This window comes from Spermophilus citellus (genome assembly GCF_964194105.1).
Source record: "Spermophilus citellus genome assembly, chromosome: 4".
NCBI classification, from domain to species: Eukaryota; Metazoa; Chordata; class Mammalia; order Rodentia; family Sciuridae; genus Spermophilus; species Spermophilus citellus.
Genome location: NC_138185.1, coordinates 107,606,415 through 107,746,251, shown reverse-complemented (window position 1 = coordinate 107,746,251; position 139,837 = coordinate 107,606,415). Strand labels below are relative to the sequence as shown.

Sequence of the window (139,837 nt, the reverse complement as noted above, 5' to 3'; positions counted from 1 at the left end):
CACCCATGGAGAAAACCTGAGGAGTTTCAGTTTCTCTCAAGTCATGATCTCATTTTCCTCACTGCTCCCCCTGGTCCCTGCCAAGAGAGAGTGCCAGTTTCCATGGTGAAGATGCCTGGTACTCCCAGGGCACTTGCCATTACATGTGTAGCAGCCATGGAGACATCTGTGGGTGAATTGTGCTTAGTTGGAGTTCACGTCCCAGCAGAAAGGTACAGCAGCACAGACAGTGGGGAATAGGCAGTAACAGTTGAAAGAGGGGAGACAGGCAGAGGCAGAGGAGCAGCCCTACTGGGCTTCAGGGGCAGCAGTGTGGCCAGTGGGGACTTTGGAACCGAGTCCTAGAAGGAGAGCCTTGAACAGGCCCATGAGAGGCCTCTAGGTGAGCAGAGAGGGGCAGCCAGGAGCGGCAGGCTGGGGCTGAGGAGGGCCCCGCAGCTAAGACCCAAGTTCCATGATTGCAGCTGTAAGGGACATGCTGGACTTGAAGAAGGCACCCCAGGCCAGGCAGAAGGCCCGCCAAGGAAGTGTCTGGCACCAGCAGGGAGAGGGGCAAACTGGATGGGCCCTGGTGCCAAAGAAAAGGGCCCAAAGGAAAGGCCTGGTGCCAGAGGACAAGCTGAAGGCTGTTCCTCAAGGAGGTAGCTCTGGTTTTTGCAGTTTGGTTTTGGTTTTCCCCCCTACAAGTCTGTCCAGGAAGTGAGATTCATTTCTTAGCACTGGAGCAGAAAGCTGGCTGGGCCAGGGCCAGGACTGGTTGCCTGTTTCCTTCTCTTCAGCAGAGAAGTTGGGCAGCAGTTGGCAGTGCCCCAACTCCCCTCTTGAATGTGATGAGCCTCTCACCTTGTCCTGTATCAAGTTAATGTTTGTAGAACCACGTCCCTCTTTCCTGATCAACCTGTATCCCCAAATATAAAGAACAGAAAGAAGCCCTGGGCCCCGCATATTGGGGCTTTGAGACTCCGGAGGAAGAACTACAGGTATATCCAGACGCTCTAGGTCAGCCTCCAGGGCTTAGGTCCTTCCTGGGCTGGTAGCAGAGGGGCATCACCTTGCAGCCCTCCTAGCCCACCCTATACCCCCATAGCCGCACTTCACTTCTTCTCTGCTCCACATTGGAAACACCACATTTATTTGTCAGAGTCTTTTAAACCTCTAGTAAGACATACAGGAACAGCAGGGCTCTCCTGCATGCTGCCCTGGCCCAGCTCATCAGGCATGCAGGATGGAGCTGGCAGATGAATCAAGGTGTCTTCAGGAGTGAGGCCATAGAAGCTGCAGGCCCTGCAGTCCCATGCCCTCCGCCACCAGCTTGGCCTAGACTGCAATCAGGAAGGTGGGCCCAGCCCAGTCCTGTTGCAGGGGCCTCTTACAGGGAGTTGCCTTCCCTCCCCCTCCCCCACCCTCTTAGATCCCCTCAGCTTGTAGCCTGAGCCATGCACTTTGATCCTTCACACAGGTACCACACCAGCTGCCATCAGGCTGGTTCTGTGTGTCCTGCCTCTCCTGTCAGGTAGTCGGCTGGACAGGGCAGTCCCGGCTCTCCTGTTCTTACTCTGTGTAGCCAGCTCAGGGCTGGGCACTTGGTGGGGGCAAAGGCCTGTCAGATAACCACTGCAGGCAGGAACTCCCAGCTGCTGCTGGCCCCCAGCCTCCATCCATGGGCTCCTGGTTGGCCCTGAAACTCTTCAGGGCCTCAACTTTCTACAGTGCAGATCAACACCTCCTCCTTCAAGAAGCCCCCTAGCTTAGTGCCAGACTTGAGGCTGGGCAATGGATGGTCAGCCAGGACTGCTACTTCAGGGCCCTTAGGACTGCCTCCAGCTTCATGGCCACTGCCAGGTCGCCCTTCACCTTCAGTCGCCCACTCATGTAGGCCCCCAGGGGCCGCAGCTCCCTGCACAACAGAGCTCGCAGGTCTGCCTCAGCCATCTCCACCACCACGTCGGGGACACCTTCAGGAACCCCATGTCCCACCCTGCCTCGCCCTGTAGGTGGAAAGAAAACTGAGCATTAGTAGGGATGTGGGAAGACAGCTATGGAGGGAAGAAGAAGTTAGCATGTCCCATTGGAAGGAGCAAAGAATACTGGTTAGGAGTTTAGGTTCTAGGGCTGGATCATAGTTCAGTGGTAAGAGCACCTGGTTAGCATGCACAAGGCCCTGGGCTCCATCCCCAGCACATGTGCACACAAACAGTTTGGGTTCTAATACCCTGGATTCTAATCCTATAGGCCACTTGGTGCCTCAGTGTGCAAATCTGTGAAGGGGACGATGAGCCCTAAATCAAAGCTGATGGTGAGAAGTAGGTGACATAATGCACAAAAGTGCTCAGCACAGAGCCTGGCATGTGGCAGCTTCCTGCCACGTGAGGAGTTCACTCAGGGAGGTGACAGAACAGACTTACTTGGTATCAGCAGCCTGGCTATCTCAATTGTCCTCCCACAGCAGAGAGAGCAAGGCCCAGAAAATTATTGTCTAGAAATGGTGTCAGAGCCCCTGACTGCCATAGGTTCACCCTAAACTGGTGGCAGGAGTAGGAAGCCTTGCTCCTACAGGGTGTGTGGGAGCGGCCTAAAAAACAGCCATGGGATCAGGTGTATAAGCAACTGGGTATGAGGGGGATTTGGGGAGGGCAGCTGCACCTGTGGTGAGATCCAGGAAGTAGATGCTCTGGGTGCCACTGGGAAGGATGACATTGAACTGGTAGCAGGCCCCAACCTGGCTGACCAGCACTTCAGACAGGAAAGGCTCCAGAGCAGTCAGCAGCCCCTCGGCCACAGGCTGCTTCAGGCCCTGAGATGCAGGTGGCTCCACTTCGCTCACCATCTCCAGGGTATCTGCTGGGGTGGCCAAAAGTGCTGGGGAGGGAGGCAGAGAGGCAGATCAGTGTGTTCCCAGGGACAGGTGGCCTCTGCCTCTTTTGGCTTCTGATCAACTTGCTTCCCTGCCAGGAGGTTGCCCCCAGGTTTCTACCCTAAACACCCAAATCCTGTTTCTTAGCTGTTCCAGCTGAGATCAGATGTGAAGCCCTCTTTCCAGCTACTGCTATCTCCTCTCACGGTGGCTGCCACAGGCCTCTCCACACTCACACAACCTGGACTCTTCTCACTGCCCTAGCTTGGGTTGACCCTAGAATCAGCATGGGTCAAAAGACAGGCAGAGCGTGCACTGTGCTTGGAGCAAGTAGCGAAGTCAGCTCCATGCCAAACTGAACAGCACCTCCCTCCTGCTCCCCAGGTTCCTCACCTGGCCCAGCAGATGGAGTACCTCCTGCCACTGAGTTCATGCCCCCTCCCAGCAAGTGGAGGGCCAGCTGTTGGAGGGTGCTGTCCAGGCTGGACCCGGCTGGGCTGTCCTGGGGCTGCTGTAGCACGGCCTCCACTGCCAACTCCACGCGGTCCACCTCTAGCCCCCAGGCCCTGGTCACATTGTTGATCTCCAGCTGAAGGACAGTAGGGAAGACATGGAATTCATGCAATAAACCTTTCCAGAGCACCTTCTTTGGGTGGGCCACTATGGCCACATGTGGACCTGGAGGTCCCACACCTGTCCTTAGGGAGCACAGGCAGGGGATGCTGACAGTCCAGCTGTGCAAGTGCTCAAACAAGGAGGAGGGAGGGCTGGCAGCAGGGAGAGTGACACTGGCAGTGGGGGACTCTCCAGGTGGAGGACCTTCCAGGCAACAGGAACAGCATGTGCAAAGCCCAGAGAGGAGAACCTGGAAGTCTGGGCACTTCAAGCAGCCAGAGTTCCAATTAGTCAGAACCTAAAGTGTGGGCTGGGAAACCAGAGACAGCTGAAGTCTCAGAGGCAGCCTCCTCCTACTCACTTGGATTTCTTCTGAGGCAACAAGGACATCAGAGAGGAGTTCACTCAGGGAGGTGACAGAACAGACTTACTTTTTGGAAACACCCTCCTGGCTGCTGTGTGGACACTGAATTAGATGGGCTGATGATGGAGGCTTGGGGACCAAACGGCACTGTTTCAAATTGCAGGAAGAAAGCAGACAGGTTTGGTGGAGGGAAGGAGGGTGAAGTGAAGCAGAGACTCACTGAGGGAGCACAACTCTGCCAACTGCCAAGCTGCAGCAGGCACAGGGCCATTTGGCTTATGGCTGCCTGGATGTGCCATGGCATAGAGGGCAGGGGAGGGGGAAACAGGCTTCTGGTGTGGTTTTCCTGGGCTCATGAATATGGCATTCACTTAGAGACTCACACAAACAGGATGTGGAGAGGTGTGTGTGATAAGTGCTCTTTTGTTTGTTTTTTAATTCTGAAAGTTTTGGGTGTCTGTGGGAGAGCAAGGGTCCCAGAGGAAGCTGGATAAATGGGAGCAAGGTGCAGGAGAGTCAAACTGGACTGTGTGCCGTGAACAATAAGTGCCCAGAGGAAACAAGTCCTGGGTGGCTGAGCTCTCCCAGAGAGGTGACAGATGAGAAGGGGACAGTGCAGGAACCTGGACAATGAAAGTCAGGAGAACTAGCAAGGTCAAGGGGAGCAGAAGAGAAGGAGTCACACACACAAACACTGCCATCAGGTGAAGGAAGGGAAGGCTGAGAAGTGTCTGCTGGGCTGGGAAAAGGGAGGTCACCATGTCACCACAGCTATCTTAGGAGCTTGGGGGAAGCTTGACTAAGGATGGGATAAGAGAAATGGGAGTCTTCCAGAAAGGAAGGGGAGAGAGGTAAGAGCTAGAGGTGAAGCAGGCAAAAGGAGAATGTTTCTGTGCATTAAAGAGGGAAGAAAGAATAAAGAGACAGTGAACCTGAGTGGAGGGAGAGAGGGAAGGAGAGAGAGGGGTAGTCCTGGAGAAGGTAGGGCCCAGAGCACTGTCCTATGAAGAGATGAGCCTCAAGAAGGGCATGCAGGCAGGAAATGAGTAAGGAAAAGCATGCAGAAGGGTGTGGAGGTTGAAGCTGGAGGCCAAAAGATTCCTGTCTGAGAGTCTGTTTTTCTTTTTTTCTTGCATGTAGAGGCAGGATCTGCTGCAGAGTGATGGGGTGGCCAGGCTGCAGGAGGGCAGCAGAGAGGTGGAGCCACCTGAGAACACTAGTGGGTGAGCCACTGAGGAGGAGCCAGCAAGTGAGGGGCAGTCTGCAATCCCTTCAGAGGAAAAGTGGGCAAAAAAGAAATGAGATTGAAAATCCCTGCCTGAACCAGGGCTGGGGAGACTCTGCTTCAACCTCAGGTGCTGCCCTTGCTTTGCCAGGTGCCCACTGAGTATGGGCAATGGCCCTGAGTAACTCTCACATCACAGGATGGACTGCCCCTTTCACATCAGGGCAATTTTTAACAGGGCGGAGATCCACTTTTCTTTTCCTAAAGATAAATATAATGGAATATGGGTTTGATTTTTTTTGCTACTGGAAATTGAACTCAGGGGCACTCGATCACCAAGCCATAACCCCAGCCCTATTTTGTATTTTATTTAGAGACAGGGTCTTAGCGCCTTGCTTTTGCTGAGGCTGGCTTTGAACTCACAATCCTTCTGCCTCAGCCTCCTGAGGGTGTGAGGTTTTATGAATAAAAATGTTATCAACTTACTGTCTGAATTGTATTAGATCAAACACTCTATTGAGGGTGGGGGATCAAGGGCTCTGGCTCTGGTCCAGCTCTTTGCGTGTAGGCAAGTGGGGAAGTATTGGGAATTGACCTCAGGGGTGCTCTCCTACTGAGCTACATCCCAGTCCTTTTTATTTTTTGAGACAGAGTCTTACTTAGTTGCCCAGGCTGGCCTCAAACTTGCCATTCTCCTTCCTCAGCCTCCTTGGCTGCTGGGATTACAGGTGTGCGCCATCATGCCCAGCCAGTTGTGGCTCTTAAAGGCAAGTTGAATCATTTCTGAGTCTGGGTTTCCACCCTCCAGTAATACTGGCCCTCTTGCTGCAAAAATGTGAAGATGAGATACTCTGGGGCAAGCCCTGGGCTCTGTGAACCACGACAGACAGAGTATGTGAGGGCTATTGTTACGATCAGGAGTAACCTTCTGAGGAACTTCACCTAGCTGGCTGCTTGCCGACCTCCTTGATGGAATGAGCTGGGGATCTCCAGAACTGGCATTCATCCCACTCCCTCTCTGTCCTCTAATCCCATACCCCTGGGTTTAGATCAGAGTGGAGGGGAAAGAGGGAAAAGTTCTCTCATCTTCCTCCATGAGGACAAGCAAAAGGGAGGAAGCACAAGTCGAATGTGGCTGTGAGGGACACGCCACTGCTCCTACACTTATGTTTATCCTATCTTTTAGAACAAAGAATTTAAGGTGAATTCCATGTAGATCATTTTCATATACATGGAGAAAATCCAAGAAAAAGATCAAATGTCTCCATGTTTCTTTGTTCTGTTCCAATTGAGAAAAATCAGCCCACAAAAATGCATATGCTCCCTTATGAGCACAGAACTCTCATTAGTGGGTTGGGCTGGAAGGGTCCCCCTCCTATCACCCACCACCCACCCTGAGAGTTGGGCCCTGACTCCAAAAGGAACTGAAGAGAGCCCTGAGGCCTCATGTTGATGTCAGAGCAATGAAAGACAGAACCTCAGCAGTCAGAGGCAGGGCCCTAGGAGTTCCTGCAGGGGTGCTTTCCTTTATTAGGACCATGTGTGCCCAGGATTACTATGACTAGGCTACCTTCTATTCCTCAACTCAGATCACTGGATCAGCAGAGGTGATTACACTCTTGGCACAAAATGTAAACTAAAGTTAGAACAAACTGGTGTTTGCTCAAAGTGACCAGGTGCCAGCTCTGAGCTCTACCTTGTGAGGAGCCGCCTACCAGGAGCTGGTCGCTGATCTTGAGCTTCTCCATCTGGATCTCCCGCAGCGGCCTTCTGAGCAGGGCCTTGGTCATGGCATTCTGGGCTGTCATGCGCGTGGCTGTATTTAGGTCCTTTACAGTCATCACCGACAGCACTGGGTCCCAGATACGGAACTGGACATCAGCCCCCACAGACAGCACAGCCCCATCCTTAGAGGCCAACTGTTGGGAGTGGCCATGAGAGAGAAAGGACACTTAGGAGGCTGGGGCTACAAGGAGGTCATGCCCACTGGGACCACCCAATTTGACCCACCCACCTGGCAGATAACTCCTTAAAGGCAAAATGGTGTCCCCAAGTACATGGGATCAGGTGTAAAGAGTGAGGATGCCCTCCTAGCTTTTACTTTGACTTTCTGTTCTCTTCTCCCACTCTCCCAGAAGGCTACTTTCAGGCCAATGCCCTAGCACCCATAGAATACTCTCCACAAGGCCCTACTCTGTCTGTCCAGAGTAGCTGGGAAGTCTCTTACCTTGCAAGGAGGCACACTGAAGGCTCGTGTCCTCAGATCCACTCTCTGAAAGGAGTCAATGAAGGGCAGGAGCAGAACCATGCCAGGTCCCTGGGGGGTGCGGATCCGGCCCAGTCGAAACACAATCATCCGCTCATAGGTGGGCACGATCTGTCCACAATGGCAAGGAAAAGAGTTGGAAGTGGGGACTGACATTGTCGCTCAGTGGTAGAGTGCTTGCCTAGCATGCATGAGGCACTGGGTTCGATCCTCAGCACCACATAAAAATAAAATAAAGGTACTGTGTTCACCTACAACTAAAAAATATATTTAAAAAAAGAAAAAAGAGTTGGAAGTGGTCTGCCTAAGCTGGCCAGTGACATTTTCCCAGATCCCTCCTTCTCTCCTCTCCCCTTTGCTCGGTCATAATCAAGTATCCTTAACTGTTTTTAGATAAGAAAACCAAGGCTCAGAGAGGTCAGGCTCAGAGAGGTACTCAAAAATCACATAGCACCTGAGTGAAATAGGCACTATTTGAATGCAGTTCTTAATGACTCCAAAGGTCATATGTCTTAATCACCACACTGTACTAAGTTGATTTTTTTTAAAGTAGGTTTTTAGTTGTATATAGACACAATATCTTTATTTATTTTTATGTGGTGCTGAGGATTGAACTTAGTGCCTCCCGCATGCCAGGCAAACACGCTACCAGCCCCTAACTTTTTAGGGAAACTTCACCTTTGTTGTCTAAAGCTAGACATGACTCAACATCAGGAAACTGTCTGCCCTTGGATTAGCTGGGGGAAAGGCTGAGCTGTTGTAACAGCAAACAAAAGGCTTTGCCAACTTCAGGCCCCTGGAATCCTAAAGATGTTGAAGAAATTGAGAATTGAAGACCCAGAAATACACAGTAATTTGTCCAAGGCCACACAGTATTTATTTCAGTGGCATTTCAGAACTAGGATCTAGGATCATCAAAGAACTCCCTTTCAGATCACACAAACCTAGAGTCTTTCTAGAAAAGGTGACTATTGTCTTGGGCCACACAAAGAGGAGGGCCTGACAGGGCTTCCACCTTCACCACAGCTTGCAGGTATAGATCTATTACTTATCCTTTTTCCATCTATACCACCACTTGTTGAAAATGAGGCCTGGCTTCCTACTGCAAATTGCCTGCTGGGCCAGGTTGGGTGTTTTATTTCTAATTTGACCTAGCCCAAAGGAAGGATGATCTGCCCAAGATATCTGTCCAGATCCCAGGACTCAGAAATTTGGGAAGACTTCCTAATGGTTCTACTCCTTACTGATTCCCATGATGCCAAGTCTGGGCCTCAGTTTTCTCATATTAAAGATGGAAAGAAAATTCTTGCCTTTCCCCTTTCATAGAGTTGTGATAACAGAATATGGAGAATTCATTCATCAATGCCAAAAACTTCAATATGACCCAACCACTCTAGGACTGACCCAGCCAGTCTTACCTTCAGGGCAAACCAGCCAGAAATGGGGAAGGTGATCATCAGCAGCAAGAACCCCAAGAAACTGATGAGGCCATGGCAGAGGCAGGAGGGCCAGCTTTGGGGTATATCTGGGGGCAAGAGAGAACAGGCAGTCAAGGAACACCAGATGGCCTGGTAGGACAGCTGTGTACAAGGAGTTTGGTCAGGTGTACCCTTTGCCCACTTTACCTTTCTCACAGTTCTCAATCATATCTTTGGACACATGCTCATTCCCTCCTCCCATACATCAAAACTAATCTATCCCAAGTACAACCCTCACAAGGCCTTATTCTTTGCTAGGCAAGTCTCTGAACCTGAGAATCCAATGCTGTCCTTACTGTACTGAGCAGGAATCAATCCCTTGTCTAATTTATACTGCCTACTCATGCCTGTCATGGAGCCAGGAGTACCTGGGCATCTTTAAATGTGTGCTGGCTTGAGCTGAATGCTGTTGGCATAACACATTCCTCCTCTACCAAATGCCCCAGAAGACCGCTTTCAAAGGATTCTTATGGAAACAATGCCTTAGCCTATAGGGATAGGGATACAGCATTAATTTCTCATTAATAGGAGCCTGAGATGGGGATAAAATTTTCTTTTCTACTCTTCACTCCATTTTAATGCCCTAAGAACCATCAAAAATGCATATTTCAATTCAAGCAGTTTGATGGTGGTGGTGGTTGGGGTGTGGAGGGGGCAGGTAGGAAGATAAGGCACATCCAAACTAAAGAGAGAACCAGGTGTCCAGGATGACAGAGAAAGCCCTAGTATCTGGGATGAGCTTATTCTCTGCTCCTCTTCTTCCAATCCTGGACAGGAAGCAGAAAGAAACCTAGGTTCCATCTTTCATGAAGCTCATGTCTGCTGGGTTTCCCAAGCCCCAGGACACCAAGGTTCCACTTCCTGCCTGACCCACTCTGACCTCTGCAGGAAAGAAATCCTTGGACAGGAGCAGCTGTCAGTACAGAAGGGTCAGGGAGGCACCAAACCTCCAAGGTCAGGCTGAGAAGTATGGGATCTGGCCTGTGGCCAAAGGAACCACAGAGAGCTTTGGAGCAAGACAGGGCGAGGACAGACAATGGATTGCTGAAGGCCTGCCTTTTTGTTCTGTGTATCTTCTCCAGCTACAAAGGAGATGGCAGGTTCCTGGGTTTCTACCCTGGGGTGAATATTCTTCCATTTCTCCACAGGCGCCTGTAGGGTGCTGATGACCTATGCATAATCGGAACTTGAAACCTATGTCCTGATAAAAGCCGAGGAGAAATGTGATGCGGTTAATTTCGGGAAGATGGAAGCTATGCTGGCTCTGAGGCTGCAGTGCCAGGCCCCTAGGGAGAGCAGATCAGCAGAAACACCCCAGCGCCGGGCCCAGCCCCCTCTCCACTTTGCAAGTCGTTCCCCTTCTCTGTCCCTCCTCTGAGGGTGCGAGGCCGGCCGACTCCTTAGGGGCAGAGGGTTCCGGCCTGTGGGTACTGGCCAGTCTTCCCCTCTCCCGGGTTCGCCGTGCTGGGCGACCACTCACCGGACCCCGGCCCCACGCCGCCCGGCTCTGGGGACAAGCAGCCCTTCTGCGAGCCCAGAAAGCCGAAGCTCGACTGCTGGAAGCGGTCAAAATCCCCCAAGGGCAGCGCCCGGTACCCGGACCTGCCGAGCATGATTCCTGACGGGGACACACCCCCGCGCCTCTGCGCGGCCACAACCTCTGCCGGCCACCGCTTCCGGCTTCCCCGGCGTCGCCACGGACGGCGGCTGGGCACAGGAGCAGGAGGCCGACCCGGATCCGCGCCCGCTGTAGCATGGCGACCCCTGCGCTGGGAGGATCGAACTGCGGCCGCAGGCGTCGGGGCGTGGCCTGATTTCTTGGCAGCCCGCGGGGTCATTGCCACCTCCTCCCAGATCTTACCTGAACTTAGATTTGGAGGAGGGAAGTTGGGCTTCATAAGAGGCCATTCAGGAGCCAAATCTCCAGAACAAAGGAAATGCTGTTTTCAGCCTTCTCAACACTCTCTGTCCAAACTCACGCAGGGAGCGAGGTCTAATAGACTTAGGGTTTCTCTAGAACATACATCACAAAATAATTGCTCTCTGTCCCCACAGCTCAGCAAGCAGGGCCTGTCCCAGAACAGATCTCAGTACATATTGTTGAATGATGGTGTAGCCAGGTCACTATGGACAGAGTGGAGCGGGAAGGGCTGAACTTTGGCACCAAAAGAACAATTTCATGTGCAGACACATGGTGCAGAGTAGAAGGAAAGGATGGACTAAAGCTAACCAAACAGAGTCACCAGAGCATCACAGCACAGCCCTTGATCCAGTCACCAAAGGAACTTGCCTCTCTAATTTACATTAACCCAAATGTAAATAGCAAATTTATTCTGAAAAGTGTTAACTTCCAACAGGATGTTGGGGCAGGCTGGTAGCAGGTTACCTTCCAAAACTAGCAATGAAACTAATAAAGTTTTCCCAGTTCTGTCTCCTTGGGCTTCTCATCACTCTCCACAGCTCACTACCAAATCCCTTCTGCATATAGCTACCCACGATATTTGGCTTTTCCTAGTTTGGTGGCCTGATTCTAAAGGCCTAGGGGGCACTGACCAGGTGTGGAGGATATGGCACTCTCCTGAAGGCTCTCCCGGTTCCTGGATGTTGGATCTCCCTCCAGCTCTGGACACTACACATACACTTCAGATTCTACTATTTACAAGAGCAATGCCTCGACACAATCTCTTCTAGTCTATTCCATGTTGGAACTGAGCACAGGATGTGCATGCAGGGACCAGTGCAGTGGTTCGGATGGTTTGAAGTTTGAAGCCAGAGACATTGGCTCAGTGAAGCTGCCTGGAGTTGCACCCTTCTACCCTTACTGGCTAGGATCTGGCCTGCTTTTCATCAGCCAAGAGTTAACCTACTGTCTCCTTAACCTCTTCATACCTGCTCCATACACACTTCCTTCCTTTCTCCCACCATCTCAGATGCATAAGCCTCCCCAACTGCGAAACAAGACATCATCCTGATCCCCTCATCTCCAGTCAGTGTCCTCCCAGTCTCTGACTCAGGTCCCTCCTCTGCATCCCATAGCCCCTGAAAAACCAGCCTCTACCTCAGAGCAAAGCCTGTCCAAGGAAGGGACATGACCTTTGTCCTTGGAAAGACCCACAGAGCACTCCTAGGCACTTTCCCACCCTGCTAAGTTGTGGGGAGCCATTCTGACACGTGATTGGGTGTCTCCCGTTAAGGGCCTGAGGCACTCTGGCTGTGTCGGAGTTATCCCGACCCTTTCCTGATGAGAGAGCCCATCCGTGTGGGGGTGTGCGTAACCACTGACCCTGGAGACCCAATCACTGACCCTGACCTTGGAGTGCAGCCCCCCCTCAACCTTCATTGGATGGAATTCTCCCCTGAATCTCTTGTTCCCCAAATAAAAGGCTACTCCCAGGCGTGTTCGCTCTCTCTCTCTCCTGCTAGCCCAGAGTAATCCTCGCTGCCCTGCTGGGTGGCTGGAGGCAGGGAAACAGGGAGGCGAGCCGTCTCAGACCTAGCAATGTAAAATAAGGTACTGTCTGTGTGTTTTATTTTGATCTCTTCTAACTAACTTAATGCCAGAACCTCATTAATGAAACCACTGCGCAGGCCGCGTGGTAGACTAAGTTGTTTATCTACAAATGAGATCTGCTGTGCCAGGTGTCCCTGACTCAGTCAGGCTAGGTGGGGACCCATAGCAACCCCCTAGTGAAGCCAGATTTAAAGTTAGGTAGTCAGTGTAGCTAGGTAAATCGGGTCTAATATCGAGTAAGATCTAAAATGGAGGCCATGCTGACAATGATTCCAGAAAATGCAGGACAACTCATGGAATGTTAATGAAGTCCTGGAAAGGCCCTAGGCCAAAGTCCACCCCAAAGAAATATTAATGGAGTCCAGGAAACAGCCCCAACAGATTTGGAGATAGCCCATCCCAGAGAAGTGATAAGCCCATCCCAAAAAGTGATAATTAAGTCCTTCCGGCCCAGATTACTTGTTTGGCCCACCTGTGTCCCACCCCTCGGGCCTTCCAACCTACATTCCATCACCAAAACTATAAAAGGGGAGACAACCGCACTTCCACGGATTCCACCTCTTGGGTCCCCTTCTTCCTCTGGGAGAAGTCTTTTCTGCTGTCCTTTAATAAACTTCTAATTTCTACTCTGACCTTGCCTCGGCGTGCTTCTTTGGTGTTATTCTTCAACATTGGGGAGGCGTGCTTCTTTGGTGTTATTCTTCAACATTGGGGAAGCAAGGACTCGTCACCGGTTAACAGCGGCAACACTAGCAGCCACCAATCAGCATGAGACAGGGAAATACCTGGGATGCCAGATGACCCTCCCAGTAGTTTATTGTGTTGGGAAACCATGTAGTTCAGCATGAACACCCCTCTTGGCTTAAACCAATCAGTTCAAATGAATCCCCCTCTTGTACTAACCAATCACCCCTACCCAACTTGTTCCTGCCAGTGAATGTGCTAATCATGTTTTAGAGTTGTTGTTTGATTTTCCCGGGTGTGTGATGATTTGCTAAGAGATGTTATGATGTATGTGGGGGTCCCTGCCTTCTCCAAAGAATGTATAAAACTGCTGCAAACCCTGGGCATGGGGGCCTCTCAGCGTCACCAGTTGCTGTGTGTGTGCGCGTGGAGGACCGAGCTAGCTCGCAATAAACACCTCTTTGCTGCTTACATCGATCTTGGGTTTCTGGTGGTCTTTTGGGGGTCTCGAATTCGAGCATAACACCCCTCTCCTAGGATGGTCCAACTATGTTGTCAGAGAGACTGTCCTAACACACACTGCTGATGGTGAGATTCCTGGGTTCCAAACCCTTCACAAACTTCCTTCACTTACAAAACTGGTCCAGTCTCCTTAGTACACTCCTCATGAGTTCCCTCTTAAATCTGAAAGTGGCCCAAACTACCTCGCCAACAGGCTCTCCTGTTTCAAACCTCCATACCTTTTGCCCAGCTGTTGTTTAGTGTTCCCCACCCCTCTCCAGCCCCGCCCGCCCCGCCCAGTCCCTTCAACCTGGTTGAATTCCCGCTGCTTGCTCAAATCCCAAATGAGTAATCTCCTTTCCAGCCAGTCCCCATACTACGCGACAGTCTCCTTTTGGGGGCTGGTTCTTCTACTAGATCTGGGGTTCTTTGAAGCAAGGGCCGTGTGTGGTCCATCTCCGGATCCCAGGGCTCGAGGTACCAGCTAGGGTGGGCACAAAGCTAGGTCCAAGGTGAGATGTATGAATGACTCAAAGCCTCTCTGGCGGAATGCTCAGCCTCGCTTTCTCTATCGGAGCTCAGCCACGCCTCCCCTGCTCTCCTCCCAGCTCCGCTCCAGTCTTCAAAACTCACAGCCCGCTCTCGGCGCCTAGGCCCGCCCCAGCCCTGTCTCACTTCCTCTCCGGAGGCGGGCCCTCCGCCGGTACCTCCCTTTTGGAGACCGTTCGGGAGACCGCCTTCTGACTGACGCCACGAGTTGGGTTTCTTCTCCCGCCCTCCAAGATCCAAACGGAGGATCCAAACGGAGAATCGAAACTGCGCTGGGCTGTATGCAGCAGGAACCTGCAGCCGCCGGATCTCCTGGCCTCCAGCAGGACCCTGTCCTGCCTCATACGCCCACCATGCCTCCCCCGGAGTCCCCCTCCGAAGGCCACCAGCCCAGCCACAGCCCAGCAGAGGTATTAATGGGTTTGGGGATGAAGGGGTTTAGGCTTTGTTGGTTTGCTGTGGTGGGAGAGTTGCGAAGAGTAATGAAGATCGAGGCCAGGTATCTTAAAGAGTGACACTAAGAGCGAAGGCCAGACATCAGGGTCCTGACCCTCTTGGCTGGGGTAGCCAAAGGGCCTGATAGAGTAGGAAGGGGAACCAAGATGAGCTGGGGGGACCGCTTTGGACTGTGGTTCTCCACTGAACAGTTTGGGAAATGGGAAGGGTCAGTAGCAGCTGACTGGCCTTTCCACTTACCCTGGAGCCTTGCCTTTTCCCAGATGATGGACCTCAGGTTAGGGAGAATACAGGTAGTAGCCCTACTGCACTGACCTGGAGCTAGAGGCATGCCCCAGGCACGGCTAAACCACAACACCCAAGTTTCCAGATCAGAAGAAGAACTGTAACCCAGAAGGGAGAGGTTTCCGTGGCCAAGGCCTAGCTCCAGCTCATGTGGTTTCTTCTTAAGGAAGTCTCCCAGTCCTTCTCTCGGAACACCCTTCCTGATCACCTCTGACCCACAAGCGGGTTTGTTAAGTCCTTCTCCTGCAAGTTTTGCCTTAGCCTTCTCCTGGAGACCCTCACCTTCACCCCCAAAGGAACTACTTGGCACCTTGTTTTATGTTTTTCCGGGCCCTTTTGCTCCCCTTCATGAGAGCACAAATAACATCATATTGCTGTAACTTTTATTATTAACATTTTAAAACTAAGAATAACATTACTTAACAATACTGGTTAAAATTTATGTGCCAAGTACTGTATTGAGAGCACTTTTGTGGGACTTTTTGTGTGTGTGTGTGTGTGTGTGTGTGTGGTGAACTACACATACCATAAAAGTTACCATATTAACCATTTCTAACTGTATAATTCTGTGACATTAAGTTCATTAATAATGTTGTGTAACCATCACTACCATCTATTTCCAGAACTTTTTCATCACCCCATAAACCTGTACCATTTAAGCAATAGCTCCTTTGTTCGCTGATAACTTCTAATTTACTTTTTGGCTCTATGAACTCGACTATTCTGGATATTTTATGTAGGTGGAATCTCTCAGTATTTCTCCTTTTGTGTCTGGCTTATTTCACTTAGCATAATGCCTTCAGGGTTCAGGTATCAGAATTTCATTCCTTTTTAAGGCTGACTAATATTCCATTATTGTGTGTGTAGACCACATTTAGTTTATTCATTCATCTATTGATGAACACTTGGGTTGTTTCCTCTTGGATATTGTGACTAATGCTGCTATGTACATTAGTGTACAAATATCTGTTTGAATCTTTGTTTTTAGGTCTTTTTCAAGTATATATCTAGGAGTGGAATTGCTGGGTCATATGATAGTTCTAAGATTAACTTTTTGAGCCTCCTTACAAACTGTGTTAATGAGATTGGTGTTTAGTATATTCACCGTCTCAGCTGAGTTCATTGAAGGCAAGGATGTATCCTATGCATTTTTATATCCCTGGGCCTAATACTCTGTCTGATGGGAAAGTAGATTGTATGGTGAGATTAAGAAGGCATGAGTAAATGGGGGAATTGGGGGCCTGATAGGCCAGGATTTTGCATCATTAAATGACTGCCTGGAATGGAATGTGAGCTCTCACTCTTGACTTCCAATTGAATGGGCTGGTGGCCAATGGGTGGGGACTCCTGGGACTTCTAGCCTCACCTGCCTTTCTTTGGTTCTCCAGCAATCCATGGAAGAGGAGTTCCAGTTCCTGCACTGCCAGGGATGCCAGGCACCAGCCAAGTGCCCCAAGCTGCTGCCTTGCCTGCATACGTTGTGCTCAGGATGCCTGGAGGCTCCGGGCCTGCAGTGCCCCATCTGCCAGGCGCCCCGACCCCAGGTCGAAGATGACTCCCCGCCTTTGGATAACGTATTCTTCGAGAGTTTACAGCGGCGCCTGTCCGTGTACCGGCAGATCCTGGATGCGCAGGCGGCTTGCACCCGCTGCAGAGAACCGGCTGACTTCTGGTGCTTCGAGTGTGAGCAGCTCCTCTGCTCCAAATGCTTTGAGGCGCACCAGTGGTTCCTCAAGCATGAGGCGCGTCCTCTGGCCGAGCTCCGCAGCCAGTCAGCTCGTGAGTTCCTGGATGGCACCCGCAAGTCCAACAACATCTTCTGCTCCAACCCTAACCACCGCATCCCTGCGCTGACTAGGTGAGTGTACAGCCCTGGGTGGCTGGCCCCACGGGTAGGGGCTGGGGAGAACAAAGAAGAAAAAAGTCACACAGGCAGACAAGGAGCTTTTAGGGCTTCACAGCTTAAAATGTGGTCCGAGGACCCGCAGCCTCTGTGGCAATGACCTCAGTTTGTGCTATAAGTCCCCACGTGGATGAAAAGTGTAATTTCTAGAAGTGCCATTGCTGGGCGAAGAAGCGTGAACATTTTACGTTTTGATATATATTACCAAACTGCCCTTTAGAAAATCTTATAGTTGTCTTTTTCCTAAGTGCCAACAGGGAATCTCAGTAAGGCGGATTTCTAGGATCAGACACAGGTATTTGTTTCTATCTGAAAAGTCCAAATCCTAAGGCTAGGCGGTGGTCTCTAGGAAAGTATATATGAAAAGAAAACCAAACAAAATTCCCCAAATCCGCTTATAATTATTGTCATTAAACAGCAGATGTTCATTTCATTTTTAAATAGGTAATACATTTATATGGTTCACAAATAATTTACACAGTCTCCATTCTATTCCTATCTGCCTAATTTCCACCTCTTCTCCCTCCCTCTGGTTGTGAGTAGTCCTTGTTACTAGTTTTGAATGTTTCTTTTCAGTTTCTTTGTTTTGGTTTTTTTTTTTTTTTTTTTTTTTTTAAGAGAGAGAGAGAGAGAGAGAGAGAGAATTTCAATATTTATTTTTTAGTTTTTGGCAGACACAACATCTTTGTTTGTATGTGGTGCTGAGAATCGAACCCAGGCAACACGCATGCCAGGCGAGCGGGCTACCACTTGAGCCACATCCCCAGCCCCTCTTTTCAGTTTCTTTGTGAACATATGTATAGATAGGATAGTCTTATAAGGTCTTGTTTCCCTCTCTTTTAGCCAATAAGGTAGCATACAAAACTGAACTTTTGACCATTCAAATAGATTGATATATAAGGCTCTTCCCTAATACATACTGTATAGTTCTTGGAGATCCATGTGCAAAGGGAAGTTATTCCTTGTTCATTCTGACATATTGAAAACGACTGTACTTTCCTGATAAACTGCCTTACAAGCTGAATTTATGGCAGAGCCCTCCCTGTTCCTCTTTCCTCAACAGCTTATAGTATTAATTTGCATTTCTTTTGCTGATTGTTAAGGTCCAATGGCTGTTTTAGCTACTGGGTTTCTCTGTGGGTTTCCTCAGGTACCTCCCTTTAGTTCTTAAATAAGCAACATTGTGAGTTGTTTATTTAGATCCTTTGCCTGTCCCCCACCTTGGAGGAATTATTCCCTTTATTTGTGTAAGAAGTTATTATAATGCAAATATGTTTTCTCAGCATTGACCTTTGTCATTTCACTTAGCACGCGGCATAGTGTTTCACATAGGTCTTTAGTATTATGTAGTCAAATCTGTCCATTTCTTTCTTTATGATATAGTGGCTTTTATGCATCCCAGGAAAGAGCTGTCCCCCTCCCATGCCAATGTTAAAAATGTTCTCCTATATTCTATTTCAATAATTTCATATTTTAGGTGCTGGGGGGTGTACCTCAGTGCCCCAGCACCACACACACACACACACACACACACACACACACACACACAAATAAATAAATAATAATTTCATGGCTTTGTTTTTATAATTCAATCTTTAATTTATATGGAATTTGTTTCTGTGCATGGTATAAGAATTATTGCTTTGTTTTTCTCTCCAAATGGATTTTTTTTTTTTAATCAGGGATTGAACCCAGGCATGCCTAACCCCAACCCTTTTTATATTTTATTTTGAGACAGGGTCTTGCTAAGTTGCTTAGGGTCTGGCTGAGTTGCTGAGACCAGCTGAACTTGAGATCCTCCTGCCTCAGTCTCCTGAGCCACTGGGATTACAGGCCTGTAGTAGCCTAGCTCCAAATGGAAAAACAGTTCTCTCCACTGCATTTATCAGATACTCACTGTGCCCTGATCTGAAATGCCCTTTATTTTATTTTATTTTATTTTATTTTTATGTGGTGCTGGGGATCGAACCCAGTGCCTCACGCATGCTAGGTAAGCACTCTACCACTGAGCCACAACCCCATCCCCTAAAATGCCCTTTTAAATCTTTTTTTTTTTTTTTTTTTTTTTTTTAGTTGTAGTTGGACACAATGCCTTTGTTTTATTTATTCATTTTTATGTGGTGCTGAGGATTGAACCCAGGGCCTTGTAACAACACCTAGTCTCTACTGCTGAGCCACAACCCCAGCCCCCTTTTAAATCTTATACTAAATGCTTATGTAGTCATGAGTGTGTTTGTAAATCTCTGTCCTATGCCAATGATCTGACTGACTCTGTTCTTTTTTTTTTTTTTGCTTTTTCCTATTCTTCAAAACTTATTTTCCTTTTACAGTTTATACAGTTTCAAAACTTACATGTTCATTGGGATTTCGATTGAAATTGCATTAAATCTGGGGATAGTTGGCCTTATCCCTGATTATTTCTTTTGGATTTTATAGTTTTATTAGCATAGGTCTTGAATTTATAATTTGTAATACTCAATAATGAGATCTTTTTACATTACAATTTATAACTAATTATGATTAGTCCTCACTAATCTTAATTTATGTAAATTAATATCATATTAAGCCATCTATCAAGTTCTCTTATTATCTCTGTTAAGTTTTTCAGTTGATTTGTTTGGATTTTCTAGGTTAACAGATCTGAAAATGGTAGGGCTTTTCATTTTCTGGATACTTGTACATGTTGCCACTTTTTATAGCTTTGTTTCATTGTCCAGAACCACCAGAACAATATTGCATAATAGTGATTAGAAAAGGCAACTTGATCTTGTTCCTATCTTTAAAGAGAAAGTTTCTAATATTTTCTTGTTAAGTATGATGTTTATTGTTGACTTCCTTAGGTAATTTCTTAAAATCACATTAAGAAATTTATTTTTTGTACTTGGTTTACCAAGAATTTTGTTGTTATTATTCTTTTGTTTTTGTTACTGTTGTTTTGCAGGCTGGGGATCAAACCCAGGGCCTGACACTCCCTAGGCAAATGTTCTGTCACTGAGACAGGTTCTAAGCCCCAATATTGTTTCATTTTTACCACGGGAAGAGATGTCCTTTAGGACTCTGTAAGGGTATCCTTTCACTTTTTACTATGAAAATTAATTTAATATGTGTTTCTTTATGTTGCCCATTGTTTAATTACCAGAAGGAAAAACCCTACTTGGTCATGATGTTCTATTATTTTAATTCACAGCTAGTTTTCATTTAATAATATTTGTTTAGGCTATTTTCTATATCCATAAATATAATACATTTTTTGTGTGTGTGTGGTACTGGGAATGGAACCTAAGACCTTGCATTTGTTAGGCAAGTACTCTACCAAAGAACCACATCCCCAGATCTTCTTAAATTTTTATCTTGAGAGAGGGTCTTTTTTAGTTGCCAAGGCTGGCCTACTAACAATCCTCCTGCCTCAGCCCACCATGTAGCTGGAATTACAAGCATGCACCACTGTGCCCAGCTATAAAGTTAATCATTTTTGTATAAAATATGTGTGATTTGTCAGGTTTTCTTATACATTTTATACTAATTTTTTATTGAATTTGTAAGCTTTCATTTTTTTGAATATGATAATATGTTCTCGGTAGTTCAAGGGATATTGGTCACAGGACCGCTCCCCACTTCAAACACACTTCCTGCATGTACTCTAAATCACCTCTAGGTCACTTATAATACCTAGTACAGTGTGAGTGCTATTTAAATAGTTGTTATGCTGTATTATTTAGGGAATAATAAGAAAAAGAAGTCTGTATATGTTCAGTACAGATGCAATTTTTAAGAATACTTTTGATCTGTGGTTGGTTGAATCCACAGATGTAAAACCTGTGGACACAGAGGGCTGACTGAATGTGTGTACAAAAGTTTTTTTGTGTATGTGGTACTGGGATTGAATCCAGGAGTGCTTTACTACTGAGCTACATCCCCATCCCTATTTATTTATTTTAATTTTAAGACAGGGTCTAGCTAAACTGCTGAGCTTGAACTTGCCATCTTCCTGCCTCAGCCTCCCAAGTTGCTGGGATTGCAGGCATGTGCCACTACACTTGGCTTACAAGTAGTTTCTATATATACACCCGCATATATTTGTACATATACATGTATAGGTACACACATTAGAACCTATTTTGTCCATCACTATGAAGAATAAAATATGATTTTTGTTCCAGCCAAAATAAAACCTTTTGCATACTTTTCTTTTTCCATCTTTCCCTTCCCACTTTCATACTTGGTTGAAAAAATGTGAACTTGTAGTTCCAGATTATTGCCTTTTCTATTCTAAACATCCATTTTAACAATTACTAAGCTTCATAATCACATTACAATTGTTCATAACCTTAGACATTAATTGGTTTCATTGCTCACAAAATTTTTTTTTCTATAGGTTATCTTTCCTTCTTTCTTTTTTTGTCTTTCCCTTTCTTGAAATATTTAATGTGATTGAATTTCCTTTTGGCTGGAATACCTCAACAACAAGTAATTTAGTTATTTTATTTTTATTTTTGAGATCTTCAGTGTCTTAATTTGCATGTCCTTATTTTGCTGTCACACATAAAGGAACTTTTAGCTTGCTGTCAAATTCTGAGGCTGCAATCACAATTTTTCATAAATTTCCAGCCTCTAGTGTTTCAGATGAGTAATTCTAATTATTTTTCCTCTGTGAGTAATCTGTTTTTCATTTACTAAGGATCCTTATATAATTTTTTTCTCTTGGAAATCATTGATAAGTTGTATTGAGTATAGATCTTTCTCTTTTTCTAGGAATCCTCCATAACCATTGTTGATCTGAACACTCAAGTCTTCAGCTCAGTAAATTTGTCTTCTACTGTTTTATATATTGATTCCCTACTTGTTTTTATTTTTACTACTATTGCTATATGGATGTTGGAACGCCAAATACATCCTGTATATTATCTTCCTCTTTTTTTTCTTTTTTTCCTATAAATTCTGTCACTTTGCCTTTTTCCTCACAGATTCTTAGAGGGCTCCTTGAACTGATTTTCTAATCCATCAACTCCTATACACTTCTTTCAATGTTTTATTACCTGGATTGAGTTGTTTTGATTCCCCAGTACTCATGCTTTTTTTTTTTTTTAATTGCCAGAAGAGCTTAATGTTCTCAGTATGCTTTTCCCTAACAGCCTTTTCTTATTGTCTCAATGTAATATGTTCTTACATCTCTCTGAAAAAAAAAAAAAAAAAGTTGGCATGTTTGGAAGTTTTGTTTCCTGTCTCCTCCATTTCTCATTGTGGGTGGAGAGACTTGCTCAATCAGGTCTTCCATTTTGACTGCTGGTTTCCACATAGGTCCTGTGGTTCTGGGTCATGACCCTGTACTAAAGATTGACATCCAGATTGTTCAGTATTGGCAGCTGATGTGAGCTGGCAGCAGTTGCGTAAGGCACAGTTTACTGTCCCTGCCCCTGCAGTGAGGACAGGTCTGCCCCCAGAGCCCCAGATGGACTCAGTTTGTAAGTAATCTACCTTCACTAGCGGAGTAGGAGGTGTATTTGTCCCCAGTTTAAGGGAGGAAAAGTCTTTCCTCTACCCATTTTATGTTCTCCTGCTGGGGCCCTCTAAATTGGATCACCAAAAGACAGATAATCAAGAAAAAGCCAAGTTTATTAGCTTGTACATTGTTCTTATACATGGGAGTCTCCAGGATTAAGAGTTGGTTACAATTTCGGCTTATATAGCATCTTAACAAATGAAAAACGAAGTTGTAAAGAAGTGATAAGATGAAAGAAAAGGGCCAGGCTCGGTGGTACATGCCTCTAATTGTGGCAGCTTCAGAGGTTGAGGCAGGAGGATCACAGATTCAAAGCCAGCCTTAGCAATTTAGCAAGGTCCGAAAGCAACTCAGCAAGATCCTGTCTCTAAATAAAATGTAAAAAAGGGCTGGGGATGTGGTTCAGTGGTTAAGCACCCCTGGGTTCAATTCCTGGTACCAACAAAAAGAAACAAAAGAAAAGGTTTCCAAGGTAGCCGACTTCAGGAAGGTAAATATATGGGGAAACTAAAGGAGTGTGGGCTGTGTGTGTGGCCCGTCTTGATGCCAACTTTCTGTCTTCTTCATGACCATAAACCTTCCGTAAGAGGAGATTTACAGCAGTCCTCATGTCTCAGAAGTTTCTGCTTTGTTCAGAAAGGAAGCTCTGAGAAGGCTGCTTTCTCTGTCTGTTGATTCTCATTTGCCTGCAGTTCAAAATCATCCTGTGCTAAAGTGGTATGTTTTGACTCGCTACACCAGACAAGGCTGGTCCAGCCAGCAAGAGGGCAGGATTCTTGTCCCTTGAGCATGGAGGATGGTTATAAAAAAAACCTGACCATGTTGTTTACACTCACAGCTCACTGTTTACTATTTACCAGTAGTTATAGGGAAAACTCATGATTTCTTTGCAAATTCTCAGTTCCATGAATAACCCCAATGACCTTCTGATCTTAAGTCAGTAATAAACCATCCCATCATTTGCTACTGAGCTGACTTGGAGCTCATATTGGGGAGCAGCCCAAGAGGTGGCTTTAAACCCAGGACTGGTGGCAGGTATATGGACACCATCTGGCTACTGGCATTGATCAACATGCTTGTGGAGTCTATTCTCTTAGCACATGTTCGCGTCACACCTATCTTGTAGCATGTTCTCTGCTACGTGCTGGGATATAAATCTGAATAGCTAGAGTGGACCCCAGCCCTCTGTGAGGTTACCGTGTGGTAGAAGAACCAAATCATCAATGAATAATCAAGACCACAGAGTGGTAAGAGGAAGCCTGTGTCACTTGCTCTCTGTTGTGCCTGTGTTTTCATAGAAGGGTTATGTGGCAGTAACCCCTGTTCAGCACACACTGACATCCAGTGTGTGCTCAGGTGACTGTTAGAACATAGAGGAAAAAGGCAAGTGGGCACAATAGCCAGTGATCGCAGAAAGACACTTGCCCAGCCTGGATTGGCAGGGGTAGGCTGCTTCCAGGATGGTATCACACTAAGCAGGCTGTGTAAGGAAAGATAGGCCACAGAGAGGAGGGGCTATGTGCGCAAGGCAGAGGCACTGGTCAGAATGCATCTGAAACTGTGATAATGGGGTTTACGTGAGGATAGGGACAGAAAGGGTGAGCTGGGATCGGACGGGGCTTGGAAGGAGTTAGGACTCTAACCTGCAATTTCCAGAACATTGGATGTGCTCAGCTTACCCCTTTCTCATGCACATGTTCTTGTCTTACCAGTGGGTATCTGGTAGATTACTGCATGCTCCCACTGAGGGACTTGAGGAGGAAGTGCAAGGTTAGATCCTCTCCCTGCACTCAGCTACTTTGACTCAAGGGGGCAACTTTAGGAGCAGAGAGACCAGTATTTATTTATTTGATTGCATACATATTTCACCCCATTCCACGAAGACTTTGATGAGATTTATTACCATATGTTATGTTGAATATATTCAGAAACTGAAGCTGAAGAATCTGGACAGGAAAAAAGGAGCCTCATTAGGAGGCTGAGGCCATGCTTAAGGTAGGGGTGAGGCCTGTAATATGGCAGAGATGGAAGGGTGGAGGGAAGGTCAGGGTCTCACATTGCCAGGGCCTGCAGGACCCTGAAGAGCCCTGGGAAGCACTGGCTTGGAGTGAGGGGGCTTTCACCCAACAGTGGTCTGTGCCTAGGACTGCAGGTAGGGCTGATGTCCCTCTATGTCTGATTGTCAGATCCTAAGACTTGGTCAGTTTGGGGGTGGGGGAATTAATCCAGGGGCATCCAAGCCAAGGGCTTGAATTGTATTTCAGTAGAGAAAACAAAAGATCTATTAATTGAGTTTAAAAACTGTACCAGATCATAAGAAGGAGAAAGTTCCCAAGACCAGGATTTATGGTGATTGGCAAGAGGTGACTAAGATAGCCCCAGGGAGGGTTCAGGGCAGAGGTTAATGATGTGCAGTGGCAAAATTGGTGACAAGGCAGGAAAAGCCTCGGCTGCTGGCTGAAGAGGAGTTGGAAGAGACATATGCTGGCAGCTAGGCCTGTTGATGTGTGCCTGTAATTCCAGTGTCTTAGGAGACTGACGCAGGAGGATTTCAAGTTCAAGTTGAACTGTCCCAAAATGAAAAGGGCAAATGCGAGGGGAAAAAAAAAGAGAGAGAGACAGAGAAAGATGAAAAGGGCTGGAGATGTAGCTTAGTAGCCCCCGAGTTCAATCCCCAGGATGTCAGAGAAAAAAAGAAAAGAGAAATGTAATGGGGTAAGACTGATGGAGGCCAGCCCACTATTGAAGGTGCAGGCTTTAAGGAGGCCCTCGCCTGCCTTGCCCTCATGAACCTAAATGAGCATCGCCAAAGTTTGCACCCTGGGCATCTTGCCATCCGTCATTTCTCAGTCCCAGCCCTGCCTGATGCCCCACTTGCAATTCTCAGTAAATTTCATCTTATTGGGGATGGTGATATTAGGATTGCTTCTTGGCCTATGAGAAGTACCACATGGAAGAAGAAGGGCTTCTGGCAGAAGTTGGGCAACAAGACAGAAGAACAATAAATGACTCTTTTCCAAGGTTTTCTGTGAAATTACTTGGGGGATTTGGTTTCAGAGCCAGAGCAACTGTTTTCCTTTTCCTGGAGGAACCAAAAGTTCCATTTGGTAGAATAATATGTGGATAAAAGGGACTCTCCACCACCACCACCAATCCCTTTGGATATTTTGGAGAAAGAAAGCAATGAATTAAACACAAGCCAAGGTCAGGGTTAGGACTAGTGTACCTGTCTCACTTCTCATGGAGGCTGATCTCTCCTTTTCCAAGAGTGTTGAACACAAGATTGAAATTAGCAGTTGAGGGCTGGGGTTGTAACTCAGTGGCAGAGGGCTTGTCTAGCATGCGTGAGGCACTGGGTTCAATCCTCAGCACCACATAAAAATAAATAAAGATATTTTTTTAAAAAGAAAAGAAATTAGCAGTTGATTTTTTTTTTTTTTTTCGGGGAGTGGGGGTAGGTACCAAGCATTGAACTCAGGGGCACTCAACCACTGAGCCACATCCCTAGCCCTATTTTGTATTTTATTTAGAGACAGGGTCTCACTGAGTTGCTTAGTACCTCGCTGTGTTGCTGAGGCTGGCTTTGAATTTGTGATCCCCATGCCTCAGCCTCCCGAGCCACTGGGATTACAGGCATGTGCCACAGTGCCTGGCTACCAGTTGATTCTTAACTGATAAAATTAGGCTAACTGGAATCACATGCATCCATCTGCCTAGCCAGCCATTAAGCATTTATGAGGCATCTATCCATGCCTGGCATTGGGATGCTGTTGCCGGGCATGTGAGAATTGTCTTTGGAGTCTGAGTCTACAGAGAGCTTCATGTGGTACATGCACAGTGCTGTGCTCCATGGCAAGGACCCACTAGTCCAGATAAGGCTGTGGCAATTTTAAGAAGGAAGAATTTGCATTTAATTAGGTGGAGGATTAAGGAAGCCTTGGTAAAAGAGTCAGCATTGAGCTATACCTTGAAGAGGTTTGTAGGTTCTGTGAGCTTTGATGATAATAACTGGTATAAATTAGTGAGAAATGTTTAAGTTAGTGGCTTAAGCAAAAACATGAATAGGTGGATGACATGCAAGTGAATAAGGATGAGCTGGTCTCTGACCTGACCCAGTTGGATATTCTGATCATGTCTCAGGATGGATTTCTCTGAATTTCTTATGACTTGCCTTTCTGTTATACACCCTCAATCTCAAAATCCAGGGGAAGACAGTGAGAATCTCTCCCTGAATTCCAAGTTTCAGCGTCTCTGTGATTGGGTCAGGTTCTCTCCTTAAAAGAGTGCTCAGGCTGCTGGGGGACACTCAGGTTGGCTTATGCCCAAGTTGTATGCTCCCCCAAAGTTCTTGGACCAAGAATAAGGAGTGTGTAGCTCTCTGAAGGGAAGTCCAGTTCCATAATGATGCTAGAATATAGAATGTGCCTTTAATATGTCTTAGAAAAATGTCTACTGCAAAGGAAAGCCAAGAAGAAAAAGTACTCTAGGTATGTAGATTACAATGGAACTACATACAAGGGACAGATTTGAAGCCAGCTTTAAGTTGAGCTCCTTGACTCCTGGGGCCTGGGCAGCCCCTTTCCAATGAAGCCAGGGAATAGGCTGTGCTGGTTGGATTCCACCTTCCTTATTCAATCAATAGAGCAAGATCCTGCACTTTGAGATGTTTGCCATGTGCTGTCTTAATTCCAGCACCCTCCTATAAGATTGTAGAGAAAGAGAATTATTTCCATTGTCCAAAGGAGCTACCCAACAGGAGAGCTTGCTGAGAACAGGCTGAAGGATCCTGACTGCAGACTGTTTTGCTCAAGCTGGCCTCTGCTCTCAGGCTCCAGCAACAAGCAATAAGGACTGAATTGCAGAAAGAGTTTTGCTCCTCTGCTGAGAGCCATAGCCAAGTAGGAATGACACATGGCAACTTCCTTGTCAGCCTACCCAATGTTGCTTAGAAGGAGGACTCTCCATTGTGGAAATGGGCTTGCCTTGGACCCAGGTCATTTGCAGTGACATTACATGAATGTTTGAGAGTTTTGATTTGAAAGGTGACCTTGCTCAGGGATTAGGGCGGATCCGGGTTTAGGGCGGTTCCAGGTTTAGGGTGGATCCTGCTGGGAATAGGGTATATCCTGCTGCCTCAGGTGCCCACTCCTTGAGTTCCCGTTGAGTTCTCCTGGGATTCAGAGGGGGATTTTTCCCAGAACGTGCGTGTTCAGTGCCAGTGTATTTTCCCCAGAATGTGCATGTAGAGTGCCGGTGAGAGTTTGGGAATAAAGAGTTGCTGTTGGAATCTACAAGTTTTTGTGGTGGCTCGGTTATTTTGTGCCCAGCCAGACTGCGGCACTCCTCATTCATTTAGAGCTCAAGACTGCATTTTCCCGTAGGCTTATATTATTAAGAGCGAGGTTGCTACTTAAGCAATGTGAAACTTAATTTTTTTTAAATTTAACAGAAGAAAAAAAACTAATGTAAAATTAGATTTACTCCTGTAATCCTAGTGTCTCTGGAGGCTGAGGCAGGAAGATCACAAGTTCAAAGACAGCCTCAGCAACTTAGTGAGGTCCTAGGTAACTTAGTGAAACCCTATCTCAAAATAAAAATAAAAAGGGTTGGAGATGTTGTTCAATGGTTATGTGCCCCTGGGTTCAATCCCCAGTAACCCCCCCCCCAAAAAAAATAGACTTACCAAGCTTCAAAGATATATTTTCTTAAATATCTTTCTAGGGGTGGGGGGTGTAGCCCCTTGGTAGAGTGCCTAGCATGTATGAGTCCCTGGGCTTCAATCCCTAGCACCTCAAAACAAATCTTCCTAAAAGATCCCTCTAAGATTTTAAAAAAATACTAAGACATTAAGTAGTTGGAGCCTTCATAGTTCATTTTTAATGAAAAGCTTCCATATTAGACGACAGTAGTAGTAGACATTTGGCACTGGTTCTTTCACCTTAACCTTGTTTTTCCCAAATTGTGTGTGTGTGTGTGTGTGTGTGTGTGTGTTTTTTGGTTTTTTTTTTTTTTTTTGGTATTGGAAATCAAATCCAGGGCCTCACTCATTCTAGGCAGGTACTCAATAAATGGGCTACATCCCTAGCCCCTGAATTCTGTATTCCAGTTCTTCTTTGGATGAATGCTGTCAACTAGAAGCAATTTTCTTCAGGAAGGTCTTCTGTGTTCTGAGTTCCTTGAGTCTCTTGGTGTTGAGAATGTCTCTGTGCACTCTATGCTTGAATGGCATCTTGTCTGGGTATGATAGTCCTGGGTCACAATCTTTTCTTCAGAACTTTGTTGACACTGCTGTCTGCCATCTAATGTTCATGAACTGAGGGTTGAGGCCAAACTGATTTGCTTTTTCTGTATTGATGCCTAAAGATATTTTTCGTTCTTGAAACTTATTAATTAACCAAGTTGTCTTGGTATTGAGCATTTTATATTAAATTATTCAGGAACGCCATGCTCCTTCAGTTTAAAAATTCTGGTTCCTTTTCTTTCTTCTCATTGCTTTCTTTTTTTTGGATTATTTCCTCTAGACTTACAGTTGATTTTGTTTATTAATTTTAAGTATTTTCAGATTAGTAATCTAAAAATATTACTACAATTTCAGGGAACTTCTTTAATTTATGACTATTGAATGAGTAATCAATATCAGAACCACCAAATATGTTCAAAGCTATATAAAAATAATTTTCACAGGCTGGGGATGTGGCTCAGGGGTAAAGCAGTTGCCTGGCATGTGTGAGGCTCTGGGTTCGATTCTCAGCACTGCATATAAATAAACAAATAATTAAATAAAGGTCCATCAACAACTAAAAAAATATTTTAAAAAATAAAAATAATTTTCTACACATTATTCTAAAAATACTTGAGAATATCAGAATTATTTATGTCACATACAGAGTTACTGCCTATTTTCTACATCATTGGATTCAATTAACATTTAATGATTAACTTAGCCATTGAATTTTGTAACAGATTCCTGCTGTGGCAGATTTTACAGTAGGTTCAATCCCCTGTATCAAAAAAAAAAAAAAAAAAAAAAGTAGACTTACCAAGCTCAAAGATATGTTTCTTTCAAAGCTTTTAGGGTTAGTGAGGTACACTAACCAGATGGAACTTTTTGTTTTAACCATATGTTACTTGTCTAATATGATGTTGTGTTATTGTTACCTTAAATATCAAACATCTTTTTTCTTATGCTTACTTTTAATTGACTGATTATTTTAGCTATTCCCATCTCTTTTGACATTTCACTTACTGAAAGCAAATCAGATTTAAGTAAAAACATCTCAGTAATCACTGTATTTTCTAGGTGATAAACCTTAGTGAGAAATGTCTTATTTCTGGTAACATTTACTGGCAGATAAATCCATGTTATGTTAATGTGCACCAGCATTCAAAACTATATAATTGTAGTATACTGTCATGTATACTACAAAAAGTAGTGACCTGACTTTCTCCCAAAATTTGGATCAGATATGACACTATTTTGATTGTACTTATAAAGGTTACCATTGTTATCACCTCTGCTTCTGATGCTAATAATCATGCTTTAAAAATTCCATGTTGAAAACACTAAGAAAAGTTGATTGGGGTTGGAGAGACCAAGGTGGGAAGGCCAAGTACAAGGTGGTGCCCTGGGAGATGAACAATAATCAAAGCAAGAACAAAGACAGCAACAGTGGGAGCTGATGTGACAGGCTGAGGGGCCAGAATTCTGCCTTTATCATTTTTGCACCCCAAGCTCATGCCTTCACAAAGTTGATACTCATCATTAAAAAAAAAAAAAAAAATTTGCTGGGCTGGGGGATTGAACCCAGGGCCTTATGCATGCAAGACATGTGCTCTATAACTGCTATATTCCCAGTCCCATATTTTTAAAAAAGTTTTCTCTCAGGAAAACTTAATGATGAATTATTGTTGAAGTGATGCAGCATCCAATGGGATGACCCCATGGTCCCTGGCTTGAGTGGTTGCCAAATGGTAGTGCCATTCACTGGCCTAATAATGCTAAGGGGAGCAGGAATGCACACAGCAACATACCTGCTACTTACTGAATAAGTGATATGGTCCAACAGATACTGTCTTCCACTGTCTGCCTGCCATATGTCTTGGGAGGAGGCACCTGTGTGGAGAAGAGTAGGGAAGGAAAACATAAACTTTCTCTTCCTCATTCTTGTGTGCAGGGCCAGCATAAGATGTAATATGAGATAGAAAGTGCTTCCCTCTCTCACTTATTTCCTTGTTGCTTCTCTAACTTCTGGTGTTTTCTTCTTTGAGTTCTCAGGCTCACTACTCTAACTTCTCAAAACCAATGAGTAGCCAACTGGGTGCATACCTGTTAATCCTGGTGCATACCTGTTAATCCCAATGACTCTGGAGGCTGACACAGGAGGATTTCAAGTTCAAGGTCAGCCTTGGCAATTTAGCAAGGCCCTAGGTAATTTAGCAAATAAAAAGGGCTAGGGATGTGACTCAGTGGTTAAGAGACCCTGGGTTCAATTCCCAGTACCAAAAAATAAATAAATTTAAAAAATAAACACCATGGGAAGTTATAATCCATGTACGTGTAACATGTCAAAATACATTCTACTGTCATGTATAACAAAAAAGAACAAATTAAAAAATTAAAAAAAAAATAAACACCAATGAGTAGTTGGAGGGAAGGTCAATAGGAACGATGTGTTCACTCTTCTAAAATAATCCAGGTTTTAGAATTACTCTTTTCCTCCTGGCTTTAGAAATCTTGTTTCCTCAATCTTGTCACCAGAGAGAGAGCATGAAACCATTCTGGTTAAACACATTCACACTACTGAGCAGAGGACTGATGGGTCCCTTTATGCCCTATAGCTGTTTGAGTTTCCCAAAGAGCTGCTCCTTTGCTACTTCACCAGAGTGAAAGCTCCAAGTTGCCATGTGGAGGTGGAGGCTTGGGTGGGTGGGGGCTGCTTTCTAGTTGCCATTCAGGCAAACCAGGCCCTGCCCTAGTGTCCTGCTCTGGTGCCAGCTCCACCAGTTCTATTTTCATAGCACATCTTCTTCCTGTATTCAAGTTACCTGTTTCCCAAAACAGCAGAGATGACCTGTTCCTCTGTCTTCTTCAGGAGATGTGACTGGACTGGAATGACATGTGCATGCTGGAAAGGGGACAGCCCAGGGAACACCCTCAGTGGTGATGTCTCCTTACTATCTGAATTTGAGAGGTTCTGCCTCCAGCAGAAGGCTACCTCTGCCATGTTCATGTGTGGCTACTGCCCCCTCTTCCTTGATGGCTCCAGAATGTCCAGTGTGTACTGGCATTGGGCTGGGCACATTATGTCTACCAACCTGTCTTGTCCTCATGATAGTCTATGAGGGAACCATTATGATTCCTGTTTTACAGGTGGAGAAATTAAGATTTGGAGAGAATTTGCTCAAGGGGGTCAGCCATGAACTAGGAAAGCTCAGATTCAGTCCCAGCTGTCTCCTCCATTCTGCTATTCTGTGGCCCTAGTGTGATATGGAAACGTTATGATGGGGAAGTGAGAACCCAGGAAACATGCTGAAGCTACTATTAAAATATTAACAATGTAGGAAATTCACTGAATGGGCATAAGAGATAAGCAAAACAATATATTCCAGGGAAGGAGAGAAAGCTTTGTTGTAATGTCTAAATAAACTTGGCCTTCCTACCTGAGAATTTATACTAGTTTCCCATGGCTGCTATAACAAAATCATTTTACCACAAATTTAGGGACTTAAAAAATACAGATGTATTATCTTGTCCATCTGGAGATCAGAAGTCTCAAATGGGTCTGAGATTAAAGTGCCAGGAGGGCCTTGTTCCTTTTAGGTGGCTCTTGGTGGGAATTTTTTCCTTGCCTTTCCCAGATTCCAAAGGCTGCTTTCATTCCTTGGTACATTGCCCCGTCCATTCTCAAAGCCAGCAGCACAGCATCCCTCCAGCCTCGGCTCTCTTCACATCTCCTGTCATTCTTCTGCCTCCTCCCTCTTTCCTTTATAACAACTACTGGGATTACATTAGATCCACCCAGATAATCCAGGATAATCTCTTTATCTCAAGATTCTTAATTCAGTCATACCTTCAAAGTCCCTTCTGCATGTAAAGTAACATTCACAGGTTTGATAGGGAGATTAATGTGGTAAAAATCTATCAAAATGTCTGCTAGCTAAAAAAAAAAAAGAAAAATACATATTAAATGGATAAAAATTACATATATTTACAGTACACACCATGATGTTTTAAAATATGTATATATCGTGGAATGGCTCAATCCACCTAATTAACATAGCCATTATCTCACAAACTAATTATTAATTAAATATATCAAGTACATAAGTTATTACGAATATACACTCTTTGATGTAGCAATCCTCTTATCTGTACTTTATTTCATAGGAAAAAAGTACTTAAAACATTTAATAACATAGATGGTATTACATAATTGTTCATAATGGAAAAAAATAAAAAGTAAGAAAGGAAGGAAGGAAGGAAGAAGATGTGCCAACAGGAAATCACAGAAATGCTTGTCAAAGAGAGAATGACTGAACCCATTGTCTATTTAGAAAATGATGGATCTATTAAAGAAAATACAAGCTGCTGTGGCAGCACATACCTTTTAATCTCAGAGACTTGGGAGACTGAGGTAGGAGGATTGCAAGTTCAGAGGCCACCTTTGCAATTTAGTGACACCTTGTTTCCAAATAAAAAATAAAAAGGACTGGGAATATAGCTCAGTGGTCAAACACCCCTGGCTTCAATTCCCAATATCAAAAGAGGGAGGGAAGGAGGGGAGAGAGAGAGAATGAGAATATGAATGTGAGAATATTAGATCTACTCCTATAGAATTAGAGAAATGCCCTAAATGGAAGTAAGGCTAGAGGAAGAAGTTACAAAGTGATGATGTAGCATAATCTTGTTTTTGTTTTGAGTCAGGGTCTTGCTATGTTGCCAGGCCTGGCCTCCAACTCCTAGGCCTAAGTAATCCATCCATCTGCCTCAGCCTCTCCAGTGGCTGGGATTATAGGTGTGTGGGGGGAGGTGGACTAGCACGTGACTGTGTCTGTCTTCCCTTCTAATTGGGGCGGCATCCTGGGTCAACCCAGACGATAGCCCCAATCTTTAGGGTGCAAGCTACTGTGTCTTCGCGCATGGGCATGCCTTCCTACATCCCCATGGGTGGAGCTATGCTCACCTGTTCCTTTGTAATATTACCCCTTGCCCTGTTTGGGATAGAATGTTCCATGGAAACACCCTTTGTGTGTCCCCTTCTCTTACTGTGCCCTTGGGTGTGGCCTTCCTAGATGTCAACCTGCTGACAGCAGACATCATGAGTCTAGACTCAGCCCTCTGAAACCTGACCCCTTGCCTCATTTGAATAGCTTCCCCTCAATAAAAGGGGTCAACTAGCGATGCTCGCTCCCTTCTCTCTCTCTCTCTCTCTCTCTCTCTCTCTCTCTCTCTCTGTCTCTCTCTCTCTCTCTCTCTCTCTCCCCTAAAGGGTCAGAGGAGCCGGCACAGCATCCCCAAAGAAAAAGGTATTTCTGTCTCGTGGTTATTTCGTGTAGCCCAGTTAGCCCAGTTCCCCTGGAGTGACCCCTGAGTGTTTTAGTCCTATGCACCCCAGCATGTGTGTACCAGTGCACTCCACCTGGCTTCATTCTTTTAAAGAACAAACATCAACTCTCCAAATTGTTTAGATATCTAGGTCAATTATTTAATGTCAGTGTGTCTTGGTTATTTCATCTGTAATCAGGATAATGATAATTCTCACCTAATGGGCTCTTGCAAAGGTTAAGTGGGATGATTTATGTCCAGTCCTTAGAATTCTACAAGCAGCAGCAGCCAGGGCATCTGTGTAAGGTGATTTGAGTGGAGAAAAGTGGGAAGGATGCATCCTACATGCTCACCTGGTGCCTCAGAGGTGGTGAAAGGGAGAGTATTACTTTCTTTTTGTATAATTTTGCATCTCTGCATGGATGGAGAAATTGTTATTGTAGAACTTTTTTTTTTTTTTTTTTTTTTTTTTTGGTACCAAGAATTAAACTCTGGGGTACTTCACCACTGAGCCACATCCCAGCCCTATTTTGTATTTTATTTGGAGACTCACTGAATTTCTTAGTACCTCACTTTTGCTGAGGCTGGCTTTGAACTCAAGATCCTTCTGTCTCAGCCTCCCAAACTGCTAGGATTATAGGCATGCGCCACAGCGTACAGCTGTAGTAACTTTTTAAACACTGTTGTTTTATTGGTAGCTGTTCTACCAACATAACCATTAACACTGAATTGGGAACAACACGAACCTAAAAACATGTCATAATTCAAAGTTTGGTAATTTTGGAATAGGAATTTATTTATTTATTTATTTATTTATTTTTAAAGAGAGAGTGAGAGAGGAGAGAGAGAGAGAGAGAGAGAGAGAGAGAGAGAGAGAGAGAGAGAATTTTTAATATTTATTTTTTAGTTCTCGGCGGACACAACATCTTTGTTGGTATGTGGTGCTGAGGATCGAACCCGGGCCACACGCATGCCAGACGAGCGAGCTACCGCCTGAGCCACATTCCCAGCCCCTGGAATAGGAATTTAATAATGAAAATTTAAAGGGAAAAAATGTAGGAGAGCCTTAACTCAGGGATGGTCTTGTGTGTCCGCAGTATTTACTGCCGAGGATGTTCCAAGCCGCTGTGCTGTTCCTGTGCGCTCCTGGACAGGGACCACAGCGACCTCAAGTGCGACATCAGCGCAGAGATCCAGCAGCGGCAAGAGGAGTTGGACACTATGGCACACGCACTGCAAGAGCAGGATAGTACCTTCAGCACTGCGCATGCAGAGATGCGCTCAGCCATTGGCCAGCTGGGCCGTGCGCGCGCGGACACAGAGGAGCTGATTAGCACACATGTACGCCAGGTGGTAGCACATGTGCTGGCACGGGAGCGCGAGCTGCTGGATGCAGTGAATGAGCAGTACCAGCGAGATTACCAAGAGATGGCCAGCCAGCTTCGTCGCCTAGATGCTGTGCTGCAGCGCATCCGCACTGGCGGTGCGCTGGTGCAGAGGATGAAGCGCTATGCCTCCGACCAGGAGGTTCTGGATATGCATGACTTCGTGCACAAAGCGCTCAACCGCCTACGCCAGGAGGAACCCCAGAGCCTGCAAGCTGCCCTGCACACAGATGGCTTCGAGGAGTTCAAGGTCCGCCTGCAGGACTTCATCTCTTGCATCACCCAGGGAACAGGTAAGCTGTGGTCATTTGAGGGTTTTTATAGGACCCTGTGGAATAGCTGTGACCCCTGAGGAACATGTGGAAGTTGACACACTGCAGACCTGAGAACCCAACCTGGCATATCATTTTAGCTCACTCTAGGAGGCTCTTAAGCCCCCTGTTCTCAGGAATAGAGAAGTTAGCTGGAAGGTGGGGCCTAACAAAACCTCTGGGGAGTGATTGTGTGCTTGCTCAAAACCTTACCCCTGGCAGCTGCCAACCTTTCTGGACTCTGCCTAGTACTGGACACTTGGGAACTGGAGAATGACGCAGTGCTTGGCTCTGCATCAAACTCCAGGAATTGAAGCAGCTCTGTGTGGGGCTTTCAAAATGATTGGGAGAGGGGAACAGGGCACATGGGGGATGTCAGGGCTTTTTGACTAAATCTCTAAGCTGGAATCTGAGCTCTGAGCAGCTGGTAGAGGGACAATCCAAAGTTACCTGAGCAGGTGTCAGTGGTGGAGAACTTCCTTACTTCGCCTGGAGCTGATGAACTTGGGCTCATAAAGGCATGCTCCTAGAGTGAGCGTGACTTGTGCCTTCTCCACCTAAGCAGTGAGTATTTCTCCATATCTGGGAAATGACCCCAGAGTTTAAAACAGTGCTTTGGATATTGTAACTGGTCAGCGGCAGAGAGAGAATTATTTTAATCTGAAGCATGAGAATTTTATATTAGATTTAATATAAGCCAGGCAATGGATCAGGAAGAGCTCTCACCCCATAGGAGTCAGTGAGCAGAAATGGTCATCTACTTTTTGCCTTGCTGTTGGCTTGGAGATGGAGAAAAGTATACTTGGGGTTTGGAGTCAAACACAGTTGCTCTTTAATGCTGCCCCTTTCTCCCTTCTGGCTGAGTTCAGGCCTACTGCAGACAAGGGAGCTTTTCTTCCAACTGCATATGCATCTCTCCATAGAGATGTCCTGGAGAATGGGTGTCCAGAGAAAGCAACAGAATTCCTCTCTGTCACTGTCCCAGGCCAGGATGCCCCTCACTGGGATGTCTCTGATCTGCCATCCCTTCTCTGTGTTCTCCAGATGCAGCTGTATGCAGGAGAGCCAGCCCAGAGACTGCCGGAACTCCCAGGGAGCCTTTTGATGTTGACTTGGTGAGAGGGGTTTGAGGTGTGAAGGGGAGGTGGTGTCCCTGTGTCTGAGAAGTACAGCAAGTGGCTAGACTGGAGCATTTATTGGGAGGGAGTTGAAGAAGGCATTAAGGAGGGTTTGGCTAGATGGCTCTGAGCTCCTACATGCCAAAGTAGCTGTTGATGGACATGCATGACTTCGTGCACAAAGCGCTCAACCACCTGTGCCAGGAGGAGCCCCAGAGCCACATTCAGAGGGGCTAGATCCTGAGGTGGAGAAGGCAGTGGTTACTGACAGCAACCCTGTTGAATGTGGCAGATGACCTCCCTGTTCCCTTTACTCTACTCCAAACATGTGAGTCATTTCCTGGGGTCAACTTAGGTGGACCTTACCCTCATCCTTCCCCCACACATGGTTCTTGGTTGAGAGAATGGGGCCAGGAGTCAGATCTCCTTCCTAGTAGTCTGGGTTCCACAGTATGATTCCAAGGCCATCATACCTAAGAGCGACAGCTTCTCAGAGATGGAAGATACCCATATGCCATCTCATGTTGGCTTTACCTCTGCAGAACCCCTGTCCAGCTTTCATGAGCACCCCTCCAGAGACAGGAAGGTCGTTCATTCTGGAGGCAGCCACTCCCATCTCTGGACGGCTCTGACTTAGAAAGTTCTTCCTGGGTGGTGGCATCCCTTCAGCTTGCCCCCTTCAGTGCTCACAGGCATGGCTCCCCTCCAGCAGGATAAGCCTTCTCAGTTCCTTCCTGAACCTGCCAGGTGGTCTCTTCCCCAGACTAGTCACTCCAGCTCATATGAGCCTGTCAAGGGTCTGGGCTCAGCAATGAGCAGTTTTCCATGGAAAGCAAATCTTCTGGTGAGGCAGAGGTACAGCAAGCTTTACCAGGGTGTGATCCGTAGGACAGAGAGATTGCTGTGGGCTGAGGCAATCAGGAGAGGCTTCCTGGGGGAGGTAGGACTTAAGAGTCTGAAAGTTTTAGAACTAGAAGAGAGTATGAAGTCTAAGCCCCTCTTTTCAGAGGATGAAGCCAAAGAGGCCTTCCTCAAGGCCACACACAGCAAACTAGAGGCAGGATTAAAAGCCAACTCTTAACTACCTTGGGTACTGCATCCCCGTATACATACTTTCAAAAAAAGAAGGCAATTTAATTTATTTTCTAATAGGTCATATAGTCACACAGTCAGAAATTAAAATATAGAAAGTAACAAATAGCATGTCTCCCTCCTCCCTCATCTGCCAATTTTTATGCCCAGATACTTATCTTTTTTCATTTCTTATAAATCTTTCAGAATTTTTTCATGTAATTATAAGAAAATATGATTGTAGATGCTTGCCTTTTCTACTTCATTATTATGCAAAGATAGCATAACACAATGTATACATGGTATTATACTCTGGGTTTTTGTGCTCAATGATGTATTTCAAAAGTCTTTCCCTGTCAGTAGTAGAAAGCTTCCTAATACTTTGTTGGCACTTTTTTTTTTTTTTTTTTTTTTTGGTACCAAGAAGTAAACCCAAGGGCACTTAACCACTAAGCCATATCTCTAGCCCTTTTTAATATTTTATTTAGACACAGGGTCTCATTAAGTTTTTTAGGCCCTTGCTAAGTTGCTGGGGCTGGCTTTGAACTTGCAATCCTCTTGCCTTAGACTTCAGAGCTACTGGGATTACAGGTGTACACCACTGTGCCTGTCTCCTGGCACCTTTTTGCAGGGAAGTCAATAGTAGAAAGCTTCCTGCCACCTTTTTGTAGTCTTTTAAATGAATGGAGTGCCTTGTTTAGCCAGTTCCCTATTGTCAGTAGTTTTATTATCACAAACAGTGCTAAAGTGGATGTCTGCAAAGAAATAATATGAAATAAAAGTATCTATTTTTTTTCTTTCTTTATTTACTTTATTATTTTGTAGTTGTAGATGGACACAGTGTCTTTATTTATTTATTTTTATGTGGTGCTGAGATTCGAACCCAGTGCCTCACACATGCAAGGCAAGTGTTCTACCATTGAGCTACAACCCCAGTCCTATTTATTTATTTTTTTATGTGGTGCTGAGGATCAAACCTAGCTTCACACATGCTAGGCAAGTGTTCTACCACTGAGCTATAATCCCAGCCCCTAAAAATCTATTTTTATCTTTTTCTTTGCTTAGCTTCTTCAAAAGGCATTAAAATTATGTAATGATTATAACAATTATTATTGAAGTGGTAATGCTTACAGATATAGTCTGTATAAGAATACTACCCAGAAATGGAGTATCATAAAATATTTAGAGATATATGGTTTGAGCAATGACTGCTACATCGTTTTGATATAGGTACATGAAGCACTTGGCCCTGAGCCTAGCATTGGTAGTAATAAAAACAGTATTTATCATCATCGTTATCATCATCATCACCATTAATAGCACTTTTTAAGTGCCAGGTGCTCTCTTAAACATTTTGCTTGAATTTAATACATTTCTTCCATACTGCCATTTGAGGTAAGTGTTGTTATTCCCATTTTACAGAAGGGACTGAGGCTCAGTGAGTTTTAAGTAATTGGTCCTACTTGTATAGTAGCTGTCCAGTAGAGGTAAGGCCCAGGGGGCAGACTCAAGTTCACGGGAGGCCAGGTTCTGCCCTGTGGGAGGATTTCTCACTGCTGGAAATGTGTAGTCTTGGCAGCAAGCACCTTGTGCCTGGATACGTGCAAGCCGGGCTGGCTCATGGCCATGTCTTGAGGAGGAGTGGTCCCTGAGGTATCTTCCAGCCTTGTTAAGATACCCAGGAACTTAATTGGTGCCTGGACACCAAGGTCGGGAGCAGGTGAAGTCATGGAGAGGGAAGACTCCTTGTCCCCAGTGAGCTCCAAGCTTGGGACCAGGGAGTCTATCTGAGGCCTCCTGCAGGCCTGGGGTCATAGGCCCAAGACCTGCTGCCTGATCATTTCTGATTCTCTTGTTTCCTGACTTCACAGCCGGACGAGACACAGAGAGTTCAGGCCCAGGCCCTGGGGCTGGCTGAGGCCCAACCTGTGGCTGTGGTACAGTCGGTGCCCGGAGCACACCCTGTGCCACTGTATGCCTTCTCCATCAAAGGCTCCTCTTACAGTGAGGTAAGCCTCTCCCAGCCCCTGCCTCTTTCAGAAGGCCCCCACATTCTCCCAGGACAGTCAGCTGAAGCTAGGGTGAAAATCCCAGCCTTCAGAAGCTCTTCAGGAGGAAGTATTTGCTTGACATCTACTCTGTGCCCTCCCTTGCTCTTGGCTGCACCATCAGGAAGTTCTCCTCTAAGCATGAGCCACTCCAGCCCAGCTGGGGTGCTGGGACACCCAGTACTGTCAAAGAGCAGCAGAGGTTGGTGGTCAGCAGCTAGGAGCAGTGCGCATGGCGGTGTGGGAGGTTTCCTGTCTGAAGAGGGGCATTCTGTATGGCAGAGGGAATAGCAGGAGCAAAAACATGGCCCTAGGACTCCAGCAACCAGACAGGATCTCTGCTTCCAACCCTGGAGCCCCTGACCTAGCCTTGTGACTCCCCACTGCACAGGAGGTCTCCAACACAACCACCCCCCAGAAGAGGAAGTCCTGCCATACCCAGTGTTCCAGGAAGGTCATCAAGCTGGAGTCTGAGGAAGACAAGGAGGCAAGATTGGCTTCAAGTTCCCCGGAGCAGCCCAGGCCCAGTACCTCCAAGGCTGTCTCACCTCCCCATTTGGATGGGCCCCCCAGCCCTGAGAGCCCCATCATAGGAAAAGAGGTCCTCCTGCCCAACAACAACCACGTGCTTGGCGACACTGGGGAGGCAGGTAGGGAGGTGGTTAGGGCCGCAAATACTGCCCTCCAGGGTCTGGGTGGGACCCTTCTGCATTCTGACCCTACCCTGGAATGCAAAGCCAACAGGATTCCCTTGTGTGTCTTTCTCTGAGCTGCCAGTTTATTGTGTGCTTTGCTTTGATGCCTGTTCAGGGAACCGAGGGGCTAGCATGCACAGTGCTATGAATCCTTTCCCCAGAACATTCTTCCAGTGCCTAGCATCATGCCTGTGCATAGGGTGGGTGTCCCCAGGAAATGTTTGGTGAATGACTAGCATAGTCCCAAAGAGGACTTGGGTAAAGTTCATGTCCATCATTTCCCCCAATTTTTCTACCTAAGTATCTCCTTTGTCCTCATGAGATTTTTTTTTTTTTTTTTTTTAGAGACAGGGTCTCACTGAGTTGTTTAGTCATGAGATCTTAGTCTGAGTCCTTGAGCAGGAATTGAGGTCAATACCAAGGATGCTGGAATAACAGGGTTTTTTGTTTGTTTTGTTTTGTTTTCATGGATCTTCCTGACCTAGAGTTCAGCTTTGTTCATTGTACGTCCCAGATTGACCCCTGAGCCCTGACTGCTATTCCTTATTCACAAATGCTGTTGATCATCAAAGGGTTTCTATTAACTAGATGAAGCATCTTTTAATTCTAGATAGCTAAGCTCACAGGGCCAAGATTGGAACAAGCCAATGTGCTTCTTTAGGATTGTAAAAGGTTTATAGGGTATGATGGCATACACCTATAACTCTAGAGGCTAAGACAGGAGCATCACTTGCACCCAGGAGTTTAGAGCCAGCCTGGTCAATGGAAAGACCCTGTTTGGGGGAGATAAGAAAAATCACAAAAAGTTCTAAACCAGGTAGTGGTTGTTAAGGCCTCCTGTATAAGAGCAAATTCTGCATTCAGGACCAGTAGCTGCATTAAATATTCATAGATGAGGCACAATAGGGAGTCATAAAAATTCATCTGTTAGTAACCCAAACCTGAACAGAAAGCAGATCCACCCTGGCACATGTGATGAATGTTGACATCACCCCGCAATGCTTCCATCACCCCCAGTCTACTGACCTGCAAGGACCCCACTCCATCCCAGTGAGCACCCCCCACCCTAGCCAGTGTGCATTCCAGGAAGGACCTAATGTCACCTTCCCTTGCTGTTTCAGAGGAACGCATCGTTGTGATCAGCAGCTCAGAAGACTCAGATGCCGAGAACTCGGTGAGTGGCCCAGAAGTTCGACCCAGGACTCCAGCCTCCCCTTATTCCAGGTCCCAGGGGCCACAGCCACAGCAGGTGACTCTCAGACTTGCCTTGCGCCTAGGGAATTTTCCAGCAAGGCATTAAGGCCTAAGCTGTCCCAAGGAGAGTCTCTTAAGTGCCAGCTAAATGCCTGGACTACTCCAGCCCTCTCACCACACCAAGGCAGGAGCCTTCGGTGGCCACATGTATTCTTGCAATGCTTGCTAGAGCACTTCCTTTCGGGGCCCTGGCTTTCCTCAGGAATGTCCAAGGCATTTGTCTGGAGCAACTTCCTTACATATTTTCTGTCCTCTACATCCTCTGTGAGAAGGACTGGACAAGAACCCATTCCCTGGTTAATCTCAGCCAGTGAGCATCAGTGAAGAGAAGGAAAGGGTGTGAGGCACAGGCAGCACTGTGCAGGGGCCAGACAAGCTAGTTTGACTCCATGTAAGAAAGAACTTCTTTAAAGCCGTCCTTCAGTGAAACCAGTGGCCTCATGGGATCTCATGGGTAGTGATCCTTCTGTCCCTAGAGGTGTGTTAGAGGCTGGGCTGTCACCTTTCCAGGGAAAGAGGGATCTGAATCGAGCAAAAGGTTAAACTGGGTGGTCCTGAGGTCCCTTCCGGCCCTCAGTCTGAGGTTCTGTGTTGGAAAGTGCACGGAGCCGCCGGAGACTGCTGAGCCACACTCCTCACCAGCCCACTCCCTGCTGAGCGCGCCAGGAGCTGCCCACCCCCATCCAGCCTCCCACCAGCCCCATGGCACAGGCCACTTGCCAACCTGGCCTCCCCACCATTCCACGGCCGTCCCCGATGCTGAATCTCCCAGCCAGCCTGCCGATCACCAGGAGCATGCTGCCATCCACCGTGGGATCAGCGTCTACCCGTGCAGGGCACAGAGAGCCAACCGCCTTCACCGCCTTCTCCGCTTGCCTGCCCAACTATATCGTGCCCCCATGTGGACTTCCTTTCCCCCTGCTGCCCAGGCTACCACCTCTACCACCACAGGGCCTCCTAGCCATCCTACCAATGCCCAGGAGTGTCCTCCCTGTCTGCAGAGAGCCATCAGCCCATCCCGCCAGGTGTGCAGGTCCCTGCAATCCCGCTGCCGCTCCCTCAGGGGTTCCCGCCATTTAGCTCAGTGGCTCCAAAATATCTTTGCCTTCCCTCGCTCCTATGCGGATTCCCAATTTAATGCCTCTTCCATAAGAGGCCCACAGGGAGGCCAAGCACCCCGGACTTTTAGAACAAGAGTTCCCCCCAGGGATTGTGGCAGAGCTCCCATAGAGAATCCCCAAATCCAAGTCCCAACTGGAAGTTCCTCCAACTGCTTTCCCATTTTCCCACCCTCCCAAGAGGCCCCCCACCAGCCTAGGCCTGGATACCCCTAAGACAGACCTCTGAGAGCCCTGAGTGCCTCCCTCCTCTGTAGCTGCTGGCCACCCCACTCCCAACTTTGCAGCCAGACCTCCTGCCTTCACCAGCCCACGTACCTGAAGGCCTGCAGAGTAGACATGGGTTAATTCCCAATCAAGGAAGAGACCAAGGAATGAATGGACCTCTGGGTAAGGAGACGAGGCCCCCATGACTGAAGGGACACTGAAGGCATTGCTGAGATTTGGGCTACCCTTCCTCACAGGCTTCTTTGCCCAAGAGGGGAGTTCTCTTGCCCTTTGTACCTTCCTGTGTCCCAAACCCCATCTCCATCCCCTACCCAAGCCTGTCCCCTGAGCCTCTGCCAGGATCTGAGCCCCTGTGTGCAGGGACTGTGTCTATCCCAAGACCTGGCAGATGTGGCTGCTTAATAAATTCTTGCTGAATGATCATCCTTGCGAACCCTTATTCCATGACCATCAGATTCCCTGGTGGGTTGAGCTGTTCCCTGCAGGTGGTTTTGTCTCCTTCCTGCAGAAAACTTGGTTCTCAGAACTCCAGGGATACCACATTCCTTCTTCCTCCCACACTCCGCAGCATCAGAGGTGGGAGGTGGGGCAAGGCCCTGGACTGTCCCATTCCCACCACATGGTAAGACCCCCTGTGACACCAAGGAACAATTCAGGGGGTGTACCCAACTTTCCCTGCCTCAGACATCCACCCCCCACCCCTGTAGAGGGACAATGTGAGCATCTGCCTCCTAGATTTCTTCCTCCACTCGGTTCCTACCTTCTTACTGAGTATCTTCAACATCCCTCACCCTGCCCTTGGCTACAGCCTCTCAAGGGTCTTCACCTCACTTCACTTTAGCTACCAAACCTGTGGCCATATCACGTACCTTACCACTGCCAAGAACCACCGACCTCTAACCTGGTCCACTCAGACTACAGTCTCAGGTTCCTTGAGCCCTTGGTCCTGACTGCCAGCACCATCCTCTTTCAGTCATTCTTCATCAGCATCAGGATCTCAGATCCCAGTTCACAGGACCTGCTTTTAGGCCTGCCCCGCTGAAACAGCCCTGGTAGGATTCAGGAGCTTGCTGCCTCTTTGCTGCCCCCTGAAGGCAAGATTTGTTGGAGAAAAGACACCCAGAGAGGAAAAATGCAAAGGATGGTGTCCAGCCTCTGAGGGCCCCTTGGTGCTCCTCCACGTCACCCTCCTGCTTGCCACCACAACTCCCTACCACCACTTCTCTAGGCTTCATCCTGACCCTCACTTTCAGCTGGTGAGTGTACTCTGCTCCAGAGAGAAGCTCTCTGATGGCCTAGGAATGGTGGACATCTTGCTACCTAATTGCAGATTTATCTGACCCTGTCACGTCGCTTCACCTGTCCCTTTTGTTAGGGTGGTGGGGCTGTCTGCCTGCCTCTAGGATTCACCTTGTGTCCTGGCCCAGCTCCCTAGAGCCTCACTCCATCTTCTCATCCTCATCTCTCCATCTTTTGATGCTTTCACTTCTTTCTGAACTCAACACCTGGGGACACGTCCTGCCCATCTCCACTCCCCCTCCCCTTGTTTAGGGTTCATGCTTCTTCCTCACCCCACTTCTCTGTGCCTCCCTGCCATGCCAGTGAACCCTACCCACTGGCACCAGGGAATCCCCTGCCTGTGAGTGCAGTGGTCCCTTCAATCCTGGGTATCCTTGACCAGCATCAGCGGTTTCCTTCTGCTGCTGTGGGTACTCCATTCTTGAGTCTCTACATCCTTGTAACGTTGGCATTCTTCCAGCTTTGGTTTTAACCCTCTTTATTTAGTCTGCACATTCTCACGATAATCTCAGCTGTACCATGATTCCAATTACCGCTCTGGGGTAGCTAAGGCCCAGTCTGCTCCTGCTGCCACATTAGTGTGTCCAGTGGCCTTGAACAGATCAACTAGGGTGCAGTAGAGGTACCCCAGCCTCATCCTCTCTTCTTTCCTCTCTAAGGATTGTCCTACCCTCTGACCCCAGAGCCACCCAGAACCCCTCCTTTTTTATTTTTCCTCACATCCAGCTAATGTTTGAGTCATGTCTTTCCATGGGCCATATTCCTGATACCTGGGAGATTTTTTTCCATCCTGTGATCTTGATAAGGTTAAAGCTACCACTGACCTTAGGTAGAAGTAGAAGCCCAAGGAAGAAAAGACGGAGAAGAGGATGGTGATGCCAGTAGCCTCACCACATATCCTGGAGAGTTGAGCTGAGGAACTGAATCCAGTAATATGTGGGGGCAGAGAGGGAAGAAAGGCATCCATCCAGCCCCAGCTATCCACAAGGAGTCAGTGGGGTTAATCAGGTTGGAGGGATAAGTATATTTTGAGTTATGAAGTGAAAAACCAGAAGCCTGCTTGCTTTAGAGCTGGACCGGAGATATGGGAGAGAGCCAGACGCCCACTGCTTTTGCATGTATAATCTTTAGAAATACATAAAAATAAATTAATCATTACAGGAGTCCCAAACTTTCAAATATATATGTAGTATTTAAAACACCAAGAACAAATTAAGTCCCCTTTGTGTATTTCTCACCCATTTTCATGGTCCCTTCCAGACCCCTAGTGATCCTAGGGCACCTTCAGTATCTCCAATGCAAGTTCCCACTCCCCAGAGCAGGGGATTAGGGGCTCTAGAGGGCCCCATTCCTATATACTCCCCATCTGCAGCCTTTATCCAGCCTTACAGTGTGTGAGAGTTGTAGAATACTGGCCTGCTGAAGCTGCACATTTTCCAAGTGTCCCTGGGATGAGGAGGGACTCTGCATGGACTTCGGCTGTGTATGTTGCTGGACTTTGCCCTTATGGGACTTGGGTGAGAAACTTTGAGCAAAGAGGAATGTTCCAGAAAGAGTTCATCCCTGCTGGAGGAGGGAGTGGGATACAGTCATGGGGTGGAGGGCCAGGCCTGCTGTGGGATGAGGACTGTTTAAAAACTGCAAGGGTGGGTCAGCAAGACCTCTAACAGGGCCCTTCTTTTAGTACATAAAGCAGCATAAGATAGATGTTCTCATCTACTTTTGTGACAGATGACTGGCTCCAGTGCCTCAGTGGCAGCAGCAGAACCAAATGGAAATAGGAGGGGCTTGGCCTAGGGGTGGCCTGTGTTAGCCATGGCAGTGGTGACCAGCAGAGGAAGGGAGGCCTGTGGGAAGCAGCTGGTCCAGAGGAGGGCCATGATGCTGATGCGTGTGCACATCAGAAAAAAAAAAAAAAAAAAAGACCTGAGTGCTTGGCTGAGAAGGTGAGAGCCACATTTGCTGCAGGGCAGTGTTGCCTTCACAGGGGCCAGAGCAGCAAGCAGAAGGGCTGCAGAGGCCACAGGCTAGCCAATGGGATGACCCAAGTTCATTGTTACATGTGCTGTGTCTCCAGAGCCTTCAAGATTATAAGAGCTGGCGTTTGTGTCTGCAAAAAGCAGAAATATGTGTGTCTTACCAAAATGATCCCAGCTGTAGCTGAAGCTTGGGTGCTTAGAAAGTTGGGAGGTCAGGGACTATTGCTGAGCATTAATGTCAGACACTAGATCCCTTTAGGAGGCTGGATGCTGACTGTCAAAGAATTTGGCTCATGTCTGGCTGATGACCAAACATGAAATGAATCTGAAGTTAGGACAGTGGTTCTCAAGCTTGGGAGTTTTAGCAACTACAGATTGCTGGGTCCCACCTCCAGATGTTCTAATTCCATTAGTCTAGGGCACAGCCTGGGCTTCAGAGTTTTTCAATGCTACTAATGCTTAGCCAAAGTCAAGGGACACTGAATTGGGGGATTCAATTGTACATATGTGCCCTGAATGGACTCATACTGGGTATAATACATCAGGCATCTTCTGAGTAAATCTCCTGGACTTTTGGAAGCTCCAGTGTCAACCCATCACTTCCCACGAGCACCCTTGGTATGGCAGACAGACCTGCCATATGAATTGGAGTGCAGCTGACCCACTCCAGCTTGAGATCTGTGATGAGGAGGAGTGAGGTAGACACAGCTGGTGAGCCACATTGCAAGTCTACTCTAGTTGCTTTTATATTCTGAAAATGTCCTGGATCCCATGTGGCTCCATCTGAGTGGTTTTGCTTTCAGAGAAACACAGTTCACTAACCAAGTATAATAATAATAATAATAATAATAATAATAATAATAATAATAATAATAAATGCCTTCCAGTATGTACTTGCCTCTTTCAGAGAATAGTAAAGGGAATCAATTTATGACCCCTACCAGCACTTCTGCAATTCCTCCTCCCCTTGCTCCCACTCCAAAGTTCATCATTTTTCCTTCTCTGGTCCTCACCCATGGACAGGCACCTCTTTTCTCTACCCCACTGCCTTCTTTCCCCCTTTTGCTTTCCCCTCCAGGCAAACCTTTACCAAGGACTATCTGCTCTGTGCATCCCTGCCCTCACACCCAGCTTTGTGATTTGTGGAATAAAGAATTTGAGGAGTGGGGCCTGAAAGGTGGGACAGGAGAGTTTCCCTTAGTGAGCAGGGAGGGAAAGATGTCTGGTGCCAGGCCTTCTAGGTGCTAATTGCCCTTCTGGTGGCCCTGAGACTTTAGAAAAGTCTTGCTTAAAGTGCCGGGTTTCAGCACAACCCTGTTGTGCTGCTGGGAATGAAGGGGAGCAAGGGGGGATTGAGAGTTTATAGCTGGATGGATTCAATGCAAGGCATTCCTGTGGGACCAGTCCTTCTTTACTGGTCTCATGCCATACTTTATAGCAATCCCTCAAGAGGAACAGTGGAGGAGGAGGTGTCAGGGCTGAAAGTTCCCGCCTTTCTTCCACTGACAAGCTCAGGGAAGGGAGTGTCCTGTTAGTGAGGAACCAGCCTGCTCCCTTAGGGAAGCAGCTTCAGTTCACTCAGGACAAAGCACAGTTCCATGTCTACAACAATGGGAAGCTCTAAATGAGATTCCGGTGGCATCCCTGAATGACCTGCTGTGAAGACAGGGAAGGAGGTCCAAAGGTACTGCTGTGTGGGTCTCTTCTCTGGAGAGCCCTCCTCTTGGAAGACAGCTTTGAAGGTGAGAAGGAATGAGCCAGGTGGAAGTGCTCAGAGCCATCAAGGAGCATTTACAGTTATATTTGGAGCAAAAGGAAGAATGGAGACAAGAAAACCCAATGTGCCATGTCAGTGGGTGGCAGAATGGACTCATCCAGGGAAACAGCTCCTCAGCCGTTGGCAAGAGGGAACTAAGGCTTGGGAAAGACCTGGTGAGAGCAACCCAGCTCCTTCCACCAGCCCAAGCAGGACAGCACCATCCCTCAAGGGCCTGGAGATAGAAAACAGTTTGATTGCCCAAGAAAGGCAAGAAGGCAGAGTCTAAAGTCTCCCAGCTAGCAACCTGGAGGACCCCTCAAAGAAGGGTCCCTACAAAAGGAGAAAGCAGTATGGTGGGATCACTCAGTAAGATGTCAAATCAGCCTTTGACCATGCAGCCGAGCAAGGATGCAGAGATACAGGTATTTGGCAAGTGCTCCTCAGATCCTTAGATGTAAAAAGGCAAAACCAGTTCTAGATGCATCCATAATGATGTCTACTTCTGTCAGTGACTGGAGACAAGTTGGAGAGCCTGGTGTGAGGCCATGAAATGCAAACGGAGTAAAAAGCAGTTACTCTGAGGAAAATCCACCCCATTTTTACTTGCTTGTGGGCAGTAATGATTTTTCTCTTGGCTGAAGTTTGTGGAAAACAAATGTTTCACCTAGACAGTGGAGGAGTCCTGGGAATGTGCTAATTGACTCCTAGGCCAAGAATTTAGCCAGAGCTCCAGCCCCAAGTGACACCAACTCCATTGACAAGCCAGAGATAGTACATAAGTACATGAGGACTTCTGTGGGCTCTGTCCCAATAGTGCCCTCAGCTGATTCTGAAAGAGTGGCCATGCCACTTCTTCTTGGTCCCTGACTAATATCCACAGGTGGCATTCACAGGACATTCACCAAAGACAAGACATCTGGGTTTGGCAGTTATGCACATGACAGTTAACTCCTTTTTTTTTTTTTTTTATGTTCCTTAGTTGTCAATGGACCTTTATTTCATTGATTTGTATGTGGTGGTGAGAATCAAACCCAGTGCCTCACACATGCTAGGCAAGCGCTCTACCACTGAGCCAAACCCCAGCCCCCAATTAACTCCTTTTTATCACCAGAGGCTACATCCCCTTGCAGTCCCAGCTTCTTAGAAAAATCTCTGGAGCCCTTTCCACCTCCTCAGGATCCCCACCTTGGGGCCTTTCAAACAGAGTTCCAGCCAGGGCTGACATTGGTGCTGGACAGCAGAATTTCAAATGCCAAGCCCAAGACACCCAGGCTCCTCTGTGCAGCTGGGGCTTAGATGCTGTAAGATAAGTGGTCTCCAAGTTCCAAGGCTCTGGGCTCCCCCCACTGCCCTCTCACTGCCTGGGACCTATGTGTCCACCTAGATGTGATGTTTAGGAGGCTGAGCAGTTCTCTCCCCTTGTGTAGGACACTGGGATCTCAGCTGGCTTTGGGGACAAAGAAAACCAGGTTTCTGGCCCCTTCTGAAAAATCTCCTTGGGTTCCATATGAAGCTCCTTCCTGTCCCAAGTTTGTGATGTTTCTTCTGAGTCTGTGCAGGGAGATGAAATTAGTAGCAGATAGCTCAGGTTCTGCCCACTAGGGAAGGTCATCCTTTCCCTGAATCTCCACGAGCAGCACAACTTGCCCACACACACTTAAATCTTCTCATACTTGTACATGCTTATATCCACACAGGTCCACAGATTCATGCCCCTTGTGCACACACACTTATGCTTGACACTCAAGCTCATTTCCACACATCCATAGCTATGCACATGCTTGATTGCCTGCATGAGCTCTCCACACCCCTGACACACATACTCTTTCCCTAAGGCAGGTGCCCTGATTCACACTTATGGCTCTCACATGTGACACACCCAGTTCTCACCTGTTCTCTCTCTCTCTCTCTTTCTCTCTCTCTCTCTCACACACACACACACACTCACACACACACTCACACACACACATAAACACATTGTCCTGAACTAACATTCCCCAAATGTGCCCTCCCTCATATGCACACAGAGGCCCTGGCAAGTGCCCACACTTGCTCCTGGTCATATGCTCACCTTGCCAGTTCCCTCCTTAAGGCCTCTGAACCCCTGACCTGTTGGTTTTTCTGTGTTGCAGTCCTCCCGAGAGCTGGATGACAGCAGCAGCGAGTCCAGTGACCTCCAGCTGGAGGGCCCCAGCTCCCTCAGGGTCCTGGACGAGAGCCTCGCCGACCCCCGAGCAGAAGACAGGCCCCTGGTTTTCTTTGACCTCAAGATTGACAATGAAAGTGGGTTCTTCTGAAGCCACCTCCACCCCTTTCTAGCTTAGTCTTTGAGTCTCCAAGAAAAGTGTAGGCAGAGCTCTCAGTGAGACCCAGGCCAGCCTGAGCTCAGCCACAGTGATGGCAGCCACAGTGGACAGAGCTCTTTGGCTCCCCTGTTGTCACACATGCATGGCTTGGCGGTCTGAACAGGTCATCTGCCTGGAACAATACTTGCATTTGGGAGGGAGGCATGTTCCTCCATGAGTTCACCTCTGACCAGACCGTCTCTTAGAGCCTGGGGACACACTTCTAAACAGTGTGTTTCATTGATGAGACTAGTAATCCTTCGAGACCTTGGCTATGGCTGTACATTTCTGAGTACCAGGTCCATCCCACAGATGGAGGCACAGGGAGGCAAACAGAGTCAAGGTCACAGATCCTATGACCCCTTTTCTCAGAAGCCCTTTGTTCTCCTTCCCCTTCATGCTTTCCCTGGCTCCGTAATGCCCCTCTTGAAGCCAGAAGCCCTGGGCCCTGCCCTGCAGCATGGACTTGACATTGGGGCTAGAAGCAGCAGGTGTTTTCATGGTAGAGGAAAGTCATTTGCATACTTCTGTAGGAGGCTGTAGCCATGGTCCCAGGGGACTATGCTGGGCAGTTCTGCTGTCTGTGCTCTGGGGAGCCTCAGTTAAGTGACTGATGGGATTGGAGGCAGGAGTGAGGGGCTGGGAAGAAACAGTCTGGGGTCACAGAGGCCGATAGAAAATAGACAGGAGGAATCTGGGTCCTGAGGATTTGGCCAACTCTGCTATGGGTGGTATGGGGAAGAGCTAGATCCCCAGGTGAACAAGGTGGGCGGCCTACCTGACCTCTGTCCCATCAGAGCCAGGTCCAACCTGCATCTGGAGGCCAGTTTTTGGTTCCTGCCAGCAGGACCCAAGGTGGGATCTCTAAATGGTGGGTTGATAGCCCCTTGATGTCCCCCTGCACCAGCCCTCCAGTGCTCCTGGGGCCTCACCCTGCCCTTCTCTCCTGCCCAGCCCAGAAGATTAGCCAGCTGGCAGCTGTGAACCGGGAAAGCAAGTTCCGTGTGCTCATCCAGCCCGAGGCCTTCAGCATCTACTCCAAGGCTGTCTCCCTGGAGGTGGGGCTGCAGCACTTCCTCAGTTTCCTCAGCTCCATGCGCCACCCCATCTTGGCCTGCTATAAGCTGTGGGGGCCTGGCCTCCCCAACTTCTTCCAGGCCCTGGAGGACATTAACAGGCTGTGGGAATTCCAGGAGGCCATCTCGGGCTTCCTGGCTGCGCTGCCTCTCATCCGGGAGCGCGTGCCAGGGGCCAGAAGCTTTAAACTCAAGAGCCTGGCTAAGACCTACCTAGCAAGAAACATGAGTGAGCGCAGTGCCCTGGCCGCCGTGCTGGCCATGCGTGACCTGTGCCGCCTCCTTGAGGTCTCTCCAGGCCCGCAGCTGGCCCAGCACGTCTACCCCTTCAGTAGCCTGCAGTGCTTCGCCTCCCTGCAGCCTCTGGTTCAGGCAGCCGTCCTGCCCCGGGCTGAAGCCCGCCTCCTGGCCCTGCACAATGTGAGCTTCCTGGAGCTGCTGACCACACATCGCAGTGACCCTCAGCGGGGCCTGAAGAAGTACAGCCAGTACCTGAGCCTGCAGACCACCTCATCACCCTCAGCCCAGCCTGCTTTCAACCTGCAGGCCCTGAGCACCTATTTGGAAGGTCTGTTGGAGGGCCCGGCCTTGGCACAGGCAGGAGGCAGCTCCACACCTCTCACTGGCCACAGCTTGGCAGAAAAGGCCAAGCAGAGCTGAGAGGAGGGGATGACTGGCATAGGGTCTCTGGTAGGCAGAGAGGGAGGGGGTCCCTGAGCCAGGCCCCACCTATCACAGCATTCCCAAGTGCTGGTACTTAGTACTCAGTTACCATTTGGTCCAGAATCACTTCCCTTTCTCTGGGACCAAATTCCTCCTCTCTAAAAACCTCTCTAAAAAGAGGCAAAGCATTTACCCCTAACCAGCCCCAGACACCCCAATCCCCAGGCCTGTCTCTCCAGGAGCCAGAATCAGGAAGGTCCTGAGGGAAGAAGCCATGACCTCTGGGCTCTCTAAGTGGCCCTCCTATTGCCCCAACCATTCCACCTTCCTGACCCACAGTCGCTGCCCCAAGGGATCTGCTGATTGTTCCCACAGATAGCCATCTATGATGACACTGGCAGCAACACCAGTAGCCCCATGGGTATCCAAAGTGCCTTTCAAACTAAACCTCTCCTGAATCTGGGTTCTCCCAGCCTCTACATGCCTGGAGGCCAGCTCTCTCTTCACTTCCTTTTTGAAGCATTTCCATCCCAAGAGGGCCTCAGATCAGCAGAGAGAGCTAGAAGCCATTTCTCCACCTTCTTGTAGTCTGACCCTTCAAAACTTGCTTCCTTCCTCCCAGCCTTGAAAATGCCTTCCTTGCATCATATCTTCACTCTTTGGTCCTCAGGCCATCAGACCCCCACCTCAACATGGCCCTTGACCTTCCCTGTGCTGCCCCACCTTGAGCCCTCCCCAGCAATGTCCCAAGGGATGTCCCTAGCTCCACCTGAGGCATTGCTACCCCCCTGAGAACTTCTTGGAAATGTGGATCTGTGGGCTGTATTTCAGGCTTGCAGAATCAGGATCTCTGGGGCTGGGTCCAGCAATCTGTTTCAACAGGTGATCCTAGTGCATGCTCAAGTCTGAGAACACCCGCTCTGAAAGACACTCCTCCAGGGGGATAGCAGTATGGCATGGCTAAGAAAGTCCTGTCTCTGTCTCTGACCATGTGCATTGAGGCCTCTTTTGGAACTCTAGTGTCCCCATCTGTGAAATGGGCCAATAGGCCTGCATGGCCTCAGAACTCCCATCCAGCTCTGCCATCCTGGGTTTTTAGGCATGAATAGCAGGTCTCTGGGGTAGTGGATAAGAGGTGTTCTCATCCTTGAACCCTAGCTCCCATCCTAAGCCTCTGGTTGCCCAGCTCATGGTCACACCAGAGGTCAGTATCAGAATACAGGGAGGTCAGGACCATCCCCACTGACAAGCAGAACTACTGTGCCTTCCCCAGCCTCCCCCTGTTCCTTTCCTCCTCCCTGGCTCCTGGCTCCTGGCATGCTTCCAGACAGCCCAGGCCTCCGAACTCCATGGCTGATGGACTTTGGTGAAATCTTGTGTGCCCATGCCTCAGGCCCACCCAATAGGTACCCTGAAGACCCACTAAGGCATTCCATAGGAACTTGTTCCCATCATGCTGGCTCTAACAGTGAAAATGCATCTAAAATAAGATCACAATATTAGCCTATTAAATCTTTTTCTGAACAGGCCAATGGATGAAGGTGAAGAAGGGAGGCAGGGACCCCAGCCTGGCTATTCTGACCCTCTTGGCAGATGGCAAGGCCATCTGGGGCCACTTCTCATTTTTGCCTTCAGCCTAGCCTTGGGCTGAGCAGTGCCCACTGAGGCCCAGTCCCACCATGCTTGCTTACAATAAAGGGACACTCTGCCCTTTTGCCACTGTCACAACCTTTAATAAAGATGTGAATCTGAGGAAAAGCCTGATCACAAACTGCTAAGTCCATCTCAGAGGAGCCATTGAGATACCTTTTCCCTGGGAAGAGGGGTTCTCCCAGGCATAGGTGAGCAGGCATTAGCCCAGCACATTTGTGCTTTGAGGGATCTTTCAGGGCTTGAATGTGAGACCCCTATTGCAAGTAGGGAATCCAGGATAAGCTTGCCTCAGGATCATTTCCAAAGGGGAAAGCCATGTGAAGGGATAGAGGCACCAACTTCAAGAATTACCTCCTTGCCCAGTGAGGTGACACAAACCTTTCAATTCCTAGTAACACTAACACACACACACACTCTGAATGAGATCTGGGACAAAATGGACAACTGGAGCCATGAGGTCTGAGGGAACCAAGAAGAACAGAGGGCCTACCTTGGGGGATCAGGGCAATAGGTGGCTCTGTGCTCTTGACACACCAAATGGGAGACAGGCCTGAGACAAGCCTTCCTATGACAACGCAGCCCAGCCCTGCCTCAGGGCCTCCTCTAAGAACCAAGGGCTCATGCTTCAGTGAAGTTCGCTTAAAAAATCTGCTTAAATCCCAGCCCCAACCTTGTTCATCCTTCCACCTGTACAACTCCTAGCTGCTACCCTGACCCTTGGTGCTACTGTTCACCCATCCTGCACCCTTTCTTACTGAACCACTGCCCTGCCCAGACAACTCTACATCTCAAAGTTTGACCTTCACTCCACTCCTCCCAGCAGACCCCTAGATCCTAGATCCTAGCTCTTCCTTTGGCCTCAGTTTGACTCCACCCCACTCCCCCACGTGTGTCCTCGCCTTGCTTCACTCTACAAAATTAAGGGAACACTATAGCTAGTAAGCGTCGGACCAGAGAGGGGCAGGATACTGTGAACCTGTCCAGCAGAGCAAGGCTAGGGCTGCTCGCAGGCTCTGCCAGCAGAGGGCGCTGCAGCCTACCCGTCTGGTAGGAGGCTGCGGCCAGGCAGGGGGCGTGAGTGGAAAACTGGCGCTGACTGGCTAAGCTGAAATAGCTCAGCCTTTCTAAAGTGCCACGCACACTTAGAGGACGGTAGGAGAAAACTTTAAGTAGCGCGTGCATGGAGAGCAGTGTCAAAATGTTAAACATTTTATATTTGTTTTAACATCTTTTTGAAACACTAAAACCAACCTATCAAAACCATGATTTCTGAGAGAGTTGCTCAAGCGCTAATGTGGGATTCTTTCAAGATCCACTTAGGACAGATACCAAATAACTGCAAGCTCAGAAGTGACACAAGGACCGCAACACTGTGACAATGGAAATGAATGAGCTAAGTTTGGGAAATTCTGAGTTACCAGTGGAATTAGGATAAGGGCTACAGGAGAGAGAGAGAGAACTTGCACGGGAGCCCGAGCTCTAAGGTTAGGGCCCAGGTTAGATCAGGGCAGGGATGGGGTGGGTTAGGAACCTGGGTGAGGGGCTGAAGGGCCTATCTTGGGGCGCTAGGGTAGGATGTAGGTTTAGATCAGATTTTGGGTCACTGGTGACTAAGGTTAGGAATAGAGTTAGGAACAGAGTCTTCAGGTCTTTATGACTTTGGCAACTGAGAAATCCATAAAACCGTAGACACGTGGGCAGGAGCTCCTGCAGAGGACTGCTAAGGTGGCTCCCCAGTGCACTCTGCTTCCTTCCCCAGAACTTGTTCTAGAAGCATTGGCAGGGCCTCTGCCTCAGCTCATGAACCCCAGTGGGCCCCAGGCAACCAATGGGATCAGAGGGACTGAGGAGTGGGCAAACCTGGCCCCTGGGACAACCAGGTGAATAAGGTTCATAGACAATAGAAAAGTAACTAAGTGCCGGACTCTATTAAACCATTTAGCACAAATAATCTCATTCAATTCTCCCAGCAAACCTACAGTTGACGTCTTCCTCATCCTGCTGATGAACACAGGGACAGAAAGCTGAATATCTTGTTCAAGGTCAGTACATTTGCCTGTGGCATAACTGGGGTTTGCCCACAGGGAGCCTGTGTCTAGACCGGCACCATCTGTAGTACACACTAAAGAGGACCCAGCCTCGGGGTGGGGGAAGGTTTCCTGGTCTCCCCTTCCTATTCCCTCCTGGTCTGCCAATCACAGATGATTAGAAAGGTCTCCAAATGCTACCCACCCAGCGTTCTGGTCAACTTATCCTAATTCTTGTTTTTTCTTTTAGGAAAGCGTTTCTCGGTCTCTCTTTTTTCCATTATTGCCCCCCTAAAGAGCGTTCTTAGATTTTTTCCCCCTAATTTCATTTTCTAATCAATGAAACTTTAATGCCAGAGATACACTGTAAATTCCTGAAGATTTTTGAGACACAAGATCATATCATCTGAAGGCTGGGGGTGTAGCTTAGCGGTAGATCCCCTTTCCCAGCATGTGTGAAGTCTGAGTTTAAAAAACAAAAGGATCATGCATGAAAATGAGACCATTTTCTTTTTTGTGCACAACATACTTATGAAGCGTGATCCTTTGGAGGGTCAGAAACCATTGCAATACCTGAGGTTGTTAGCTACCCACCCAGGGTGAATTTTTTCCCCTTATAGAGTGATACTGTCCCCACTGAGGATGAGTATTGTCTGGGAAGTCCCCATCTTTAGCTACAATGCAAGTAAGAGTGATCATGGGAGTGTTAACCCCTCCATGAGGGTGGGCATAGGATGAGGACATCTGGAGGGAGATGAAATAGAATGTAGGCCAGAGACTCGGAGGGAACATGCTTCTCAGGCCTGGCCTGGGTCCTGGTCTAAGGTACAAGCCCAGGCCTGGGCCTGAGGGAAGGATGGAGACAGTACCACCAGTTGTTTTTGTCTCTGAATCCAGGTTCAACTCCATTGAACCTGAATACAGCAGCTGTGAGTGGAGACTCTGGTGAAGAATCTCCACTGACTCCTCCCAAGCAAAAAGAAATAAATAAGAAAAACAAAATACAGCAACAATAGGAAGTTTGGAAGTCTCTATAACACCCTTATAAAATATATTTGCTGTTAAATGAGGAGGAAATTCCTTCATTCTTGGCTCTAGGAACTTCCTTATACTCAGCCCAAAGGAATTCTCTAAAATACCAGCTGCCTAGACTATGCTTAAGTCAGTTTATAAATATTATAAATATCCCAAACTTGATAGCCAAGCAGACTACAAAAGCTAGCTAGCTAACCAACCACAGAAATTTTCCAAAAAGTAAGCCAGTCAGACAAGTGTGATAGGAGACACTGTGGAATCCATAGTGGCTTGTCTGATGGTCTCAATCTGCCTTCATCACGCAGATGGAGGGTAGAGGACTGACTTCCCCTACAGTTCTACAGCCAGAAAGCCAAAGCTATGGCTCACCCCAGGCTATGGCTCACCTCAGGCTAGACCATTCTACAATAAATCAGAAGAGGTAGGGAGGAGGGGTGAGGCCTGCCCCCTGGAGGTACTCTCTGAACGGTGCATGTTATAGTTAGAATTTAGGCTTTGGAGGATGTGGGTTCAAATACAAGCTCTGCTGTGTGACTTTGGAGAAATTACTTGGCCTCTGGGATCTCATATGCAAATTGGGGGAGATAATACATAGTAAATTGTGAGGATTAAATGGGATAACATATATAAAGTACTTAAATTGACACAATGAAAACCACTAGAATCCAACACCATTCGAAAGGCCATGTGCTGACTTCCAGAACATTCCAGAGAGCACTGCCTACTTCTTCCCCTCTCACCACTCTGCTCCTTCCTCCCTTCCCCATCCCTGCCTCTTCCCTTTTCTACCTTTCTCTTCCTTCTCTTACTCGCCTCTCTTCTGATTCTAGTCCCTTTAGGATCTAGGTAACCCTATCCCCAGTCACTTCTCCGGGTTCCTCTACCCCCACCTCCTCCAAGCCTCCTGCATTCTCTGCCCCAACTGGGTCACCTCTGGGTTGCAGGCTGGAAGGATTTATAGTAGCCCCCTCCTCCTCATCCCCACCTGGTTACCAGACAGCCATCTGTAGGAAGGTCACTTTCTCACAGCACTGGCAGACTTGCAGGTTGGCTAGAGGCGGCCCTGGGAGGAGCAAATAAATACATCAAGTCTCCAGCTGGGTCTGGAGATAAGAATGCAGGGAGATGAAGCCGAGGCATTCACAGCCCTTGCAGCCTGTTTCCACTGACTTGCCAGCAAAGACTATTTGGTACACTTCAAAGAGGACATCAAAGAGGACCATGCCAGCTGGGTGTGGTGGCACATGCTTGTAATCCCAGTGACTCAGGGAGGATCACAAGTTCAAAGCCAGCCTTAGCAATTTAGCAAGGCCCTAATATTTTGAGATCTTGTCTCAATAAAATGTAAAAAAAAAAAAAAAAAAAAAGGCTGGGTATGTGGCTCAGTGGTTAAGCACCCTGGGTTCAAACCCTGGTAACAGAAAAAAAAAAAAATGATTATGCCTAGAGGTTGTACCTGGGAGGCACTGAGATGAGGCACCCTCTTGAGTTTAGATTGGCCTAAGGAGTGAGAATGTGATCAACCTGAGCCCAAGATGAGGCAGGCAGGAGGGATGTTTAGCCCAGCAGCACAGGAGGGGAAACTGAGGCCCAGAAGGGAGAGAGATTTTTCCAGTATCTGACAGGAAGTCAATAAAAGACTGAGTTCAGCCTGCCAGCCCCTGTTCTCTTGCTCTGGAGCCCTGTACACTGAATTGTGCCTCCTTATATCCAATTATACCTTACTGGATTCCACCAGGGCATTTTCTTAATTGACTACTTTCACACAAAACATTACTTCCGTTCTGCTTCTGAGGGACCATTTCCAAAACCAAAAGAAATTAGTTCATTGACAGCCAGGGACAAAAGACAGCTGAGAAGAAATTCAGTTTTATTCCATCCTTCCATGTTCCCTCCCTGTGCTATTTTGATGGAGTCAGTAGATGAGAAGGCCTGGAACAGTCCACCAGGAACTTTGAGGCTGGGGGATGAAGAAGAAGGAGACTCCAGGACTTGCCTTGGGGCATCTTCTGGGTGCAGGAATCTCTGAGTATGCATTTCATGTGACCTCTCTCCCATCCTTGGGTACATCAGACAAAGGAGCAGTGACCTTGATCTTCCTTGCTCAGTCATTATCTCAGGTGTCTGAACTATTCAGTAATCAGATTTTTCTTTTTCTTTCTTTCTTTTCTTTCTTTTTTTTTTTTTTTTTTTTTGTGCTGGGGATTGAACCCAGGGGCTTGCACATGCAAGGCAAGCACTCTGCCAACTGAGCTATGTCTCCAGCCCCAGTGATCAGATTAGGAATTGTACCCTGCCACCTGAGTCCTCCTGAGTGAAGGGCCTTTGGGAAGTATTCAAAAGCAGAAGGACTCTCCCTGCCCATTGAGCAGTGCATAGCAATTTGTGGGGAGGGGTTAGCTCCTGGTGTCCAAATGTGCAGATAACCTCAAGAGATGAAGCAGGCTGCAGTGTAATGGGAGGGAGAACAGACAATATCAAGTGTATGAGGAGGGAGGAAGCAATGGTCCAGGATTCACAGAGGACATCTTCTTGAAGAAGACCTTTCCAATACAGTCCATCTCTTGTAATCCAACTCAACCAGCAAACTGTCTGCTCCTAAAGCCACAACACCCCAGAACCAAGGTCTCAAGAAGGGCAACACTAGAAGGACCTTGGTGCACACCTGGTTTATTCTCTAGCATGGCAAAAATGGAAACTAAGAAGGAGAGAGAATGAGAAGTGGCTCAAGATCACACTGCAGGCCTATACTTAGAGGGAGTTTTCGGACCATGAGTGCCAAGCCCAGAGTGGCCTGCACTGCTTTATGCTACCTCCACATTCTTCCTAAGATCAAAGTAACATTCTTCCTCCTGTTTCCACCTGGCAGTGCAGGGCCTCTCTTCTGTCGTAGGGCTGGTGCTATGTTCGGGGTGTGAAGCCATTCGGGAACATCTCTGAGTTCATAAACATCCTGTTCATAAATCTTCAACTAACGACTGAAGCTTCTGCTGTTCCCAAAATACCTTTCGATTCCAGCACAGGCATTTCTAAGAACAGATTTTTATCCTTTCAAGAATTCTGTGAAAGCAAGGATCCTCTGGTTTATATGCCCTTCAAAAAGAGATCCCTGGACCTGGCCACACATGCTGCCCTGAGTCCTGACCCTGGATACAGAGTGTGGACATAGACTGGCCTCATCTCCACATAAGAACCTAGATCTAAGCTGTTTCATTATAATTACAGTCACTCTCATTTCATTTCTTCACAATATCTTGTTAACTCTGAACATGCAACCCCCAATCCTGCTACTTAGAGGGAAACTTGCTTGTAGAAAATCTTGAGGGAGACTCCTTGCTATTCATTTCAGGACTAGCTGATTACTATAAGCCAGTCAGTTTAAACCCTTTGGCCAACAATTGGGTCAAAGAAGGGGTGTCCTAAACCAATATGTGTCAACAGGACCCAAAGAGGGGCTATGATTTCAGAAAAGTGAATCCATCCCGCTGGCCTATTAACAGTAAGTATGCTACTCCTGCTGAAGCCAGGGCTCTCCAATGGCATCAATGACCCACACCTTGGGTTAGAGTCTTGTTAAGGGTGAGAGAGAAGAGAAAGTGAATCTGGGACTGCTAATGTCATTAAGCCATCGAATCAAGGAATCCAGAAGCCTCCTGCTTTGTAGCTTCTACCCTTGGAAGTGGGAACTTTATTATTAGCAGATGGACACATCAAGCACAATCCCCACCTCCCCAACACTGTGTCACCCCACTCTACCTCTTTACCATAATAAGACCTCCCCTGCAGGAGCTGGCTGCCTCAGGGCCTCTCCTCCTCCAAGGGAGCCAGTCCTGACCAAGCTGGGCTGCAACAGCTAACCATGTTGCCCTTCACATGCAGGAATGTTGCCCCTTCCAGGCAGGAGTTCCCCAGCATCAGTGAGACAAGCGCAGACTCACATAATTACATGAGCTGCCACTGGAAGAGCTGCCGTTAATTTTGATGGCAATAAATGGCCTTGCCAGAATGTTAAGCTAATTTCATGAAAGCACTGGGAGTAAGGTCATAGGCTGGATCCTGGATTATTAATAATGTCGAGCTTCATTTGAACCATTCAGGAAATACCTCCCAGTTGCCTCCAGCAAACTGCCACAGGTTGCTAGTTTCCCTTTGAAATCAATAGCCTTCCCATAGGCCAATGTGGATGTTTTTGTTTTTCCCTAGAAAATAATTAAAGTCATAGAGCCCAATAAATACTTAAACAGAATGTGGTTTTAATTAAAAACCTTCCACCAAGTCTGCAGCTGCAGGTTTCTCTCTCTAAGCAGGCGTGCTGGTGACCGCCACAGGCATCAGTATCTGCATGTATTAATCTGACATTAGAAACCTTTACAAATAATAACAATAATTTTGATTGCTGCCTATGCTGATAGCCTGTGTGTCCAGCAGGTGGTGGTGAACAGAGATGTCTAGGGCAGAGCCAAGGTCCTCTGGGGGGGGGGGAGGCAGGACACAAGCATGTAGGCGTTGTGTGTGGCAGCACATCTCTTCATACCTGTATCCAACTCTGCATAGCAATTACAATGGCTAATTCTCTTCAGCTACTGTTGAAAAAAAAATAGCCTCTTTTCTAAGCACTAAGTGCCATGTGCTAAGTGCTTTGCCTACCTTGCTTCATTTAATCCTCACAAGAACCCCAAAAACATAGATACTCTTATTTATGCTCTTTTTTCTTGAGGCACAGAGAGGTTAGGGAACTTGGTCAGGATTGCACTGCTGGTACACAATAGAATCTGATGCTAGAACCTGTCCTTCTAGCCACTACATAGAGTATATATGAAAAGATGCTAAGGGGGAGTCGGGGTGGGAGGTGGTGTAGAAATGGCCCTTTTCCCTGAGCAGTAATCTTTCTGATGGAAATTAGGAAAGGAAATCAGCCTGGGGAGGAGGGCGGCTGGAGGAACACTTGTGTGTGTAAGTGTGTGTGTGTGTGTGTGTGTGTGTGTTGTTAGCTTTAGAAGGAGGCATTGAGTGAGTGTTGGGGAGCTTCTGGCTGGAGGGCAGCTGTGGGGAAGGTCTCCAGAGCAGGCTGCTGTGCTGAGGATGTTTGATGTACATCTGGGCCCTGGCTTTCTTATGCTCAGCATTCCTTCTTGCATCCCCAGGCAAGCCCATTAAATCACCCAAGTGTCACATTAAAACGCAGGGCATATACGATTTTGGACCCAGTTGCAGCCAAATCGTTTGCGCGTTACCTGTCTTAAACGTTTAATCAAACATCAATTGCTTCCGATTTGACAGTTTTCTTTTTCCCTCTTCTAGCCAATAGATTTTCTTTGGTTAGCTTTCTTACATTTTATGGGCCCCTGAAAGAGTCATGAATCTTAGGGTTAGGACAAGAAGAAAAAGTGCTCCGCCACAAGGAGGACGGTGGGGAAGGTATACAGAAACTTTTCTTCGCTGCAGAATTAACCTCATTGTGACTCTGGGAGAATTCCGCGGGCGCCTATTGTGCCCTGGGCGCTGAAAATACTTTGGGGCGCAAAACAATGCCTCTGTTAAGGAGGGTAGAAGAAGTTTCAGATTCCTGGGGCGTAGCCTGGGTGGGTATCCGGGCAAAGTCCGGTTGAGCGCTCCCCAGTGGAGCACTGCACAGCGGGCAGTGCCTGGCCTGTTGCCAGGTTCTAATCACAGCTCTGGTCGCATAGTCCACCAAATTCTCAGCCCGCCATTGCCCCACCTCTGTGCCCTCCAAAAGGTGTCCAGGAGGGGGCGCGCGAGGACCAGTACTGGGTCCGTGGAGCACAGGCCCCTGGAGCAAGTCCCCGGATCCTGCGGATTTTAGCCCACCACCCTTCCCCCCTTGCGACGATCCCCTGCCCTCAGGGTTGAAATTGGAGGTCAATCCGCAGAAAGGGACTCGGAGCTCCAGATTTCCGCCCCGGAATCTGTCTGTGATTAAGACCTCATTCTGTAAAAAGCTCAAGCTCAGTCTTGACAGACACTGAATTTGGGGCCCTCTGCTTCCGCGACTTGGAACTTTGTATCCCTCATTTCCCCTGTCCCTGCTTCCATGCACCTGATTAGGTGCCTGTTTCTTTAACGATCAAAGACGTAGGCGGCGGCGGGGGTGGTATCTTCGCTCGGTTCCCTGGTCTTTCAGTAACTGTATAGTTATTAACATTATAAGCACTAGATCTGCTCCTGCGCGCAGAGCGGCGCAGGGCGAGATGCGCGTAGTCTTCTCGCTGAACTCGGAGGCTGAACCCGGAGTTGTGGCTCCCATCCCAGGCCCAAGTGGACTCTGCCAGGGGCGACTCGGGTTCCAGCCCTGCCGGGACAGGCACTGGGTTCTCCAGATAAAAGGCAGGGGTAAGGGGTGTCTTTCGCCCAGAGCAGGATTCGGGAACAAAAGCTCTTGCAGGAGAGTTAGCCAAAGCTGCTGGGGCTGCGGGAATTAGCACCTGGGCCGAGGGTAGCCGCTGCGCGCGAAGTAATGCCTCCCCACAGAACGCCCCGGCTTCTGCCTCCTTGGCAAGAGAGCAAGGAAACGGGGGTCTTTCCCGGCCTGCAGACCCCGAGAGGTTTCCCGGACGCTGGAGGGGTGGGTCTCAGCGATCCAGGGATCTTTGGGCAGAGAGCTAAGGAGTTCCCACTCACTTCCTATATTTTTTTCTTCCTGTGTCTCGCTCCATCTAAGTTGTCTCTTGGCCTGCTTGCTTCCCCGCCGAAAGCAAAAAGAACCGGAATAGAGGTGAAAGCTGGCGCGGGGGTGGGGCAGTCTACTAGCGAGAGGCCTCCACCTCAGTGCCTCCCTCTTGCCTCCACGCCTCCCTCCGTCCCAAAAAGTCCCCAGGACCCGCCATCTGGCACCAGATCCTTTTAGTCCCGCTGCTGGGCCCCAGTCCCCTTGAATCCCTCTTCTCTGGGCAATGCTCCCAGGACCGTTTCCCCAAGGTTCCCAAGACTCTGGCGACGCAACCAGGACGCCCTCCTAGCGCTGCAGACAAAGAAGTCTGCCAGACCTGTCGGCCGAGCCATGTGCCACTCCCGGGCTCAGTCCGGCCCAAACTGCGGGGCTCATTCCTGCTTTAGGGACCCTCCTGGCTCTCCCACTGCAGGGTTCCGGGTGGGGACGGGTCATAGTGGTCTCACCCTCGGCCCTTCTCGAAGACGCCTTCCCTCGAAGGGCGCCCCAGCTCCCTCCTCCAGTGTCGCCTGTGGGGACCCCACGCCTGGACAGATGTCGTGGTGAAGTTCTGGGTTCCGAACATGACTTGATTGAGCAACTTGCGCTGGTTCCAGCTCGCTGGGCCGCCTCTAGCGACCACAGGAGTAGGAGAGAGGGAGGGGAATCGGAGTGTGCGTGCACCAGTCTGTTCATATTTAATTTACAAAGAAGCCTCATAACCCAGGCCGGGTGGTCTCTTTAGATGCAGCGCTCTTTGCCTGTCTCTCTCCCCCACCTCCTCCCCAGCTCATTAAAATGCTTAACACTCAAATCGGGGTATTGATTTCTGCAGAGGCCCCAAACATGCGCCATCGACCCATCAAGACAGACCGCTACCCTGGGTGAAGACTGGGGGGCCAAATGCGCCCCAAGAGCTCAGTGTCTACAGGAAGGGCTGGGGGCGGGGGCTCCGCCTGTCTCCCAGGACCTGTACCCCTTTTCAGACCAGCAGCTCAGTCTCCTAGGCTGCTGTAGGCAACACGGGGTGGAAACGGATTTTAGCCAAATGCCTCGACATCCCTGCGCCTCCGCCTCCTTGTCGCTAAAAGAAATGTCGGGGTTTCGCCAGAGATAGGGAGAGTAGGGAACAGCGAGTCCGCGAGTCTGCTGAGGCCAGCTGTTGTGTGAGGGTGTGAGACGGCTTTGGGGCATAGCTTGTGGAGAGCGGGGGTTGACTGTATGTTTGCTTGAAAAGCTGTGAAGATACCGGGGGTGGGGGGACATTCGGGTCTTATGTCCCCAGCCCCCAGTGCTCAAGAGGAGCAGACGTTTTGTAACCATCCCTGTTGCTGCCATCGTCGTTACAACCTCAGTGCCTCATTCGCCTGGAGCTGGCAATACCTGAGAGCGAGGTACTCGGGTGCGCTCAAGCTAGCCTCCGGGGAGAGAGCGGGCAAATACCTGCGCGCCCCACCCCACCCCGCGGTGAGCACAAGCTGGCGTGCTGGGCGGTGGGCTACTAGCGCTGGTTTTACTACAAAAGACCAGACGTAAAGAGTTCCGGCTTAAGAGGCTGGATAGTGGCGGCAGAGGGTTGGGGAGGTGGGTGTCTCTTCCCCCACGCTCCCAGCATCACTGTGCGTTCTCGACTAGCGGGGCACACTGGCAGAGGGCGGGGGAGACCAGGGCTTGAATCTGCCCAGATCCAGGCAAAAATGGCAGGGAGGGTGAGGCGCTCTGCTAACACTATCAATTATGCATCGTGTTGAACGTGGCTTCGGGGAGGAGGCAGCTAACAGGGGGGTGCGGGAGAGCAGGGTCCGCGCCAGCCAGGCTGAGCGCAGCTCTGTCGGTCCCGCTGGAGGTCTTTCTGCGCCACTGCCTGCATTTGCAAAAGTGTTTAAAGGCAAAGACACGCCCCCACTACAGTCGGGAGCGTCTCCTTCCCCCAAATTCCTCAAAGATGATTTGTCTCACGTGTTGCGGGGCGTAAAAACGGCTCGCATTCAATTATCAGCAAAGCTCACGGGCGCTGGCGGGACAGGCGCGCAAGGGTGAGTGCGCGTGAATGTGTGTATGTGCGAAATAGGGAGAGGCGTGAGTGTCCAGGGTGAAGGTGTTCTTGTGAAAATGTGTGTGAACGTTGTGAGAGCTCAACACGCGATTATTACATGATAATGGATAATTCTAACATGTGAAGGTCGATTGTGTGGAGGGTGTGTGTGTGTGTGTGTGTGTGTGTTAGTGAATATATTTTGCGGGCAGTGAGATAAGGGACAGGGACAATGTCAATGGCGCATAAATGTAGAGGGATAGGGGAAAGGTGGTACAGAGGGCTGGGAAGGGCCAAGCCTAGGGCGGTGGGTGTGTGGTGCCCTTTGTGACCGACGTATCTCTGCCTTGGGGAGGGTCTTTATGGCTTTAACAAATGTAGAGCATGCAGGAGGTGGGAGAGGCTATGCGCGTTCCCGCCAAGCCGCGGGGCGCGCAAGTACTCTCTCCAACCTGCAGCTAGAGAGAAGTGGGGCAACAGACACGAAAGGAAAAACTGAAGTGGGACTTTAAGGCCAGGGGAATCCTCAAACTTACCTGTCCCTTTCTCTGTCCCTCCCTCGTTTTGCCTACAAGCCGCAGCAACAGATGCAGGAAGCTCTCCACGGCTGTCACCCCAGCTCTATCAAACGGAGACTGGAAGGCTGCGTACCGGGAGTCATCGAGCAGCCGGTAAGTAGTAAGGACCACCCCACAACCTCAACCCAGGTGAGGGCAGGTCCAGCCTAGAGTACTGGACCCCAGCATCACCTTCTGGGAGGATAAGGAAGAGAGGGGTCCTCCCCTAGGAACACTAAGATGCCGGATTCCAAAGACACAGTGTGGGAGGGGCTCCCACAAACCTGACAGGTGCCCCAAGGGAAGGGCGGCAGGGAGTCTATGTAAATGTGTTTGTGAGACTGGAGATGAGGTTTTATGGGGGTCCCTAGGGCATCTTGGGGCTATGGAGAGAAAAGCACAGAATTTTTAACCTTCTGCAGCTTTATTTGCTAGTAGAGGCTACCTCCCTGACCTATGGGCGGGGGACCTCTCTCCCCCTGGAAGCATCTGGAGTCTGTAGGGCTCAAGGGGGAAGCTTTGGCTGTCCCTACTACAAGTATCTGGCCAGACATGGGGGAGGGTTTCCTTTTCCAGACCGAAGGGTGACCAACCACCCTGGATGGGAATGGGGATGCTATAGCCCAGGGGAGGAGGACATCTCCTAGGATGGAGAAGGTTATGCAGTGGTTAGGGACTCCCCAGAACCCATGCTTCAAGCCACTCTGCAGCAAGTTCTGGGGTATTGCCTGCTCAGGTTTCGGTCTCAGAGGAGGGCTTAGCGCACATGAAAGTATGGACCTGTGTCCCTGTGGGTCAGTTTGTATGAGGACTAGTGTCCTTGTGGCTGTCAGTTCTCACAACAAATAGGAAGACACTGCACAGTAGTGAAAATACTGTACAAATGGTGGTTTCAGTTGACAGAACAATGAGGTCTCCAGGGTACATTGTGTAGGTGTCTGGGTGTCTATGTGTTTGTGTCTATGAAATGCATTGTGAACCTTCTGATAGAACATCAGGTCCTCTAGTTGGTGGCTGGATGATGATGCCTGAATTTCTGTTTGTATGTTGTGTGCCTGTATGGGTGTGTGTGACAATGCTATTCGTGGGACAAAGGGTTCCAGAAAGGACTGCCAGTCACGGGCAAAATATTCTTTCAGTGTATTCAATTTACCAGGTTAAATGAAGACTTAGAAACACTCAGAGGGTCAATGCAGAGCTCACTGCAAATGGCAAGCAGCAGAGCCTTTGAAGGGCTAGCTCAAGAATGAGAGTATGGAAGACAAGAGCATGGTCCACACCCTAGAAAAAGGAAGTCTGGGTCCAGAGGGGGAGCTCTTCTCGTACCCAAGAGAAGTTCCTGGATGTAGAGGAGGTTATGGAGCCGTGGAGTCTAGGCTAGACAGGTTTGCAGAGACAGAGCTTGTAAGGGGAAAGAACCTGAATTCAATAAGTCACCTTCTGGTTTTTTCGCCTGGCTGCTATTTGCAGGAACCGTGATGGCGCCCCTTGGAGCCCTTTGGTTGGCCTTGGCACTCGTAGGAGTGGCTGCAGCGTGCCCAGAGCCATGTGCCTGTGTAGACAAGTACGCTCATCAGTTTGCTGACTGTGCCTACAAAGAGCTGCGCGAGGTCCCTGAAGGACTGCCAGCCAATGTGACCACGCTTAGTCTCTCGGCCAACAAGATCACTGTGCTAAGGCGCGGGGCCTTCGCCAACGTCACGCAAGTCACATCGCTGTGGCTGGCGCACAATGAGGTGCGCACTGTGGAGCAGGGTGCACTGGCTGTGCTGAGCCAGCTCAAGAACCTCGACCTGAGCCACAACCTAATATCCAGCTTCCCTTGGAGCGACCTTCGAAACCTGAGCGCGCTGCAACTGCTCAAAATGAACCACAATCGCTTGGGTTCTCTGCCCCGGGAAGCCCTCGGCGCACTGCCGGACCTGCGGTCTCTGCGCATAAACAACAACCGGCTGCGTACTCTGGAACCTGGCACCTTCGACGCACTAAGCGCTCTGTCACACCTGCAACTGTATCACAATCCCTTTCACTGTGGCTGCGGCCTCGTGTGGCTGCAAGCCTGGGCCGCGAGCACTCGGGTCTCCTTGCCGGAGCCTGACTCCATTGCGTGTGCCTCGCCTCCGGCGCTGCAGGGGGTGCCGGTGCACCGCCTGCCCGCCCTGCCTTGCGCACCACCTAGCGTGCGTCTTAGTGCAGAGCCGCAGTCTGAGGAGCCTGGCACCCCGCTGCGCCCTGGCACAGTGTTCCTGTTGCACTGCGTAGCTGAAGGCCACCCCACGCCCCGCCTGCAATGGCAACTTCAGATCCCAGGTGGCACAGTTGTCTTAGAGCCGCCCGTTCTGAGCAGGGAGGACGACGGGGACTTGGCAGAGGAAGGGCAAGGGGAAGGAGATGTGGACACGCCGACGCAGACCGAGGCTCCAACCTCAGTACCGGCACCCGCATGGCCAGCGCCCCCAGCCACCCCGCGCTTCCTGGCCCTAGCAAACGGCTCCCTGTTGGTGCCTGTCTTGAGTGCCAAGGAGGCAGGCGTCTACACATGCCGTGCACACAATGAGCTGGGTGTCAACTCGACATCAGTACGTGTGGCAGTAGCTGCAGCAGGGCCCCCTAAGCACGCTCCCGGCGTGGGGGGAGAATCTGATGGGCAAGGCCCGACCTCCGAGCGCAAGTCCACAAACAAAGGCCGGGGAAACAGCGTCCTGCCCTCCAAGCCTGAGGGCAAAACCAAAGGCCAAGGCCTGGCTCGGGTCAGCGTCCCGGGTGAGACAGAGGCACAGCTGGAGGAGGAGATTGGTGAAGGAGAGGAAGCGGAAGACCAGATTCCTGTGGACCCGGCCGAGGAGCAGCACTGCGGCCACGGGGACCCCTCTCGGTACGTGTCTAACCACGCCTTTAATCAAAGCTCAGAACTCAAACCGCACGTCTTCGAGCTGGGCGTCATCGCACTGGATGTGTCGGAGCGTGAGGCGCGGGTGCAGCTGACGCCTCTGGCGGCGCGCTGGGGTCCTGGGCCCGGCGGGGCTGCGGGAGCCGGGCGGCCTGGGCGGAGGCCCCTGAGCCTGCTCTATCTGTGTCCAGCTGGGGGCGGCGCGGCAGTGCAGTGGTCCCGCGTGGAGGAAGGCGTTAATGCTTACTGGTTCCGCGGCCTGAGGCCTGGCACCAACTACTCAGTGTGCCTGGCACTGGCAGGGGAGGCCTGCCATGTGCAAGTGGTGTTCGCCACCAAAAAGGAGCTGCCCTCGCTGCTAGTCATCGTGGCGGTGAGTGTATTCCTCCTGGTGCTGGCCACCGTGCCCCTGCTGGGCGCCGCCTGCTGCCATCTGCTGGCCAAACACCCCGGCAAGCCCTACCGTCTAATCTTGAGGCCACAGGCCACTGACCCTATGGAGAAGCGCATCGCTGCGGACTTCGACCCGCGGGCCTCCTACCTTGAGTCCGAGAAAAGCTACCCAGCAGGCGGCGAGGCGGGTGGTGAGGAGCCTGAGGAGGCGCCGAGGGAGAGCCTTGATGAAGACGCGGAGCAGGGAGACCCAAGTGGGGACCTGCAGAGGGAGGAGAGCCTGGCGGCATGCTCACTGGTGGAGTCCCAGTCCAAAGCCAACCAAGAGGAGTTCGAGGCGGGCTCTGAGTACAGTGATCGGCTGCCGCTGGGTGCGGAGGCAGTCAACATCGCCCAGGAGATTAACGGCAACTACAGGCAGACGGCGGGCTGAGCCCCCAGCCCGCCTGGACCGCCCATTCCCACCCCCGCTTTGGGTGCCCGGGAGCGGAAACCTAGGGCTGGCAGATTATATCATTTATCCCCTCCGTTCCACTGCCTTCAAACTTCACTTACTCCGCCCCCTTGTCCCTCCCAACGTTGACTACTAGGGACTTCTAGTAGGAAGTGGGGCGAATTCACTAGTCCCTGGTCACTTATAGCTGTATTTATCCCGGGGGGCTCTGTCCACTCCCCCAAATACAATGACCCTCTTATTTCCCCATATAGACACAACCCGCCAACGGCGAGGCAAATCCATACTCCTTCACTCCTATCGCGATTATCTGCGAATTCTGCCCCGCAGCCCGTCCCATCCGTGGGCCCTGAAGTCGGAGAAAATCCGCGAAGACACTGGAAACATCTGGTGGTATAGCTGTTTCTGGCCCCAGACCTCTAGTAGATGACCCCATAGTGGAACGTTGTGGGTCTCAACCTCGACCCCTACACCGCCTTTTCAGGGCTGCCCATTCCAGAAGCCGGATAGTTTCAGTCTTAACGCCCGACGGGGAATCAGATCCTTTTGTCTCCCCACCTCTCCACCCCGACCCTACTTCTGTCCAGCTGGAGCTGAGCCGGGAGCCTGGGGCGCCTTTCGGCTCCATGTTCTGTTTTTCACATTTTCGTTGCTTTCAAAGACAGCGACATTCTGGGTCTGGTGCTAACACCCCCTTCCAATCTCTGGGAAAACTGGGTGTACGTGTGTCAGGGGGTGTGGGAGGGAATCGTTTTCTCCCGCCTGTCTTCTAACTTAAAGCGCCGCAGGACCGAGCGCCCCTTTTCCGTAAGGGGGTCGGCTTGGTTCGGGGCCAATTTCGTTGTCCAAGTGTTGCGGTTTCCGGAAAACGGTATGCACTACAGCTTCTTCCTCGGCTCCACGGGGCCCAGACTCCAGCCGGAAAGCGCCAGGGGCGTAGGAAGCCGACTGTGGCTCCCTGGGGCCGAGTTTCTCCGGAGGGCTGGCGCCCTAGTATGCACAAAGCCTGCGCGTGACTGCAGCGGGATCCCGACCGGGAAAAGCACTCCCCGGTCTTCGGGTCCCCTCGCCCCGCCCCGCCCCTCCTTCCGCGAGAATAGTGTTTGCCAGGCGTGTAGTCCTAGTCCAGCGTGGTCTGTAGGAGAAATCTGTGTTCTGTAAAGTGTGACCGTGTAGAGTAGCGGGGCGGGCGGGCAGGCAGGTGGGTGGGGAGGGAGGGAGAGAGGGAGGGAGATGGTGGGCGTGGCGCGGGGACTTGGGTGGGGGTTGGTTTTCGTTCTTAAAGGAAAGCGTCGGGGTGGGGTTTCAGGCCTAGGGACCAGCCCTCTCCGCAAAGCGCAGCACAAGCGTGGCCCCGGGCGGAGTAGTCCCCGGAAGCCCGCATCCTTTTCTAAACTCGTCTGTATGTAAACAGTCAATAAAACAATCGATTTGAACTGGGCTTGGTGACTTTTTGTGGGGGATTGAGAAGAGGGTGACCGAGTAGGCCTACGGCACGATGGAGAAAATCGAGGAAGGAAGGAGCCGCTAGGAGCCTCGTATTGAGATCTGCTGTGCGATTTCGTGTTTGTGATTTTGCCAGGTGTTTGCATCTGGCCCTGCTCTTGATGCCTCCAACTCTTTGGGTGGAGGGGTGAAACTACTTGGAATGGGAAGAGGCTAGAACACAGGAATTTCCTCCAGTAGTGTGTGCATGTGCACTTGCACTTGAGTGTATATAACATCCTCTTGGTTGAGACTATGGTGTGATGGTGCGCGCACGTGTGTGTGTGTGTGTGTGTGTGTGTGTTGCCTAGTTTCTAAACACCAGCCTCTGAGTTCTAGAAGCAGGGTGGGGGGTACTTATGGGAACAAGACTGCTGTGGCTTGAACAAGAGAAACAACACAAATATCAGAGCAGGCAAATGATGTCAACCAGCAAAGGGGAAACCAGGCAGGTTGATTCCACAGAACAAGCTGGCACCTTAACCAGCTTGTTAAGGTTAAGTACTGTCCCCAAGTGTGCGTGTCTTGTGGTTGCAGGTGGGGAGTGAATGATGCATGGATGGAAAGCATGTGTGGAATCAGGCTTGAGATGGCAAGCAGAAGAGGTGGAAGATCAAGGGTGGATGCTGTGCTCCTCACCAGCCTAAAAGGCTGAGGGTGGGCTGCCTGTATGTTTCTGCTGAATCCCCTCAAGGGGTAGGAAGTGGCCAGGAAGGGAAGTGAGAAAAGAAAAGAACAGAAATGAGGGGAACAAGTAGATTCCATCCTTTTCCTCTTTCTTCCTGCTTCAGATCTCTTCACCCATGCCCTCTTTGTTAGTTTCTTGTCTTCCTAATCGGGCTTGTGAGACACTAAATGGACCCAGGTCAGACATCCAGCATCCTGTCCTGGCCCCAGGCCTGTCTTCCTGTTGAGGTGATAACTCAGGGTCTGGGCCCAGGTTCCCTTCCTAGACCAGCAAAGCTGTTTCAGAGGGAAAAATTCCTTCTTAGGGTCACAGGCTCAGTCTGCCCCAGGTCCTAGACCACGTCCTGCCACTGCAGCCCAACCATTGAAATATTATCTTTTAGAAAGAGGACTGCTTTTTTCCACCTGCCAGTCAATTCCTAGGGCTGGTTCAGAGATCCACCCATAAGATTGCTGCTAGGTACAGGCCTGGCTGGACCAGAGGGTGCTCAGGGATTTGAGTCCAACCAAATCCTCTGGCCATAGGTCTCCAGTGAGGAGAAGGGCTCCTTCCTGTCTCTCCCAGTCCTCAGGATTCTGGCCCTCCTGAGCCCTCCAAGGATCCTGGATGCCCACTAGGGAAGGCACAGAGGTGCTGAGAGTCCAGCCTCTTCTCTGCCTAGGACTAAGCTTCTTAAGAGATGAACAAGCCCTACTCAGCTAGACCTTGTGCTCCCTGGGAGAGGGCAGGCCCAAAGACTCTGCTAATGGGACAGGAATGGGTAGTGTTGGAGTCCAAGGACCAGGATGCAATGCCAACCCTCTCAGGAACTCTCCAGTTTCTGACCAAATGTTTGCACAGAATGGTCCCTAGACTCTGGCTTTCCTTCATATTTCCTTTTAAATTTTATTTTTTATTTTTTCCTGCCCATCTTTTTCCTCTGTTCTCTTTTCAGTTGTTCCAATTCAACTACCTTTAGATTTAATTCTTTTTTACAGTCTCCATGTCAGGTGGTTGTGCAACCTTGGCTTGTACTTAGTCAGAGGTGGGGGAACTCACTTTTTATCTCTCCCCTCAAGGTACACTTGTTGATAAGTTTCAAATTTGTCTCTCCCTGCTGCCACCCCTCAGGCCTGACTGCCACTGGCATGGGCTGTGAGAACCTGCGGAGGTTTGGAGATGTAATCCCTACCTCCACCCCTAACTCCAGGGCTCCATAGTTTTTCTTTCAATGCACCTTCTTTGAGTGTCAATACTGTATGCTTCAGGTGCTGTCCTAGCTTAGTGTCCCACAATGTCTTTAGTCAGAAAAGGTATTTGGATGCCACATGGGAATGGAATCTAATGGGTAGAGGAGTGTGTGTGTGTGTGTGTGTGTGTGTGTGTGTGAATGTGTCTCTTAATGTGTTTTGGGGAACCTGGAAAATGGTCAGCAAATGCAATATGACAGCAGTAGCCTTGGAATTCAGAAAAATTCATTAGGGTCAGTAATTCTTTGAGCTACAGACACCACATGTCCTGGATGTGGACTTGAATCTGATCAGAAACCTGTCTGCACAAATGATTTGAAAGGAGAGCTCCCCCTCCTCCGCATGCTTCGTAAAGATCAGCTGGAATGAGAACCATCTAGATCATCAGAGAAAGTCCATTAATATAAAGGAACAAAGGCTAGCTGGGCTTCTCTGAGAAAAAGCAGCTGATGTGGATCCTGGATTCCAGATCTTGTCTGGAATGCAGCCCTGCCCCCACCTGACAGTCCAGTGACATCTACAGCTAATGCTAACATCTCCAAAGATCAGGTATGGCAACAAATGTTTAGAATATTGCTCCCTGATGGTGATGTGAATCTCAATTTTCTTCCCTGGCTTTCAGGGTAATGCAGGGATCTTGCTTGCTAAGACTGCCCCTTTCTGGATTTTTTAAGCCTAGAACTCAACCTGCTATCTATATAAAAGAGGTGTCATCTGCAGAGAAAGGATCATGACTGCATGAGCACTGAGTGAGGGAAACTGTCCTTTCAGGTACACACCTGATGGAAAACCATCTCCAGGTACCAGGACATTAAAAAGCTCTATGTTGAAGCCATAAATTGCCAAGTTTGACCTAACAAATACTTTTATCCTGAATATCTGCAACATACAGGTATTGATGAGAAATTCTGCTAGAAAACCTGGGCTAAAACAAGCAGAGCCATTTCAGTTGTAATGTGTCAACCAATTGATTGCTTTTGAAACACACCCACCTATACCTATATGTTCAATGACAAATTTTTCCTTAGGGCTCAACAGGGAATAGCATTATATTGAAAATGAAAAATCTGCTGTAGCTGGTATATAGAAGAGATTGAATTACAAAATATCTTACAATGTTAGTGTTGCCTTTAAAATATAACCAATGCAGGGTTGGGAATGTAGCTCAGTGGTGGAATGCTTGCCTAGCATGCACAAGGCCCTGGATTCAATCCCCAGTATCAGGAAAAGGGTGGTGGTGGAGAGGGGTAGCTAAATATGATCAATGTTCCTGAGGAGATTTGATTTGAATTTTTTAAAAAATAAGTTTTCTACCCCAGGCTGGGTAGAAAAAACAAATTGTTGGGTTAAATTATTTGTCAAGACTTTGTATCATCCCTTAAATAAGTTATTTGAAGATGATTGGATTTCTGAAATTGTGCTAATTGTGTATGCTTTGTTTGGACATGCAGATGTAAGTTTAATAATGAAATTTAAGTCCACATGGAACAAGAAGAATAAATGTTTATATTTTTATCAACTGCCTACTGCTTAAGTATACCCCCTTGTGTATTAGGAGTTAATTTGGTTTTGGCATATTAGATGCGTTTTCTCTTAGCAACACTCTAGCAAACTGGTCCTTAAATTGAGTCTAAAAGCCATTCAAGGCATCCAACCATTTGAGAGAAAAACTGCCATGATCACAGACATTAGAGAAGAACTTCATAAGAATTGATCAGTGTTGAAATGGGGAAAGAATTGGAATGGAGAATTAACTATCAAATGCTTTTTAATACAAGTGGCTTATTAAACATCTAAACTGACTAAGTATTCTCAAGGTCATCACCTAATATTAATACAAATAACACCAATGTAACCAACATTTATTAATTCTTACCATATTCCAGGCATGTATTATGGACTTTATAAGCATCATTTTATTAATTCTTATGACAATCCTGTGAAGTGATAATATTCTTTTGCAATTTACAAGCAAATAAATAAAAGAGCAGAGAGGGTTAGTAACTCGCTGAAGGCCCCACAGCTTTGTGATTTGCAGGGACGATATTTGTCTGGTTCTCTGAATCTAGTGCCAGAACTCTTAGCCATCAACACAACCCTCCTCTTGATATCTTTATAAATCAGATCCTGTGAAGGATATTTTATATATTATTAAATTTGCTGCTAATTATGGAGCTTGTCTAGAAAAGGGGTTTCTCTTGCTGTCTCTTATTTCTCAAAATAGCACTCCCCCATTATAAAAGTAACATGTGCTTAAACAATTAAAAATTTAGTCCTTCAAATCATATCAGCCACATTTCAAGTGCTCAATATCCACCTGGGACCAGTGGCTCTGTGTAATAAACAGCAAGGATACAGAATATTCCATCGTCAGAGAAAGTTCTTTTGGTGGTGCTGTTACAGCAAATGGAAAAGTTCAGAAATTTATGGTAAAAGTAGTTTATTATTTATAATTCCCCTGTCCAACGAAAAAATGTGGTTAACAATTTATGTTTTTTCAGTCTCTTTCTAAAATAATTTTATTACATTACATGAGTAGCATATGAATGCATTCTTATCATAAAATAATAAACTGATAAACTGAGTTGTGTGTGGTGCTATACATCTGCCGTCCCAGCCCCTCAGGAAGTTGAAGCAGGAGAATCTCAAGTTCAAGGTCTGCCTTGGCAACTTAGGGAGACCTTGTCTCAAAAAAAAAAAAAAAGAAAGAAAGAAAGAAAGAAAAGAAAAGAAAGAAAGAAAGAAAAAAGGATGTAGACGTGGCTTAGTGGTAGCAATTTCCAGTACCACAAATAAACAAATAAATAAAAATTTGATAAATGAAACTTCCCTTGACCACCTCCTGCAATTTCAGAGCTCTGCCTGACAGTAACCACTCTTACTAAAGAAGTAGACGTCTTTTCAGACCATTTTTGGCATCACTTATAACATGCATATATCCATATGGAAATATGCAGTGGTGTAATTAATGCCATTCCAACTCAAGGAGCTTCCACCTGATTCAGTTCAGTCTCCCCAAGTGCCATCTACACCACACCAGAAGTCTAGGGCTCTTCTTCCCTTCATCTTGAGTTACTATGGTCCTGGGATATTATGAGAGGGGATATCACCTGGAGCAGGTCAGATGGGGACCAAACACAGAACTGACAGGTGCTATTCCTGTGGGGTGTTCCTAGAACAAGGTACTGATGGTCGTAAGTCAAGAGGAGTCCTTACTCCACGCTGGCGCTGTGGGGAGCTAATCTGTGGCCCAGGGCCAGCCTGAAGGTGGTGCTAGCTAGGGTGGAATGTGTGAGGTCTGCAGGCTCAACTGGCTCCCAGTGGGTCTGCTCAAAGAGGTCCTTTGCTGTTTTCATGTGCTCCACACTGGAGCATGGAACTCTCCTAAGGCTGCCCTGGATCCTCTTGCACTCATTTAATAGTTTTCTTTCTGGTTGGCATTGCAGGGACATAAAGCACAGACAGTCTGATCCAGACCAATATATCTCTCCATGTTTACCTCTTGAGTTCAGTTCTTAATTCATGAATTTTTAAACTTTCTTCATCTTAGTGTATACATTTATAGTTATTAATGTTCTCTTAAATCCCACTTTAACAGGTTCCCCCAAGTTTTGATAGGTGATGGTTTGCGTTGTCATTCTGCAAGATTTGCTCTTTGGCTCATGAATAATTTAAACACATGCTTTTAAACTGTCAGTTTTATGTGAGTTTTTTTTCTTTGCCATTTTTGTTATGTTTTTGATACTAATCTCATTGCTTTGTTGTTAGAGAATGTTGTATGATGTTGATTATTTGGTGATTATTAGAACTTGGTTGGAAGAACAGCATGTAGTCCATTTTTATAAATGTTCATATGAGTTTGAAAAGAATGTTTGTTCTTGAACTATTGGGTTCATGATTTTTACAAGTTCATTAGATCTGGTTTACTAATGTTGTTGATTCCATAGTCTATTTTCTCACTAATTTTTGGTCTGCTTGCCCTATTAATTTCTGAGAAAAGTGTTTCAGAATCTCCTATGATTGTGGATTTGTCCATTTTCCTTGTAATTTCACACTGTTTATTTTTTAAAAAATTTTATTGATTGATTGATTGGTACTAGGGATTGAACCCAGAAGTGCTTAACCAAAACACAAAAGTGCTAACCACTAAGCCACATCTACAGCTCTTTTTTATTTTTTGTTTTCAGAGAGGGCCTTGCTAAGTTGCTGAGGCTGGCTTTGAACTTGCGATTCTTCAGCCTCAGCCTCCAGAGCTGCTGGGATTACAGGTACATGCTCCCATGCCCAGCTCGCATTGTTTATTTTTTAGGTCATGTCTGAAGGTGTATGCATCTTCCGTGAAGTGCAACACACAGAAAAATATTTCAAAAAGAGAAAATAACCATATAACCTGCACCTAGTTCAACAAAAAAAGAAAACCACCAGCACCCAAGCTGCCTCTCCATGTTTCCTGAGTTGCCCCTCCCTAACCATCCTGACTTCTAACATGATGTGTTAGTTTGCTTGTATTTGAACTTCATATAGTGGAATTACATAGTGTGCTCTCTTTGAGTCTAGCTTATGTTCAACCTCATGTTTGTTTGAGATTAATCTATGTGATTAGAGAAATCATCCATTCTTGCTTTTGTGCCATTCCATTGTAGGGAAGGTACCACACTTCCTGTACTTATCCTATTGTTGATGGACATTTATGATGTTTCCAGTTTGGAGCTATTACAATAATGCCATTGTAATTATTCCCCTATAAGTCTTTTGGGGATTGTTCACATTTCTGTAGGCTTGTGCTCAGTGTATTTATGCTCAGCTTTGGTAAATACCGCCAAAGAATTCTTCAATATACACTAGTTTACACCTGCACAGTTGTGAGAGTCTCACCAACACTTAGGGTCTTGATAAATTGCTGAGGCTGGCTCTGAGCTCACAATCCTCCTGCCTCAGCCTCCCAAGCAGATAGGATTACAGGCGTGTGCCACGGCACCAAGCTTTATTCATGGATTTTGGTCAAGGTTTTGTCTCAGAGGTATGAATGAATGCCTGTCGTGCCTTCTGGGTGGACAGTACTGTCCATTCATACAGCACAGCCTCCTTGTTCTTCATGCATTTTGCCTTGAATTCTTTTTTTTCTGATGTTAACATTGCAATGCCTGCTTAATTTTTTTAGTATGTGACTAATATACCTTTTTTCTATTATTAAAACTTATTAAAAATCAAATAACTCTCTAAGATTTATAATTTAAAAAAATACAGTCCTGTGCTTCACCTGTTTTTCCAATTCCCTAGGGCAACCCCTTCCAACTTTGTTTCTTCTGCTATTTCTCTCTCTCTCTCTCTCTCTAGAGAAACATGCTTTCCTGTTTTTTTTTCAATTTTCTATATGACTTACTGACTTCCTATAGAGATTGAAGAAGTAGCGCTCTCTCTCTCTCTCTCTCTCTCTCTCTCTCTCACACACACACACACACACACACACACACCTTCCTTCCATCCTTTCAGTATGATTAAATTGCAATTTTTGCTTAAGTTGGTGTTCAATGTTTTTATTATGATAATTATACAAACACTAATCACAGCTGTTTCATGTAATGAATTATGCTCATACGTCTTTTCTTGTACAACCTTTTGTTCTCTCTGGAGTTGATAATTACCTTGTTTTTCTCATTTGCTTATTTTCTTTATTTCCATTGCTGCAGCCCAAAACTTGCAGCAGAAAAACAAATTTCTTCACAATATATTTACATAATTAGATATTAGATTGGTTTCTTTTCTTCTTTTGGGGACACCTGGAGTACTGGGTCTCTCCTCCCACCAGGGCTGCTGGCTCTCTAGGCTAGCTGCATGGCTTTCAACCTGGGACTTCCCTGGCCAACATCCCTGTCTCCTGCAACCTCTGTCTTCCTCTTCTTGATTTATTTCCTCTTTGAGATGAAGCACCATTTCTAGAGAAGCAGGTGATGATCCCAATTTTGTGGGCCCTAAAATGCACACAGTTATAAGAAAATCATGAATGGAAAATTATGCATCCTGGAACATATTTCTTTAACATGAAAAAAAGAAATGACAACAAATTGCCATTTTGGAAAATGGTGAAAATAAGCACAAACCACAAATTCAACAGTAAATTGCATTGCATACTTTATAATAATTTTCTCCTGAACTTTTTAGTTAGTGTTAGCCAAGGTTCAGTCAGAAGAAGATGCCACTAGAAGGACATATTTCTACTTTTCTCTCCTATCTATCTATCTATCTATCTATCTATCTATCTATCTATCTATCATCTCTCTATGCCTTTGTTTCAGGGCTCTGACCTCACCTATCTAGCTGTGGAAGCCAGTAAAGGTGTCATGCTTTGTATAGCCTTTCCTTTGCTGTCCACAGGGCAGGCCTGATGGAAAGGAAGATGGGTATTAAAAAGGAAGTGACCAAGGCTGGGGCTGGGGCTCAGTGGTAGAGTGCTTGCCTCACATGTGTGAGGCACTAGGTTCATTTCTCAGCAGTGCATATAAATTAAAAAAAAAATAGGGCTGGGGTTGTGGCTCAGTGGTACAGTCAGTGCTCACCTAGCATGCATGAGGCAGTGGGTTTGATCCTCAGCACCACATAAAACTAAAGGTCCATTAACAACTAAAGGAAAAAAAAAAAAAAAGACAGTGACCATGAACAAGCTGGAAACAAGAACATGAACTGGACGGCCCATGAGGAGAGATCAGAACTCTCTCTAGACTTGATCTGTAGGTGTCCTTCAAGAGAAGTTGGTGCCTCCCTCAAAGAGCTAACTCTACACCTGACCCAGTTATCAGAGAAGTTGAAGGGGAAGGTGGAGTATTCATAGACCTGCTGCTGTTCCACACCTCAGAGGTGAACAGGCAGGTAATCAACGATTGGCTGCTGTTTTTCTTCCGCCCTCCATGCTGTCTTCTAAAACATCTCTTGTCTCTCCAACTGAGATTATTCCAGAAAGGCAATTCTGAGAAACAGTTCAGCTTAGCCAAGTTAACATATTACGAAGCCACTGGGCTTCTTCTTAGTGATAATGATTTCACAATATTTTCCTCAGAGAAAATAAAAAGATAGTTCAGGCTTTTCTTTAGCATTTTTGATCAAAAAAAATTTTTTTCCAGTGCTGAGAATCAAACTCAGGTCTTTGCACATGCTAGGCAAGCACTCTTCCACTGACTACATCCCAGACCCCTAAATTTGTTTTTATTATTGTTAGTTGAGATTCATAAAACACCTGAATTCCCATGGGTAGATTGAACTTCCTGATGCAGTTGCATTTTTGTATTCTACCAACAGAGATTCTGATAAATTCTATTTCATGTGATTCCCACTCAAAAAGAAAGAAGAAGCCAGTTGTGGCATACACCTGAATTCCAGTGCCATGGGAGTCTGAGGCAGGAGGATCCCACGTTCAAGGCTAGCCTTGGCAACTTAGCAAGATCCTGTTCCAAAATGAAAAATGAAAAAGGGTTTTTTTGTTTGGTTTGGTTTTGTTTAGATACTGGGGATTGAATCCAGGGATGCTTTCCTACTGAGCTTCATCTCCAGCCCTATTTATTTTTTATTTTGAGACAGGGTCTTGTTAAGTTGTCCAGATTGATCTTCCTGCCTTGGTCTCCTGCGTACCTGAGATTACAGGTGTATGCCACTGCTCCTGGCTTCCCTTAGTATTTTGAAGGTATACATCTACTTTGCAATACAGAATATATTCTTGACAGAGAGACTCTTGGCTTTGACTAAGCCTTAATAAGGATTGAATATTCTCCTTATAAATTTGTACATCTAATGATGGGAAGAATTTTCTTCAGACATGTTTTGCCTCTATATTTTTTTCCTTTCCTACCCACATACATCATTGCCAGATGCTGTAGAACAAATTCATATAATGATATAACATTTGGCCCTGTCCCTTCAAGTCACAGTGCTGGTGAGTGGGCCCAGTGGGTGGTAGGACTATCCCCAAACATCCTTTTTTTAAAAATATTTATTTTTTAGTTATAGGTGAACACAATATCTTTATTTTATTTTTATGTGGTACTGAGGATTGAACCCAGTGCCTCAAGCATGGTAGGCAAGCGCTCTGCCACTGAGCTACAACCCCAGCCCCCAAACATCTTTTTTACAGTAAGATAACCACCAGCACATAAAGACAGCTGAGGTGCCCAGCCAATAGCAATTATCAACTGCCAGACATGTATGGAGGACATCTGGAACCCCCAGCCCTGCTTGAGTGGTCAGTTGACAGCAGCCACATCAGTAACCTCGGCAAGACCAAAAGAACTGCCTAAATCAGGATGAGTGTACACACTCTGAGAGGCTGGGAGTAGAGGCATGAACCCAAGTCATTGGGATTGCAAGTTTGAGGTCAGCTGCAGGAATTTAGCAAGACCCTGTCACAAAATAAAAATTAAAAGGGGCTGGAGATGTGGCTCAGTGGTAAAGCACCCCTGGGTTCAGTCTCTAATACCAGGGGGAAAAAAAGAATAAAAAGGAAAGAAAAGAAAAGAAAAAAGAAAGAACTGCCCAGATCACTAACCACAGGATTGTGAGAAATGATGATAAATCATTTTTGTCTAAAACTACTAAGTTTTGGAGTGTTTGTTATGTAGCAATAGATAACAAAACACCAGAAGAAATGCCTTTCTTTTAATGGGTGACAACTGATTGACAATTTATTATACTTAATGATACATTTGGCTTGGTTGGAAACATCTTATTTTGAGTTTTCTGTCCTCATGCTCCCCTCCCCCTCCCCCATTACGTTGTGTTTCATTAGCTAGGTCACATTTTGCTTATTGTATTTTTCCTCCCATTGTCTGGACATTACAAATCCTATTTCAATTCTTCTGGCCTTTCTTATTCAAGAAACAAAGGAATCTATCTAAACCCATTTCCTCATTTTTTCCCTTAGCTATTGGATGTGCTTCAGGTTTAATTAGGTTGAATTTTACCCATCAGAAGGGAGTTACAGTGAGTGGCCTAGAAAACTATGAAATACAGAGTAAAGCAATCAAAATCACCACAGGAAGGGAGTCCTGTGGGTCTGTCTGTATGGGACGTGCGAATGGATGCTTCTCAGAAAATGGTGGAGGAATGCAACCCATCACAGAAGCCTTTACTTACCAGCTACCCATCTGATACTTATCGACAGCATCAGTTCCAGAGATTGACCAAGTGTCTGCTGTGGCTTGTTTCTTACCCTCTGCTTTGCCTTGATCAAGAGTCTCTTTCCTAGAGACCTCTGAGCTCTGCGTTGCTAGCACAAGGGAAAAAAAAAAGTGGAACGTGACCCCCATATCAGCCTGTCCTGGGAGTTGCTTGACTGCAGCCAGCACTTCCTGTCAGACCCTACAGGGGATTTCCCCTTGCAGGTTCAGCTTTCCCTGGGAAGATTTTGCTTGTTTCTGCTCACCAGTCCTTCACCCTAAAAAAGAAAACCATTTTTTGTTTGTTTGATTTTGAGATGCTTAACAGATTCCAGAGATGAGATTCTCCATATTGGAATCATGTTTGTTTCTTTCTTTTAAATATTTTTAGTTGTAGATGGACACAATACCTTTATTTTACTTATTTATTTTTATGTGGTGCTGAGGATCCAACCCAGTGCTTCCCACGTGCTAGGGAAGTGCTGTGCCACTGAGCCCCAGGCCCAGCCCCAGCCCTTGTGTTTCTTTCTAATTAAAGACTCTCCCTATGGAAGTATGGATTTTTTAAATTTGACAAATGATACATAGTCACCATTTCATGAGAACGAAAATGTGCATAACGTCAGAAACCTGCAGGGCCTACTCCTTACAGTCAGAAATACTGGGACTTAGACAGTGCTTAGGGTGTAGTAGGTGCATTAATGTGTGTTTTACCAATGAATGAATGAACAAACAGTTGCTAAACACAAGAGACAGAAAAGAACCTGGTGTCTGGCCCGGCCTTTGCCTAGGAGCTACATTCGCCTCATTCACAGCTGTAGCTATCAGGAATTATGGAAACACACCTTGCTGCTATGGAAATGAATGCAGTCACACAGAGGGTGGGGGTGGTGGTGGTGGTGGCAAACAGAAGTTACTTTTCTGAGAGAGTTAAGCCTCTTAGGAGCAAATCTCTAAAAAGTCTTGGCTTTTGCAAGAGTTGGTGACTGGGTGACAGTAATCAATTTCACATGGTTCATTGTGACAGTGTCACATGAAGCTAAAAGAACTGGTTGGAGACACAAAAATTATTGCCAGTTACTTGAGATCCCCACCAACCTTCGCTTTGCCTTGCCCATGTCTACCTTCTCTGGCTTCTTGCAACCAGATGTGTACAAGCGTCCCAGCCACTGCCTGGCCCACCCTAGGCCGGAAGTCGATCTCTGAGCCTCAGCTGCTTTTGAGAAAGCTGAGTCAACTAAAATCTGTTCGCTCTTCCCTCTGAATCTGCTGCTCAGGCTGCTCCCCACCCTCTGGCGGCTTTGCCAGGTCTTGTCATCACGCTCCACCGTCTCTGGACTATTTCTGGATCCATATCTGCCCTCTGACACACCCGGCGTCTTTGCCAGCTTCCTGATGTCTGTAACTCTAAGGGGCATGGAAAAATGACACTGTCCAACAGAACCAGTGTCCACTGTGCCAAAAAAACAGAATCACCAGAAATAATGTGGGCACATATGAATGTCCCTAGTAATGGAACACTCCCAGTCCCTGCTTTTCTCCATCTGGGTAATTTATTTTCCAAGGAAAAGTTTTGCAAACATTTATGCATCTTGAGACATTTTTATGATATGATTTTATAATTTTGATGGATTTTTCCCCCTTAGTTAAGAAATCATTAAAATCCATTTTGGGCTGATTATTCCTCCTCTGTTTGTAACAGCAACAAGCTAAGACTGACTGAATTATCCAGTCATAAAAGGTACTTCCCCTCTGCCCTGTGTGCTCTTTGGGGTTTGGGCTGAGGGCTACAGATCTCCTCCCGCTGGCCTTGTGGCTAACCTGTGGCTTGGTGGCCCAGCCCTCTCTTTTCCCAGAAATCTTTTTCAAAAAGCTGATCTCTGCTTGGCCCTTCCCAACCTGAAAGAGAGCCTTCTTGTTCAGGGTGGGAAGAAGGGCTAATGGAACACAGTTCCACCCACGAATAACTGCTGACAAAATTGCATCCAATCCATGTCCCTATCCTGCTCACTGTTCCATGAAGGAGGCTGCATCTGTCCATCTCTTCCACCCCCTGCCCACCCACTTTCATGTTACTGAAAGCCTCCTCGCTCACCCCCACTGCCCAACACTCCCCTCTTCTCTCAGTCACGTGGAAGGCCCAGGAGCGGGCAGGATGATTACAGTATCACCTCCCACCTTCCCAGCTACATGGTTGAATAGCTCAGCACATCAGTCTAGAAAAGTCACCCTAAAAAACAGTTCTAGTTTGGGGAGGTGATTCATTCTTGCTTTATCTCACTGCTGTCATTGCAATGAGGGGAGTGTGTGTCCTGGGCTGAGTGCAGAAGGAAGCTGAGTCTCAGCAGTCTGGGATGAGACATGTACTTCAAAACCAATCAATCATTCAATATCAATCAATCAAGATTTTTCCACTTTCAAAAAAACACTAATGGCCAGTTGAAAACAGCAGCCACTGAATTAGTTTGGGTTTATTACACCAATAACTTGTATTATCACATTGTTTCTTTATTTTGTTAAAAAAAATAAGTAAAGTTATGTTTCATGATTTGGAGGTTGCAACTAAAATATACTGTGAGGGAATAAAAGGAGAAATTTTGATAAAAGATAGGACCTCCCCTTTACAGTGTAGAGCTGATTCTGTGAGTTATTCCAACAAGCATGCTTTCTATATTATCAAGCAAATATTGGCAACAAAAACCTATTCTCCCTGTCTCTTGGGTATTTTGATTTGAAAAATAGAGTTTCAAGTTGTTTTCCTGATTTCTATAAAGATCTATAATGGTCTTTTTTTTTAAGAAAGAGAGAGAGAGAGAGAGAGAGAGAGAGAGAGAGAGAGAGAGAGAGATTTAATATTTATTTTTTAGTTTTCGGCGGACACAACATCTTTGTTGGTATGTGGTGCTGAGGATCGAACCCGGGCCTCACACATGCCAGGCGAGCGTGCTACGGCTTGAGCCACATCCCCAGCCCTATAATGGTCTTAATGAAATTGCAGAAAATATAAAACCAAAGATTTTTGATATTTTGCCTAAATTCAAAGTAGACTTTGCTCATCTAGCTGCACTTCTGGCAAATGGAGTAAATGTAAATTTTGGAAAATTCCACTCAGTTTATAAACTTTGTATCAAAGAAAATTTTTAAAACTTATCTCACTAAATGTCCTGAGCACCTTTTATATAACAATGCTAAAAAGATATGTGATTTGCTTCCCTGCAATATTGATGATTTCATAATGAAATTTGTGCTCCCCTTTTCAGTTCCCTCAAAACATGCAGAAGCAAGCACTTCGTGAGCTTTCTGACTTATGGAAATGGAAGGAGATAGATTTCTTAGACATATGCCTACAAGATGTCGTGTAGAAAAGATGTTAAAATATAGGCCTATCATAAAATCACATTTTCAAAGTGTGAGATGAGAAAAAAAATGTCCTTTCTGTAGTTGAAAATATACTGAGGATGAGAACAGAGAAGGTTATTGTTGATGGGAACATGTCTGCCATGTTCTTCAAAACTGCTTCAGGATCTTAAGGAGGCAGAGAAAAGGATGAACTTTTTACCTGACTTCTTCCATTTAGATGTGGGTTGTGACAAAAAACTCATCTGGTGGAAAATGACTCATTTCTTAGTATAAGACTCTTTTGGAACTTGAAAAAAAAATCGTTAGAAAAGGACAGCCAAGTTAAACAGGACTTTCTCAATGTCTTGCTAAAACTGTAACTTATTTAGAATCCAATTTCAATTTCACAAGTTTGAATTGCCTCTGTGCTTTACATCCATTTTCCAGAGAAAAGTGGCTTACCTTAAATGACATTCAATATCCTTTGAAGTGTTTTGGGATGATGGAGTTTAGACATGGTTAGCTTGTCTGATGAATTTATGGATGCAAATACCTGACTGACATTTGTCTACTGAACAAGGCAGGTCTATAACCAGCCTTTAGCTGCAAAAGGTAGACATTAATTCCTACAAGTCTAAAAATCTGCAGTTGCTAGTAAGTAAAACCTACATATTCCATGCCTAGACACTTTGTTGAAAGGATATTTAGCTTCATGTCATCACATCAATCTGACACAAGGAATCAGTGTACTGTGGGCTTGGGAAGAGCAGAGCTGGAGTAAATTTTACATTTGCCTCTAACTGATTTTACCACTACATAAGAGAAAAGATGGCTGGTCTGAATGCCACAGGCAATCATAGAAATATTATTAGAAAATTAACTTGGACGAGTAAAAAATCTCCTGGGACAGAAGGAAATGCTTCATTGCTATCTTTTATTAAATATATGTAATATTTGTCTGGTTAATCCTATTGCATTTATGTTTTCCTTTTGGAAGTCTTACATTTGTGTATCTTAAGAATATACTATAATTAATCTATGAATTTAAATATTCTATAAGGAAATTTAAAAAGTTGAATTGCTGTATCAGAGGATAGAAAAAGGAGCAAAATATTTCTCACACATTTTATTTAGTTAGTCCTATTAGTTACTGCTAATCACCACTATATAGTCCTATTATTTTGTTTGAAAACAGCGTATGTAAAAAAACAATACAGAATAATATTGTAAATAATACAGAATAATAATTCCAAATCACTACCTGTTTTTCATATTATATAGTAATGCTTTAAAAAATAGTAGCATATATGTGTATAATTATTTATTATTTCTATGGCTTTCTGGCGTGGCATGGCTGTGTCCTGAGCTGTCTTTCTAAGGGTTGGTGATCCTATCCACCACTCAGCACCATGCTTCTGAGATACCCCATGCTGTCATGCATGTCACTAGTTCAATTCTCTTTGTTACTAAGTAGTGTTTCTTCATATGACATACCTCTGGTGGGGTTTTTGTTTTGTTTTGTTTTTGAGATGGGCCTGCTACTCAGGCCAGCTTTAAACTTGCAATCCTCCTGCCTCAGTCTCCGGAGCAGCTGGGATTACAGCAGCTAGGTATACACCACCTTGCCCAGTTTACCCCTGTTTTTTTCTGTTTGTTTTACCTACTCACTAGCTGGTGAACATTTGTGTTGTTTCCAGTTTGGGGTGATCATGAATATACTATTATAAATATATGCATGCAGGCTTTTGTATGAACATGTTTTTGTTTCTCTTCGGTAATACCCAATGGCAGAATTCATGGATTGTATGGTAGTTGTATATTTTGCTTTGCAAGAAACCCTCAAATGCTTTTCCAAAATGGCTATACCATTTTGCATTCCTACCAGCAATGTAGGAGCTGCTTTGCATTCTAACTAGTACTTAGTAATTTCAGTGTTTAGATTTTTTCCCCTTCTTTAGTCATTCTAGTAGGTGTATTTCATTATCTTAAAATTTCACACCAGGCATTTTGATGGACATTCACAACTGCCTCCCATGGAACTGAGACAAAAAGAAAACAGAAAGAAAGAAAATTCCTCCTGTGAAACCAAAGAATAGGAACAGGTGTGGCAAGGGTCTGGGAAATGTGCGAGACACAGACCATATCCTGGGTAAAGAATTAGCTTTGGCTGAGCTATGTGGGGGTGGTCAGCTAGACTCTCCCTCCCCTCAGGAGCTCCCTCCAGAGCTCTGACGTTCCCCTGTTTGCTGCTTCAAGAGGAAAGGAGTTGGGGGGAGGGGAGTAGAGCGCTCTTGCTCAGATGGCTCATTCATGTCACTGGCTGTGAGCTCCATGAAGGTAGCTGGCCATCACTTTGTCCCCTGCTTTGCCCTAGAACCTGGTTCACTGCCAGCCTCGTAATAGGAGCCCTAGAGGTACTTGTGAGATAAATGAAGTGAGTGAGTGAGTATCTCTGGTCTGTTTGGCGCACCTCCCCTGACCCTCTCTTTACTGAACATCACCTGGAAGCAGGGACCGTGCTCTTTCTGCCACTCTGAGAAAAGCCCTCTTTGCTCAGCTGACCCAATTCATGGCCCATCTAGTCATTTCTTACCCCTTCCACTGACTTTCCCTCTTCCTCCCCCTGCATCTCTGTGCCATTGACACAACCTCCCTTGCCACCCTCCCTGCCTGCCACAATTCCCTTGTCTCCCCCATTTTATGTTTGTTTACCTGTAGTAGATGCCTTAAAAAAACTCAGGGGTGCTTAACCAGAGACCCACATTTCAGCCTTTTTTAAAAAATATTTTTAAATTTAGAGACAGGGTCTCACTGAGTTGGTCAGGGCCTCACTAAATTGTTGAGGTTGGCTTTGAACTCATGATCCTCCTACCTCAGCCTCCTGAGCCCCTGGGATTACAGGCATGTGCCACCACACCCAGCTAGATGCCAAATTTATAAATCCTAGTTCTTATTCTGAACTTCTCATATCCAAGCACCTATTCTAGCTCTCAGGTGCATGCAAGAGAAAAGCCATCACACCTGGCCATGGCTCCTACCTACATTCCAGCTCTCACTGGCCTCCCTGGAAGGCTCAGAATTTTGGTCACATCTTTAATCCTACCCTTATCCAAGAACAGACAAGATAGGGGCTTTCGGGGTGGTATGGCCATAGACAATGATGCCCTTTCCTGCTGAATCCCATCTTGTCCAGTCTATATGACCCCCTCATCGGAATGGAGGAACCAGAGCTTAAGAATCGGAACCATGGGTTTGGACTCTGGTCATCTATTTCCTAACCAAGGAGACAACAACAATTCTTTAATGTCAATCTCAGTGTTCTTTTCTTGGGTCAACCGAAGTTTCTGCCTTATAGTGTGGTTGTAAGGAGTTGTTATATAAGAAGGGCCTTACTGGCATGTAGTAAAGAGTAATATATATGATTTTTGGTAATTCCTGCCTTAAATAATAATTTAAAAAGCTAAAAAGAGGGGTACAATTCATAAACTTTATCTAAACCTTTTCTCTCCAAAAAACAGAGAACACTTTCCTAAGGATGTTGATGGAACTGCCTGGGTGGAAATAGGGTTTTAAGCGTGGTGCTCTGCCCCTGCCTAGTGAGCAGCACACCCTAAAGAGAATCTGGTCAGTCAGGATGCTGCCCCCTACTCCTCTCTACCTTGGGCCACAGGCCTTATGGGTTAAGACCCAAGTGCACAGCAAGAGTGGAAGAACAGTCCATGAAGGAGAATGCTTCCACTCCCAACCACAGACATTGGGGACCACCCCAGGAGCAAGCATCATGAAGGAAAAAGAAAAAGACAAACAAAACGAAGGCAGCTCCCTGGCTCGGGGCTCTCTGAGAACACAGCCAAGTACCTAAGGATGGTTTGTACTGTGGTATCCTTTCCAAAGTTCATGTTGAAAATTAATTTCTAATACAACAGGATCAAGGGGTGTGGCCTTTAGGAGGTCATTCTTTTCTTTCCTGAATGAGATTAGAAAAGGGTTTGGGGGAGGGAATTCTCCCCTTCCATCCCTTCTGCCATGGGAGGACACCCTGTTCCTTCCCTCCAGAAGACATAGCAATAAGGCACCATCTTGGAAGCAGTCCTCCTCAACCACTTGCTGGTGCCTTAATCTTAGATTTTTCAATTTCCAGAACTATAAGAAAATAAATTTCCTTTCTTTATAAATTCTCTAGTTCCAGGTATTTGTTACAGTAACACAAATGCTCTAAGACAAAGTTGTTCTAAGAAGAGGACACTGAAAAAGTTTTCCAAAGTGGATGGACCTTCTTGAAGTGAAAAGTTTCCCAGCATGGATAGGATTCTAGAAGGGACATGATAATCACATATCAGGGAAGAGAGTAAAGCTTCACATGGACTTTTTAATTAGATGCCTTCTGAAGTCCAGTCTCATTTTAGAGGTTACATTCTAGAAGACTTTGGGATCTCCAAGGGCTCCCAGGTGCTTGAAAATCAAAAATAAGTAGAAGCAGCTTGTACGTCAATGAGGCAAGTAATTAAGGAAAGTAGGTACTTTTAAAACCAAGGTAACATCAGCACAAGGAGATGTGCACAAAGCTGAGTCATTTTTAGTATTTGGTGAAGGCATATTATTCTTCTGACAATGAGCATAAAGAAAGCAATTAGAAACTTCAGGAAAACCAAAACCTGTACAAAAAAAAAAAAAAAGCCCATCTATAAATCAAATGAAATGTGGTGTGCCTTTGAGCCACTGATGAAGCATAAGAAAATTGGATACATTCGACCTTGATGCTAAGAACCCCTTCTGAGTGGCCTGGGCATCATGACATTGAATCAGGAGGGAAGGAAATGTAATCCTTAGATATTCCTTGGCTCAGCAGTGGCAGTGAACTGCCCTCATACGGGCATGAGAATGTGATATTGGTTTATTGATCTTTTTCAACTTTTAGAATCAATCCATGGGCAAAATGCAACCAATGCAATTATGACTTCAGAACAATATCTAAATATTATCATATTTAAAATATAAAAATAAGATGATGAAAGATGTAAAACCGAGAGGGAAAGGAGTAGAAGGGGAAGAGGAGAGGCAGGAGCCATGTCTCTCGTTTTATGTAGTGGGATATTATTAGATTTTATCTCCACTCTGTGAAGTAAGAAGTAAGGTGTATTATTTAAAGCTCCAATGTCACCAATAAAAGAACCAAGAATATTTTAACTAGCAAAATCCAAAAGACTAGGGAGAGATGACGGGCCATCTAAGTGAACTGAAACCTTAGTTTTCATAGAATATATTTGTTTTCTGGGGCCGCCATGTTATGAACCAAAAGCTGGGTGACTTGGACAATAAAATTTCTCACCTCCCAGTTCCAAACGCCAGGAGTGTGAAGTCAAGGTGGTGACAGGGCTGGTTCCTTCTGAGGTCTTTGAGCAGCAATCCGTTCCCTGCCTCTCCCTGGGAATTTGCCCCTTTGCTGGCAATATTTGGTTTGTGGATGTGCTACTCCAAGAGCCTCCTTCTTCTCTATTTGGCATCCTCACTGTGACTTCACATTGTCTTTTTTCTTTGTCCGAATGTCCACTTTTTATAAGGACACGAAGAATTCTAAACTTAAACTTGGATTTCTTTTTTTTTAATTTTTTTTTTAATTTTTATTGGTTGTTCACAACATTACAAAGCTCTTGACATATCATATTTCATACATTAGATTGAAGTGGGTTATGAACCCCCAATTTTACCCCAAATGCAGTGGATTTCTTTTTTGATGTAACTTTTATTTCAATCAATAACATATGTATGTATGTATGTATGTATGTATGTCCTGGATCAGGTGATAAATGTATTTCTTTAATTTTTTTTTTAAAATTTTGATATGGTCTCATATTTTGAGAAAATTTACAAAAATACACAAAGAACCCTATGTAGCCCAGATGTTGGACTTGGCTTTCCAGATAGTCATGAAGGTACATTTGTCAAGGTGGAAGAATAGGACACACTAAACAACTTGTAGGATGTACACCTTTTAAATATTTAGACGGAGGCTGGGGTTGTGGCTTAGTGGTAGAGCACTTGCCTAGCACGATATGTGAGGCCCTGGGTTCAATCCTCAGCACCACATAAAAATAAATAAATTAAATAAAAGTATATATATATACATACACACACATTTTATATATAATATATATTTATATACATTATATATTATATATTTATATAATATATATATGTATATATATAAAATATATATATTTAGAAATATGGTGTGTGAGCCTCTCACTGTACCTGTGTCCTGGACCCTGAAAATATTCCAGGCAGGCCTGAGGTGTGTGACCACAACAGAAGTAAACACAGAAACCATCAGAAGCTGTTGCCTCTGGCAGCGGCAAGGGGGGAAAGGAAGATAGGAGAAAGAGGATTGTAGAGTTTTGTTGTAAACTTCTCTCTCAATTTGATTTTCTGTTTGACCATTTTCATGCTTTAATTTGGTAAAACTTAGGAAAATTATTCAAGTTCCCCCTTGCTCCCTGGAGTCTTCCTGATCCCAAGCTCTCACCTCCCTCCTTTGACCTTCTATAACCTTCAGTGGCTCCATACCATGCTCTCTTTCCCGGGGCTGCCCTCCTAAAGGCTCTGCAACCAATGCCACCTCTGTAGGCCACCTACCTTCCTGCTAAGGTGTTTCTCTTGGATGAAATCAGTGTGACCTCTTTGCCCTGCCCTCCCCGTGGCCAGCAGCCTCAGCCAAAGTCTGTCCCCTCCCTCAGTGTCCAGCCAGAGCTACCACCTCCTGGTAGGCCTCATGGGTTGGGAGAAATCGGGCCCTTTCTGCAGCCTGTGTCTAGGGGTTGGCGTTGGAGCAGCATCGCTTGGAAACAGCACCGCTGCCTGACCTGTTAATGAGAAGCAGGTGCCAGTATCACCACATGGCTCTCTGCTGTCAGCAAGAGGCTGGCCCCCCTCCTGGCTGTGCTGGGCCTTTCCCACCACCATTCTCTTGTTTCTGTTTTCCCTCCCCTTTGCATCTGCCTCTCTCTCCTTGGTTTTCCTTGTTCTCTCTTGTACTTGATTCTTTCCCCATGGAGCAAATGGCCTGTTGCTACTCTCCAGTTCCAGACCCATTTTCACCCACAAAGCTTGCATCCATACCTAATCCTGGCCTTTCACCCTGACCCCTAACAAGGCCCTTGGCCCATTCCTAAGCCCCTGCAGCTTCATACAGGGGCAGGATCCTAACCCTGGAACTCTGGACCCAGTCTGGAATCTTGATCTAAAGTCTCTCATTCATATTCCTAAGAGCCTTTAGGAGTGGCGAAAAACTGGACATCTGCCCAGGGTGTGGCCAGAGGCAGCATTCCTGGAGACTGTAGGACCAGCTTGGAGGAGAACAAAAAGGATTCCTATGAAGTACACCCCACTGAGCCCTGCTGCTGAGAAGTCCCCTGCCCCTGAGGACTGAGGGGAACTCAGGAGGGGGCAGTGAGAGGGAGGGCAGTGACACTCAGGGAACAGGACTCAGGAGTCTCTGGACACAGAGGAGGGCTGGCAAAGGCTTCCTGCTAGAGGCCGGAGGTCATTCTTCATTCAGTCACTCAACAACTATTTATTGAGCACCGCCCAAGTGGCAGACCCTTCACCAAGACCTGGGGGACAGCAATGAGCAGAATCAAGTCCCCACCCATGTGGGCCTCACATTCATATTGAGGAGACAGACAAGAAACACACTAAAAGAAAGGTTGAATGACAAAGTCTGTCTGCATAAGGTGGCCCAGGAAGGCCTTTCTGAGGAGTGGCATCTGAATGAATCTTTTTTTTTTTTTTATTGTTGGTCGTTCAAAACATTACATAGTTCTTAATATATCATATTTCACAATTTGATTCAAGTGGGTTATGAACTCCCATTTTTACCCCGTATACAGATGCTGTATCACATCAGTTACACTTCCATTTATTTACATATTGCCATTCTACTGTCTGATGTATTCTGCTGTCTATCCTATTCTCTACTATCCCCCTTCCCCTCCCCTCCCCTCCCCTCCCCTTTTCTCTCTCTACCCCCTCTACTGTAAATCATTTCTTCCACTTATATTATTCTTCTCTTACCCCTCCTTTCCTCTATGTAATTTTGTATAACCCTGAGGAACACCTTCCATTTCCATGCGATTTCCCTTTTCACTCCCTTTCCCTCCCACCTCTCATCCCTGTTTAATGTTAATCTTCTTCTCAAGCTCTTCGTCCCTACCCTGTCCTTGGTTACTCCCCTTATATCAAAGAAGTCATTTGGCATTTGTTTTTTAAGGATTGGCTAGCTTCACTTAGCATAATCTGCTCTAGTGCCATCCATTTCCCTCCAAATTCTATGATTTTGTCATTTTTTAATGCAGAGTAATACTCCATTGTGTATAAATGCCACATTTTTTTATCCATTCATCTATTGAAGGGCATCTAAGTTGGTTCCACAATCTTGCTATCGTGAATTGTGCTGCTATGAACATCAATGTAGCAGTGTCCCTGTAGCATGCTCTTATTAGGTCTTTAGGGAATAGACCGAGAAGGGGAATAGCTGGGTCAAATGGTGGTTCCATTCCCAGCTTTCCAAGAAATCTCCATACTGCTTTCCAAATTGGCTGCACCAATTTGCAGTCCCACCAACAATGAACAAGTGTACCCTTTTCCCCGCATCCTCTCCAGCACTTGTTGTTGTTGGACTTCATAATGGCTGCCAATCTTACTGGAGTGAGATGGTATCTTAGGATGGTTTTGATTTGCATTTCTCTGACTGCTAGCGATGGTGAGCATTTTTTCATGTACTTATTGATTGATTGTATGTCCTCCTCTGAGAAGTGTCTGTTCAGGTCCTTGGCCCATTTGTTGATTGGGTTATTTGTTATCTTCTGAATGAATCTTAAATGACCCGAAGAAGTGAGGCCTGCAAATATGAGGACACTGTCCAAATTAAGTAAGGAGCAAGAACAATGGCCTCAAGGTGAGAGCAGGTGACATGTGGGACTGAACATAGTGAGCAAGGACAGAGACAGGGGGTGACTCCAGAGAAGTAGCAGGGTGTTGATTGTCCACGAGGCCAGTCCTGGATTCCAAGGTCCTGGGAAAAGAAGAGAGTTCCCAAGGTAGAAGTGGTGTATGGAGAGTGGGGAGGAGACGTATGGAGAGTGTATGGAGGTATATGGAGTGCAGTTACCCCAAGTAGGGTCAAGGTGGCCTGGAATAGAGTCAGCTGGGCACAGCAGGAGAGAAGGTGGGGCCTGAACCATTTCCCCACCCATGGCCCCAGGTGCACACACAGCGAGCTCAGGCTTGCTCCACTCTACCCCGGACACACACCAGCAAGCACAGGTGGAGAGGAAGCAGAGGCTTGCCTTTCCCGTCCGTGCACAGAGAAATAAGGACACATGAATACGTGCATAGAACTCCTTATGTAAATGCAGACATTCATGAGAAATCCTAGCATGGCAAAATATCAAGGCTGGAGGACTTTAGAACAACTCCTACATATAACAGAGAAACCGAGGCCCAGAGAATGGAAACCTCATTTGGTGGTCTAGGCAGATCTCCATCTGTCCCCTCCATGTGTGTACAGGTGCGCAGTACTCACACATACCAGCCCAGGGTTCCTTCTATAGTCCCATCTTCTCAAGGTTCCAGGCCAGCCAGTCCCTAGAGACCCACAGGCTTAATCAAGTCCCACCAGAAGTGAGCTGAGTTTCCTCTCAATTATGCCAACAAACTGTCAAGCATGTGGGCTAGGGACTGAGGCCAATGTGCCTCTCTTTTGGGATAACTCTAGTCCCACAACCATGGCTGAGCTCAAGGTACAGCAGCACCCCTCCAACTGTTCCAGGGTCTGTGGCCTTTTGTCTGTTTCTGGGCCTTGCCTCCTTTAAATCTTCCCTTCTCTGACCTGGATCTACCCTGAGTGGCTGTGACTCCAACCCCTCCCACCCCCTTCCTTCCTCCAGGTCTCTTTCCCACTACTCCGTCTGTCTCTCTCCAGTTCTCTCTCTTTCTGCTGGGCTCCATCCCTCTCTATATATTTTCTTTCAGAATTTTTCTCTTTTTTTTTGCCATCCAGGAAAAGTTGACATGTTGCTATGCTACAGCAGCCCAGGGCCTCTCTGCGGTAGGAGTGTCCAGGCTAAGCAGTTGCTGCTGGGGTGGGACTGGCCACCTTGTTTGGAGATAGCAGGACCCAAGGGGAGAGGATGTGGGAGGAGCCGGAGAGAGGGCTGAGTCTCTGCAAAGCAGGAGAGGGAGGGAGTGGTGGAAAAAACATGGAGGAAGTCCCTGTGACAGTGACCAATTTTCTTGGTTTACCTTTGAATGTCCAGATGTTAGCTCTGCAAATTGTGTGTCCCAGGAAACCCATCAGTTCCAGGAAAGTCAGAGCAGTTGGTTGATCACCCTACACACTGTCTGAGAACCCCTGGAGCTGAGGCCTGGACTGGCAGTGGGGGCTCCCAAATCTGGGCCCTTGCTTCCCTCTTCAGGGACCTCAATTCTCTTTTTCTCTGCTGAAGGGTTGCTGAGACTCAGGATGGCAGAAGGACTTGAGAGGGTCTGAGAAGAGCTCTCCAGTCCTGAGCCTGGAATAAGGTCATCTGGGTTGCCATCAGTGACCTGGGGACAGTCAAGGTGCCACATACCCACTGAGGGCCCCCTACCTCCAGGCTTGAACCATGGTGGCCCAGGTACATGCAGGGAGCTCCAGGCTGGGAAGCAGATGGGGAGCTGGGCTCCTGGCTGGCCTCCTAGCGCACTGTTATATCTTGTGGGGTGAGTTTTGCAGGAAGAACTTCAGCTTGGGACAGCAAGGAGGAGAGGGACTGCTCAGGAGGTAATAAGTACCCAATGAAAGGGCACACAATGGCTCCTTGAGCTCTGCCCAGGGTGGGCCCATTGTGAAACACTGTGGAGAGTCAGATAGTCCTTAGGTAAAGTCCGCTCAGCCCTGGTGGCCCTTGTCTGCCTGTCTCCTTCCTTATGGTGGTAGGACAGAACTGCACCCTGCTGGCAGCATTAGGACCTGGGTAGACCACTGACTGACACACACATTCTCACTTCTGCCTAAGTGGGCTGGTTCCTCTTGCTTTGGCCCTCAACTCCCCAGGGGGTTGTTCTGATGTGGGATTCTGAGAACAGCCTGGTGTTTGGCTACGGTCAAAGGCTTCAGTGATGGAGAGTTAGAGGGGCCAGGGTTCCCAGACCCCAGGAATGCTGATGACTCACTCACCCACCCAACTGAGTATGGGTCTTCTATGCCATATACAATCTTCTCTGCATGATTTTAGGCACATCCTTTTCCCGGGTCTATGCCTGGAGTCCCCATCTATGCCAGATGGAGGATGCAGGAATGGATGATTGGATGCCAGAAAGCGCTTTCCTTTCTGGCATCCAATCATCTGACTCCCCCAATCCATTGAATCAAAAAATGTTAATTGAGCCTCTTCTCTGCACCAGGGATCGATAGCAACTGGGAAGGCAAGGCATCTGCCCTCAAGAGACCCCCCCCTCTAATAGAGGGGTCACACTTTAAACATGTATGAATAAGTCATTGCAATTTATATAGGAGGTGCATAAAGAAAAAGGGGAGGTTGTGAGAGCAATTAACAGAGACCTCCTTCAGACTAGGAGGACTCAGAAGGCTGCTCTGATAAGGTGGGGTTTAATGCATGTGCCAGAAGGAACTAGCCACAACAGGGGGGACTAGGGCTTGGCAGGTGGTGATGGTGGGGTTTCACTCTAACCCTGATGTTTTGGAGGAGGGGAAAGACAAGGGGACTACAAGCTTCTTAGAGTCCCTGGATGTGAGGATGGTGGCAAGGCCTTTGTGTAAGTGAGAGTAAAGAAGCCAGTGAAGCCCCCTCTAACAGGAAGTCCTCCCTGACTGACACTGCGGTCCCTGGTTTTCCCCCTGCTTTATTGACCCCTGGATGTGTAGGCTTCCTCTGCTTGACTCGCCAATTCAGGACTTCCTCAGAAACTCTCCAGCACAGTAAGGATGGTGCAAGAGGGGGCTTCATCTGTGGGGGGTGGGGGATCTAAATTAGACCACAATGATATCCTCAGCACCAGAACCCAGTGTTTGCAGGCAGCACACTGTGGACTTCTGCAGGCTTGCTTGGTGAGAGAGGGGTGTGATGAGCTGGAATCGGGCTCCTCAGATGCTTCCAGCCAAAGATGGTTCCTGTTCGTCCTTGGTCCTGCCAAGAGGGTAAGTTCAGCCACAAGCAGAATTCAGCAAGTTAACAGACAAAAGGAACAGGCAGCTTGATCTAGTCTAGAAAGTTCTTTTCGGGCCTCCCTCATCTTTTGGTTTCTCCTCCAGCAACGTTGTTTTAGGCCTCTTTATGTCTCCATTTCTATTCCCCTGAGCCCTCCTGTTTGAGAAAAAATGTCCAAGGTGTATGTATACCCCTTCACACAGTTTGGGGACCGCGTGGGGCCCAGAGGGGACAAGCTGACAAGCTGAGTGCATGGAGGTCCGGCACTGACAGTGGATTTCAAGCACTTCGAGGCCACAGAGAGAATGTGCCAGGAGTGAGACCCTCCACCTCAGGCCTGTGTGCCAGTGGGCCGTACTGGATGGAACCTCTCTAGGAGCCTGGGTGTCCCCGAATCCCAGCCAGGGACACTGATGCCCAATTGGTTCCTGTCCCCAGCTTTCTGTTACCAAGTTCTGAGCCAGGCTTTCTGTTGTCCCATCCCCCGCCTCCTATCCCTCCCCACTCAGCTCTGGTGGGGCTGGGATTGGAGCCTTGGGAGCTCCCTGGGCACCACCAGTGGACGCTGCCTCGGCCAGCAGGATGTTTTCCTAAAAACACGCCTAACATTCTGGCCTCTTGCTGAGGGTTGGGACCTGGCAGCTGCTTCACACACTGTGACCTTCTCAGTTTCTCACTGCGACCCCCCCCCGCCCCCCCCCCCGCCACATACACATCAGTACACACTCACTTCCACACACAAACTCACACACCAAGACAGACCCAGGGTGTCACACCCACAACGACACAGAGTCCCAGCACACAAAGACACAGCCGCTCCCCCCAAACCTTCTCAAACACAAATTCACACACACACAGTTTCACACTGGAATCTCCACTAACACCTACAAATTCATCCACACACAGTAATACACAATCCCAGCCCCCTAAATTTGTGCAGGCTCACATGTACAAACACACACAAACACCCGGGACAGCCGACTGGGAGAAAGGAGCCACTCCTTTTTTTTTCCTGTTTGAAGTGAGGTTAGAAGTTTCCCACTTTCCATGATATCCAATTTCTCACCCTCCCCCCCACCCCATAAAAACTCTTCTGGCCTCATCTTGTCTTGGGTCCAGTCCAGACAGTGCTGTGTCTTTAAGGAAGTTGAAACTGCTAAAAGTGAGAGAGGAAAAGAGAGGGAGAGAGAGAAAACACAACCCAAAAAAATTTGGCCTCTTTCCCCCTCCCGTTTCTGGTGTCACTTATGAAACACGGGTCCCTGTTGTTGCAGCGAGGCAGTTGTTTTTCGGGGAAGGAGGCAGCAAGTGGCTGCCCTGGCTCCTCCCTGCAGCCTTATCCCAGTGCAAGGTTCCCAGGCACCCCATCCCGGCAGGGTGGCCACAGGCGTGCAAATTGAAGGCGGTGTGGGACCAGGCCGCCCCTTCCTCCAGCGTCCTCGTCCTCCCCTGGGCGCCCTGGCCTTGCTAACTCTCGGTGCTAACTTGGTCTTTTGTTGCTTTTTGGTTCCATCTTGGAAGAAGCTCTGCTGGACTAAGGAAAAGTAGTTTGAAGGTAAGTCAGGGAGTTGAAGGGCTCGCAGGGCCTGTGGGTGGAGGTGGGGGCCGGTTGGACCCAGGAGCTGGTTCCTTCTTGGCACATCCCTGTTGGATCTGGTGCTGGGGACAATCTTGTGCTTGGAGCCATCCGGGGAGCATCTTGCTCCTTCAACAACCAAGACCCCGGAAACCCCAGCCGTGTTTGGCTGGAGCCACGGGCCTTGCCCAAGTCAGCTGAGAGGTCCTGGCAGGGGTTTTCTTAGGCAGCTGCCTGGCGTAGTTTGAGCAGAACAGGCCATGGGTGTGATTCTGCAGAAAGGGCCTGGTGTCTGCTGTGGTCACGGCCAGAGCAGCAGGAGGGAGAGGGTGGGGTGAGGGGGTGGGTGCCCTGCACAAGGAGCCTTGTCTAGGCCAGGGCAGAGCTTACCTATGGGGGGGCTCCAGTGGGAGGGACTGCAACCAGGATGTGGGAGGGCAGGAGGGTGGTTCTGTAAAGTGCTGGGGGAGGGGGCGGCTGGAAAACAGATTTCGAGTCATAAAGTCAGCCAGGGACAGGCCGAGGCAGGGAGAGCTCTCTGTTTGAAGAAGAAGCTGGGGTCCTCTTTTGTCCTATCTTCACCCTGCCTGGCTGCGTGACCTCGGGCAAGTCCCTGCTTTTCTCTGGGCCTCAGTTTCCCCCTCTGAAGAATGGGGGGGGGTGGGTTTTAGCTAGGTTATGTGGGGGTAGGGCCTTGGGATGGAGGTGAGTTTGGGCTGGGGTCCTGGGAGGGACGAGTCACTTGGGCAGGTCCTCGGGATCACCTGGGTGATGTGTCCTTTTCCACAGGAGGTACCATGCAGGAGCTGCGCCTGCTCTGCTGGGCAGTTCTCCTGGGCCTGGTGCAGTCCTGTCCTGAGCCCTGTGATTGTGGGGAGAAGTACGGCTTCCAGATTGCCGACTGCGCCTACCGCGATCTGGAGGCTGTGCCACCTGGCTTCCCAGCCAATGTGACCACACTGAGCCTGTCAGCTAACCGGCTGCCAGGCTTGCCAGAGGGGGCTTTCAGGGAGGTGCCCCTGCTGCAGTCACTGTGGCTGGCGCACAACGAGATCCGCACAGTGGCTGCCGGTGCCCTGGCCCCGCTGGGACACCTTAAGAGCCTGGACCTCAGTCACAACCTCATCTCTGACTTTGCCTGGAGTGACCTGCACAACCTCAGTGCCCTCCAGTTGCTCAAGATGGACAGCAATGAGCTGACCTCTATCCCCCGCGATGCCTTCCGCAGCCTCAGTGCGCTGCGCTCCCTGCAGCTCAACCACAACCGCCTACACACGGTGGCCGAGGGCACCTTCACACCTCTCACAGCACTGTCCCACCTGCAGATCAACGACAACCCCTTCGACTGTACCTGTGGCATTGTGTGGCTCAAGACATGGGCCCTGGCCACGGCTGTGTCCATCCCGGAGCAAGACAACATTGCCTGCACTTCGCCCCACGTGCTCAAGGGCACTCCGCTCAGCCGCCTGCCACCACTGCCTTGCTCCGCCCCCTCAGTGCAGCTCAGTTACCAGCCAAGCCAGGATGGTGCTGAGCTGCGGCCTGGCTTCGTGCTGGCACTCCACTGTGATGTGGATGGGCAGCCGGCCCCCCAGCTTCACTGGCACATCCAGACACCAGGCGGCACTGTGGAGATTGCCAGCCCCAACGTGGGCACTGATGGGCGTGCCCTGCCCAGCACCCCAGCAGCCAGCAGCCCACCGCGCTTCCAGGCCTTTGCCAATGGCAGCCTGCTCATCCCCAACTTTGGCAAGCTGGAGGAGGGTACCTACAGCTGCCTGGCCACCAACGAACTGGGCAGTGCTGAGAGCTCAGTGAACGTGGCACTGGCCACACCGGGCGAAGGCGGGGAGGATGCACTGGGGCGCAGGTTCCATGGCAAAGCGGTGGAAGGCAAGGGCTGCTATACGGTTGACAACGAGGTGCAGCCATCTGGGCCTGAGGACAACGTGGTCATCATCTACCTCAGCCGCGCTGGGAGCCCTGAGACTGCAGCAGCAGGGGAAGGGGCCACTGGGCAGCACCTCCCAGGCCTGTTCCTGCTGGGCCAGAGCCTCCTCATCTTCTTCCTTGCTTCCTTCTAGCCATGCCCTGACCCAGGCAGGGCTGGGACAACCCAGAGGCCTCCCTAACTTCTCTACCCAAGCTGCCCTTCTTCCTGATAAGTGCCGAGAGGTCTGGAGATGAGCGGCTTGAGGCCTGCTTGGGCAACTCCACATTTTCCTACCTCCCCTCCTAATATCTCTGGAACACCTACCACCCCAACTTCTAGACCTGCTCAGAGCTAGTGACAAGGAGGGACTCGATCCCAGCACTCACCGTCTGTGGTGCTAAATGCTGCTAACAGCATCGTGGAGCCTCCCTATCAGGGGCGGCAAGCTAGAGGTGCGATGCCCTAACCAGACTGGGAATTCCAGGCACTGTGACTGACAAGCTAGTGGGGGCTACCCGGGAGGTGGGAGTGGGCATGGGGTGTGGCTGAGAGGTGTCCTGGGGCAGGCAGCACAGGAGAGGGTGAAGGATGTGGGCGGTGGCCAGAGGCTCTGTGCCCTGCTGCAGCTCCTTCTGCCCCCAGGTGTTCTCTGACCTTGTGTGTGTGGGGGATGGAGGATACAGGCTGGGCCTCCCTGTCCTCTCACCCTTCCTCTCAGCCTGAGCCCTCTGCCCAGACACCCACCCTTGTTTTTCCTCCAAGTACGCATCTATAGCCTGCCCCTCCTAAGAGGCCAGCCAGCCTGGGGGTGGCAGAGAAATAAATAGCATTTCTGATGCTCCCCTGTGTCTGCCTGGAGTTTTGTCTGGATCTAAGAGTCCCTCCTGGGAGTTAGGATCAGGAGTCACAGAGTCAGGATAGCCACATTTATGTGCCCACATAGGACATGGGTCTATGGGACATAACATGAACTTCGTGGCAGGCAGCATGGTTAGGGGTGGCCCAGCGGTGAGAGGGGGCAGGGCCTTGGCTTGAGCTGGGTGCAGATGTTCCCTGCCTATGAACTACCCCACAGGACAAATCAGGGTGGGAGCCTGACAATCATTAGAGAGACTTTCCTGGGGTCACTAGTGACCCTGAGCAGTGCTTTACACTGAAGTGAACTGAGGCATTTTGGAAATGGGCAAGGCAATGGGAGGGCCTGGGTTGTGGCTCCACTTCCCTGTCCTGCTTTCTGGAAGAAATATTAGAAGCAAAGTGGAAAGTGGGGACATGAGGGGCAAGAAGGAGGAGAGACAAGAAGGGAGGAGGCAGAGGACAAGAGGACAAGAGAGAGAAAAAACCCTAGAGAGACTGAGAACAGGAGAACAGACTGGAAAGGGAGCCAGAGAAAATGAATGGGGCTTGCCTTCCCCCTTTCCAGGAAGAGGAGATAGCGTTCCCAGAGGTCTCTGTAGGAAATTCTCCCCTCCCAGTCAATGTGTCAGTGACTGACCTGGGGTGGGATGGGGGTGGGGACTGGTTGCGAGTGGTGGGGTCTCTCAGAATGGGAAACTGTGGGTGTGGACCCTGGACACTTGGCAGAACCTCATATCTGCACCAGGTCAGAGATGTCTCCCTACGGTCTCCATTCTGTCATTTTCAAGAATAAGGACACTGTGCACAGGGACAATGACCCAGAGGGGGAGGCTCTGCAGCCTCTGCTCGGAGCTCCCAGGACTGCTGAGCTCAGCAAAGTGGAGGAGGCCGAGGGGTCTGGGGTAGCAGCTGTAAGCCCTGGCAGTTGGCCAGCCCCTACCCTGCCTCCTGGTCTACATACGGGGCCACCCCCTCTTCCCTTGTCCTCCATTAGCTTGCAGCTCTGACTGAGCTGACGTCTCCAGCAGGCAGGGATGACTCCATGTCTGGTGGAAAGCAGCAGGATGGAGCCAGATCCCACATGCAGTGCCACCTTGGGTAAGTCATTGCCCATCTCTGGTCTTCAGTTGCCTCAGAAATCAAATGACAGGTAGAACTGAAAGGGTAAGGCAGATACTGCTTCGGGGCTCCATGGACTAGTTCTAAGGCTTGACCATCCTAACTGCACTTGGACCCTGCCACCTCTGATTCCTTTCATAGCTGAGTGGGCTTGGCTTCTTGAAACAGGAGGTGGATGTACAACCCGAGTCAGGGAAGCCAGGGAACAATTGTGCCAAGTGCTACTCCCCTGCTTTAAAGTCTTCCATGGCTCCCACTACCCTGGAGGAAGCCTGAATTACCAGCCTCTGCATCTTTACTTGTACTGTCCCCAGCCTGTGCACCATTTACCTGTTCTTCATTTGGCTAAGCCATACTTTAGGATGCAGCTTGGGCACCTCCAGGAAACCTACCAGGATGCCTCCTGTCCCCAGTGTGCAGTAGCCCCCTTCTTTGCTCACAGCCCCGGCTGATCACAGTCCATTGTGACTGTCTCCTCGTTAAGAGCAAAGGCTAAATCTGAGTCCTTATCTCTGTGACTCTGTCCATGGCTAACAGAGGACCAGGAAGGCATTTTCCAGGGGTCAGCGCGTGCCCTCTTTGGCCTCCCTGGGCAGCCTGGAAAGTGGTTTGGAGCTCCCCAGCCCCACCTCAGCTTTGTGAGTTTGAAGCATAGTGGGGGCAGGAACAGGTGTGGGGTGGGGGGTTGCCAGTCTAATTGCACAGACCATGGACACTTCTTGAGGCCTGATGCCCCAGGTCTGTGCAGTGGCCATACTATCCCTGTAGCCCCCAGCCCATGGTAGACCACACCCAGGGCATCTCCCTTATTCAAGCATCCTCCACCTAACCAAGCCCCGGCAGGGAAGGGTCCCCAGTTGGTCTCAATACCCTTCCACTCTGCAAACTTGGTCTACCCATCACCCCACAGCACGGCACCCCTGTCCCACCCCCATGCCCTTGTTCATCCTGCTTCTCCATCATTCTTGAAGCCCCTCCTGCCCCACAAACCCTGCCCATCCTTTAAGACTCAGAAGTTCAACATGTACTTGCTTGGGAGTGGCATCATAGGGTCCATTCTTCATCCCCCAAAGGGATGAAGCTATGGGGTCTCTCTGCCCCCACCTCCAGCCCAACCCTGCACATAGCCAGATACCCCAACTCATCAAAGTCCCATAGACACACAGTGTGGATTGACTGACTGTGTGGGCAGGGTTCCCCTGCGTCCCCTCTCCCATAAGGAGGGCTGTTTCTCAGGGACAAGTTTATTGCCAGGAACACACTAACCTCTTTCATAATAGCTAAAGGCATAAAAACTACAAAAATATCTGGCTCTCAGGAGTGGGCAGCTCAGGGTGGGGCCAGGGCTGTGACTTCACCGCCAGTCAGGAGCCCACGTCTTCCTCATGGGCTTCCTTGCAGGCCCCACAGCTGGGGAACCTTCTAGCCACTCCCGGAGGAGAGGAGAGGGGAGAGCTGGGGGAGAGGGAGCGCTCTGGCAACCAGGGAGGGCCAACACTGAGGTGGGGCTGAGCTGGAATGCAGGGCTTTCCTGGCCCTGAATCACGGAGCCTGTTCAGAAGAGGCCTCAGTGAGGCCCTGCAAGGTTGGTGGCAGAGCCAGGGTGGGGAGGGGCTTGGATGTGGTCACCCTGCTCCACTGGCTCCTGGACCAACCCTAACCCTCACCCCCACCCCAGTTGCTTTCTCCAGAGTCCTCTCTACAATTCCCAAGACCAAAGGGGCAGATGAGAATCCTTCCAAGGCTCATAGGAGGGACAAACCTTCATTCAACCTCAGTGACCCCAGGCCTTAGCTAGTCACTGGGACCTTGATCCCAAGAACCTGCTGGCTAAGCTGCTGCTAAGGGGAGGGGCTGCCATGGTTGGGATGGTGTGCAGAGAACGGGGGAGGAGGGTGGATGGGCACGTGCCTCAACACACAGGGCAAGCGGGCTGCCTTCCTTGCCCTCAGGCCTGAGCACCATTGGCCTGGGCGCCTGAGAGAGCTGTCTTCCGGAAGGCCTGCAGGGCTGGGTTGTTCAGTAGCGTGTAGGCCAGACCCCAGCGGGCCCTGTTCCGGCTGGCTCTAGGCCCCGTTTCCTTGGCCATAGGGTCCTTTGTCTGGAGCAACTGCAACCCTGAGAGGGAGAGAGACCTTCTGTGAATAATTCTGACCCTCAGCCAAGTGTCCCCAGGCGCCAGACTACCTATCCCAGAGAGTCTGCAAATCCCATGTATAGTAAGGTGTTGAGCCTGGGGTTTCAGCTGCCAGCTCAGAGTGGGAAATCGGAAGAAGCTGGGCTTGGGGTGGGGATGCAGGTTCAGGATGTGCACCCGCAGGTGGCGGACAGAAGCAGGAGGAGCTGAGGTCAGTGGAGGGACCAGAGGCAAGGCCAACACAAAGGCACAGAGCTGGCTTAGTGTCCCCTCCTATTACACACTTCCTGGGCAGTAGGGAAGGAAAGGCCTCACACTTCCTGGGGAGAGATAGGAGGTAATGGGGGGGGGGGCACAACAGAGCCCCTTAGCAAGGCAGCCATTTCCTTCTCTGTGTGCACAGAGAAGGTGTGTGTGTGTGTGTGTGTACATTTGTATCATGGGAAAAAATTATCATGAGACTGGACCAGGATGGGGGATCTCAGGCAGCCAAGGGAGAGGGGAGGTGACAATTTTCCTGATGCTCACTATGCTGGCAGGGACATGCTGAGCTGGGCAGGTTGGGCTCCCATCCCCAGTGGGAGAGCGCACCTTCTTCTTCCTCCCCAGTTCTGAGATTTCCCTTGGGGTCCACTGGAGCCTGGAGGCGGGGACTCGGAGCTGCAAGGAGCAGCGTGCAGAAGGCTGTCACAGCAGGATGCGACTGGCTGGCCTCCAGCTTCAGGAAGTTTCTGTATGTGCAGTAGCCTGGGGTGGGGAGGGGGATGGCAGTGCTTGGCAGGAGGGGCCAGTGGCAGACTAGAGGCACCTAGACACCCCTGACACAAATGCGTCCAAGCCTGCAGACACACAGGGCCATGGCACATATGCTGCACACGGACACGTGTGGACCCATGGAACATGCCACAGGCGCTGCACACCCTCAGAGCCCCAGCAGTACACAGAATGCATGATGCTCATGGTCATGATCATCCTCCATGAACATATCTGCTGGAGGGCGGGGGGGGGGGGCAGACCCCCTCCTGCACTGTGTAGGCCCCCAGCCCCTGCCCAACGATCTTACCAGGGTCCAGAGTGGCAGCTCGTGATGACAGCAGACTGAGGTCCATCTGACTTAGGTGGATGGTGTTATAGAGGGCAGAGAGGGACATTCGCCAGGTGGCCACCACCCCACCCATCAGCATGTTGATGGGAAAGAGGAGAAAGGTGGCTGCATAGAGTGCTCTCCTGGGGCAGGGAGGAGAAAGGCTGAGGCAGGCTTCCCAGAGCCCCCTCCCAGGACCAGTGTCACACCAGAGGCCCACAGCAGCTGTGTTTATTGAGTGCCTACTGTTTGTTAAGTATGCCTTCTGAGTGACATGCTCTATGCTGGGCCTTCCCTTTCAACCTACCACCCTGGAAGACAGGTGGTATCACTCTCTTCTTTGGGAGGGAAACCGAGGCCCAGAGAACCTGGTGACTTATTCAAGTCTATCTAGTTACTCGTGGGACAGGCTGGGATTTTAGTCCATGTCTATCTGGGTCTTTCCATGAACCCAGTGCCTTCTGTCTCCTCCTCTGATTCCCCTATCCACTAATTCAAATTCCCTTGTGGGGTCAAGGTTTCCCCACAACTCTGCCATCTGACACAGAACTTCTTTCCTGCAAAGTGAGAAGATGTAGGGTTTGCGGGGCAACGAGGATCCAGGGAGGAGTGTAGATCCCACAGACAAAAAGGGATCCTGGGGCTAATTTATGCCTCACGTGATATAGAGAAAGATATCTTGGAATGTCTCTGTAGGTAAGGCAAGCTCTTTCTTCTACCTACTGGGTAGGAGACACTGAAGAAGAGACTGAGGGCCCTAGGGAACCACAAGCTCAGAGACCACTTTACCGGTTAGTCAGCTCTGGGTATCCATGGTGAGTCTTCAGGAAGACCCAGTGGGCTGCTATGTTCTGCAGGGTCACAGCTAAGATCAGAGTCAGCCAGAAGGGCCTGCAGGTGGATTAGGGAGGGTGGTTGCTGTTAACAGCCCTCTATAAAAGGGTTCCAGAGCCCTCCACTCCTTGCCTCACTCACCATGAGGACCCCAGGGATCGTAGGAAGAAGAGGTTCCTGCCGTGCAACACAGGCACAAACACCAGGAAGGCAAGGACTGTAGTCCCCAGGAAGAAGATGATCTGCTGTACCAGGAGCCCTGCAGGGATCAGGAGCAACAAGAGGACAGATACCAAGTTATTTGGGAACTGGTGCACCTCTGCTTCCCTCAGGAATCCAAGAGCTTTGGATTCAAGGGCTGACCTGGTTTCAATCCCTACTCTTCTACTGCCTAGCTGTGTTGCCCTGAGCAAGTTACATTACATCTCTGAGCTGTGGTTTCTTCCTCTGCAAAATGGTGATTGTAGTCCCTACCTCAGAGGGCTATTGTGTGATCCAAAGAGATTGAATCAGGGCAACTCTTTGAAACCAAAGTGCTTTGCAAGCATCATTTCCCCCCACTTGCTCCTAAGTTCCTGGGGACAAGACCCCTCTGTAAATCAGGGGTTGCATTCCTACCAGCCAGAGCCTGGTGTATCGTAGGTACCCAAGAGTGGTCTGTGGAAACAACCAGACCAATTGATCACATGATATAATGCATACAAAAGGGTTTGGCAAGCCAGGCATGGTGGTACTCGCCTGTAACCCCAGCTGCTCCAAAGGCTGAGGCAGGAGGGTCACAAGTTCAAGGCCAACCTGGACAACTTGCCTCAACTGTCTCAAAATAAAAAATAAAATAAAATAAAAAGAACTGTGATGTCTCTCAGTAGTAGAGCACCCTGGGGTTCAATCTCTAGTTGGAAAAAGGAAGAAAAAAAAAAGACTTGGCAGAAATCATGACTTTTCATCCCAGTAATTCCTCTCCATTATCAACGTCTTTCTCCTCCCCCAAGGAAGGGAGAACCAATGTAACCTTGGATTTACAGCCTTGGTCCCAGCCCCATAATTTCAGGATGCTTTACCAGCTGCAGGAACCCCTTTGCCATCCCCAACAGTATCCAGGGAATCCTGCTTTCATACTTGTGGTGACAGGCTCCCCTTACCTTCCAAGGCAGCCCAGTGCAGCACAGCCCTCCCTTACAGGAGCTGCAATGTGCCACCTTGAACTTGCCACCTCCAGACCTGGGTATACACCTGCGCGTAAACACCTGGTGGCACCCAGGGTTAGCCTTCATGTGAAGGCTACCCTTCTCCCAGTGCTCCTTGATGCTCTTACTCTGGAGCATGCTTCCCTCCGCCACCACAGGGACCAAGGTCTGGGCTGGGGGAGGGGAAGGGGGCTCACCGAAGCAGGTAAAGGCAGTGTGGTAGGCGCTGAAGCTCATCCAACAGAATATGGCCTTGCGGGATGGTCGAGTGCTCTGGAGTGGGGGGCCCAGGTCCAAGGCAGCCCCTCTGTGCAAAGCTTGAAGGTTGGCCCTGGGGTGTGAGCAAGGGGGGCAGTATCCTCAGGGAGGAAGACACTCCCAGGTGCCCCTGGGCACTCTCTGGCCAAACCCCTAGCCTAATTAAAACCCTCAGCAAGGACCCTCAGAGCCCTGAGGCCACTAACTCAAGCTGGCAGGTCTTCCTGGAAGAGGTGACATCCTGGGAGCCTTACAGGGTGACTAAGGAGACAAAACCAGGCAGAGGTTCAACCTGAGCCATGTCGGGATAGTGGGAACCAACAGTGAGAATGGAGGTGACACGCGACTTGGGCAGCATGCGGGCAAGCATTCTTGTGGAACCTTGAAGGCCAGGGTCAGAGGGGCCAATCCTGTGGGAAAGAGCCCTGGACAGGGTCTCTGAGGGCTGTCAAGTGCACAGAGCACGGGGGCCAGTTCTCTGCCATGGTGCGCTCCTGCCTCCCTTCCCACAAGGCCTGTTCCCACCCAGAACTCAGAATGCCTCAAGCTCTTCAGCGCTCACCGCAAAAGGGCAAGCTAGGCAGCTTGGCATTCAAATTCCAGAACAACCCCTCCAGTCCCCTACCCCTGCCAGGCCACTCTTCACGCTGTCAGGTGCACCCACTTCTCTACTTACTTGGGGTGTGGGTACCAGAGATTGAACTCAGGGGCACTCGAGCACTGAGCCATATCCCCAGCCCTATTTTGTACTTTAATCTTTAGAGTCAGGGTCTCACTGAGTTAACTTAGCGCTCCCTGCTGCTGAGGCTGGCTTTGAACTTGTGATCCTCCTGCCTCAGCCTCTCCAAGCAGCTGGGATTGCAGGCGTGTGCCACCATGCCCAGCTCTCATGCTCTCAAGAGGTTCCTCTCGCCTGTAGCACTCTCGGTCCCTTGCCACCTACCTCTTCTTCCACTCTTAGGTAGAATGCCAGCTGCCCAGATGGCCTCCCTATTGAATTCAGCTCTCCGGGGTGGCCCCTTCTCAGAGGTACCCCCGACTTTCAGTCATGCCCCATTTCCCTTGCAGGTATTTCCCCAACCAGACAGCGTCTCAGAAGGCAGCCCCAGGGCCCACCTCTCCACCCACTACCATGGAGTCTCCAGGGCCTTCCCTTCCTGCAGCCCCAGGGCTTCCAGACACACCTGCTTGGGTCTCTGGCCCTTTCCCACTTCTGCACAGAATTAGTCAGAGCTGCCACCAACCTGTGAGTTGTCAGCGAGCGGATCAGGAGCAGGAGGGTGAGTGTGCAAGACAGGACCAAGGCCGAGATGTAGCAAGCTGGAGGGGGAGAGGGGGCACAGTGGGAGATTGGGTCCTGGAGGATCACTGGGGAGCCTCCGACCCCTGCCAGGATGGGACCCTGGCCCCCATCGCCCTCCGAATGGAGTCTTCTTGGTCCTGTCCCTATCTTTCAAGGGATTCCACCCAACCGGGCTCCTGCCTCCAGCCCCACCACTTCTTGGCTGTGGGAACTTCAGGGGGACACCTCACCCCTGAGCCTTGCTTTGTTCGTGTGCACCTCCCAGGCACGCTGTTGCTCCTGGGATAACTCAATGACCACAATCCCCACCCCTGACTGACCAATGGCTTTTTTTCATGGCACAGAGGATGTGAGTCCATGGCAGTGTGCCAAGTCTATAAGGACAAGGAAGGTGGCCCTGCCACCCATCTTGGGGGTGTGGCCCCACCTCTCAGCTCCTTCACCCCAACCCCGGCCATGCACGCAAGTAACGAGATTGCTAGAAAAAGAGCTGGGAAAGAGCGGAGGGTGTGTCGTGAACAAATACTGAAGACTATCAGGGTGCAGTCCTCCCACCCTCCATCCACAGACATCCTCACCCTGGATCCCCGAAGCAACCCCAGGAGGTCAGACACAGGAATTGTTCCCAGGAGGCCAAAGAGGAAACAAGGTCAGAGAGGGGGCTTAACACAGCCAACCCCACCACCAGGTATGGTAAGTGCAGCCCTCCACTAGATCCAGAAGGACCCCAGTTGCCTGCACTCTGAGCTTGTAAGTCAGCCCAGAGAAGTGTCCCCGGTTCCTGTGTTTCCACCTGGAAAGGTGACAGCAAACACATGAGTAAGGCAAGCACCCGATCCATGTAGCCAGAGATGTGGGGGCAGTGGGTCTCAGCACTGGTAGCACATTGGGGTAACCTGGAGCTGCCCGAACTCCCCACTGCCTGGGCTGTCTCCAGACCAGTTAAATCAGAGTTTCTGTGGGGCAGACCCAGCATTGATGCTGGGAAAGCAACAAGGATTCCAGTGTGCAGCCAGGCCGAGCAGCACTGGTCTGCAGGTAGAGCCTTCAGGAGTTACTTCTGAGACAGGAAGGGAGATCTCCCTCAGGCAGATAGGATAAGGCCTTGGGAGAAGGACTGGAGGGGAGAGGGAAGGGTTACCCACCATGCCTTCTTCTGCAGTAGAATGCTTGTCTCTGTCCTTCCTTAGTTACCCTTGCCCTTATCCCTAGCAACAGCTGACCACGAGCAGACCCCTACCCAAAATGCTTCCCCTTTCTAAAAGATGTGTCAGAATCCCGGGTGAGACCTGTCCTCTTTAATAATGTAAATAAGGGATTGAAATTATACACTCCTGATTGGCTTATTAAACTCAGGATTTAGAGAGCTTGATTGGTCCATACTGCACCCCTGACCCCACCAATCACCTGTGCCAGGCCATTAGATATGCCTTTAAAAACCCTGAGACAACACACCCATTGGCATCCCTCTCTTGGGGACCCTCCCCTCTGGAAGCTCTGCTTTTTTCCTATTATTCTCCCTCCTCCTCCTCCTCCTCCTCCTCCTCCTCCTCCTCCTCCTCCTCCTCTTCCTCCTCCTCCTCAGGAATTGAACCCAGGGGCACTTAACCACTGAGCCACACCCCCAGCCCTTTTTGTATTTTATTTAGAGACAGGGCCTCACTAAGTTGCTTAAGGCCTTGCTAAATTCCTGAGGCTGGCTTTGAACTCGTGATCCTCCTGCCTCAGCCTCTGGAGTCACTGGGATTACAGGCATGCGCCATCACTCCTGGCCCTGTTTCTATTACTCTAATAAATCCTGTTACTTTACTCTCACCCTGGTGTCTGTGGATTTCATTCCTCGAATTCATGAGACATAGAACTCAACTGCCTGGATCCAGTGTGACACTTCCAATTAATTGGAACCAATCAACCAAGCAATACTTAACGGTGCCTCCTATAGTGGTTCTCAAACTTTTGCTTGTGTTGTTACAATTATTGGGTGGGGTGAATCATAGATGCCCGGCCCCACCCTCAGAGTCTCCAATTCAGTAGATCTGGGGTGGTGACTTCAAATCTAGGAAACTTTTTTTTTTTTTACATTTATTTTGTTTATTTATTTTATGTGGTGCTGAGGATCGAACCCAAGGCCTCACACATGCTAGGCGAGCACTCTACCGCTGAGCCACAACCCCAGCCCCAAATCTGGGAAACTTTATTTTTTTTTTAAAGAGAGAGTGAGAGAGGGGAGAGAGAGAGAGAGAGAGAGAGAGAGAGAGAGAGAGAGAGAGAGAGAGAGAGAGAATTTTTAATATTTATTTTTTAGTTCTCGGCGGACACAACATCTTTGTTTGTATGTGGTGCTGAGGATCGAACCCGGGCCGCACGCATGCCAGGCGAGCGCGCTACCGCTTGAGCCACATCCCCAGCCCCAAATCTGGGAAACTTTAAAAAAAGTTATCAAATATTCTCATATACAGCTAGGACTGAGAACAACTGTTACAAAAACAGGAGCCTCTTTGCCTGTCCCTGGCTTCCCCCTGTAATACCCTCAGGGATACTTTTCTGCAAAGTATGATTGAGAGATAATGCTGGGCATGCACAGCTCCAGCCTGCTGCATTGCCCCTTTTGGAGCCAACTGAGCATCAGGCAAGGGGCATTCTGGACCACTTGCTGCCAGGAGGAAGGAACCTGCCAGCCGAGCCTCATCAAGTGAATGAACAGGCTAACGGAGGGGAAGGGTTGGCAAAGCTGGGTTGGCCATTTATCTCCATCTGTCCACCTGCTGTTTCTCTCTCTCTCCCTCCAATGGCTCCAGACTTAGGTTGCTCCAAACCCTGGCACCCAGAAAATTTTTCTTCTTTTTGCGGCTGCTGGGATCCTGCACCTGCCCCCTCTAGACACTCCTTGTGGACAGATCCACGTTCCTCAACCAATCAAGGGCCTCCTAGACAGGGGTGCCCTTTTAACCTCAGCATCCATATTGCAGGTAGGGAAGTCAAAGCCAGGAGAGGTGAAGCAGCTTGTCCAAGGTCCCACAGTTTGTAATCGATGGAACTGAGAGTATAATCTGGCCTGCCTGACCCAGGGTCTAAGCTTTCTGTCAACAATGCCAGAGTTATGGCCCAGGCACCAATGGGCAGCCCCAACACAAGAGCTCAGAAGACATTAGCTTCTTAGCTTAAGAACAGACCAAAGGATGCTGGGTGCAGTGGCATAAGCATGTAATCCCAGTGGCTCAGGAGGCTGAGGCAGGAGGATCATGGGTTCAAAGCCAGCCTCAGCAACTTAGTGAGGCCCTGTCTCTAAATATAAAAAAGAGCTGAGGATGTGGCTCAGTGGTGGAGTGCACCTGGGTTCAATCCCTGGTACAAAAGAAAAACAGACCAAAGGCTCCAAGCCCAGCTCTAACCTCAGTTCCACAACTAGATTGCTAAATGGCTTTGGGCATATCTCTAATCCCTCCTGGGCCTCGATTTTCCTTATCCTTAAACTAGGAGAGTAAATGCTGCTTTGTTTGGCCCCCACTTCCAAAAAGATCCAAAGGGAATATTTGAGCCTAGAAACTGGAACATACAACTGTAAATGCAAGGTGTGGTAAGAAGACTCACTACCCTGGGCACTTTACTTCTTGCCCGAGAGCCTCAGTTTCCTGTTCTATGAACCAGGATCACTCATGCTGATCTAACAGGGCCACAGCAAGTAAGGATCAGAGCTTGGATGTGGGCATAGCTAGGCCACATCTGTTCCTCCCTGTGACCCAGGTCACAGCCCTCTTCAAACCTGTCACCTGTCCAGCTTGTGGACCTCAGCAGCAGTTCCCAGGCAGCCTCCAGTGTGGGAGCTGAAGCCTTCAGGCATGTGGTGGGAAGGGTGGGCAGGGAAGGAGGAGGTCACTGGGCACACCTCTGCCTCTTCCCCACTCTACACCCCACTTCCTGCCATTTGGCATTGCCAGCTTGCCTTGGCCTGTGGGACAGGATGATATTCATGGTCGGGAAAGCTGCAGAGCAGCCTACAATGCTGGCAGCCTCTGCTCCAACTACCACGGGTTACTCCCCAGAAGCCAGGGTGCCCATTATTGAGGGGCCCTCAAATGAGCCAAGGGTGTAGGCCCTAGGACTCTTGATGTCCAGACTTATCTCATGGTGATGGAAAGAGCCCCTGGGCTCCAGGCAACCTGCATTGCTCCCTGGCTCCACTCTGTCCCGCCGCACAGCCGTAGGCCAGCCTTTCTTCATGTGCCCAGTGGAGACTGTGTGGGGAAGCCTGGGAGGTGTGGGGAGGGCCTGGGAGGTGGGGTGGGGAGGTAACTGCAGGAATAGGACTCCAGGAGGCATCTACCATTCCCTGGCTTGGGGTCTCATTTCAGGGGAGGCAAGGAGAGGAGATGGCCTGAGCAGACAGGGACTGGGAGAGAAAACGGGTGCCCTGCCCAACCCCATCCCCTGGCATGGGTTAGCCCAGAAATCCTGGCCCACTGCCCCACATCACTGCCTCCCTTCCTCCCTTCCCTCCCTCAGCTCACACTTGCCAGCCTTCTCTGTCACCACACCTGCAGAGTGGGTCAAAGATCCAGGAGCTGGGGGCAGGGGCAGGGGGCTGCTGAGACAGGTCTCTTTAAGTCTCAGAAGCTTGGCACTGGAAACTTCAACTGTCCCCACTTGGAGACAAGGCAGTGGAGGCCCAGAGAGGGGAAGGAAGGTGTCCAAGGACCCCCAGGATGTCTGTGGCAGACTGGGACCCTATCCTGGCTCCTGGCCCCTCTGTGGCTTCGGGGCTCCTGAGGAGGGGAGACTCACCTTCCAGAGCCCACAGATGGTGTTTCACTAGCTCCACCACCTCCTGCCTGTCCTCGGAGAGCACGATCCCAAAGCCAGCCAGCAAGTAGGAGACATCCGTGGTGATACCTGCCCTCACCTTCTGCATGGTAGGAACCACGCTCACCAGCAACAGCAGGGCCACCTGGGAAGGCCCCACAGTGAGGATGCCAAGGCCTGGCTGTGCTCACACCCGGTATCCCACCCAGGAAGTGTTTCCTGTGCAAGCAAGGGGACTTCAGAGGGGACCGTGGCAGCAGACTAGCTACAGCACGTGCCTGGAGACCATCGGAGTATCCTATCCACACCTTAGAGCAGGGGCCACACCCCTCTACACAGTATGTATCGGACACCTCAGTGGCCTGGCAGGTCCCCCAGGAAGCATAATGCATCCCTACACTTCTGCCTGTCTATTACCTATCAATCTAGGGCCTTTATATTCTAAACTTTAGAATATAAAATTTCTAATTTTTTCATGTTGGGCAAAGCAATGAGCATTGACATTTCATCTAGAAATACCCAGATTCAGATTTTAGCAACTCTGAGATAAATTAGCTGTAGGAATTTGACCGAGTCAAAGTCTCTGAGCCTCAAGTTCCCCTATCTACAAAATGGAGAGAAATCATACCTACCTTCCAGGATTTTGTTTTGGGTTTTTTGCGGGGTGAGTGGGGCTGGTGGTGGTAGGAGTGAGGATTCATCAAATACATGGTCTCACTGAATTTTCTCAACTAACCAAAGAGGAAAATGATTCTATTTCTTCCATTTTATAAATGAAGTAACAGACTCAGAGAGGTTATGAGTGGCTTGTTCAAGGTCACACAGGAGGCAAATAATGGAGGTAGGATTTAAATCCATTTTTATGTGACTCCAAAACTCATGCTCTGAGTTGCTATATGAGCCCAATAAGGGCTGACACCCTGCCCTTCTGGGCCAGCATTCCCAAGATGGCCAGAAGCAGCTGGACAGGACCATGGGTGGGGCATTTGAAGAGCTGAGTTGGGCCTGAGCTATTCCAGGATTGGGGATTCAAGGGTCACTACAGGGTGTAGGACATACCTGGTAAATGGCTGTCCCTGTCAAGGTGGCTGAGATCACTAACTTCAAGGGGAGGCGGAATCCTGCAGAATCCAAAAAAAGGGGTATGGTGAACAGCAAGCACCACTAGCTGTTCCCATCCCTCCCAAGGAGCCCAGGAAAAGGGACGGAGCTCACAAGACCCTGGGCCACCAAGGCCAGGCCAGGATCTTCCCCTTGTCCCAAGCTGGCAGTTGTTTCTCTTGGTGACAAGGGAGCAGGGGAGCAGGAGCCAGCCCTCCACTGCTGCTTCTGGGCAAAGAGAAGTGAGGACACCTGTCACTGGGCGTCAGACGCTCGGTACCTGGCTGTGGAGTGTAGGTGTAGCGTTGGCAGCAGCTCCAGGCCCGGGACAGGAAGCCATGCTTGGAGGTAGGACAGGAGCTGCAAAGACCCAGGCAGGCAGGGGAGGCCCCAGGTAAAGCCCCAGCCCCAAGACCAAGCTGCAGAGCCTGGTCACTCCTCACCTCTGTCCCCACTGTGCACCAGCCTCCCAAACATGGCTGCTCAGCAGCGCTGCCCGCCATTCCACTTGCCTGGGACCTTACCGGCTTTCCTGCTTCTTTTGGCAAAGAAGACTCCTCAGATACTCCTCAGAGCGGCTGCTCTGCAGCCCCTATGGAGACAGGGAAGTGGGGAGCAGATGAGACCTGCCTTGAGCCATCTCGGGGGCCCTGGCTTAGGGCACCAGAGTGGACACCATGTAGGTCCCCATAAATACCTGGCTGTGGTGGTGATAGTGGAGTGTGGAGAGGATGACCTGTGACCTAGGGGAACAAGGTCCATGACCTGCAAAAGTGTCCTCTTTTCCTGGCAAGGAATTCTCCCCTCAATGCTGTTCTTCCTACAATCTAACTCCAACTCTTCTGCTTTACTCACTGCTTCCCTTGCCCCACCCCAGCAACTGGAGTAAAGGAAAGCCTGTGTCCCTTGGGCCCATCTCTGCCCAGAACTTAGGATGAGGCCATTCCAGGGCAGATCCCTCAGGCTTCTCCTCCCACTCAAGGGACATCACAAGGGTGATCAGATTTGCCTAAGCCACATTCCAGGACTTAAGCTGCCTGCAAAGTGGCAGAAGCCCATGGGAGCATGAGGTTAGCCACTGCCCTGGATCACTGGGAGAAAACAGGCCATGGTCACCTGTTGCTATAGCAACCCCAGGACCTAGGGCTGGAGTGGGTCAGCTCAAAGCTTGACTGGGTCCTTTGTGGCTTAAATCTCTTTGACCAAAGTCCAAAGAGGATTTTCTTTCTTTCAAGCTTTGGCAGAGAGGTTTACATGGAGGGAGAGGAGAGAAGGGGCCCCCAACGGAGAAATGTTCTCCTGCCATGCAGAAGCCCAACCAAGATGCTGGGGCCATTGGGACCGGAGGGCTGCCCTGGCAAGCGGACCCACCTGGCCTCTCCTCACTCCCCGTTCCTCCTCAGCCTTTCTATAATCTGCCTCTGCCCCTTTGAGAGCCTCTGGAGTGTTCGTTCCTTCTCCCATGTATAAGCCACTTGAGCCCACCTATGCCTGCGTTCCAACAGCAGCTGGAGGAGCCCCCTGCACATTTCACCCACACTGCACCCATCTCCCCCACATAGGGAAGCTCCTGGAGACCCAGCAAGGATCAGTCAGCTCGGAGGCCCTAGCAATTAGCCCAAGGCCTGACATATAGAAGGTGTTTCTTAAGAAGATTGCAATAGCTTTCAAGAATTCTCTCTCACAAGATGTATCTATCCATCCATTCAAAAATTAAAAAATGTTAGCTGAGTATCTATTATATGCTACAACCTGCTCCATGCTGCCAGGGTAGACACGAACAAAATAGACACACACCCCTCAGTCCCCTTACTCATGCTCCTTCTCACGCCTGCTGTGCCCGCTCCTTAGTCTCTCCCCACTCCACACCTTCCTTGTCCTTCAGGCCTCTTGCTAAAATCCATCCCCTTCAAGAAGCCCTCCCAGACCTCTTCTGCATCTGACATCATCCAACAATATCCAACATAGCACTGATCTATAATGCAGTTCTGCTCTGGATGCTTTGTGAGTCATTTCAGCATCTGTGGAACTCCCAGAAGGCTCAAGGCTCCTGGCCCATCTCAGTTCTCCAGATGGTTTCAAAGATGAAGCCAGAACTTCCTGTTTTCCAGTTATCCTTTGTTGAATTCCTGCTGTGCACACAGCCCAGTGCCCCAGGTACCCTGGGTGCTGGTCAAAAGTGCAGCCACTAAGCGGTCACCCAGTGACTCAGAAAACATTTTCTGAGCACTTATTACATGCCTCATACCTATATATGGGGGAACCACAGACATGGGAGAGTCTGATGTGTTGGGTGCTAAGTAGGAACCAGCCCAGCCCTGCCCTATCCATTCACCTTGGAGCCTGCTCCTGTCCTGTGGGTGAAGCTTCGCACCAGTTGCACCGGGTACCACAGGCTCAGGAATCCAAGGCCCAGCAGAAGAGGCAGAGAGGCCAGCAGCGAGTAGTACTTGTAAATCTGGACAGATACACAGACACTCAGATAGACCTACCTTGTTCTTTCTTCCCCCACCAAGAACTAGAATCCGTTTCCCTCTCCACCTCAGATTGCCATGAGGATGCTCTGGAGGGCCATGAGAAGGCTTCCAGTTCTATGGGCCCCCAACTTGGGCCATGCTTCACCAACATGCCCACTTCACCTTTTCAGGCCCTGTACAGATGCTCCTGGGAGGAGCATCTGGCCTGGGAAGAGCCAAAGGACGGTTAATGGCCCTTGGTCCATCCCCACAGGCAGTGAGCCCTGAATGGAGGATACCCACTCTCTAGGTTCCCATGTTCCAGGCATGTCAGGCAACAGGCCCCTGAAACAGGACAAAGGCCTAATTTCTTCAGTATGTAGTTGGCCACCTGGGCCTCAAGAAGCCCATGCTCTGCCTCCAGGGGCTGAGGCCTTTCTGGGTTGGGCTCCTCATGTATTCATTCATTTGTTGGTTAATTCAATGTCTTTTTATTGAGAACTTAGTGTGTGCCAGGCTCTAGGTAGTGAAAAAGACCTACCAAGTCCCTCCTCTCAAAGAAACCTCCTAATCTTCACCTATCCAAAGGATTGTGCTATCAACTCCATTTACAGGTGGGGAAACTGAGTCTCAGAGAGGTAACAGTTTCCTCAAGTCACCTGCTTATCTATTTATTGTGTCTCTCTTTCTAGAACAACAGCTCTTTGGAGTCCAGGGACTTGGCTTGTCTTGTTCATAGCTGTTCCAGTGCCTGGAGATACCCCTGTCCAGAGTACGTGCTTCAGATATGTTTGTTGAATGAGGAAGACTGGGCAGCTTCACAGTCCTGACCTGCAGCCAGGGAACCAGTTTCTGAGGTTCTGGAATTCTCTCTAGCCCCTGAAACTATCCCCTGACTGGGCACTTGCCATCCTCCATCTCTCTTTACTTCTGTTCCCACTCCAGCCCGACCTAGGGATTGATGGGGCGTTGCTGGCTTTCTCTTCTTCCTCTGCCCTCTCCTGTCCTGGAAGCTGCTGAGGGCAGGGCCCTGCTGCCTTGTCCCCTCTCCCACCCCTGGAAAAGCCAGTCTGGCACAGGCACATGTTGAAAGGTCCGGAATCCCATGCATAATGGAAGGAGGCAGAGAAGCCCAGCGTGTAAGCAGAGATGAAAGGAGCCTCGCAGGTCGAAGTAGGCTCCTCCCGGGTATCCCCTGCCCCAGGCAGTGGTGAGTCAGTGGTTACCTTGGGCGTCTGGGGACACTCTGCCCTCTGCCAGACCTGGATGCTAAAGTGAGCCCAGGACAGTACGCTGCCAAGCAGGTATGCAACTCTGGGCCCGGCCACGGCACAGGCAGCCAAAGGGTAGTAGAGAACGGGATAATAGAGCAGGGCCAGAATCTTCCAGGACTCTGGAAGGCGAAAGAGGTGGAGAGACACGTGATGGGGGCTGACATGGGGCCTGAGTGGTGCCCACCCAGACCTTTCTCCCATCTCCATCTTCCAAGCCCTCAGCTGCTTCAGTGGGCAAGAGCTCAGAGCTCAAAGCCAGGCTCTGACTAGGCATCAGCTATGATCTGGGGCGAGTTACTTCTTGGAGTCTTGGCTTCCCCTCTGTGAAATGGAAAGAATCATAGTCTAGCAACAAAAAGGAGATCTATGCACAGTGCTTAGCCCAGCACCTGAGTAAGTTCTTGAGGAATTAAGATTGTACTTTGTTGTTGCTTCTTTCTCTCACTCTCAGTTCCCTCCACTGCAAAATGGGGCTCATGTCCACACTTCGTGGGGTCTGCTGATCTAAAGAGGTCATGCCAAGGAGCAAAGGCTCCTCCCATTGACAACTGCTGTGGTTACCATCACCTCCTGAGCCAAGCTTAATACCCCTGGACCCCACCCTGCCCCATCCCATCAAGCCAGCCTCAGGCCACGGCTGCACTGGGTACCTGAGTTGGGCAGTGAGGCAAGGGTCAGGAAGGGCAACGGGTCCTCGTCAGAGAGCAGCAAACACAGGGAGCTGAAGAGGACCATGAAGACAGCAGCAGGCACTGTCTGGGGTCTGTCCCCAGCCAAGAAATCCACAGGGCTGACACAAAGACAGGGAAGAACAGGTGGGCTTGCTCAGCCCCTGTATCCCCATTACCTCCAACTGTGTTCCATAAATAATGTGGTAGAGTCAGTCCCACTTCCCAGACAGGAAAACTGAGGAATGAAGCTTGTTTATTATTCATTCATTCTATAAATGTCTGTGAGTACCTCCCATCTACCAGCTCTGGGTGCTATGGCAGAGGGACGTACACCCAGTGGGAGCAAGCACCAAATACCTCCACACTAACCGATCCGTCTGTCTGGGAGGGCAGATCTTTGGAGAACACAGTGAATCACTGCATCCTTGTGGAACAGCCCCCACCCTGGCTGGGTATGGCCCAGGGTACAGGGCAGACAGCAGGCCCAGATGTCCTGGTTGTCAACCCTGTGGGCTCAGGGCCAGACCTTCTGTTTCTCTATTCCACCTTGCCCTCATGAGGCTCATCCTCTCTGAGCCCTCTCCCAGACCAGACAAACTCTGTCCTGGGTCAGCCAGAGACCTCAAGTGGCTCACCACAAAGCCAGCACAGCAGTACCCGTTTCAGTGTGCAACCCAGGTCTAGGGTACAAAGCTGTCTACATCCCGGTTCCACCCACCACTCCCCCAATGCGTTGGTGTCTCCTACACCAGTCTGCCCAGTCCCATCTCCTCAGTGTCGTGCCTGCCCCAGACTCTGGGTTGCAGGGCTGAATGAGAAAGTTCCAGCTGGAGGCCAGACCCTCAAAAATGACCTCCAGCTGGAGGCCAGACTCTCAGGGGAAATGATGGTCAAGATAGCATCAGGTGGCTATGACCAGTCCAGACCCTGGGGCCTATGTGAGAGGACTTGTGTTCCTTGGAGACTTTTACCCCAATTTTGGCACAGCAGAAGAAAAGGGAGCTGGATGAGTCCCTCACCTCCTTCTGGGGCTCCTAACTAACCTAGGAGACCTGGGTGGGGGTGGAGAAAGCCCAGACAGAGAAGTGGGGGTATCTCTGAAGTCAGAGTTGGCGTTTAGATACCCAACCAGTCACTTCCCCACCCAGAGGGCCCCTGAGTGGAGGGATCCAGGTCCCAGGAACCAACCTGGGCAGTCTGGGCCTGCCATGCCCACAGCCAGGCCAGAGGCAGTGGCGCCTCACCAGCACGGCCAGCAGCAGAAGCACGAGGATCTGAAAGGAGAGTTCAGAAGATGCTTGGGGTGCCCAGGCTGTCCCCAGGGGTCTGAGTCTGAGTTCAGTTAGTCCCAGAACACCTCCCACTTACCCAGTACACCCTCATGTAGCATCTTGGGGAGTGGCCAAGAGGTGACAGAAGTCTGACAGGTTGGACGTGGCCTGAATCCTGGTTTGGACCCCCACCTGGGCAAAACTCCCAGACCCCTCCCATGACTCCCAGATGCCCCTGCATCCACCCTAACAAGAGACACAAGTCCCTCTGCCAAGACTGGCAGCAGATTGCAAGCCAGATTGGACTCACCGACAGCGAGGCCAGGCAGGCATGGAACAGGCCAGGTGGCACACTGGGGTCACAGGAAGGCACAGCCCTACAAAGCAAAGGAAGGTTGGCTCAGGCCTGGCAAGACCCCATCAGTGTGCAGCTGGGCCTGGGGTTGGAGGCTGTCTACACTGAGGCTCCACCTAGAACTTTCCTCCACCTTCTGCTCCCCCCATGGTATGCCGGCTGGGTGCTAAGCTCTGGAGTGACAGAGCAAGAGTCAGGAGGCTCCCGGGAGGAAACAGCGGGCACCAGTTCAGCCAGAGCATCTTTCTTGCTCACCCGGATGCTTCCAATCCGGAGGCTCTCTTCCTCCCTCCTCCTCCAGGAAGACTCCATGACTGTTCCAGGCATCACAGACCTCTTCTCAGAACAGAGACTGGGCCTGCTACGTGGATCAGACACTTCATTGCTATGATTTGCTCTCTACTTCCTAGTACCTCGGGTTGACTGGAAGGATCTTTCCTGGTAACCCTCTTTTCCTGTCAGCTGGCAGGTTGCTTGCTGCACAAGGTTGCTCAGCCACAGAATTGAGTGTGACAGGAAGTCCAGGCCACACTGCCCCCCACTCCCTGAACCTACAGAGCTGAATACAGCTAAATGGGGGCCATTTATCTAACCCTCACAAAGGCTCCCTCTGGTTTGGCAGAGGTCTTGCTCTCAGCGTAGCTGTGCACAGAGGAAAGCCTGTGGTGACAATAAATAGATCAGTGAAGTCAACAGAGAAAGCAGGTAGGGCAAGAGCTCTGAGCTAGAGTTGGAGCTGGAGCTGGATCCCTGGGTCAAGGTGGCCTCCAGGTAGCCCAGCTGGAGCCTGGGAGCCAGAGGGAGGACACCTGAGTGGATGCTCTAGGAGGACTGGTTACAAGGGCTGTCACTGTTCAGAAAGCTCGGGTACCTTCCTGCTGCACAGAAGAGAGGACCAAGGCCTCCTCATCTCCTGGGGTGAGTGCAGAGCCCTGGGACCCTCTGAGGGGTGCCTCCTCTCTCCAGCTTGCTTTCTTTCAGGAAATTCCAGAGGGCAAGCAGTGGAAAAGAAACTTGTCCTTGGGCTTGTCCCTGGGGTGTGGGGACTGAAGAAGTCTGTTCTTTGCCACTTCTTGCCTAGGGCAGAGATGGCATTTTCCCAAAACACGGGTTGAGGTGGGCCAGGTAGGGAATCAGGTTCTCATCACTGAGCTGGGCCTTGATCTCTCCTCTCCCACCTCTTCCTTGGCACACTCAGGTGTGGGGGTGGGCTCGGGCCAGCCAGGACAGAGACCCGGCACACTGTCCTGGAGCAGCATTGCCATTTTCTAGCAAACCCCGCCCCCAAATGAGGAGCCACCTCCACCCTGGGAATCCCCTCCAGGGCACTGTCTGGGAGAACATCTGGCCCTTTCTGTATCCTTTGCCATCCCCCTGACCCCTCATTCAAATTCCAAGTGCCACACATGTGACAGGCAGCGGTCCCCACCACCTTAGCACACATTTGGGTGATGGCTCGAGGACTTGTGTTTTGTGCCATGGGAAGGCAGGATGACACAGACATCACACGGGAGTCATATGGGGAGGTGGGAAGCTCCATGCTTAGAGAGGCCACAGAAATGGGGTTGGATTTGAGTTTGAAATCTGGTTAACAGCTTTTTAGGCAAAGAAGGGAAAAGGAAGCTCTGTTGAAAGGACAGCCTGAGGAAGCAGTGTCAGGCAGAGAGGGTGTGACTGGCCCCAGGCTAGTCTTTCAGTTTGTGGGCAGCCCAGAAGGTAAGACCAGGTTAGAGCAGGCACAGGAGGCCCTGGGAAGCCACTGAGGGTGTCTGGAGCTTAGGATATTTCTGAGGCTGAGTCCATCTGGGCCACTGTCACCAGTGCCCACCAACCCCAACTCCAGCCTGATGTGCTGGTCACAGTGAGGGCACAGGGGAGCTGCCATCAGAGCTCCTCATGGCTTTCATGTACCATATCCCTGGGGTGTGACTCACGCCTGGAGAGGTGAATCCAAGTTCATCTCCATGGGATTCCCCTGTGCCCAGCTTCCCGCTCCCAGCTTTCAGGGTAGGGGGGTGGGGGTGGGGAAGGGAGATGGAAAATACCTAGACTTGCTTTTACTGAATAAGTAGATTCAAATACTCTTCTTTATTTTTATAGGTTCCATGTTTGACCGTGGGAGAAGGGAGCTACAAATCCCAAGTGCCAAACATGTGACAGGCAGCAGTCCCCATCACCCAGTCCCTACCATGCCGGGACTTTATTCTGAGACTGTATCTAAATACGCCAAGCACCGTACTGGTTGCAGGCGCCTGGCCCTTCGCCAATGCCCAGGCCCTGGTGCTCCCAAGGAGGCAATGTCCTAGCATTCCTCTGATTAGTACCTAACCCCATGCTCGATCTGAGTCCTCAAGGGTTTCCTAGCCCCTCCCCCAGCCCATGCATAAGAGCCCAGCACTCTCAATGGCAGTCAGGGAAGATGAGTGGGGCATACCCTTGCCCAGAACAGGGCTGTTTTCCAGGTGTCAGAACCCGGCCCGAGTCCTTCAAAGCATGGCTCCTTCCCCTAGGCCCAGGTGGGGACTCTGTCCCTGCTGAGTGACCCAAGCCTGGCCAGGGCACAGCCTCAGCCCCCGGGGAGGCACAAGAGCATGTTTCCTTCTCTAGTTTCAAATTTTAATGGAGAACAGATGTGCACACATCTGGTTCAGCACCCCCCCCCTCCCTTCACCTTTCCAGTTCCTGAAACCCTTAGATAGAGGAGGGAGGCAGGGGAAGGGCCAGGGCCAGGAACAACAAGGGCGGGGGGGGGGGGGCTGAGCTGGGGTCCCACAGAGGCAGCAGTTGGGGTCACAGAGAGGCCCAGTCCCTCTGCCAGAGTGGGCAGACTAAACAAAGATAGAAAGGGTCTGGGCCAAGAGTCCTCGGGCCACCCCGGGGTGGGCTGGCTGCCCCCTCCCTCTGTTCGCACCCTCCCTGGCTTGGCTGGAGCACTCTTGCTACAGAAAACAGAGCCTCCTCATCCTCCCTCCTCAGACTAAGCCATCCAAGACAATGGGCCACAGGGTCCCTCCCTCAGTGACTTTCCCCTAGACTTTGGTCCCAGTTATCTGCCTCCCCACTTCTCCCCAGCCTGCTCCAAGAACCTGAGGCTTATAAACACCACACCCCAAGTCCTCACCACAGAGACCAGTAACCCCTCGATTGTTTCCCCATCCCAGATACAGGCCAGATCACCCAGGGAGCAGCCCAGACCTGCTAGAGCTGAACCTGCAAGGATGGGGCGGGGAATCTGTCTTTTTAACACATCACACAGTGCTTTTCAGATTGACCAGGTCCTCTGACTTCAAGTTTCTTAACAGCAGGCCAAGGGCTAGTGTTCTCAAGTATCAGATATAGAAACAAGCCCAGAGAGGCTATGACTTGCCTAAGGGTCACACAGGGTAGCTGAACCAGTTCTTAGCAGCTCTTGCCCAGGGTCTGTCCCCCCACCACACACACACCAGTTGGTTACCTCTGCCACACCCGACTCTGATGGCTGACAGAGCCAAGGGTGGCACACTCACCCCTCTGGCTGGAGGTCCTTGTCCCCCTGGGGCTCATCGATGTACCAGCTGTTGTAGTAGTCATCTGTTGCCCCCAAGAATGAGGTCTGGTTCCCTGCCGCCTGGGACGACATTCTTGGGCCCTTCTCCTTTGACCCCCAGACAAGAGAAAAAAAAAATCCTCTACAAATGTGAAAAGAAGCTTAAAGGGAAAAAAAGAAAATCCTAACAAAGAAACATTTCTTTTTAATCCTAAAGGTTACTTTCTTGCTTTTAGCTCTCTGAGAAAAGCCCTGGGACTGCAGGCTAGGAAGGCTGGCCCAGGAGGAGGGGAAGGGCCTCTCGTGTCCCCTCCTGTCCATTCCCGCCCCATCTTGCCCCACCCTGTAGTTATCTTAGTGTACCCCCTCAGGGTCCACGGGCTCTCACTGGAGGACCTATCTGGCTGCTGAACGGCCATCAGCTGACCTTAGCTCAGAGGACCGTTCTCAGAGATTTTCCCATTCAGCCCAAGCTGCCCATGGAGACACCTTTCCTTCTCCTCCCAGCCCACCTAGACGGACCCACAGACACAGCAGAAGGGAGGACCAGGAGGAAGGAGTGCAGAGATGAAAGGCTGGGCGGGCTTCAGGAGGCTCCATTGGGTCTGGGGGTCAGGCCCTCCCAGCTGGGTTCCCACCCCTTCTGCTCTAGGGGTCCAGCCCAAGCCTCCCTCACTTTGCCCAGGCTCTCTGGAGACCATCCCCCAGCCCCCTCTCTCACCACTTGTGCCTCAGTGATGGGGTACACAGAATCCAGACAAAGCCCCCTCCTGGGAGGAGGTCCCAGCACCGTGGTCCCCTTGCCCTGGAGGGGTGCAGCCGGGAGGGCGGCACCTGTCTGTGCATGCACACGTACCTGCCTTCAGCGCCTGCCCCGGAGCCCCCACATTTTTGCCTGCCACATTCTCAGAGTCCAGCACTGTGGCAACCCACAGATGAGGCTGGCCGGCAGATTCAGGGAGAGGGCCCCGTCCATGCCTGCTGCTGGGATTTCCATGAAGAGGGCCTCATGTGTTTCACTGGTAAAACCTTTTTGTTCCTACAACTTGATTTCACAAGAAGATAACTCACCCGCATAGGCGGAAATGAGTCCTTTAAACACGAACCAGATCCAGGGGCAGGCAAGGAGCGCCCCGCCTGCCTGCTGCTTCTCCAGAGCCCAGGGTAAGGGTTCCTCCGGTCCTCCTCCCCTGAGAAGCTGGACCCCTTGCTGCCTCCCCTCCCTCTCCCTGGCCCAGCCCGCAGGGAGGGGCAAAATGCAGACAGGCAGAGAACTGTGCTCAGCCACTGCTCCTGGGTGGGGGTTCGGGGCCCTGAAACTTAGAGGGTCCCTGTCTTTCCAAGGGGCTCAGGCCTTGTCCTGCCCAGCTAGGTATTCAGTAAAGAAGCTTAAAAAAAAAAAGAGAGAGACATTCATTTGTTGCAGGGCATGGTGCCATAAGCCTGTAATCTGTTGGCAACTAGGGAGGCTGAGGCAGAAGAGTTACAGGTTCAAGGCCAGCCTCAGCAATGTAGGAAGAACCACCTCAAAATAAAATAAAAAGGGCTGGAGGTATAGTTCAATGGTAAAGTGCCCCTGAGTTTTACTACCAGTAGACTCCCCCCCCCAAAAAAAGTGTGTTTATTCTTTCAATAGAAACGTATTGAACAGCTACTATGTGCTAATACTGTTCCCTGGGAACAGTGTTTTGGGGGGTAGAGGGCCCAGATCAGTATAAAATAGCCCTAGGCTAGGCACTGTGCCTGTAATCCCAGTGGCTTGGCTCAGGAGGCTGAAACAGGAGAATTGTGAGTTCAAAGCCAGCCTCAGGAATGGTGAGGCACTAAGCAACTCAGTGAGACCCTATCTCTAAATAAAATACAAAATAGGGCTGGGGATGTGGCTCAGTGGTTGAGTACCCCTGAGTTCAATCCCCTGAACCAGAAAAAAATAGCCTTAGGAAGAGAGGGTTGCAGAGGGAAGGCACAGGTGCCCTGGTTATATCCTGGGAAAACCAATTTGGTTGGGGAATTGGGGGTGGGAAGGATTCCTGAAGAAAATCACTTTGGGTAAAGATCAGGAGTTAGGAAAGCCAGTTGGGCTGAGGAAGGGGTGGGGCAGTCGAAAGTGTGGTCCCTACGTGGGGAAAAGCCTGAGTGAATCTCAGAGTGGGAGGCCTTGAAGTCCTCAGCGTCCCCATCCTCCCACGTTCCTGAACCAGGCCCACAAGGCAGGATTAGGGCCTGAGCTCTGGTAGACTCATTCCTCCACCTCCTTCCCAAACAGCCTCTCTTCCAGGAAAGGGGCTCTGACCTCCCTCCCGTCCCACAGAGAGATCAGCTGACTCAGAGCTGAACCTGAGCTTAATGCAGTACAGGAGACATGATGGCCCTTGGCCCTCGGATCCCAGGTTCTCAGGTGAATCATGCCTCTTCAGCCTGGGAGTGGGCTCCCTGAGGGCAGAATCCCTGCCTCTTCTTCTCTTCCTGATGCACAATGCCTGGCTGTGGGGCTCGAGGGGCTTTAGAAATTGAGATTTATAAAGCCATTGCTTGTTCTAGTGACCAACATTCAACCATGGGCCTGTCCTATTGTGCCCTGAGGTTCACCTGCTGGGCTTTCCAGAGGCCTCTGCTCAATATCAAAGCCTAACATGACCTTTACCACTCAAAGATCTGAGTTTAGGGAGCAATCAGCTCCTGTCTGAATTGGGGTTCTTTTTGGTACCCAGGATCCAACTCAGGGACACTCAACTACTGAGCCACATCCCCAGCCCTATTTTGTATTTTGTTTAGAAACAGAGTCTCACTGAGTTGCTAAGCAGCTCACCATTGCTGAGGCTAGCTTTGAACTCATGATCCTCCTGACTCAGCCTCCTGATCTGCTGGGATTACAGGTGTGCGCCATTGCGCCCAGTTCCTATCTGATCTTTAATCCCCCTCTTGATACCTCCAACAATTGGAGGTTAATTCCATAGAGAGAACGGCCCTCCCTGCCTGAGGCAGAGACATGCATTTGGCCAGAACCCTGTCCTGCCCTGGAGGGAGCCAGACTCTGTCTTTCAGGCTCATTTGTTCATTCAACAAATATGTGCCAGGTTGTATCCTTGGGGCTAATGATACAGCACAGGGCAAGTCCTGCCCCTCAAGGAACTTAACATATAATGGTAGGGGCGGGGGTGTGCTGAGAGAGAAAATAAGTCAGGGAAAGAGAAGAGAGGCAGAGAGAGAGGAGCTGGCTGTTCTGGATCAGGTGGTCAGGGAAGGCTTCACTGAGGAGATGGTATTTAGCTTGTACCTGAAGGGATGCAGGGACCCCATCAGGCTACCTGAAGGAGCTTCTGCTGAGCCTCTATCAGCATCAGGGGTGCACCAGGTTTGCCCCAGGAGAGCCCAGGCACTGTCCCTCTCCCACTTCCCTGGATCAAACCTGCTCCCCCTAAAGGACTACTGAGGACATTGCCCCTCCCTGTCCCACCTCCACAGCCCAGGTTCTCTGATACCACCTTGGTCTTCACTGGGGAGACACAGAAGTCACCTTCATGGAAGCCCTATGCAGAGGTGAGGAAAAGATGAGCTTTATCCTTCTGCCCTGATATGGGCCCAGCTGGCAGAGGACATCTTCATTGGTAGTATGGCACAACTACCGCCGGCCAGGCTGAACTGGAAATGGGAAGGAGCATGGGAAGGTAGGTGGGGTAGGAAATGCCAGTTGGTAAGGTAGCCTACCTGAGTTTGAGCCCTGGAGCTGGCCCTGAGGCTCCCTTCTCAGGTCATGGCCCCACCTCTGTCTGCTCCAGCCTACAGATTCTTCTGTTGTGGGTTCTCCTCCCCAAAGCCCCCACCCCCTGCCCTCAGTGACTTCATGGCCCAAGAATGTGTATCCAGCACATCAGATACTGGTTATAGCAAGCAGATCAAAGCCACAGAGGCTGGCTGTGACTTCATAGCCTTTCGACCCACCTGGCCTCCAGCTCCCACACCCACTCTGGCAGGGGCATGGGATAGATCATGGGTAATGGGTGGCTACACAGCTTCAGCTTGATAAAGACCCCATTTCTTGAGCCCAAAGTAATTCTTCAGCCTGGGGGCAGAACAGCTTGGAGCTCGGGAATGCTTGGAGCTGCAAATGAGAGGGCTGGCTGGCTCTGAGATGAATGGAAAGAGGTCATCTGGCCAGCCTACAGGAGAAGCACTGGGGACAGGAAAAGGGTAAGATGCACCACTGAAGGATTTCTCCAAAGGCCCGGGGAGCAGAGCCCAGGGCCTGCCCTCAGGGGTGGGTTGCACAGGAACATTGGTACCCAGGAGAATCCGAGGCCAGCCTTGCCATCAGGAGAGGAGAGGCTGCAGAGCAGAGGAACTCGGAGACAGAACTGTAGAGGCCCAGAGAGGGAGGAAGAGAGAGGAAGGTGACAGCTTGCATGATCTTGGGGGCTTCCTGGAGGAAGGGCGTGGAGCAAAACCCTGAGGCCAGAGAGGGCCAGGAATGGTAGCAAGAATGAAGTCTGTCTTAGGAGAGCCAGAAGAGGCAGGGGAGAGGCCTGGAGAGAGTCCTTCAGAGGTAAGGGGAGGGCTGGCCTCCTGCTGAGACCAGCAATGGGCCCCTGTGGGCATACTCAGATGGAGCTGATGTCAATGTCCCAGGAGTAGCTAGGGCCAGCAGGACTCAGGGTGGACTTGGATGGGGGTGGTTAAGCCCTGCCCACTGTGGGAGGAAGTCCAAACTTCTGGACTATGAGCCCATGAAGGTCATCTGCCACCTTGGCCTGGCACAGAGCTGCCCTGCCCTTTGGGCTGGAGTTGGCCTGTGAAGGCCTTGGGACCTGGCTTCCTTCCTCTCCATGTTTTTGTTCAAGTTGATTAAACCTGAGGAATGTTTGTGTCAAGGAACAGAGGCCTGCGTGCCTGCCTTCAGCTGGCTGTGGTTATCAAAATCTTCAAAGGGCAAAATGCTAAGATTAGAAGGAGCTAAGAGTTGTGTGGAAGGAATAGAGAAGGCCAGTAGCATCCCCACAACCTCAGAAACACCCCCCAAGAGCCCCAGGTCTCCAGGACCCCTCCAGAATCTCATCAACATTCCCTGAATTTCAATAATGTCACCAGAACCCCAGAACTTTAGTATTGCACCCAAGAGCTCTCAGAAGTCCCTAAACACAACAGAATACCTTAGGAACTCAAGCACACTCCAAGGACCCTCAGACACTGCCAAAGCAAGTGCAGGTTGCTGTGAAATGGCCCAAACCACAGTAAGCAGCTGCAGGAAACAAGAGACCTCCCCCATGGCTCCCCACCCTCCTGTCCCTTGGCTGTGAGTCCAACAGCATACCCCAAAGTCCTATGACACCCAAGCCCCAGCAACATCCCAATCCCACAGCACAGCAGAGAGGGCCCAAAGGGCGCTTCAACCTAACAGGGGGACTGGCCTGGGCCCGCCTGGGCAGCCTGGTGCCCTGAGGGCACATGGGTGAGCACTCAAGGCTGAGTAAAGCTCAGGAACTCAGGGACCTCAGAGTCTGCTCATATGGACCATAGCACACTCTTATAATATGCATGCGCGTGCGTGCGCACACACACACACACACACACACACACACACACACACACGGAAAGGTATCCAGCACACATAGGGACTTTAGCTAGCCTGGGATTACAAGCAGTGGGCTGGAAAGCAGTGTTATTGACTGTCAAGCTCAAGAGAGGAAGAGTGCTGGGTGCCTATGATCCCAGAGACTGGGATGGCTGAGGCAGGAAGACTGCAAGTTTGAGGCCAGCCTCAGCCACTTAGCAAGACCCTGTCTCAAAATAAATAAATAAATAAAATGATTGGGGGTGTAGCTCAGTGGTAGAGCACCTGGGATTGTGTGTGTGTGTGTGTGTGTGTGTGTGTGTGTGTGTGTATGTGAGAGAGAGAAAGAGAGAAGAGAGAGGGAGGGAGGGAGGGAGAAGAGTGTGAGTGGCTCTGGACCTCCTCCCTCTCCTCTGCCATGCATGAGAGGCAGAGCATCATGCGGTACATAAGCCCTTCCTGGGACTGCTGTTGCCCTCACCAGTCGCATCACCCTAACATGAGGGACTTAGGCCAGGCCGCTGTGGTGGGAGTGTGGACCTGGTGAGCAGGAGGAAGAGGCAGCTGCTGTTCTGGGGAGCAGCACATTCTTCCCCTTCCAGAGGGCTGGGCTAGAACTAACTTGGAGGAGGGAATGCAGGGAGGCAGGTTTCAGCTCAGTTCTTACCCTCACAGAGTAGTAAGCCTCCCTTCAGGTCCTATGACCTGAAGCAATCACAGAAGCAATGGAGAAAAGGCCGAGCTGGGTGCAGGTGGTGTTCGCCTATAGGCCCAGCTGAGGCAGGAGCATCACCTAAGCCCAGGAGTTCAAGCCTGGACAACATAGCAAGACCCTGTCTCAAAACAACAACAACAACAACAAAGTGGCTGGTGACACCCAGGAGCTACAGAGGGTTTTCTGCCTTCAGAGGTAGACAGGCCAAAGGCCCTGAAGATTCCCCAGCTGTAAGAGGCCCAGATTCTCCTTTCCCAGCACACCTTCCCTAGGGGGGACCACCATGGTCTGGCCTTGAGGAGTAGGCTTCATGCTGGACACTGCCCTCAGGGTGGGGCTCTCCATAAACCTCCTGCCCACAAGCAGTCAGGCTCTACTCAGATGTGACTTGTGCTATCCCCCTGCCCTGTGGAGCCCCTACTGATTCCCCAGTGGTGCCTGAGGACAGCCATCCCCTGATCCCTTAGAATGCCAGCCCTCCTGATCCTGCCCCTCCAGCCTTCAAGCCTCAGTTCATGCTCCATCCCAATGCCACCCCTTCTCCCTGCTCCCCCACCTGTCCCCATCCTACCTGGCCTTCCAGGCCTGCTCCAGTCCCACCTCTTCCAGTTGTGTCTTGACCTCTCCCTTCTGTTTCTCTTCTTCTTTTGCTGATCACTCTGGGGAGACTCCAGGGTGCTCCCTCAACAACTGGTACCTCCTCTGAGACCCTCTGGGACCCTGAGAGGATGGCTGGTTGTGTGGGCTCAGCAGTTGGCCCTGAGCAGGGTCCCCAGCACCTGCTTTAAAAGGTGCTTGATCTCCTCCTCCCCCACCCGGAAGGCAGCCCCCTCCTTCCCAACACTGGCCCTGCCCCTCCTCCTGCCCCCCAGACCTCCAGCCTGCCATTCCAGGATCACAGAAGCCCACCCCACCCCCTTCTCTGGCTGCAAAGGGGCCCCACACAGCACACAGGGCAGCTTGTCTCCAGCAGTGGAGCCTCTCCGCCCCTCAAACCATTTGCCCGAAACTTGATCTCTTTGGCCCTCAGAGTCACCTCAGTGGAGAAGCCTGCACAGAGCTTTGAAGGCTGAGTTTCCCCAGCTGTGGTGGATGGGCTCAGGAACCCCCTGCCTCCCCTCATTTGTCACCATCCATCACTCCCAGGGGGCCATCACCTGATGAATTGCACTGAGCCCAGCCACCAACTCAGCTTTTAATAACCGATCAGCATCCTGCTGCTCCCCAGCTGGGCCAAGGGCCCTGACCAGAGTTGGGAGGGGGACTGGGGGTGGTGGCATCACACTTTTAGGTGGCTTGGGGTTGGAATTCAGGTCTAATCCATCTCAGGGGGAAGCCAAAAAGGCTCCTCAGAGAGTTCTCTCTTCCAATCCTCATAGAGAGGCTCCAGCTCTGGGGTCCTGCTCATCATCCCCAGCACATTTCTGCAAACTCCAAAGTTGCAGGGACAGCCAAGCCTGACCCCTCAGCACATGAGCAGGATTCACAATGCTCCTCGCTCTTCCTCCTAGAGGGGGCGCCCTGCAGGGATGGCAAACAGGACTGGAAAAGGAAAACAGGAGCTCAAAGGGTATCAAAACCTGTGCTGTGGCAGGCGGGAGAGGAGGGATGGATAAAGGCCAGGACAAGAAGGGGGTTCTAAATTCTCAAGAGAAGGGAACTGGGGAGGGGGGTCTCTTCCTCTTTGAGGATAAAGGCAATGCAGTCAATAAAAGTGTTGGGCAGTCCAGAGGCTCAGGCCTTGGGATGTGGGCCTGGCTTCCAATGCTGGTGAAGACCCAGGATGTGAGGGCACAGGGGCAAGAATGGTGCCAGGATGGGCAGCTGGCAGCAGGAGAGAGAGGCAGGGAGGAAAAGCACCCTCCCTGCAGCCCAAGCTAAGTTAGAGAAGTGGTGAGCCAGCTCTGGCCTGCCCTCCATCTTCCTCATGCTGAATTGCCATAGGAAGAAAGGATAATACCCACGCAGAGAGCCAGGCATGATAGCCCACACTTGTAATTCCAGCAGCCCTTGGAGGCTGAAGCAGAAGGATCTCAAGTTTGAGGCCAGCCTCAGCAACTTAGCGAGACCCTGTCTCAAAATTTAAATTTTTTTAAAAAGGACTGGAGATGTATGTAGCTCAGTGGTAAAGCACTCCTGGGTTTCATGCCTAGTAACACCCCTCTCCCCCCAAAAATAAAGAACTGAAGAAGAAAGAAACAAAAGACCCACACAGAGAGAGAAGTAACCTCTGGCTCACTTTTAGGAATCCATTCCCAAGAACAGCTTACATAGATAGGCAGTCAAGATGCCCAAGGCTAAATGTAATAGGAAAAAAAAATTGACAATAAACCCCTATTATTAATCAATAAAGCTTTTTAAAGTTTTTTTGTTGTCATTGTTTTGTTTTGTTTGTTTGGTGTTTGAGCATGCTAGGCAAGCACACATGCTCCCAGGCCCCATCCATCAGCTTAGATAAAGCTATATAGTGAAGAACTATTTCTTTGGGTTTTTGTTGTTGTTTGTTTATTGGCACTAGGGATTGATGCAGGGGTGCTTAACCATTGAGCCACATTCCCAGCTCTTTCTTTCTTTCTTTTTTTTTTAATATTTTTTTAGTTGTTAATGTGGACCTTTATTTTAATCATTTATTTATATGCAGTGCTGAGAATCGAACCCAGTGCCTCACAAATGCAAGGGAAGCACTCTACCACTGAGCCACAACCCCAGCCCCCCAACCCCACTCTTTTTTAAATTTTGAGATAGTCTTGCTAAGTTGCTTAAGTTGTTCGTTGTTTTTATTTTGGTACCAGTGATTAAACCCAGGGGCACTTAACCACTGAGCCACATCCTCAGTCCTTTTTTTTTTTTTTTAATTTTGAGACAGAGTCCTGATAGATTTCTTGGAATCTCACTAAATTGCTGAGGCTGGCTTTGAACCTATGATCCTCCTATCTCAGCTTCCTGAGTCGCTGGGATTACAGGCATGAGCCACTGTGCCCAGTGTAAGGCTGGTTTTGAACTTTTGATCCTTTTACTTTGGCCTCCTAAACTGCTAAGATTACAGGCCTACACCACCAGCCAGCATGGAGTACTATTTCACTATTTAAAAAGAACAAGGTATTTCCTGATGGTGGAACTTCCAAGATATACTGCCAAGTAACAGTAACACAGTAACCAAGAAAGCTAGTTGTTGAACAATACATGAGTCGCAATCCCATTTTATGCTTCCACTGGGTAGACATTTGTGTGTGCCTGTGTGTGTGAGAGTGTGTGTGTCTATGTGTAGATATAAAAAGTGAATCTGGCAGACATGCAGCAAACTGTTGGCAGTGGTCACACTTGAGGGAGGGGTGAGTTTGACAGAGAGAAGGGGAGTTTCACTTGTTTGGAATGTGTATTTTAGAACATGCATTGCATATGTAATTTTTTTTAAATAAGTAAAAGGAAACTGTAAGTCTCTGTTGAAGGTTAATGTGAGGACAAATCTGCGAAAGCATCACTGAGCTGTGTAAATGGATTCCATCCCTAGCCTCCCTCAAAGTTAGATTCCACCCTAAGATACAGACTAAGCACTGGCCAATGGGATGGGAAAAGAAGTTTTAACCAGGCATGGTGTCATGCCTGTAATCCTAGCAGCTTGGGAGGCTGAGGCAGGAGGATCGTAGGTTCAAAGCCAGCCTCAGCAATTTAGTGAGACTCTAAGCAACCTAGTGAGACCCTGTCTCAAAATTAAGAAAAAAAAAAGGACTGGGGTTGTGGCTCAGTGGTTAAATGCCCCTGGGTTTAATCCCTGGTATCAAAAAAAAAAAAAAAAAAAAAAAAAAGAAAAAAAGAAAAAAAGAAAAGAAAAGAAAGAAACAAAAAGAAAGAAAGAAAGTCAGTTTTGAGCTTAATTCTTGGGATGTGTTCTTTAAAAGAGAGGTGCTTTCTTTACCCCTTGCTCCTTCAGGCTGGGTGAAATGCTGTTGCGATGGCTAGATCTTGAGAAGCCATATTGGACTATGATGCAAAGGTCCTAAGTTCAGTAGGATGGACAGTAAGTTAGCTGCAAAGACAGAGCCTGAGCTAAGGTCACATCATAAGGCCGCAGGAGACCTCAGAGTCTCCTACTGCACACAATATTCCATCACAGCCAAAGGAAACTTAAGCCCAGAGAGATCACATGATGTGCCAGGTCAGCGACTGAGCTAGAAGTTTTTCCAGAGATTGTTACCCCTACACCACCCCCACCCCACTCCCCTCACTCCTCGCTACTCTTTCCCCAGAAACCTCGCTTCCTAGTACTTGGACTATGTTCTGCTCTCTGGAAGCCCCCCACCACCACCACCGCCTCAGTTGGTTAATCTAAATGCAAGGCCTGGTGCACCTGTCAGCAGAACCTCACCCAGGGCACTCACTGTGGGTCTGTATGTCTATCTTTCCTATTTGGCTTCTTTTTGTCTCATTGTCCTTCTGTCTGCCTATCTGTCCCTGTCCATCAATCTCTCTTTACATCCCTATTATTGTCACTCTGTCTCACCCTCTCTAACTCAGTCTGTCTCCTATCTTTCTGTCTCTCCTTCTCTCTCTGTCTCATTCTTTCCTAATTATGTCTCTCTCTCCCTAGCCCCCCACCCCTGTGGCTATAAAGTTTGTCTCTTTCCTCTAAAAGGTTTCAGGCAGTGCCTTTTCTAAGCCAGCTTCCGCCCTGCCTAAGTCTGAGCTTTTGCCTGACCAGGGCTGACCCTGCTGAGTCCTGCTCTACCTCTTACCTGCTTTGTCTGTCCCGGGCACTACTGGTGATCACGAGGGAGGACTGGTGTCTGTCTCCAGCCCCCAGAGTCTGCAGGACTCAAGCCAGTGGAATACCACCGTCTGGGGGTGAGTCCTGGGAGCCTGCTGTAGGAGGCGGACAGCTGGGCAAGCAGAGGCAAAGGCCAGTCCTGCTGGAGCTGCCAATGAGGCCACCCCCACCTCCTGCCACCCCTGGAACTTCAGGTGCTCTGAGGCAAGACTGGCCAAGGGTGGGAGGTGTCGGGGCAAGCCCAGGGGTCACCCGGGGGGCCCTAGCTCCCCTCCTCCAGTTTCTGCTCAGCTAAAGCCAGGGCAGAGGGCTTTGGGGAGGCCTGGGCTGCTCCACAGAGCCTGGCGTAGAACATCAGGAGGGAGGGCAGGGTGTGCAGCCTGAGTGGGCCTGAGGCATAGGGGCAGGATCACAAATGCCATTTATGGGGACAGTTTATAGGCTCTCTGTGGAGAGAGGAGACAAGGCTTCTAATTTTGTCTTTACCATTTACAATCTAAACGACAACCACAATCGTTCCCTGCTCTGGATCTCAGTTTCCCCATCTGTGCAGTGGAGAGAGAAGGCTGCCATGCTCCACTATGCCAGCCTGAGTCTGTGATTCTGTCACCCCCACAAGCCTGGGTGCTTGGATCTGAAGGGAGTGGGACAGGACCTACAAGGCGGGGGAGCTGCAGGAGCAGCCCAGGGGCTGCAGGCCCGCGTTCCACTTTGTGGAACAGCGATGACCGCCTCAGCCCATGGGCCTGAAGACCTGAGTCCACCGGTCACCACCCACCTGTTCTCTCAAGACTCTGTCTTCTTCTGTGGCAGGAGATGATGGTCACAGCCCCAGGTCCTGGTAGGATCCAGAGGACTCACAGATGTCCCTGCTTTACCGGGAAGACTCAGCTCTGAGCAGAGGCAGGGTGGGTGGGCAGGGAGGGAGCTGGAGGTGGATGCTTGAGGATGGGTGTCCAAGAGCCCTAAGGACCCTGGGGAGTGTTGGGGGAGGGGTAGGCTGAAAGGAGCCATTGTGGGAAACAGGAAGAGGGACTCTGGGGTGGGCTAATTACAGGCCCAGGCTCTTCTAGACAAAGCCAGCCGCTTCTAAGTGGCCATTCTTTAGGGGAAAAAAGAAGAGTCCAAGGCCCCATTAAATCACTCATGCTGGGGCTGCAGAAGGTGGCTTGGAAGTCAGCCTTCCAGGGCTGCTCCCCCACCCACCCCACTCCCTCCCAACTCTTTGGGGTCGGGGGCAGCCAGGCCCTGCCACCCAGAGCAGCCTTGTCTGGAGTTTAAACCTTTGGAAAACTGCCAGAGGCAAAACCAAGGAGATATCTAGGAGTAGGAAGAATTCTGGGGTTAGGGACTAGGACTAGGAACGGGCTCTGCGCTCTGCACTGCTGGGCTCAGTTTCTTCAGCTGTAAAATGGGAGAGTCATCCAGCCCTGCCATGCTAAAATTCACTGAGCTTTCCAGACTTTCTCTGCAGAACTAAGGCCAGGTCTAGAGAAGCCTTAGCACCAGAATCCCCTGCCTCCTCTGTTTACCCCCCTCTCTGCTTCCCTCCTTTCTGGGTACCAGCTTGCCTACGGAGGCCTCAAGATGCCTCTATCTGAAGCCAAGTTTGACTCAAAAGCCCAAATGGTTTTTGCTTCTCATGGATAAAATCCAAATGAAACAACCAAAACCAGAAGCTGAGTTGGGTGTTTTTATTCATTCATTCATTCATTCATTCATTCATTCATTCCATAATGCTTTAACCATTCCCAGCCACCCATCTGTTGCCCAGACCTGTCCTGGGCACATGTATGTGATTCCTGAAAAAATGTTCAGTTGAGGGTGAACAGGTCAACGCGCAAGACAGGAAAGGAAGAGGGCCAAGTTGCTCACCCGGGTGGTAGGTAGAAATTTTACCAGTCTACAAGGAGGAGGAAGTTGCTCCAAATAGAGCTGACAGTTTTGGCAGGGGAAACCACAGCAGCAAGGGAAGGAGGTGAGCAAGAGCAAAAGTCACTTCTCCAGGGCATGAAATAAGCCAGTCACAAAAAGACACATACCATATGGTTCCACCTATATAAGTACCTGGAGCAGTCATTCATAGCACAGAAAGTGGAAGGATGGTGGCCAGGGGCTAGGGAATGAGAAGGGGCATAGAGTTTCTGTTTTACAAGATGAAAAGAGTTCTGGAGGTGCTTGGCACAACAAGGCAAAATGTACTTAGCACTCTGAATATTTAAAAATGGTAAGATGATAATTTTTTTTTTTTGTACCAGAGATTGAACCCAAGGGCACTTAAGCACTGAGCCACATCCCCAGCCCTTTTTGTATTTTATTTAGAGACAGGGTCTTGTTAAGATGCTGAGGCTAATTTTGAACTTGCCTCAACCTCCCAAGGTGCTGAGATTACAGGTGTATACCACCGTGCTGGCCAAGATGGTTAATTTTATGGTCTGTTATTTCACCATTTTTTCTTTAAAGGTAACCATACACACACACACACACACACACACACACACACACACACAAAGTGAGCCTTGCCTGGGGACGTAGTGCAGGAGAGGAGGCCAGAAATGAGATAGGGGTAAAGAAGTCAGATGGCAGAGGGCCTTAAGATCTTGAGAAGGCCAATATAGCCATCTCAGTGGCTTTTTAGAAAGTTGGAGAGAGAAAGGAAGGGGAAGGGGGAAAGGGGCATGTTGAAGGGACTCAGAAACAGACTGGGGAAGACATGGCTCTGTGCATCAGATTTGGTCCAGGGCACAGGGCTGGGGTGCAGTGCACAGAGGTTGGCCCTCAAGCCAAAGGTACTGATGTCCATCTTGTAACATCTCTGGGGGGCACTTCAAACATGCAAGGGAAGAGAGCTGCTTTTACTGAGTCACTAAGCTCTAGGACCATGGCTGCCCATGCATAACTACTGGGGCAAAGGCTTCTAAGTAGCCTCTGCCACTCACCTTCTCCACCAAATGGCCATGTTGTGGCCCTTCCCCATTTCACTTACAGAGTTTCAGACCACCAGAGCAGAGGGATGACTTATCCACCCACTCCCACCCATAGTGCAGAAGAGGGCACTCACACCCAGACGAAGAGATTTACTGAAATTCACCTTCAGGGTAGGTCACTAGAATTCTTTGCCTCAGTTTCTCCTGGAATCTGAAGAAGTTTAATCATTATGAAGGAAGCCTGCTACGTATA

The 139,837-nt window shown here is 49.2% G+C and overlaps 5 protein-coding genes across 21 annotated transcripts; 3 read left to right on the top strand and 2 right to left on the bottom strand.

Annotated features, from left to right (window-relative positions):
* Positions 1-1,145: 1,145 nt before the first annotated feature.
* On the bottom strand, positions 1,146-10,528 carry STOML1 (stomatin like 1). 2 transcript variants are annotated; one of them, XM_081288731.1, is made up of 8 exons: positions 10,405-10,528; positions 9,859-10,003; positions 8,743-8,849; positions 7,286-7,435; positions 6,774-6,977; positions 3,248-3,443; positions 2,644-2,859; positions 1,146-1,988 (listed from the first exon to the last, which is right to left on the bottom strand). In XM_081288731.1, the coding sequence occupies exons 2-8, from the start codon at positions 9,938-9,940 to the stop codon at positions 1,795-1,797; spliced, it is 1,149 nt and encodes a 382-aa protein (XP_081144857.1). In that variant the 5' UTR covers positions 9,941-10,003; positions 10,405-10,528; the 3' UTR covers positions 1,146-1,794. The 2 variants fall into 2 exon arrangements, with proteins under 2 accessions (XP_081144857.1, XP_081144856.1); XM_081288730.1 differs by lacking the exon at positions 9,859-10,003 and having other exon boundaries at positions 10,283-10,526.
* A 3,707-nt stretch (positions 10,529-14,235) lies between these two features.
* Positions 14,236-54,793, top strand: PML (PML nuclear body scaffold). 11 transcript variants are annotated; one of them, XM_081290138.1, is made up of 9 exons: positions 14,236-14,457; positions 16,177-16,646; positions 34,834-35,414; positions 36,477-36,547; positions 39,493-39,630; positions 40,061-40,319; positions 41,486-41,538; positions 50,134-50,284; positions 51,306-51,441. In XM_081290138.1, the coding sequence occupies exons 1-9, from the start codon at positions 14,329-14,331 to the stop codon at positions 51,311-51,313; spliced, it is 1,860 nt and encodes a 619-aa protein (XP_081146264.1). In that variant the 5' UTR covers positions 14,236-14,328; the 3' UTR covers positions 51,314-51,441. The 11 variants fall into 11 exon arrangements, with proteins under 11 accessions (XP_081146264.1, XP_081146260.1, XP_081146265.1 ...); XM_081290137.1 differs by having other exon boundaries at positions 14,313-14,457; positions 51,301-54,793; XM_081290134.1 differs by lacking the exons at positions 50,134-50,284; positions 51,306-51,441 and adding an exon at positions 42,218-43,376.
* A 2,327-nt stretch (positions 54,794-57,120) lies between these two features.
* On the top strand, positions 57,121-71,012 carry ISLR2 (immunoglobulin superfamily containing leucine rich repeat 2). 4 transcript variants are annotated; one of them, XM_081290133.1, is made up of 3 exons: positions 57,121-57,221; positions 66,078-66,173; positions 67,530-71,012. In XM_081290133.1, the coding sequence occupies exon 3, from the start codon at positions 67,538-67,540 to the stop codon at positions 69,773-69,775; it is 2,238 nt and encodes a 745-aa protein (XP_081146259.1). In that variant the 5' UTR covers positions 57,121-57,221; positions 66,078-66,173; positions 67,530-67,537; the 3' UTR covers positions 69,776-71,012. The 4 variants fall into 4 exon arrangements, with proteins under 4 accessions (XP_081146259.1, XP_081146256.1, XP_081146258.1 ...); XM_081290130.1 differs by lacking the exon at positions 57,121-57,221 and adding an exon at positions 62,896-63,151; XM_081290132.1 differs by lacking the exon at positions 57,121-57,221 and adding an exon at positions 63,033-64,934.
* A 28,118-nt stretch (positions 71,013-99,130) lies between these two features.
* Positions 99,131-102,235, top strand: ISLR (immunoglobulin superfamily containing leucine rich repeat). 2 transcript variants are annotated; one of them, XM_081290463.1, is made up of 2 exons: positions 99,131-99,441; positions 100,252-102,235. In XM_081290463.1, exon 2 carries the CDS (start codon positions 100,260-100,262, stop codon positions 101,544-101,546), a length of 1,287 nt encoding a protein of 428 aa, XP_081146589.1. In that variant the 5' UTR covers positions 99,131-99,441; positions 100,252-100,259; the 3' UTR covers positions 101,547-102,235. The 2 variants fall into 2 exon arrangements, with proteins under 2 accessions (XP_081146589.1, XP_081146590.1); XM_081290464.1 differs by lacking the exon at positions 99,131-99,441 and adding an exon at positions 99,936-100,067.
* A 2,396-nt stretch (positions 102,236-104,631) lies between these two features.
* Positions 104,632-137,494, bottom strand: STRA6 (signaling receptor and transporter of retinol STRA6). 2 transcript variants are annotated; one of them, XM_081288817.1, is made up of 18 exons: positions 137,436-137,494; positions 125,610-125,737; positions 122,059-122,125; positions 121,666-121,751; positions 120,457-120,596; positions 119,759-119,925; positions 118,412-118,534; positions 116,601-116,668; positions 116,357-116,436; positions 116,035-116,096; positions 114,958-115,120; positions 110,117-110,192; positions 108,812-108,945; positions 107,569-107,686; positions 107,383-107,484; positions 106,573-106,736; positions 106,101-106,256; positions 104,632-105,490 (listed from the first exon to the last, which is right to left on the bottom strand). In XM_081288817.1, the coding sequence occupies exons 2-18, from the start codon at positions 125,720-125,722 to the stop codon at positions 105,321-105,323; spliced, it is 1,989 nt and encodes a 662-aa protein (XP_081144943.1). In that variant the 5' UTR covers positions 125,723-125,737; positions 137,436-137,494; the 3' UTR covers positions 104,632-105,320. The 2 variants fall into 2 exon arrangements, with proteins under 2 accessions (XP_081144943.1, XP_081144942.1); XM_081288816.1 differs by lacking the exon at positions 137,436-137,494 and adding an exon at positions 132,464-132,571.
* Positions 137,495-139,837: the final 2,343 nt, after the last annotated feature.

Bases quoted from the DNA above. Each gene is read 5' to 3' on its own strand.
- ISLR (XM_081290463.1), top strand. From the start codon at position 100,260: ATGCAGGAGCTGCGCCTGCTCTGCTGGGCAGTTCTCCTGGGCCTGGTG.
- PML (XM_081290137.1), top strand. From the start codon at position 14,329: ATGCAGCAGGAACCTGCAGCCGCCGGATCTCCTGGCCTCCAGCAGGAC. The intron at 36,548-39,492 runs GTGAGAGGGGTT...CTGACTTCACAG, and splicing joins AGCCTTTTGATGTTGACTTG to CCGGACGAGACACAGAGAGT. The intron at 50,285-51,300 runs GTGGGTTCTTCT...TCTCCTGCCCAG, and splicing joins CCTCAAGATTGACAATGAAA to CCCAGAAGATTAGCCAGCTG.
- STRA6 (XM_081288817.1), bottom strand. From the start codon at position 125,722: ATGTCGTCCCAGGCGGCAGGGAACCAGACCTCATTCTTGGGGGCAACA. The intron at 116,669-118,411 runs GTGAATGGATAG...CTGTCTCCATAG, and splicing joins GGACAGGAGCAGGCTCCAAG to GGGCTGCAGAGCAGCCGCTC. The intron at 108,946-110,116 runs GTTGGTGGCAGC...CTCACACCCCAG, and splicing joins CGCTCGCTGACAACTCACAG to GGCCAACCTTCAAGCTTTGC.
- STOML1 (XM_081288730.1), bottom strand. From the start codon at position 10,415: ATGCTCGGCAGGTCCGGGTACCGGGCGCTGCCCTTGGGGGATTTTGAC. The intron at 7,436-8,742 runs GTAAGACTGGCT...CATTGTGGACAG, and splicing joins CTGGCTGGTTTGCCCTGAAG to ATCGTGCCCACCTATGAGCG. The intron at 3,444-6,773 runs GTAGGCGGCTCC...ACTGTCCTTCAG, and splicing joins AGATCAGCGACCAGCTCCTG to CTGGAGATCAACAATGTGAC.
- ISLR2 (XM_081290130.1), top strand. From the start codon at position 63,010: ATGCGCGTAGTCTTCTCGCTGAACTCGGAGGCTGAACCCGGAGTTGTG. The intron at 63,152-66,077 runs GTAAGGGGTGTC...TTTGCCTACAAG, and splicing joins TCTCCAGATAAAAGGCAGGG to CCGCAGCAACAGATGCAGGA. The intron at 66,174-67,529 runs GTAAGTAGTAAG...TGCTATTTGCAG, and splicing joins CGGGAGTCATCGAGCAGCCG to GAACCGTGATGGCGCCCCTT.